The sequence below is a fragment of the Rattus norvegicus genome, chromosome 1, assembly GCF_021556685.1.
Source record: "Rattus norvegicus strain SHRSP/BbbUtx chromosome 1, alternate assembly SHRSP_T2T, whole genome shotgun sequence".
In the NCBI taxonomy this organism is placed as follows: Eukaryota; Metazoa; Chordata; class Mammalia; order Rodentia; family Muridae; genus Rattus; species Rattus norvegicus.
This window is the reverse complement of record NC_141534.1, coordinates 87,436,608-87,580,786: the sequence shown is the minus strand read 5'-3', so window position 1 is coordinate 87,580,786 and position 144,179 is coordinate 87,436,608. Positions and strand designations below refer to the sequence as shown.

At 40.8% G+C, this 144,179-nt stretch overlaps 1 pseudogene across 1 annotated transcript; it reads right to left on the bottom strand.

Annotated features, from left to right (window-relative positions):
- Positions 1-86,439: 86,439 nt before the first annotated feature.
- On the bottom strand, positions 86,440-87,626 carry LOC148007255 (histone-lysine N-methyltransferase NSD2 pseudogene; annotated as a pseudogene). Its single transcript, XR_015646284.1, has one exon. The product of XR_015646284.1 is annotated as a histone-lysine N-methyltransferase NSD2 pseudogene (transcript).
- Between the last annotated feature and the right edge of the window lie 56,553 nt (positions 87,627-144,179).

Genomic DNA, 144,179 nt, shown 5'->3' with positions numbered 1-144,179 from the left:
TTACAAATATAGACCCAAATATTGATGCAAAAATTCTAAATAAAATTCTTGCAGACCAAATGCATAAACACATCAAAACCGTTGTCCATCATGACAAAGTAGGTTTTATTCCAGGGATGCAGGAATGGTTCAATATATGGAAATCCATCAACATACTCCACTATATAAACAAAATCAATGAAAAAAACCCACATTAGATGCTGTGAAATCATGACAAAATTCAACACCTCTTCATGTTAAAAGTCAAGAAAGATCAGGAACTCAAGGCCCATACTTAAATGTAGTAAAAACAATATATAGCAAACCAGTTGCCAACATCAAAGTAAATGGAGTGAAATTTGAAATAATCCCACTAAAATCAGGGACTAGACAAGGCTGCTAACACTCTCCATACTCATTCAATATAGTATTCCAAACCCTAGCCAGACCTCAAAAGGAAGTTAAAGTGATACAAATTGAAAAGGAAGAAATCAAATTATCACTATTTGCTGATGATATGATAGTATACTTAAGTGACCCAAAAATTCAACCAGAGAACTAGTAAGCCTGATTAACAACTTTAGCAAAGTGGCTGGGCATAAAATTACTCAAACAAATCAGTAGCCTTCCTCTACTCAAAGAATAAACAGTCTGAGAAAGAAATTACAGAAATGACACCCTTCACATAGTCACAAGTAACATAAAATACCTTGCTGTTACCTAAACCAAGCAAGTAAAAGACGTGTATGAAAAGAACTTCAAGTCTCTGAAGAAAGAATATGAATATCTCAGAAGATGGAAAGATCTCCTATGCTTATGGATTTGCCAGAATAATATAGTAAAAATGGCCATTTTGCCAAAGGCTATCTACGGATTCAATGCAATCCCCATCAAAATTTAAACTCAATTCTTCATAAAGTTAGAAAGAGCAATTTGCAAATTCATTTGGAATAACAAAAAGCACAGGATAATAAAAATTATCCTAAATAATAAAAGACCTTCTGGGGGAATCACCATCCCTGACCTCAAGCAGTATTACAGAGCAATAGTGATAAAAGTGTATGGTACAGAGACAAGCAGGTAGTTCAAGAGAATAGAAATGAAGACCCAGAAGTGAACCCACACACCAGCATCTGTTGTTATCTCTGTTTTTGTTCTTAGCCAGTCTGAGGCATGTGAGGTAGAATCTCAGGTTTATTTTGATTTGCATTTCCCTGATGACTAAGGAAGTTCACCATTTCTTTAGGTGCTTCTCAGCTATTCGAGCTAAGAATTCTTTCTTTAGCACTATGGCCCATTTTTAATAGAGTTATTAGATTCTCTGGAGTCTAACTTCTTGAGTTCTTTGTATATATTGGATATTAACCCTCTATCAGATGTAAGATTGGTAAAGATATTTTCCTAATCTGTGGGTTGCAGTTTTGTTCTGATGACAGTGTGCTTGCCTTACAGAAGCTTTGCAATTTTATGAAGTTCTATTTACCAATTCTTGAACTTAGAGCATAAACTATTGTTCTGTTGAGGAAATTTTCCGTTTTGCTCATGTGATAAGGCTCTTCTGCACTTTTTCTTCTATTAGTTTGAGTGTATCTGGTTTTATATGGAGGTCTTTGACCAACTTGGATTTATGCTTTGTACAGGGTGATAAGAAAGAAGGATCAATTTGCATTTTTCTACATGCTGACCTCCAGTTGGATCAGCACCATTTGTTGAAAACACTAGCTTTTTTTCCACTAGATGATTTTAGGTCCTTTGTCAAAGATCAAGTGACCATAGGTGTGTGGGTTCATTTCTGGGTCTTTAATTCTATTCCACTGATCTACCTGCCTGTTGCTGTTCTAATACCATACACTATTATCACTATTTCTCTGGAATACAGCTTGAGGTCAGGGATGGTGATTCTCCCAGAAGTTCTTTTGTTTCAGGATAGTTTTCACTATCCTTGTTTTTTTTTTTATTTCAAATGAATTTGCAAATTGCTCTTTTGAACTCCATGAAGAACTGAGTTGAAATTTTGATGGGCATTGCATTGAATCTGTATGTAGCTTTTGGCAGAATGGCCACTTTTACTGTATTAATCTTCCCAATCCAAGAGCACAAGAGGTCTTTCCGTAGTCTGAGATCTTCTTCAATTTCTTTCTTTAGAGACTTGAAGTACTTGTCATACAGATTTTCACTTGCTTAGTTAGAGTCATATGAAGGTGTTTTATGTTATTTGTGACTATGTGAAGGGTGTCATTTTCATAATTTCTTTCTCAGCCTGTTTGTTCTTTGAGTAGAGGAAGGCTACTGATTTGCTTGAATTGAGTTTATTTCCAGCCACTTTGCTGAAGTTATCAGGCTTAGTAGTTCTCTGGTGGAACTTTTGGGGTCACATAAGTATACTATCATACCCTATGCAAATAGTGATGTTTTGACTTCTTCCTTTCCACCATCCAGGTTGCTTGCAGAAGAAGAGTTAGTCTTACTTCTGATCTCAGGTTTGTAGGTGCTCCTGGTGACTGGCTTTTGCCTTTCAGCACAGGCAAAAACTGGAGGGTTGTTGCCTCTGACTGCTCCTTGGTACCTGTGCCTAGAGAGCACAGAGGACATTATGCTGGTTCCTCTTTGGTCAAGTATGTAGTTGTTTCATCTGAGCTCTCAATAGTGTCTGCACTTCTGTAAGACCAGCTCTCTCCCCAACAGGATTTGGGTATAGAGGGCTGTGGGACTGGTTCAGTTCAGTTCCAGGTGCAGGGAGAATGCAAAGTTCCTTGCCACTGATTGCTTCTATATTTCTGTATCCACAGTGCACTAGGAAGGTTCCCCTTGCACTAGGAATGTGAGAAGAAGTGGCAGTCTTCCCTGAGTTCTCAAGTTTGTCCACACTTCTGAGAGTCCATCTCTCTCCCCAATTGGATTTGGGTACAGAGGAATATGTCAGTTACCTTATTAATGCATATGATTTATATTGCTCAAATTCATATTGAAGTGTTGGGAACAATCACATTTAATCATTGAGCCATGAAGTTGGCACTGAAATCATGGTTTGATCCTGTTGACTTTCAGTTTCTTATGTCTTACACCCTGGGCCACTTAGAACAAGGTTTGAGAATACACAGGTAGATGCCCGTGGGAGAGAGAAAACATCCTTCTGCTGAATCAGATAATCAGAGTGGCATCATTATTTTTAGAGTCCACACAGCCTCTCCCCACCTTGAGGATGCAATAGCCTGAATCCTCAGTGCCCTCATTAAACCTTCTGTATCAGTGTTAGTCTAATGAAGATTCTCAAGGAAGAGCTTTGCTTTCTCAATTATCCTGCTTTAGGTTAGTCCTTTCCAAGATTCACACTCTTTATTCATATCTTTCTACTTGCATTTTAAAATAGTACAAAGAATTTTTTCTATGCAATGCTGACACCCAGTTGCACATCTACGTTTCTGTGCTAGGAATGGAGAAAAAATTCAATTGATAAGAACCTTTGCTGATCCAACATAAGTTTCTGAGTTTCAATTTAATTTAATGGTACTCAAATTCATATTTTTTGCAAATTTTAGAAACTTTATTTTTGCATAAGCTGACTATACTCCCACTGTGCTTATATGTGCCATATTATCAATCTCTGTATTGAGGATATCTAGATTGTTTCTGTTTTACTACAATTTTGAATAATGTAGTAGTGAAAATGGTTGAGAAACATTATTATCTGTTTCTGGATACAGACATCTTTGCAAATATACATAGAAAGAATAAATCTGGGTCATATCATGCACCTGTCATTTTTTAAAAAACTTCCACACAGAAGTGAACAAAGGCACTTTTTTATACTGCCACGTTTTCAGTTAAATGCATTGAAGAATGTAGGGTTGACCTTTTCCCATATTTTCACCAGCACTTGATGCACATTTTTCCTTCATAAAGACAATTTAGATTATATTAAAATAAAATAAAGTATTTTAAAATTTCATATCTATTATGATAAGTATATAGAACATATTAGGTGCCAGTTATGTTTCTTCTGTGAAAATCCCCCTGTTTTGTTTGTTTCTTTGTTTATCTATTGTTTTTCAGGTCTCACTATATAGCCCTGGCTGAGCTGAAATTCACTCTGTAGACTAGGTTAGCCCAGAGACCACAGAGATGGGACATTTCCTGATTCCCAAATGGTGAATTCAAGGCATACATCTGTAAGCCTGGCTCATCAGCTTATAAACTGGCTGATATTTTAAATTCTTTTTAGTGTATGTATCAGCATTGATCATTATCCCCATGAGAGAACCACACATGTCCTTAACCAGGAATATATTCATGGTATTATTGTAGGTTCCAGACACTTGGAGAATTGAGTTCATCTAGGGAGGGGAATTCATTAGGATGGAGTCATGTTGGTGTTACCCTTCAGGAGTTAAGTCTAGAAAATCTCCCTGAACAAGTGAACATAAAACAACAATAGGTAAATTGAATGGAATACAAGAAAGGAGAAACTTTGATATGAGACATTATCAGTGAAACTCTGGTGAATGATGCCAGCTATATATAAGCTGAATATGTTGAACAAACCCTGTATTCTAGCACTTTTATGAGGAAGGTATAAGGATAAGCAACCAAGATTATTCTTGGCTATAAAGCAATTTGCAGAATAGTCTAGGCGATAAAAGAAACTATCCAATCAAACAAATAAAATAAAAAATATATTCCAATGAATAAAGATGAGATGACTCAACAGATTAAGAGTTCTTGCCACCAAGCTGGATAACCAAAATTGACTCCCTCAAATTTCAGAGTAAAAGGAGAGAAGTGGCTGTGCAACTTGACTTCTGACCTGCAAAGGAACACCTTGGGACCTGAGCATATGTACACACACACACACACACACACACACACACACACACACACACTCACTCACTCACTCAAAAATAATACATTTTGGTAAGATTACAGTGACTTTAAGCAGACAAAACCTCTCTTGCCTTCCCCAAAATATTTGTATAATATTTTTATTTTATATAGAGAGGTGATTGACTTGTATGATTTACTGCAATGTTTGCTTGCAGTACAGTGTTTTGAGATGCTTCTTAAGCATCCATTTTAAATATTATTCCCTTTCCCAATTTCCTGTCCATAAACACCCTATCTCCTCCCTCTCCCCTTCTTCTATAAGGGAGTTACCATCCCCATCCACCCCCTTAAAAGCCCCTGACATTCCCTTACACTGGAGGTCCAATGTTGGCAGGACCAAGAGCTTCTCATTCCATTGTTGCCTAACAAGGTCATCCTCTGCTACATATGCAGTTAGAGCCATGGGTCAGTCCATGTATAGTCTTAGGGTAGTGCTTTAGTCCCTGGAAGCTCTGGTTGGTTGTCATTGTTGTTCTTATGGGGTTCTAAGCCCCTTCAGCTCTTTCAATCCTTTCTCTAATTCTCTAATGAGTGTCCTGTTTTCAGTTCAGTGGTTTGTTGCTACCATTCACCTCTGTATTTAACTTGTTCTGGCCTTGTCTCTCAGGAGATATCTACATCAAATTCCTGTCAACATGCACTTCTTAGCTTCATCACTCTTGCACTTCATGCATTCTCTTAGTTTTGGTGGCTCTCTCTCTCTCTCTCTCTCTCTCTCTCTCTCTCTCTCTCTCTCTCTCTCTCTCTCTGTGCCACATATGGGGCAGGCTTTGAAGGGCCATTCCTTCAGTTTCTGCTCTAAACTTTGCCTCCATATCTCCTCCTATGGATATTTTTGTTCCTCCTTTTAAGAAGGAGTGAAGCATCCACACTTTGGCCATCCTTCTTGAGCTTCATGTAGTCTGTCGATTGCATCTTGGGTAATTCAAGCTTTTGGGGTAATATCCACTTATCAGTGAGTGCATACCATGTGTGTTTTCTGTGACTGGGTTATCACACTATGGGTGATATTTTCTAGTTCAATCCATTTGCCTATGAATTTCATGAAATCATTGTTTTTGATAGCTGAGTAGTATTCCAGTGAGCATATGTACGACATTTTTGTATCTATTCATCTGGGTTCTTTTCAGCTTTTGGCTATTGAACAAGGCTACTATGAACATAGTGGAGCATGTGTCTTTGTTGTAAGTTGGAGCATCTTTTGGGTATATGACTAGGAGAGGTATAGCTGGCTTCTCAGGTAGTGGAATGTCCAATTTTCTGGGGGAATCTCAGACTGATTTCCATAGTGGTTGTAGCAGTGTGCAGTCCTACCAAAAATGGAGTACTCCTCTTTCTCCACATCCTTTTCAGCATCTGCGTTCACCTAAGGTTTTTATTTTAGCCATTCTGACTGTTGTGAGGTAGAATCTCAGGGTCGTTTTGATTTGTATTTCCCTGATGTCTAAGGATGTTGAACATTTCTTTAGGTGCTTCCCAGCCATTTGACATTCCTCAGCTTAAAATTATTTGTTTAGTTCTGCACCCTATTTTTGATAGGGTTATTTTGCTCTCAGGAGCCTAATTTCTTGAGTTCTTTGTATATTTTGGATGGTAGCCTGCTATTGGATATAGGGCTGGTAAAGACCTTTCCCAATCTGTTGGTTGCCAATTTGTCCTAATGACAGTGTCCTTTGCCTTAATAGAAGCTTTTTTTTTAATTAACTTGAGTATTTCTTATATACATTTCAAGTGTTATTCCCTTTCCCCGTTTCCGGGCAAACATCCTCCTCCCCCCTCCCCTTCCTTATGGGTGTTCCCCTCCCAACCCTCCCCCCATTGCCGCCCTCCCCCCATAGTCTAGTTCACTGGGGGTTCAGTCTTAGCAGGACCCAGGGCTTCCCCTTCCACTGGTGCTCTTACTAGGATATTCATTGCTACCTATGGGGTCAGAGTCCAGGGTCAGTCCATGTATAGTATTTAGGTAGTGGCTTAGTCCCTGGAAGCTCTGGTTGCTTGACATTGTTGTACTTTTGGGGTCTCGAGCCCCTTCAAGCTCTTCCAGTTCTTTCTCTGATTCCTTCAACGGGGGACCTATTCTCAGTTCAGTGGTTTGCTGCTGGCATTCGCCTCTGTATTTGCTGTATTCTGGCTGTGTCTCTCAGGAGCGATCTACATCCGGCTCCTGTCGGCCTGCACTTCTTTGCTTCATCCATCTTGTCTAATTGGGTGGCTGTATATGTATGGGCCACATGTGGGGCAGGCTCCGAATGGGTGTTCCTTCAGTCTCTGTTTTAATCTTTGCCTCTCCCTTCCCTGCCAAGGGTATTCTTTTTCCTCATTTAAAGAAGGAGTGAAGCATTCACATTTTGATCATCCGTCTTGAGTTTCGTTTGTTCTAGGGATCTAGGGTAATTCAAGCATTTGGGCTAATCGCCACTTATCAATGAGTGCATAGCATGTATGTCTTTCTGTGATTGGGTTAGCTCACTCAGGATGATATTTTCCAGTTCCAACCATTTGCCTACGAATTTCATAAACTCGTTGTTTTTGATAGCTGAGTAATATTCCATTGTGTAGATGTACCACATTTTCTGTATCCATTCCCCTGTTGAAGGGCATCTGGGTTCTTTCCATTTTCTGGCTATTATAAATAAGGCTGCGATGAACATAGTGGAGCACGTGTCTCTTTTATATGTTGAGGCACCTTTTGGGTATATGCCCAAGAGAGGTATAGCTGGATCCTCAGGCAGTTCAATGTCCAATTTTCTGAGGAACCTCCAGACTGATTTCCAGAATGGTTTTACCAGTCTGCAATCCCACCAACAATGGAGGAGTGTTCCTCTTTCTCCACATCCTCGCCAGCATCTGCTGTCACCTGAGTTTTTGATCTTAGCCATTCTCACTGGTGTGAGGTGAAATCTCAGGGTTGTTTTGATTTGCATTTCCCTTATGACTAAAGATGTTGAACATTTCTTTAGGTGTTTCTCAGCCATTCGGCATTCCTCAGCTGTGAATTCTTTGTTTAGCTCTGAACCCCATTTTTTAATAGGGTTATTTGTTTCCCTGCGGTCTAACTTCTTGAGTTCTTTGTATATTTTGGATATAAGGCCTCTATCTGTTGTAGGATTGGTAAAGATCTTTTCCCAATCTGTTGGTTGCCGATTTGTCCTAACCACAGTGTCCTTTGCCTTACAGAAGCTTTGCAGTTTTATGAGATCCCATTTGTCGATTCTTGATCTTAGAGCATAAGCCATTGGTGTTTTGTTCAGGAAATTTTTTCCAGTGCCCATGTGTTCCAGATGCTTCCCTAGTTTTTCTTCTATTAGTTTGAGTGTGTCTGGTTTGATGTGGAGGTCCTTGATCCACTTGGACTTAAGCTTTGTACAGGGTGATAAGGATGGATCGATCTGCATTCTTCTACATGTTGCCCTCCAGTTGAACCAGCACCATTTGCTGAAAATGCTATCCTTTTTCCATTGGATGGTTTTGGCTCCTTTGTCAAAAATCAAGTGACCATAGGTGTGTGGGTTCATTTCTGGGTCTTCAATTCTATTCCATTGGTCTATCTGTCTGTCTCTGTACCAATACCATGCAGTTTTTATCACTATTGCTCTGTAATACTGCTTGAGTTCAGGGATAGTGATTCCCCCTGAAGTCCTTTTATTGTTGAGGGTAGCTTTAGCTATCCTGGGTTTTTTGTTATTCCAGATGAATTTGCAAATTGTTCTGTCTAACTCTTTGAAGAATTGGATTGGTATTTTGATGGGGATTGCATTGAATCTGTAGATAGCTTTTGGTAAAATGGCCATTTTTACTATATTAATCCTGCCAATCCATGAGCATGGGAGATCTTTCCATCTTCTGAGGTCTTCTTCAATTTCTTTCCTCAGTGTCTTGAAGTTCTTATTGTACAGATCTTTTACTTGCTTGGTTAAAGTCACACCGAGGTACTTTATATTATTTGGGACTATTATGAAGGGTGTCGTTTCTCTAATTTCTTTCTCGGCTTGTTTCTCTTTTTTATAGAGGAAGGCAACTGATTTATTTGAGTTAATTTTATACCCAGCCACTTTGCTGAAGTTGTTTATCAGCTTTAGTAGTTCTCTGGTGGAACTTTTGGGATCACTTAAATATACTATCATGTCATCTGCAAATAGTGATATTTTGACTTCTTCTTTTCCGATCTGTATCCCCTTGATCTCCTTTTGTTGTCTGATTGCTTTGGCTAGAACTTCAAGAACTATATTGAATAAGTAGGGAGAGAGTGGGCAGCCTTGTCTAGTCCCTGATTTTAGTGGGATTGCTTCAAGTTTCTCTCCATTTAGTTTAATGTTAGCAACTGGTTTGCTGTATATGGCTTTTACTATGTTTAGGTATGGGCCTTGAATTCCTATTCTTTCCAGGACTTTTATCATGAAGGGGTGTTGAATTTTGTCAAATGCTTTCTCAGCATCTAATGAAATGATCATGTGGTTCTGTTCTTTCAGTTTGTTTATATAATGGATCACGTTGATGGTTTTCCTTATATTAAACCATCCCTGCATGCCTGGGATGAAGCCTACTTGATCATGGTAGATGATTGTTTTGATGTGCTCTTGGATTCGGTTTGCCAGAATTTTATTGAGTATTTTTGTGTCGATATTCATAAGGGAAATTGGTCTGAAGTTCTCTTTCTTTGTTGTGTCTTCGTATGGTTTAGGTATAAGAGTAATTGTGGCTTCGTAGAAGGAATTCGGTAGTGCTCCATCTGTTTCAATTTTGTGGAATAGTTTGGATAATATTGGTATGAGGTCTTCTATGAAGGTTTGATAGAATTCTGCACTAAACCCGTCTGGACCTGGGCTCTTTTTGGTTGGGAGACCTTTCATGACTGCTTCTATTTCCTTAGGAGTTATGGGGTTGTTTAACTGGTTTATCTGTTCCTGATTTAACTTCGATACCTGGTATCTGTCTAGGAAATTGTCCATTTCCTGAAGATTTTCAAGTTTTGTTGAATATAGGTTTTTATAGTAAGATCTGATGATTTTTTGAATTTCCTCTGAATCTGTAGTTATGTCTCCCTTTTCATTTCTGATTTTCTTAATTTGGACGCACTTTCTGTGTCCTCTCGTTAGTCTGGCTAAGGGTTTATCTATCTTGTTGATTTTCTCAAAGAACCAACTTTTGGTTCTGTTGATTCTTTCTATGGTCCTTTTTGTTTCTACTTGGTTGATTTCAGCTCTGAGTTTGATTATTTCCTGCCTTCTACTCCTCCTGGGTGTATTTGCTTCTTTTTGTTCTAGAGCTTTTAGGTGTGCTGTCAAGCTGCTGACATATGCTCTTTCCTGTTTCTTTCTGCAGGCACTCAGCGCTATGAGTTTTCCTCTTAGCACAGCTTTCATTGTGTCCCATAAGTTTGGGTATGTTGTATGTTCATTTTCATTAAATTCTAACAAGTTTTTAATTTCTTTCTTTATTTCTTCCTTGACCAGGTTATCATTGAGTAGAGCATTGATAAATTTCCACGTATATGTGGGCATTCTTCCCTTATCGTTATTGAAGACCAGTTTTAGGCCGTGGTGGTCTGATAGCACGCATGGGATTATTTCTATCTTTCTGTACCTGTTGAGGCCCGTTTTTTGACCAATTATATGGTGAATTTTGGAGAAAGTACCATGAGGAGCTGAGAAGAAGGTATATCCCTTTGCTTTAGGATAGAATGTTCTATAAATATCCGTTAAGTCCATTTGGCTCATGACTTCTCTTTGTCTGTCTATGTCTCTGTTTAATTTCTGTTTCCATGATCTGTCCATTGATGAGAGTGGGGTGTTGAAATCTCCTACTATTATTGTGTGAGGTGCCATGTGTGTTTTGAGCTTTAGTAAGGTTTCTTTTACATATGTAGGTGCCCTTGTATTTGGGGCATAGATATTTAGGATTGAGAGTTCATCTTGGTGGATTTTTCCTTTGATGAATATGAAGTGTCCTTCCTTAACTTTTTTGATGACTTTTAGTTGGAAATTGATTTTATTTGATATTAGAATGGCTACTCCAGCTTGCTTCTTCTGATTATTTGCTTGGAAAGTTGTTTTCCAGCCTTTCACTCTGAGGTAGTGTCTGTCTTTGTCTCTGAGGTGTGTTTCCTGTAGGCAGCAGAATGCAGGGTCCTCGTTGCGTATCCAGTTTGTTAATCTATGTCTTTTTATTGGGGAGTTGAGGCCATTGATATTGAGAGATATTAAGGAATAGTGATTATTGCTTCCAGTTATATTCATAGTTGGATGTGAGGTTATGTTTGTGTGCTTTCAGTCTCTTTGTTTTGTTGCCAAGACGATTAGTTTCTTGCTTCTTCTAGGGTATAGCTTGCCTCCTTATGTTGGGCTTTACCATTTATTATCCTTTGTAGTGCTGGATTTGTAGAAAGATATTGTGTAAATTTGGTTTTGTCATGGAATATCTTGGTTTCTCCATTAATGTTAATTGAGAGTTTTGCTGGATACAGTAACCTGGGCTGGCATTTGTGTTCTCTTAGGGTCTGTATGACATCAGTCCAGGATCTTCTGGCCTTCATAGTTTCTGGCGAGAAGTCTGGTGTGATTCTGATAGGTCTCCCTTTATATGTTACTTGACCTTTTCCCCTTACTGCTTTTAATATTTTTTCTTTATTTTGTGCATTTGGTGTTTTGACTATTATGTGACGGGAGGTGTTTCTTTTCTGGTCCAATCTATTTGGAGTTCTGTAGGCTTCTTGTATGTCTATGGGTATCTCTTTTTTTAGGTTAGGGAAGTTTTCTTCTATGATTTTGTTGAAGATATTTACTGGTCCTTTGAGCTGGGAGTGTTCACTCTCTTCTATACCTATTTTCCTTAGGTTTGTTCTTCTCATTGAGTCCTGGATTTCCTGTATGTTTTGGACCAGTAGCTTTTTCTGCTTTACATTATCTTTGACAGTTGATTCGATGATTTCTATGGAATCTTCTGCTCCTGAGATTCTCTCTTCCATCTCTTGTATTCTGTTGGTGAAGCTTGTATCTACAGCTCCTTGTCTCTCCTTTTGGTTTTCTATATCCAGGGTTGTTTCCATGTGTTCTTTCTTGATTGCTTCTATTTCCATTTTTAATTCCTTCAACTGTTTGATTGTGTTTTCCTGGAATTCTTTCAGGGATTTTTGTGTCTCCTCTCTATGGGCTTCTACTTGTTTATTTATGTTTTCCTGGAATTCTTTCAGGGATTTTTGTGTCTCCTCTCTATGGGCTTCTACTTGTTTATTTATGTTTTCCTGGAATTCTTTCAGGGATTTTTGCGATTCTTTCAGGCATTTTTGCGATTCCTCTCTGTAGGCTTCTACTTGTTCTCTAAGGGAGTTCTTCACGTCTTTCTTGAAGTCCTCCAGCATCATGATCAAAAATGATTTTGAAACTAGATCATGCTTTTCTGGTGTGTTTGGATATTCCATGTTTGTTTTGATGGGAGAATTGGGCTCCGATGGTGCCATGTAGTCTTGGTTTCTGTTGCTTGGGTTCCTGCGCTTGCCTCTCGCCATCAGATTATCTCTAGTGTTACTTTGTTCTGCTATTTCTGACAGTGGCTAGATTGTCCTATAAGCCTGTGTGTCAGGAGTGCTGTAGACCTGTTTTCCTCTCTTTCAGTCAGTTATGGGGACAGAGTGTTCTGCTTTCGGGCGTGTAGTTTTTCCTCTCTACAGGTCTTCAGCTGTTCCTGTGGGCCTGTGTCTTGAGTTCACCAGGCAGCTTTCTTGCAGCAGAAAAGTTGGTCTTACCTGTGGTCCCGAGGCTCAAGTTCGCTCGTGGGGTGCTGCCCACGGGCTCTCTGCAGTGGCAGCAACCAGGAAGACCTGTGCCGCCCCTTCCGGGAGCTTCAGTGCACCAGGGTTCCAGATGGTCTTTGGCTTTTTCCTCTGGCGTCCGAGATGTGTGTGCAGAGAGCAGTCTCTTCTGGTTTCCCAGGCTTGTCTGCCTCTCTGAAGGTTCAGCTCTCCCTCCCACGGGATTTGGGTGCAGAGAACTGTTTATCCGGTCTGTGTCTCAGGCAGGGGTCCTGCCGCTCCTAGGCCCTCCCCCACGGGAGCCCAGAGGCCTTATACAGTTTCCTCTTGGGCCAGGGATGTGGGCAGGGGTGAGCAGTGTTGGTGGTCTCTTCCGCTCTGCAGCCTCAGGAGTGCCCACCTGACCAGGCGGTTGGGTCTCTCTCGCACAGGGTGTGTGGGCAGAGAGCTGCTGCGGGCCGGGATCCGCGGTTGTTGGACTTCCGGTAAACACAGAACGTGCCCGGTCCTAGAGGAATTCTGCTTCCCTGTGTCCCAAGCTCACCAGGCAGCTTTCTTGCAGCAGAAAAGTTGGTCTTACCTGTGGTCCCGGGGCTCAAGTTCGCTAGTGGGGTGCTGCCCACGGGGTCTCTGCAGCGGCAGCAACCAGGAAGACCTGTGCCGCCCCTCGAAGCTTTACAGTTTTATGCGGTCGCATTTGTCAATTCTTGATCTTAGAGCATAAGCCACTGGTGTTTTTTTTTTTTTTGAACAATTAATTTTTTCTTTTTTTTTTATTAACTTGAGGAATTCTTATTTACATTTTGAATGTTATTCCCTTTCCCTGTTTCCAGGCCAACATCCCTCTAACCCTCCCGCTCCACTTCTTTATGGGTGTTCCCTTCCCCATCCTCCCCCCATTACCACCCCCCATCAGTCACATTCACTGGGGGTTCAGTCTTAGCAGGACCAAGGGCTTCCCCTTCCACTGGTGCTCTTACTAGGCTATTCATTGCTACTTATGAGGTCAGAGTCCAGGGTCAGTCCATGCATAGCCTTTGGGTAGTGGCTTAGTCACTGGAAGCTCTGGTTGCTTGGCATTCTTGTTCATATGGGGTCTCGAGCCCCTTCAAGCTCTTCCAGTCCTTTCTCTGATTCCTTCAATGGGGGTTCTGTTCTCAGTTCAGTGGTTTGCTATTGTCTTTCGCCTCTGTATTTGCTGTATTCTGGCTGTGTCTCTCAGGAGAGATCTACATCCAGGTTCCTGTCGGCCTGGTTCTTTGCTTCATCCATCTTCTCTAATTGGGTGGCTGTATATTTATCAGTCACATGTGGGGCAGGCTCTGAATGGATGTTCCTTCTGCCTCTGTTTTAATCTTTGCCTCTCTATTCCCTGCCAAGGGTATTCTTGTTCCCCTTTTAAAGAAGGAGTGAAGCATTCACATTTTGGTCATCCGTCTTGAGTTTCATGTGTTCTGTACATCTAGTGTAATTCAAGCATTTGGGCTAATAGCCACTTATCAATGAGTGCATACCATGTGTGTTTTTCTGTGATTGGGCTACCTAACTCAGGATGATATTTTCCAGTTCCAACCATTTGCCTACGAATTTCATAAAGTCATTGTTTTTGATAGCTGAGTAATATTCCATTATGTGGATGTACCACATTTTCTGTATCCATTCCTCTGTTGAAGGGCATCTGGGTTCTTTCCAGCTTCTGGCTATTATAAATAAGGCTGCGATGAACATAGTGGAGCATGTGTCTTTTTTATATGTTGGGGAATCTTTTGAGTATATGCCCAAGAGAGGTATAGCTGGATATTCAGGTAGTTCAATGTCAAATTTTATGAGGAACCTCCAGACTGATTTCCAGAATGGTTGTACCAGTCTGCAATCCCAACAACAATGGAGGAGTGTTCCTCTTTCTCCACATCCTCTCCAGCATTTGCTATCACCTGAGTTTTTGATCTTAGCCATTCTCACTGGTGTGAGGTGAAATCTCAGGGTTGTTTTGATTTGCATTTCCCTTATGACTAAAGATGTTGAACATTTCTTTAGGTGTTTCTCAGCCATTTGGCATTCCTCAGCTGTGAATTCTTTGTTTAGCTCTGAACCCCATTATTTAATAGGGTTATTTGTCTCCCTGTGGTCTAACTTCTTGAGTTATTTGTATATTTTGGATATAAGCCCTCTATCTGTTGTAGGATTTGTAAAGATCTTTTCTAAATCTGTTGCTTGCCCTTTTGTCCTAACCACAGTGTCCTTTGCCTTACAGAAGCTTTGCAGTTTTATGAGATCCCAGTTATCGATTCTTGATCTTAGAGCATAAGCCATTGGTGTTTTGTTCAGGAAATTTTTCCAGTGCCCATGTGTTCAAGATGTTGCCCCAGTTTTCCTTCTACTAGTTTGAGTGTATTTGGTTTGATGTGGAGGTCCTTGATCCACTTGGACTTAAGCTTTGTACAGGGGCCACTGGTGTTTTGTTCAGGAAATTTTCCCCAGTGCCCATGTGTTTGAGACTCTTACCCACTTTTTCTTCTATTAGTTTGAGTATATCTGGTTTGATGTGGAGGTCCTTGATCCACTTGGTCTTAAGCTTTGTGCATGGTGATAAGAATGGATCAATCTGCATTCTTCTACATGCTGACCTCCAGTCGAACCATAGCCATTTGTTGAAAATGCTATATTTTTTTCCATTGGATGGTTTTAGCTCCTTTATCAAAGATCAAGTGACCATAGGTGTGTGTGTTCATTTCTGGGTCGCCAATTCTTTTCCACTGATCTACCTGCCTGTCTCTGTACTAATACCATACACTTTTTATCACTATTGCTGTGTAATACTTCTTTAGGTCAGGGATGGTAATTTCCCCAGAAGTTCTTTTATTGTTGAGTATAGTTTTTGCTGTCCTTGCTTTTTCCTTATTGCAAATGAATTTGCAAATTCGTCTTTCTAACTCTGTGACAAATTGAGTCAGAATTTTTATGGGGATTGCATTGAATCTGTATATTGTTTTTGGCAAAATTGCCATTTTTACTATATTAATCCTGCCAATCCATGAGCATGGGATGTCTTTCCGTCATCTGAGATCTTCAATTTTTTCTTAGAGACTTGAAATTCTTGTCAAAAAGATCTTTCTCCTGCTTTGTTAAAGTCACACCAAGGTATTTTATATTATTTGGGGCTATTGTGCAGGTTGTCATTTCTGTAATTTCTTTCTCAGCCCGTTCATCTTTTGAGTAGAGGAAGGCTACTGATTTGTTTGAGTTAATTTTATACTTAGTCACTTTACTGGAGTTGTTTATCAGGCTTAGTAGTTTTCTGGTGAAACTTATTGGATCTCATATATATATATATATATATATATATATATATATATATATAATATCATCTGCAAATAGTGATATTTTGACTTCTTCCTTTCCAATTTGTATCTCTTTGACCTCCTTTCATTGTCTGATTGCTCTGTCTGAGAACTATATTGATGCAGTACTCTTATAGAATAGAAGAGGATGTATAATTTCATAATATTGGAGTTTCACAATGCTATGGTCCTCTATGTAGAACCTGAAAGTTGATATTCAGTCTGCAGAAAGATACAAAATTGGTTGTAACCACAGGACAATCTCTACAGGCCCTATATTACAAACTAAACACAGTATCAAGAGAAAAATGGAAAGAGCCTAAGAAATACTTACAAATAAAGTATCTTGTTGTGACTCTAACCAAGCAAATAAAAGATCTGTATGACAAGAACTTCAAGTCTTTGAAGAAGCTCTAGAAGTCCCCAGAAGATCGAAAGACCTGCCATGCTCACTGACTGGAAGGATTAATATAGTAAAAAAGGCCATCTTACCAAAAGCAATGTACAGATTCAATGCAATCCCCATCAAAATTCCAACTCAATTCTTCTCAGAGATCGAAAGAGCAATCCTCAAGTTTATTTGCAACAACCAAAAAACCCAGAATAATTGAAAGCTATTCTCAACTATAGGAGAACTCCTGGGGTAATCACCATCCCTAACCTCAAGCAACACTATAGTGTAAAAGTGATAAAAACCGCATGGCATTGGTACAGAGACAGATATATAGGTCAGCGGAAAAAAACTGAAGACCCACAATGAACCCACACACCTATGGTCATTTGACTTTGACAAAGAAGCTAAAACCATCCAATGGAAAAAAAGACAGCATATTCAACAAATGCTGCTGGCTCAAGTGGTGGTCAGCATGGAGAAGAATGCAAATTGACCCATTCTTATATCCTTGTACAAAGCTCAAGTTCAAGTGTACCCAGTACCTCCACATAAAAGCAGATACACCAAATCTAATAAAAGAGAAAATGAGAAAGGGCCGTGAACACATGGACACAGGGTAAAATTTCCTAAACAAAACCCTATTGGCTAATGCCCTAAAATCAACAATCGATAAATGGAACCTCATAAACTTGAACAGCATCTATAAAGCAAAGGACACTGTCAATAGAACAACATGGAAACCCACAGATTGGGAAAATATCTTTACCAACACTCCATTCAATAGTAGGCTAATTCCAGAATATAAAGAGAACTCAAGGACCCTCAGTTCAGGGAAATGTTGGGTGGGGAGGTTAGGGTGGTAGACAGAGGGAGAACACCCTTATGGGGGAGGGGGAGAGGATAGGGGGATTATGGACAGGAAACTGGGAAAGGGAATAATATGTGTGTGTGTGTGTGTGTGTGTGTGTGTGTGTGTGTGTGTGTGTGCCAAATATGAACATTAAAAAAAAAAGAGAGACACTCGGAAAAAAAGAGAACTCAAGAAATTAGTCTCCAGAAAACCAGATAATCCTATTTAAAATGGGGTACAGAGCAAACAGAATTTTTAACTGAGGAATCACGAATGGCAGAGAAGCACTTAAATGTTCAACATTCTTAGTCATCAGGAAAATGAAAATCAAAATGAACCTGAGATTACACCTCATGACAGTCAGAATGGCTAAGATAATAAGTTGGGTAGTAGCAGAGAGTTGGGAGAAAGAGGACCTCTCTTCATTGTTGGTGGGGTTGCTAGCTGGTACAACCAGTCTGGAAATCAGTCTGGTGGTTTTTCAGAAAATTTGGACATAATACTACCTGAGGAGCCAGCTATACCACTCCTGGGCATATACTCAAAAGATGGTGCAATATTAAACAGGGACACATGCTCCACTATGTTTATAGCAGCCTTGTTTATAATAACCAGTAATTGGATACAACCAAATGTCCCTCAAAAGAGTAATGGTACAGAAAATATGGTACATTTTCACAATGGATTACTAATTAGCCATAAAATCAATGATTACATTAAATTCCCAGGTAATGATTGGACCTAGAAAATATCATCCTGAGTAAGTTAACCTAATCACAAAAGGACACACATTGTATATACTCACTAATAAATGGATATTAGAAGAAAAGCTCAGAATACCCATGATACAGTTTAAAGATTATATGAAGCTCAAAAAGAAAGGAAGACCAAAGTGTGGATGCCTCAGTCCTACTTAGAAAAGGGGAGAAAATAATCTTGGGAGGTAGTGGGTAGGAGAGACCTGGGAGAAAGGGATAAGGGGGGAGAGTGAAGAAAAGTGTCAGGGTCAGGTTTTGGAGGAGATGGAGAGATGTACAAAGAGTCGGGAAATTGAACAGTGGAGTGTAGCAATGGATGATGGGGAACTGGATGTTCCCAACAGAAAGTCCCAGAAGCCAGAAAAGCAAGAGGCTCCCAGGACCCAATGAGGATGACACTAGTTGCAATACCCAATAAAGAGGAGGGTGAACCTGTAGAGACAATATCCAGAGGGTAGGCACAGCCCCTGGTTGAGGGATGGGGTTACCCACCCTTCTCAAATTTTTTAACACAGAATTGCTCCTATCAAAAGGAAAAACAGGGACAAAGAGTGAAGCAGAGACAGAAGGAAAGACCGTCTGTAGACTGCCCGAATTGGAGAATCCTTACCATATACAGACACCAAACCCAGGGACTATTTCTGATGACAAGAAGTGCTTGCTGATAGAAACCTGATATGGATGTCCCCTGATAGGCTCAACCAGAGCCTTACTGATACAGATATGGATTCATGCAACCAACCAACCAACCAACCACCGACAGAGCATGGGGACCCCAGTACAGGAGTTGCATAAAAGAATGAGGGAGTTGAAGGAGTTTGTAACCCCATAGGAAGAACAACAATATGAACCAACCAGACACCCCCAAGAGCTCCCAGGGACTAAACTATCAACCAAGGAATACACATGGAGGGACAAATGGCTCCAGATGCATATGTAGCAGAGGGTGGCATTGTCTGACATCAATGGCAGGGGGAGCCCTTGGTCCTCTGAAGGGGAATGTTAAGGTGGTGAGGCAGGAAGGGGTAGGTGGTTGGGTAGCACCCTCATAGAAGCAGGTGCAAGGTGGTGCGATAGGGGGTTTTCCGAGGGAAACCAGGAAGGGGGATAATATTTAAAATGTACACAACCAAAATAACGAATAAAAAATTACAAAAAGAAAATAAAAGTAATACAATAAAAATACAGTGACTTTAAGCAGATGAAAGCTCACTTGCCTTCCCCCAAATTATATTTTGTAATATTTTTACTGTATTTTATACACAAACTTATACAACCTGCTTGATTGACTGCAATGTGTGCTTACAGTGCTGTTAGTGGACAAAACAGGATTGTAATCTCATAACACTGAAGTTTCATATTCTTGTGAGCCTCTATTTAGGAGCTGAAACTTGATCCCTGATCAACAGATAGAGTCAAAAATTTGTTCTTAACCACAGAACCATCTCCATAAGCCCTCCTTTTCAAAAAAGAGTCAAGATATAAAGAAAAAAAGGAGAGAAAGAGAGAGAGAGAGAGAGAGAGAGAGAGAGAGAGAGAGAGAGAGAGATTGAGAGAGAGAGAGAGAGAGGAAAAGAAATTCTATATGCCATTCAACTATCTGGAACGATGAGCTGTTAAACCATGGCATAAAAACACTAGGTGATTAACAATGCCTTCTGAGATTTGGTAGGACCACAAATAAGAAACATAGAGTATTGAAACTAAGCATTATCCTTCAACATTCAATCTGAATAAATGCATTCAAACTGACTGTTCAGCTCCCTTTCAAGTCCTTTATACAGTTCAGGTTCCAATCCCAGAGATTAAAGCCTTCAGAGTTCATCTTCCCACATCAACAAATGAATTCAGAAAATTCTTCAAAAATATCCATATTGGTCTATCTGATCAAGACAATTCCTCATTGCCACTCTCTTCCCGTGTCATTCCAGATTGTGTGAAGTTGACAAGTAGAAGTACACATCACTGCATAAAATCTTTGCAACACACGGGTACCCTATACATTACTTTATATCACCTTAATGTAATAATAGATTTCATTTTTTGTTTTCAAATTTTTGTTAATATTCAGACTCCTGATTCTATAGACACCATTTCCCCTTAGTATTTTACATAATTGCTAGAGCTTTTCTTCAGTACATGTTTAAATTATGTCATATATTCATGTACACAATGCTAAATAGCACTTTTGATGAGCAATATAGACCTGTCTTTGACATGTTCCAGGGAACAGAATGTTCTTGTAACCCACTGTGATTCTTTGCTTCCTTGAGAACAATCTTGCTGTGTTTTCTTTTCTGTTTTTCAAGTTTACAGTGGAAATGAAACACACTTAGCCTCTGATGAAGTACTTATCATACATGTGAACCTAGAGGACAAACTCAAGTATTCTCTACAATCTGTATATGAACCATCTCTTCTTTTGAATGCTTTTCTATAATCTAGGAAGAAAATAAAGTCAATAAGTTACAAAAGTCTCAATTGTGGTATTCATAAAAAAATGATTGGACCAGAGACATGTTTGTATTTTTCCATGTGGCTAGTGGCTGTTGCAATGCGTATGAAGAAATGGGTATTTTTCCAGAGATGGTAGTTTTCACTGCTTCTGCCTGCATACTGCTCAGGGTAAAACCTCATCTGCGTACTTGTTATGGTGTTTCTTCTCTAAGAATCAAACTATCTCAATGTTTAAAAATTCATAAACCAAAATAAATCCTTTATCTGTATCTATTGAAATTTATTTGAAGAACTAAATATTCTGATGGATTGGTGTGTGGCTAAGAGTGAAATAAGCAGTATTTTCTTTGTGGTAATGTTTTCACACCCATTATTCAAGTAAGAAGTAGAGAATTTGACTTCGAGTGTCCTCTTCCCTTGATCCAAGTGTTCCCCTCTATCAATTGCCACTTAATATATACTGTCCCAAATATTTACTTTTCTGGGAAATATTACTTCCTCCAATTTTCCATCATTGCAATTGCTTCTCCATGAACACAACACTATATTTAAAAAGTAAACTGCCTTCCTGGGTGTCATTATGTGTTGGGAGCGGCTAAAGATGGCACTGACATCTAGTGGTCGTTTGTGGTTTACAACCATTTTAGCAGTGTCTCTGGCCTTCCTCTGGCATTTACAAGGCCAGGGTGATATGCATGTTAATAAGGTATCTCATTCTCCACCAATCCCCAGAGGACAAGTTTACAGCCACTGTCTGTCTTGTATTTAAGGTGTGTGCCTTTGTTCCCCGGTGCCCCGTATCAAGAATGAGGTGTTCCTGCAATAAAGGCTGTTAAGAAGAAGCCAATGGTGTCACGTCTTCCTTGCTGGTCGAGGTGGGCGCTTCAACTGGTGGCCAAAGTACGGGGACCCGAGAAAATTCTCTTTTCTCATGTGGGTTCAGAACTTTCCAGCCTCAGGACTGCGACGACGTCGGTAAGTTCCTGAATAAGGGGCAATAAGGCTCCCAGATAATAGGGACAATAAGGTTCCCGGATAATAGGGACAATAAGGCTCCCGGATAATAGGGATTATAAAATTTCCCTAATGGGACAATAAGGTTCTCTGGAGTAAGCAGAGAGGTTGAAAGCCTTGGTTTAGAGGCAAAGGGGTTTGTGGAACACGGCAATGTTGTCTTTCTCATTTGATCCTTTGTGGGTTGGACTAGCACTTTTGCCTTATACTCTTTTTGTGTTGTGGTGTTGCTACTGTTTGAATTGCCATCGTCCAGGGCATGAATGCATTTGCTGGGAAGAGCCCACTAATGATGGGCCACAAGATCGTGTGTAAATAAACATGCCAGCTTGCCCTGCTCGTAAATCGATTGTAAATAAGCTCGTAAAGCATGGGAAACTAACACTCCACCCCGCTCCTGTCAGCTCTTCAGGAGCTTCTTGGTCAGTGTAAGCTTAAAATCGAAAGGAAAAGTGACAAAGAACCTTGAGGAAGAAACCGCTCTTTTTTTTTTTTTGGTTCTTTTTTTTCGGAGCTGGGGACCGAACCCAGGGCCTTGCGCTTCCTAGGCAAGCGCTCTACCACTGAGCTAAATCCCCAACCCCAAGAAACCGCTCTTAAATAAAAGTTCCCCAGATAAAGACCTCTGGCTATAGAGCAAATGTAGTGAGTAGGAAACTTAATTTTATGGAACCCGCTCTAGTGGTGGTGTGTTGGTTGATAGCCAACGTTAATTTTTGAAGCATAGTGTTTTATCTGTGCTTGTGCTCGCAGCCCACACAGTAGTGGGGGAGTGAAACTAGCTGCGGAGCTGCTGCAGCGAGCATGGAGACTCCTCAGTCTCACCCAATTTTTCTGGCTCTTCAGGAGCTGTTTGAAAGAAAAAGGCTTAGGATGAAAAAAAGCACTATAGAGAGATTTCTTAATGAATGTGATGCCATTTGCACCTTGGTTTGCTGTCTCTGGGAATCTCATGGTGGCCAGGAGATAAGCTGGAGAAAGATTTAAATTTTGCTTGGGAGCAAGGAATCTTAAAGGTGGAATTTCAGCGGGTATGGCACTTAGTGTGTAGCTGCCTAGAAGATCAGAAATGCTGTCAGCAGGCTATAAAAAAGGGACAGGCTGTGTTAGAAATGCTACAGGAGGAATGATCTGAAAAGGCTGAGAGTGAGGCAGGGGAAGACTTTAAGGAAAACAAGAACAAGAAAGGAATTTATCCATCCCTCAAAGAACAAGAAAAAAAATTCCAGTTGCTGCCTTTAGTGGCCTGACCTTCAACACTTGCTCACAGAAAGAGAGTTCTCATTAAGAGAAGTTCTTTCAGGGAGTCTACCTTATCTGTTGGCCTCATTCCAAGAGAGGAGTCAGTCTCCAGCATTAAGTTACTTTTCCCGTTGGTCATCACTAACATAGAGAGTGTCTTTGATCCTATGCCCTCAGCAGCCAGTTTCTGCCCCTATGGTCAAAATGCCCCAGGTTTGGGGACAGGGGAGCCCCTAAAGTAATTTCAAAAAAAGTCTACAGCAGACTGTGAGTAACTTTGTTTTGCCAGACAGAACAGGCTTTACTCTAAGAAGATAAGAGGAGAAAGACTTGGCACCGGCTCTTCAGCTTACTCCAATTAGAGGCTGTGGCCAAGGTCAAGATTAATGTTTTCTTTTCCATGGTCCTTTAGCCCACTGAGACAGTTTTGATAAAGGGCTGCTACTGAGGTCCTGAAAGTCCCAGGTGAACTGGTTACAATTCTTTTGTCAATTACCTGACAAAAAGATCATTTAAAAACATTAAATGACTTTCAAAAGTTACTAGGAAGCATAAATTGGATTCAACCCTATATTAAAATGCCTAATGTAGGGGTTGGGGATTTAGCTCAGTGGTAGAGTGCTTGCCTAGCAAGCGCAAGGCCCTGGGTTCGGTCCCCAGCTCCGAAAAAAAAAAAGAAAAAAAAATAAAATGCCTAATGTAGATTTACAACCACTCTATGAGATCCGGAAAGGGGATTCTCAGCTTTCTTCACCCCGTGCTTTAACCAAGGAAGCACAATTATCTTTGAGAAAAGTAGAAGAAAGACTGGAAAAAGCAATACTAAGAAGGTACAAGGAAAAGGAAGATCTTTTTTTGTATATACTGAGAACTTTTCGTCAGCCTACAGGAGTGCTATGGCAACAAGGACCACTTCTGTGGATTTATCCTCATATTTCTCCTAATAGGACCCTTGAATATTATCCTTCTGCTATCGCACAGCTTGCTATGTTAGGTGTTAAATCTTGTATTCAGCATTTTGGTATTTTACCCAAGAAAATTATTATACCATATACTGCAACTCAGGTGGAAACACTGTGTGCCTTGATAGATGATTGGGCCATATTACGCTGTAGTTTTGATGGAGAGTTTGACAATCATTATCCTAAGGATCCTTTGTTACAATTTTTTACTGAACATCCAGTGATCTTTCCTAAGGTCACTGCCTCAGAGCCTTTGTCTGGAGCATTAGATATTTATACAGATGGCTCCAAAACAGGTGTAGGTGCCTATATGGTTGATTCTCAAGAACCAGTATTAACTCAATACAGTCCAGGCACCCCCCCAAATCACAGAATGTAAAATTGTATTGGAAGTTTTTTTTTTTTTATTTTATTTTTTTTTATTATCTTGAGTATTTCTTATATACATTTCAAGTGTTATTCCCTTTCCCGGTTTCCGGACAGACATCACCCTCCCCCCTCCCCTTCCTTGTGGGTGTTCCCCTCCCAAACCTCCCCCCATTGCCACCCTCCCCGCATAGTCTAGTTCACTGGGGGTTCAGTCTTAGCAGGACCCAGGGCTTCCCCTTCCACTGGTGCTCTTACTAGGATATTCATTGCTACCTATGGGGACAGAGTCCAGGGTCAGTCCAAGTATAGTCTTTAGGTAGTGGCTTAGTCCCTGGAAGCTCTGGTTGCTTGACATTGTTGTACTTTTGGGGTCTCGAGCCCCTTCAAGCTCTTCCAGTTCTTTCTCTGATTCCTTCAACGGGGGACCTATTCTCAGTTCAGTGGTTTGCTGCTGGCATTCGCCTCTGTATTTGCTGTATTCTGGCTGTGTCTCTCAGGAGCGATCTACATCCGGCTCCTGTCGGTCTGCACTTCTTTGCTTCATCCATCTTGTCTAATTGGGTGGCTGTATATGTATGGGCCACCTGTGGGGCAGGCTCTGAATGGGTGTTCCTTCAGTCTCTGTTTTAATCTTTGCCTCTCCCTTCCCTGCCAAGGGTATTCTTTTTCCTCATTTAAAGAAGGAGTGAAGCATTCACATTTTGATCATCCGTCTTGAGTTTCCTTTGTTCTAGGGATCTAGGGTAATTCAAGCATTTGGGCTAATAGCCACTTATCAATGAGTGAATACCATGTATGTCTTTCTGTGAGTGGGATGGCTCACTCAGGATGATATTTTCCAGTTCCAACCATTTGCCTACGAATTTCATAAACTCATTGTTTTTGATAGCTGAGTAATATTCCATTGTGTAGATGTACCACATTTTCTGTATCCATTCCTCTGTTGAAGGGCATCTGGGTTCTTTCCAGCTTCTGGCTATTATAAATAAGGCTGCGATGAACATAGTGGAGCACGTGTCTCTTTTATATGTTGAGGCATCTTTTGGGTATATGCCCAAGAGAGGTATGGCTGGATCCTCAGGCAGTTCAATGTCCAATTTTCTGAGGAACCTCCAGACTGATTTCCAGAATGGTTTTACCAGTCTGCAATCCCACCAACAATGGAGGAGTGTTCCTCTTTCTCCACATCCTCGCCAGCATCTGCTGTCACCTGAGTTTTTGATCTTAGCCATTCTCACTGGTGTGAGGTGAAATCTCAGGGTTGTTTTGATTTGCATTTCCCTTATGACTAAAGATGTTGAACATTTCTTTAGGTGTTTCTCAGCCATTCGGCATTCCTCAGCTGTGAATTCTTTGTTCAGCTCTGAACGCCATTTTTTAATAGGGTTATTTGTTTCCCTGCGGTCTAACTTCTTGAGTTCTTTGTATATTTTGGATATAAGGCCTCTATCTGTTATAGGATTGGTAAAGATCTTTTCCCAATCTGTTGGTTGTCGTTTTGTCCTAACCACAGTGTCCTTTGCCTTACAGAAGCTTTGCAGTTTTATGAGATCCCATTTGTCGATTCTTGATCTTAGAGCATAAGCCATTGGTGTTTTGTTCAGGAAATTTTTTCCAGTGCCCATGTGTTCCAGATGCTTCCCTAGTTTTTCTTCTATTAGTTTGAGTGTGTCTGGTTTGATGTGGAGGTTCTTGATCCACTTGGACTTAAGCTTTGTACAGGGTGATAAGCATGGATCGATCTGCATTCTTCTACATGTTGCCCTCCAGTTGAACCAGCACCATTTGCTGAAAATGCTATCTTTTTTCCATTGGATGGTTTTGGCTCCTTTGTCAAAAATCAAGTGACCATAGGTGTGTGGGTTCATTTCTGGGTCTTCAATTCTATTCCATTGGTCTATCTGTCTGTCTCTGTACCAATACCATGCAGTTTTTATCACTATTGCTCTGTAATACTGCTTGAGTTCAGGGATAGTGATTCCCCCTGACGTCCTTTTATTGTTGAGGATAGCTTTAGCTATCCTGGGTTTTTTGTTATTCCAGATGAATTTGCAAATTGTTCTGTCTAACTCTTTGAAGAATTGGATTGGTATTTTGATGGGGATTGCATTGAATCTGTAGATCGCTTTTGGTAAAATGGCCATTTTTACTATATTAATCCTGCCAATCCATGAGCATGGGAGATCTTTCCATCTTCTGAGGTCTTCTTCAATTTCTTTCCTCAGTGTCTTGAAGTTCTTATTGTACAGATCTTTTACTTGCTTCGTTAAAGTCACACCGAGGTACTTTATATTATTTGGGTCTATTATGAAGGGTGTCGTTTCCCTAATTTCTTTCTCGGCTTGTTTCTCTTTTGTATAGAGGAAGGCAACTGATTTATTTGAGTTAATTTTATACCCAGCCACTTTGCTGAAGTTGTTTATCAGCTTTAGTAGTTCTCTGGTGGAACTTTTGGGATCACTTAAATATACTATCATGTCGTCTGCAAATAGTGATATTTTGACCTCTTCTTTTCCGATCTGTATCCCCTTGATCTCCTTTTGTTGTCTGATTGCTCTGGCTAGAACTTCAAGAACTATATTGAATAAGTAGGGAGAGAGTGGGCAGCCTTGTCTAGTCCCTGATTTTAGTGGGATTGCTTCAAGTTTCTCTCCATTTAGTTTAATGTTAGCAACTGGTTTGCTGTATATGGCTTTTACTATGTTTAGGTATGGGCCTTGAATACCTATTCTTTCCAGGACTTTTATCATGAAGGGGTGTTGAATTTTGTCAAATGCTTTCTCAGCATCTAATGAAATGATCATGTGGTTCTGTTCTTTCAGTTTGTTTATATGATGGATCACGTTGATGGTTTTCCTTATATTAAACCATCCCTGCATGCCTGGGATGAAGCCTACTTGATCATGGTGGATGATTGTTTTGATGTGCTCTTGAATTCGGTTTGCCAGAATTTTATTGAGTATTTTTGCGTCGATATTCATAAGGGAAAGTGGTCTGAAGTTCTCTTTCTTTGTTGGGTCTTTGTGTGGTTTAGGTATAAGAGTAATTGTGGCTTCATAGAAGGAATTCTGTAGGGCTCCATCTGTTTCAATTTTGTGGAATAGTTTGGATAATATTGGTATAAGGTCTTCTATGAAGGTTTGATAGAATTCTGCACTAAACCCGTCTGGACCTGGGCTCTTTTTGGTTGGGAGACCTTTAATGACTGCTTCTATTTCCTTAGGAGTTATGGGGTTGTTTAACTGGTTTATCTGTTCCTGATTTAACTTCGATACCTGGTATCTGTCTAGGAAATTGTCCATTTCCTGAAGATTTTCAAGTTTTGTTGAATATAGGTTTTTATAGTAAGATCTGACGATTTTTTGAATTTCCTCTGAATCTGTAGTTATGTCTCCCTTTTCATTTCTGATTTTGTTAATTTGGACGCACTCTCTGTGTCCTCTCGTTAGTCTGGCTAAGGGTTTATCTATCTTGTTGATTTTCTCAAAGAACCAACTTTTGGTTCTGTTGATTCTTTCTATGGTCCTTTTTGTTTCTACTTGGTTGATTTCAGCTCTGAGTTTGATTATTTCCTGCCTTCTACTCCTCCTGGGTGTATTTGCTTCTTTTTGTTCTAGAGCTTTTAGGTGTGCTGTCAAGCTGCTGACATATGCTCTTTCCTGTTTCTTTCTGCAGGCACTCAGCGCTATGAGTTTTCCTCTTAGCACAGCTTTCATTGTGTCCCATAAATTTGGGTATGTTGTACCTTCATTTTCATTAAATTCTAAAAAGTTTTTAATTTCTTTCTTTATTTCTTCCTTGACCAGGTTATCATTGAGTAGAGCATTGTTCAATTTCCACGTATATGTGGGCATTCTTCCCTTATTGTATTGAAGACCAGTTTTAGGCCGTGGTGGTCCGATAGCACGCATGGGATTATTTCTATCTTTCTGTACCTGTTGAGGCCCGTTTTTTGACCAATTATATGGTCAATTTAGGAGAAAGTACCATGAGGAGCTGAGAAGAAGGTATATCCTTTTGCTTTAGGATAGAATGTTCTATAAATATCCGTTAAGTCCATTTGGCTCATGACTTCTCTTAGTCTGTCTACATCTTTGTTTAATTTCTGTTTCCATGATCTGTCCATTGATGAGAGTGGGGTGTTGAAATCTCCCACTATTATTGTGTGAGGTGCAATGTGTGTTTTGAGCTTTAGTAAGGTTTCTTTTACATAAGTAGGTGCCCTTGTATTTGGGGCATAGATATTTAGGATTGAGAGTTCATCTTGGTGGATTTTTCCTTTGATGAATATGAAGTGTCCTTCCTTATCTTTTTTGATGACTTTTAGTTGAAAATTATTTTATTTGATATTAGAATGGCTACTCCAGCTTGCTTCTTCTGACCATTTGCTTGGAAAATTGTTTTCCAGCCTTTCACTCTGAGGTAATGTCTGTCTTTGTCTCTGAGGTGTGTTTCCTGTAGGCAGCAGAATGCAGGGTCCTCGTTGCGTATCCAGTTTGTTAATCTATGTCTTTTTATTGGGGAGTTGAGGCCATTGATATTGAGAGATATTAAGGAATAGTGATTATTGCTTCCCGTTATATTCATATTTGGAAGTGAGGTTATGTTTGTGTGCTTTCATTCTCTTTGTTTTGTTGCCAAGATGATTAGTTTCTTGCTTCTAGGGTATAGCTTGCCTCCTTATGTTGGGCTTTACCCTTTATTATCCTTTGTAGTGTTGGATTTGTAGAAAGATATTGTGTAAATTTGGTTTTGTCATGGAATATCTTGGTTTCTCCATCTATGTTAATTGAGAGTTTTGCAGGATACAGTAACCTGGGCTGGCATTTGTGTTCTCTTAGGGTCTGTATGACATCTGTCCAGGATCTTCTGGCCTTCATAGTTTCTGGCGAAAAGTCTGGTGTGATTCTGATAGGTCTGCCTTTATATGTTACTTGACCTTTTTCCCTTACTGCTTTTAATATTCTTTCTTTATTTTGTGCGTTTGGTGTTTTGACAATTATGTGACGGGAGGTGTTTCTTTTCTGGTCCAATCTATTTGGAGTTCTGTAGGCTTCTTGTATGCCTATGGGTATCTCTTTTTTTAGGTTAGGGAAGTTTTCTTCTATGATTTTGTTGAAGATATTTACTGGTCCTTTGAGCTGGGAGTGTTCACTCTCTTCTATACCTATTATCCTTAGGTTTGATCTTCTCATTGAGTCCTGGATTTCCTGTATGTTTTGGACCAGTAGCTTTTTCCGCTTTACATTATCTTTGACAGTTGAGTCAATGATTTCTATGGAATCTTCTGCTCCCGAGATTCTCTCTTCCATCTCTTGAATTCTGTTGGTGAAGCTTGTATCTACAGCTCCTTGTCTTTTCTTTTGATTTTCTATGTCCAGGGTTGTTTCCATGTGTTCTTTCTTGATTGCTTCTATTTCCATTTTTAATTCCTTCAACTGTTTGATTGTGTTTTCCTGGAATTCTTTCAGGGATTTTTGCGATTCCTCTCTGTAGGCTTCTACTTGTTCTCTAAGGGAGTTCTTTATGTCTTTCTTGAAGTCCTCCAGCATCATGATCAAATATGATTTTGAAACTAGGTCTTGCTTTTCTGGTGTGTTTGGATATTCCGTGTTTGCTTTGGTGGGAGAATTGGGCTCCGATGATGCCATGTAGTCTTGGTTTCTGTTGCTTGGGTTCCTGCGCTTGCCTCTCGCCATCAGATTATCTCTAGTGTTACTTTGTTCTGCTATTTCTGACAGTGGCTAGACTGTCCTATAACCTGTGTGTCAGGAGTGCTGTAGACCTGTTTTCCTGTTTTCTTTCAGCCAGTTATGGGGACAGAGTGTTCTGCTTTCGGGCGTGTAGTTTTTCCTCTCTACAGGTCTTCAGCTGTTCCTGTGGGCCTGTGTCTTGAGTTCACCAGGCAGGTTTCTTGCAGGGGAAAAGTTGGTCCTACCTGTGGTTCCAAGGCTCAAGTTTGCTCGTGGGGTACTGCCTAAGTCCTCTCCGCTGTGGCAGCAACCGGGAAAATCTGTGCCGCTCCTTCCGGGAGCCTCCATGCACCAGGGTTTCAGATGACGTTTGGTGTTTTCCTCTGGCGCCTGGATGTGCACAGAGTGCAGTCTCTTCTGGTTTCCCAGGCGTATTGGAAGTTTTTAAAAGATTTCATGATTCTTTTAATTTAATTTCTGATTCTGCTTACATAGTTAATGCTGTGCACTCACTTGAAATTGCAGGGCCAATTTGGTCGACTAGTACCATATGTCAAATTCTTTTAGAATTACAAAAATTAATTTGGGCCAGAATAAATAAAATTTTCATAGAACATATTCAAGCTCATACTAATTTGCCTGGTCCCATGGCCAGTAATAACGCCCTGGTGGATGCTAGTACTCGTAGAGAATTTATTTTTCATGCAGCTTCAGTTGATCTCGCTAGAGAATTTCATCAAAAGTTTCATGTTCCTGCTTTCACTCTTTAACAAAAATTTAAAATCTCTAGAGCTGCAGCTCGTGATGTGGTATTTAGTTGCCAGAATTGTGTTCAGTTTCACCACCCTCCTTAGGTGGGGATTAACCCTCGTGGTCTGCTCCCATTAAGACTTTGGCAGATGGATGTCACACACATATCTCAATTTGGAAATTTAAAATATGTTCATGTTTCTGTTGATACCTGTTCCGGTATAATACATGCCACTCTGATGACTGGTGAAAAGGCTCATAATGCCATTAGTCATTGCTTAGAGGCATGGGCAGCCTGGGGAAAGCCTGATAGTCTCAAGACAGACAACAGATCTGTCTACACTGCAAAGTCCTTTCAGGCATTTTGCCAAACAATGCAGGTCAAACATACTACAGGATTGCCATACAATCCCCAAGGTCAAGGAATTGTGGAAAGAGCACATCGTGCTTTAAAAGAGCTCTTACAAAAACAAAAAGGGGGAATTGCCTATGGCAAAACACCAAGAGAACAGTTGTCTTTAGCTCTTTTTACTCTAAATTTCTTAATTTTGGATGCGCATGGCCGCTCTGCTGCAGATCACCATGCAGTTACTAAACCTATGACTAATGCAGACGTAAAGTGGAAGGATGTCTTAACTGGTGAATGGTGTGGCCCAGATCCCGTAATTTTGAGATCTAGGGGAGCTGTTTGTGTTTTTCCATAGAATCAAGACAATTCAATCTGGGTGCCTGAGTGTTTGACTCTCAAACTGCCTCCCACTATTCGTGAAGATGAGACTACAAACCCTACTATTACTACTGGGAATGGTAATCCAGGTTGATTCACTCATGCTGTGGACTATTGCCAGATCCTGGCCAGTACTTATGCCAGTTCATAGCAATTCTACTGTCTTGCCAACCTTTTTCTCCACATCCTGTTTGCATGATGTTCCTTGTATAGTGCCAAATGGAGAATCGCCCCAACGGTATACTGCCACTAATCTTTCTTTATTACATACATTATGTTTCACTCTTAAAAATTCCTCCCAGCCTCGTATATGGCTGCGAAGGACCACATTGGCTAATTGGTTAGATCCTGTTAGCAATAGTGCTATGGGCACTGGAACCATCCTGGCTGCTTTGAGTCAAATTACCCAAGGAGCCTCTTCAGGCAGTGGAGACACATCAATCAAGAAGTCTGCTAGGTTAAACATTACAACTTTGATTATGATGCATAATTGTAGTTTTCCATCACTCCCGGGGCAAGGCTTTCACACACTGTCATAGAGTCCTACCTACTTGCCCCCCATATCAAGTCTTTCCACCTAAATCTACCCCATGTCAGAGTCCATTCCATAGAGCAAAACAATTCCTATCGGGATTTGAATTTTCCCCTCCTCTTGGCAATGTACAGTATGATCGGAAAAAAAAAAAAAAAAAGACTGGCGAGCATAATTTTTGGCCTGGTATCAATGGGCATTATCAAATGAGCAGGGAGCATACACATCTTTAATTCCTTTTGCTCCATTATTAGGTGAAGAATTTACATTGTATAATATTTCAGCCACTAGAACTAATAACAAAACAAGTTTAGTAAATGTAAAGATTAATAGCCTTTTAACAAATGATACTGCCGTTGGCGCTTCAGTTTGTGTTAGACCACCTTTCTTCTTTCTGATAAGCACTAATGTAAGCGATGATTCTTTAAATTGTAACAACTCTGATGTAGTCTGTTATTTAGCTGAATGCTGGGACGGCACCTATGATACCACAGTGATGGTCAAGATTCCTTCTTTTGTGCCTATCCCTGTGGAAGCAAATCCAGATAATTTTCCCATACTTCATTTACTAAGAACCAAAGGGATTTTGGTATTATGGCAGCTATAATTTCAGCCATTGTACTATCAGCTGCTGCAGCAACAACAGCCTCGATTGCTATGACTAATCAAGTACAGACGGCTGAGACTATCAATCAGATTGTGGAAAGAACTGCAGTGGCATTAGAGATACAAGAAGAATTTAATGCCCACTTGGATCTGGCTGTCTATTAGCTAACCAACAAATGGATTTAATTCAAGAACAAATTGAGGCGTTATATCATATGACACAGCTGTCCTGTGTTTCCTCCCTTAGAGGCTCATGTATTACTCCTTTGCAAGCTAACCTTTCTCAGTATTCTCAACAGAGCAAAGAAATCTCGAATTATCTGAAAGGAAACTGGTCCATGAAAGTGGAACAATTATCGAGACAATTGCTGATACAGATTGCTGTCCTTAACAACACTAGAATGGAACCCATCACGTTTGGAGATTTCACCTTGTGGATTACCAATGCTTTCTCCTTTTTCAAAGAATGGGCTGGCATGTTTGCCTGGAGGGCCATTGTCCTCTTGTGATGTGGAGTATGTCTATGGCTTTTTTGCCATTTACAACGAGAGCATGCCAGACACAAAGTGATTGTTTACCAGGCTATGGCTGCCATTAAAAGTGGTGCTTCTCCCAATGTATGGCTGTCCTCTTTGAAAAATTAAGAGTTCGCCCTAGATCGTATTTTGTCACTGTCATGTGAAGCCATTGTATCTAGAGACAGGCAACTTTCCTCAGGCTCGGATCAACCTAAGACACGGGGCCTGGTGGCGATAGGGTACCCAAGGGTGGGTAAGGCCGAGTCTTGGAGAGGAACGACCTAAGGCAGGAGCAATGACATGTATTGACATGACACCCAGATCTAGACCAGTCATAGACAGAGGTGGCTATACCCCGTTTGAACATTTGGGCTGGTCAAATGCCCCTCTGCCAAATTTCTCCCCCAAATTAAACACACACGTATAGCCCAGAACGGTGTGTTACAACATAAGTCATCTCTAGCCATTGGGGTGCAGTCCTAACTGCAAGAGTGGCTCGCCATGGGCGAGCTGGGCACTCTGTGAGTCATGTCTGATCTCTCTCAGACCACTACCTTCATCTAATGGTTTCATTTTTTTTTATAATACAATAAAGGGGGAGTTGTTGGGAGCGGCTAAAGATGGCACTGACATCTAGTGGTTGTTTGTGGTTTACAACCATTATAGCAGAGTCTCTGGCCTTCCTCTGGCATTTACAAGGCCAGGGTGATATGCATGTTAATAAGGTATCTCATACTCCACCAATCCCCAGAGGACAAGTTTACAGCTACTGTCTGTCTTGTACTTAAGGCGCGTGCCTTTGTTCCCCGGTGCCCCGTATCAAGAATGAGGTGTTCCTGCAATAAAGGCTGTTAAGAAGAACCCAATGGTGTTGTGTCTTCCTTGCTGGTCGAGGTGGGCGCTTCAATTATGTAGTGTTATTGTTCTGAAAGTGAACGTGCTGGTAAAGTATCTTCAGAGAGAGAAAGCAAGAGGGTAAACCAAGTACACAGTCTGCAACTAAAATATTCAAGGCTTCATTGTGGTCATGATTTTTCTCATGTTAGTTTTCTACTTTTTGTGCATGTTTTCTGCATTTCAATTTGTATGTGTGTAGGTACAAATATCTATTTCATTACCTATATTACATTTGATGTCTACTTAAGGCTGTCTCATTAACTGCCCTGAATGAGATAAACTAAAATCCAAAATCAAAGATAAAACACACAAATCTGGGGAAGGCTTATGTAGCCAATATTTGCCATTTTTTGGATTCTTTTTTTCATTCACCCTTTCCTCCTTTTCTCTTCTCATTTCAATCCTGATAGAAAAGAAAGAAAAATAGAAAGGAATGTTGGCAACTACTTCCTGCTGATTAGGGGCATTGAGTTTCTCAAGGCAAGTTTGATATTCACTCTTAGCATATCTAATTCCTTTTTGTGTTTTCTCTTTGCACATGACTATTTAAAAACATGGGACAGTGACCAAGAGCAATACACCAACAACCCACCATACTTCTTGTGGCATTGATATACCCTCTAAAATGTCCCCAGAAATCCAATCACCTCATAATCATAGAAATAATCTCCAGCTGCCAATATCATGTTCTTGCAAGAGCATGAAGCACATCATAGTCAACTGCTATAGGCAATCTGAAGCAGCTCTTATCCCATGCCTGGGATTAAAATGAAAATTATATTCTTATAATATTTTTCTGCTTTGCAAAGAAACAAAAATTCCAAAATTATGATGACATGCTTGTAACATTCTGTAGCTGATTATCCATTAGAATAGTTCCTCCTTTAGGAAATTATCCTTGAGCAATGACATATATCATTTACCAAATCTCAAACTTTAGTGTTTTTTCTTTTTCTTTTTTTTATTTTTTATTTTATTTATTTTTTTTATTAACTTGAGTATTTCTTATATACATTTCAAGTGTTATTCCCTTTCCAGGTTTCCGGGCAAAATCCCCCTCCCCCCTCCCCTTCCTTATGGGTGTTCCCCTCCCAACCCTCCCCCCATTGCCGCCCTCCCCCCATAGTCTAGTTCACTGGGGGTTCAGTCTTAGCAGGACCCGGGCTTCCCCTTCCACTGGTGCTCTTACTAGGATATTCATTGCTACCTATGGGGTCAGAGTCCAGGGTCAGTCCATATATAGTCTTTAGGTAGTGGCTTAGTCCCTGGAAGCTCTGGTTGCTTGACATTGTTGTACTTTTGGGGTCTCGAGCCCCTTCAAGCTCTTCCAGTTCTTTCTCTGATTCCTTCAACGGGGGACCTATTCTCAGCTCAGTGGTTTGCTGCTGGCATTCGCCTCTGTATTTGCTGTATTCTGGCTGTGTCTCTCAGGAGCGATCTACATCCGGCTCCTGTCGGTCTGCACTTCTTTGCTTCATCCATCTTGTCCAATTGGGTGGCTGTATATGTATGGGCCACCTGTGGGGCAGGCTCTGAATGGGTGTTCCTTCAGTCTCTGTTTTAATCTTTGCCTCTCCCTTCCCAGCCAAGGGTATTCTTTTTCCTCATTTAAAGAAGGAGTGAAGCATTCACATTTTGATCATCCGTCTTGAGTTTCGTTTGTTCTAGGGATCTAGGGTAATTCAAGCATTTGGGCTAATAGCCACTTATCAATGAGTGCATACCATGTATGTCTTTCTGTGATTGGGTTAGCTCACACAGGATGATATTTTCCAGTTCCAACCATTTGCCTACGAATTTCATAGACTCGTTGTTTTTGATAGCTGAGTAATATTCCATTGTGTAGATGTACCACATTTTCTGTATCCATTCCTCTGTTGAAGGGCATCTGGGTTCTTTCCAGCTTCTGGCTATTATAAATAAGGCTGCGATGAACATAGTGGAGCACGTGTCTCTTTTATATGTTGAGGCATCTTTTGGGTATATGCCCAAGAGAGGTATAGCTGGATCCTCAGGCAGTTCAATGTCCAATTTTCTGAGGAACCTCCAGACTGATTTCCAGAATGGTTTTACCAGTCTGCAATCCCACCAACAATGGAGGAGTGTTCCTCTTTCTCCACATCCTCGCCAGCATCTGCTGTCACCTGAGTTTTTGATCTTAGCCATTCTCACTGGTGTGAGGTGAAATCTTAGGGTTGTTTTGATTTGCATTTCCCTTATGACTAAAGATGTTGAACATTTCTTTAGGTGTTTCTCAGCCATTCGGCATTCCTCAGCTGTGAATTCTTTGTTTAGCTCTGAACCCCATTTTTTAATAGGGTTATTTGTTTCCCTGCGGTCTAACTTCTTGAGTTCTTTGTATATTTTGGATATAAGGCCTCTATCTGTTGTAGGATTGGTAAAGATCTTTTCCCAATCTGTTGGTTGCCGTTTTGTCCTAACCACCGTGTCCTTTGCCTTACAGAAGCTTTGCAGTTTTATGAGATCCCATTTGTCGATTCTTGATCTTAGAGCATAAGCCATTGGTGTTTTGTTCAGGAAATTTTTTCCAGTGCCCATGTGTTCCAGATGCTTCCCTAGTTTTTCTTCTATTAGTTTGAGTGTGTCTGCTTTGATGTGGAGGTCCTTGATCCACTTGGACTTAAGCTTTGTACAGGGTGATAAGCATGGATCGATCTGCATTCTTCTACATGTTGCCCTCCAGTTGAACCAGCACCATTTGCTGAAAATGCTATCTTTTTTCCATTGGATGGTTTTGGCTCCTTTGTCAAAAATCAAGTGACCATAGGTGTGTGGGTTCATTTCTGGGTCTTCAATTCTATTCCATTGGTCTATCTGTCTGTCTCTGTACCAATACCATGCAGTTTTTATCACTATTGCTCTGTAATACTGCTTGAGTTCAGGGATAGTGATTCCCCGTGAAGTCCTTTTATTGTTGAGGATAGCTTTAGCTATCCTGGGCTTTTTGTTATTCCAGATGAATTTGCAAATTGTTCTGTCTAACTCTTTGAAGAATTGGATTGGTATTTTGATGGGGATTGCATTGAATCTGTAGATTGCTTTTGGTAAAATGGCCATTTTTACTATATTAATCCTGCCAATCCATGAGCATGGGAGATCTTTCCATCTTCTGAGGTCTTCTTCAATTTCTTTCCTCAGTGTCTTGAAGTTCTTATTGTACAGATCTTTTACTTGCTTCGTTAAAGTCACACCGAGGTACTTTATATTATTTGGGTCTATTATGAAGGGTGTCGTTTCCCTAATTTCTTTCTCGGCTTGTTTCTCTTTTGTATAGAGGAAGGCAACTGATTTATTTGAGTTAATTTTATACCCAGCCACTTTGCTGAAGTTGTTTATCAGCTTTAGTAGTTCTCTGGTGGAACTTTTGGGATCACTTAAATATACTATCATGTCATCTGCAAATAGTGATATTTTGACTTCTTCTTTTCCGATCTGTATCCCCTTGATCTCCTTTTGTTGTCTGATTGCTCTGGCTAGAACTTCAAGAACTATATTGAATAAGTAGGGAGAGAGTGGGCAGCCTTGTCTAGTCCCTGATTTTAGTGGGATTGCTTCGAGTTTCTCTCCATTTAGTTTAATGTTAGCAACTGGTTTGCTGTATATGGCTTTTACTATGTTTAGGTATGGGCCTTGAATTCCTATTCTTTCCAGGACTTTTATCATGAAGGGGTGTTGAATTTTGTCAAATGCTTTCTCAGCATCTAATGAAATGATCATGTGGTTTTGTTCTTTCAGTTTGTGTATATAATGGATCACGTTGATGGTTTTCCGTATATTAAACCATCCCTGCATGCCTGGAATGAAGCCTACTTGATCATGGTGGATGATTGTTTTGATGTGCTCTTGAATTCGGTTTGCCAGAATTTTATTGAGTATTTTTGCGTCGATATTCATAAGGGAAATTGGTCTGAAGTTCTCTTTCTTTGTTGGGTCTTTGTGTGGTTTAGGTATAAGAGTAATTGTGGCTTCGTAGAAGGAATTCGGTAGTGCTCCATCTGTTTCAATTTTGTGGAATAGTTTGGATAATATTGGTATGAGGTCTTCTATGAAGGTTTGATAGAATTCTGCACTAAACCCGTCTGGACCTGGGCTCTTTTTGGTTGGAAGACCTTTCATGACTGCTTCTATTTCCTTAGGAGTTATGGGGTTGTTTAACTGGTTTATCTGTTCCTGATTTAACTTCGATACCTGGTATCTGTCTAGGAAATTGTCCATTTCCTGAAGATTTTCAAATTTTGTTGAATATAGGTTTTTATAGTAAGATCTGATGATTTTTTGAATTTCCTCTGAATCTGTAGTTATGTCTCCCTTTTCATTTCTAATTTTGTTAATTTGGACGCACTCTCTGTGTCCTCTCGTTAGTCTGGCTAAGGGTTTATCTATCTTGTTGATTTTCTCAAAGAACCAACTTTTGGTTCTGTTGATTCTTTCTATGGTCCTTTTTGTTTCTACTTGGTTGATTTCAGCTCTGAGTTTGATTATTTCCTGCCTTCTACTCCTCCTGGGTGTATTTGCTTCTTTTTGTTCTAGAGCTTTTAGGTGTGCTGTCAAGCTGCTGACATATGCTCTTTCCTGTTTCTTTCTGCAGGCACTCAGCGCTATGAGTTTTCCTCTTAGCACAGCTTTCATTGTGTCCCATAAGTTTGGGTATGTTGTATCTTCATTTTCATTAAATTCTAACAAGTTTTAAATTTCTTTCTTTATTTCTTCCTTGACCAGGTTATCATTGAGTAGAGCATTGTTCAATTTCCACGTATATGTGGGCATTCTTCCCTTATTGTTATTGAAGACCAGTTTTAGGCCGTGGTGGTCCGATAGCATGCATGGGATTATCTCTATCTTTCTGTACCTGTTGAGGCCCGTTTTTTGACCAATTATATGGTCAATTTTGGAGAAAGTACCATGAGGAGCTGAGAAGAAGGTATATCCTTTTGCTTTAGGATAGAATGTTCTATAAATATCCGTTAAGTCCATTTGGCTCATGACTTCTCTTAGTCTGTCGACATCACTGTTTAATTTCTGTTTCCATGATCTGTCCATTGATGAGAGTGGGGTGTTGAAGTCTCCCACTATTATTGTGTGAGGTGCAATGTGTGTTTTGAGCTTTAGTAAGGTTTCTTTTACGTATGTAGGTGCCCTTGTATTTGGGGCATAGATATTTAGGATTGAGAGTTCATCTTGGTGGATTTTTCCTTTGATGAATATGAAGTGTCCTTCCTTAACTTTTTTGATGACTTTTAGTTGGAAATTGATTTTATTTGATATTAGAATGGCTACTCCAGCTTGCTTCTTCTGACCATTTGCTTGGAAAGTTGTTTTCCAGCCTTTCACTCTGAGGTAGTGTCTGTCTTTGTCTCTGAGGTGTGTTTCCTGTAGGCAGCAGAATGCAGGGTCCTCATTGCGTATCCAGTTTGTTAATCTATGTCTTTTTATTGGGGAGTTGAGGCCATTGATATTGAGAGATATTAAGGAATAGTGATTATTGCTCCCCGTTATATTCATATTTGGATGTGAGGTTATGTTTGTGTGCTTTCATTCTCTTTGTTTTGTTGCCAAGACGATTAGTTTCTTGCTTCTTCTAGGGTATAGCTTGCCTCCTTATGTTGGGCTTTACCATTTATTATCCTTTGTAGTGCTGGATTTGTAGAAAGATATTGTGTAAATTTGGTTTTGTCATGGAATATCTTGGTTTCTCCATCAATGTTAATTGAGAGTTTTGCTGGATACAGTAACCTTGGCTGGCATTTGTGTTCTCTTAGGGTCTGTATGACATCAGTCCAGGATCTTCTGGCCTTCATAGTTTCTGGCGAGAAGTCTGGTGTGATTCTGATAGGTCTCCCTTTATATGTTACTTGACCTTTTTCCCTTACTGCTTTTAATATTCTTTCTTTATTTTGTGCGTTTGGTGTTTTGACAATTATGTGACGGGAGGTGTTTCTTTTCTGGTCCAATCTATTTGGAGTTCTGTTGGCTTCTTGTATGTCTATGGGTATCTCTTTTTTTAGGTTAGGGAAGTTTTCTTCTATGATTTTGTTGAAGATATTTACTGGTCCTTTGAGCTGGGAGTCTTCACTCTCTTCTACACCTATTATCCTTAGGTTTGATCTTCTCATTGAGTCCTGGATTTCCTGTATGTTTTGGACCAGTAGCTTTTTCCGCTTTACATTATCTTTGACAGTTGAGTCAATGATTTCTATGGAATCTTCTGCTCCTGAGATTCTCTCTTCCATCTCTTGAATTCTGTTGGTGAGGCTTGTATCTACAGCTCCTTGTCTCTTCTTTTGGTTTTCTATATCCAGGGTTGTTTCCATGTGTTCTTTCTTGATTGCTTCTATTTCCATTTTTAATTCCTTCAACTGTTTGATTGTGTTTTCCTGGAATTCTTTCAGGGATTTTTGCGATTCCTCTCTGTAGGCTTTTACTTGTTTATTAATGTTTTCCTGTGCTTCCCTAAGTGTGTTCATGTCTTTCTTGAAGTCCTCCAGCATCATGATCAAATATGATTTTGTAACTAGATCTTGCTTTTCTGGTGTGTTTGGATATTCCATGTTTGTTTTGGTGGGAGAATTGGGCTCCGATGATGCCATGTAGTCTTGGTTTCTGTTGCTTGGGTTCCTGCGCTTGCCTCTCGCCATCAGATTATCTCTAGTGTTACTTTGTTCTGCTATTTCTGACAGTGGCTAGACTGTCCTATAAGCCTGTGTGACAGGAGTGCTGTAGACCTGTTTTCCTCTCTTTCAGTCAGTTATGGGGACAGAGTGTTCTGCTTTCTGGCGTGTAGTTTTTCCTCTCTACAGGTCTTCAGCTGTTCCTGTGGGCCTGTGTCTTGAGTTCACCAGGCAGCTTTCTTGCAGCAGAAAATTTGGTCTTACCTGTGGTCCCGAGGCTCAGGTTCGCTCGTGGGGTGCTGCCCACGGGCTCTCTGCAGCGGCAGCAACCAGGAAGACCTGTGCCGCCCCTTCCGGGAACTTCAGTGCACCAGGGTTCCAGATGGTCTTTGGCTTTTTCCTCTGGCGTCCGAGATGTGTGTGCAGGGAGCAGTCACTTCTGGTTTCCCAGGCTTGTCTGCCTCTCTGAAGGTTTAGCTCTCCCTCCCACGGGATTTGGGTGCAGAGAACTGTTTATCCGGTCTGTTTCTTTCAGGTTCCGGCGGTGTCTCAGGCACAGGGGTCCTGCCGCTCCTGGGCCCTTCCCCACGGGAGCCCAGAGGCCTTATACAGTTTGCTCTTGGGCCAGGGATGTGGGCAGGGGTGAGCAGAGTCGGTGGTCTCTTCCACTCTGCAGCCTCAGGAGTGCCCACCTGACCAGGCGGTTGGGTCTCTCTCTCACCGGGTCTGGGAGCAGAGAGCTGCTGCGGGCCGGGATCCGCGGGTGTGGGACTTCCGGTAAACACAGAACGTGCCCGGTCCTAGAGAAATTCTGCTTTCCTGTGTCCCAAGCTCACCAGGCAGCTTTCTTGCAGCAGAAAATTTGGTCTTACCTGTGGTCCCGAGGCTCAGGTTCGCTCGTGGGGTGCTCCCCACGGGCTCTCTGCAGCGGCAGCAACCAGGAAGACCTGTGCCGCCCCTTCCGGGAGCTTCAGTGCACCAGGGTTCCAGATGGTCTTCGGCTTTTTCCTCTGGCGTCTGAGATGTGTGTGCAGGGAGCAGTCACTTCTGGTTTCCCAGGCTTGTCTGCCTTTCTGAAGGTTTAGCTCTCCCTCCCACGGGATTTGGGTGCAGAGACTAGTGTTTTTTCTATAGCCTAATGTAAAGTCTCCATCTTAACATTATTTAAAATATTGTTTTAATTACTTGTTTTTTATGCTTTCTGAGAATGCTGCAAGTGATTATTGCATTTTATTCTTTTTAACCCCTCTCTATTTGCATTAATTCCAATCCTCCTGTGTTTCCCAAATCCCTCTCAAATCCAGGGCCCTGTCCTCATTAATCATTGTTATAGACATACAACATTTTACATAAAAATAAAATACTGATATATATGTATATATCATACTGATATACATTCTAACATGTATATTTTCTGAGCTGCTAATTAGATGTAGACGTGTTTAAGAGTAATGACATAGTTGAAGAACCTTAATAAAACAAACAAATAAATGAATAGGAAACAGCTCTGTTTCTTTTTCTAGGAAAAACACAGAGATATAAGAGAAGAAAAGGACTGTATGCAGCATTCCTGACTGAATAGAGTTACTTTTTTTTGTACAGAAATAGCAAGCTGGACATAGCAATTGATTATTCACTGAAAAAAAAACAACCAATAGACAACATCCAAAAACTACACAGAAGATGATTAGTTTCTTGTGAAACTAGAGTTATATTCCAGCATCATCTGAGAAGAGGGAAAATTGTGAAAATATCCCCAACAAACAGGACTTTAGTCAAATCTGAAGGCTATCTTCTTAATTAATGATTGATGTGACGTGGCTCAGGTCAATAGTGTTGGATGTATGAGCCCTGGGCTGCTGATCCTGCATTCTATAATTAAAAAGACTGAGGAAACCCTGAGGAGGAAGCCAGGAACAATTGATTTTCTATGGTCTCTGCAGTTTTCTCTTGCAACATGGTCTTCACTGCTTGTTTTAGGGTTTGTATTCCTGCTCAGCACATCATGACCATGAAGCAAGTTGGGGAGGAAAGGCTTTATTCAGTTTATACTTCCACATTGCTGTTCACCACCAAAAGAAGTCAGGACAGAAACACACAGGGCAGGAACTTGGAGGTAGGGGCTGATGCAGATGGTATGGAGGGGTGCTACTTACAGAATTGCTTTCCCTGGCTTTCTTGGCTTGCTTTTTTATAGAACCCAGGACTATCAGCCTAAGGGTTGCACCACCCAAAATTGCCTTCCCACACCCTTTATCACTAATTGAGAAAACATCTTGTGGATGCATCTCACAAAGGCATTTCCTCAAGGGAGGCTTTTTTTTCTCTGTGATAACTCCAGCTTGTGTCAAGTTTACGACAAAACCAGCCAGTACACTGATATATGCTCAAACAGTTAGTTCTGTTTAATGTAGATGAAATGGTTCCTTTTAGAAACCTGTAATCTCATTTTCTGTAAAATTTTCTTAGCTCTAGAAAAGAAAATTTTCTGGAGAAGAAAAGAAAATTCTCCCCTAGGATGGTAAAAGGGAGAAGTTTTCTTGTCCTGTTTTAAGTCACTGCTAGACATCTCAATTTAGGCACTAGAAGTTTTGGTATTTTTTTTATTTATCCATAGCTACTTTTGATCTTTTTTTTGTTCTTCTTCAGTTCTTGTCTCGAGATTTTTGTACTGATTTCCATCCAGGATGGATTTATAAAGTATAAAAAATGCTTCCTCCATGTGCTGTTTTTGGTCAGAGTTTTTCCACATGCTGTTTATCAGAGCAGTGGAAAGCAAACTTTGACATGTAATATAGAATGGAGTCCAATATTTACACATGGTGGATTGTAAGGTTTGCTCAATAGCTTAAAGGTCATATTGTATTTGATCAATTCTGGTTTAGGCACAGAATGACATGAAAGCAATAGGCAAAGTTAGGAATGCAGTTCAGTGGTAAGAAGCTTATCTAGAATCCAGGTATCTCTCAGTTCAATCCTCAGTGCCATATAAATCAGATGTGCTATACACATATGTAATCTAAGCTCTTTGTAAGTTGAAGCAGATGGATGAATCATTCTGGGTTATGCCATGAGTTTGTATTCAGCCAGAGTAACATTAAAACCTGCAAAAACCAAACACATATAGGCAATTGTATGTACATATACATATAGTTATGGATGTGCACATATGTGTAACCATATGTTATAGGTAACACATGTAGTATTTATACATGATTATGTTTGTGGTATTCATATGTGTATGTGCTTGAGGAATGTGTTAGCAAGTTTGACTATGTATGCTCACGTGTGTATGACAGAGTAGCATGTGGACTTGTGAGTGTATGTCTTCAGACATGATATCCTTATGTAGAGGACGTAGGTAGATGTAGAACAACTTTTGCATTTACTCTTTTACTTTTTTTTCAAGGCATCCAAACTCACTGTTTTTAGTCTGAATTTCCAGTGAGTCCCTGAATGCTTCCATTTCTCTACCACAGTGGAGAGGTTACATGCTTCTTGAACATTTTCTGTATTTAATGTGAGTGCTGGGATATTAAATAAATTTGAATTGGCCCAGTCTACATCTACACTGTCTTTGAACTGCTGGCATGTATTAAAGAGCTGGTTGTACATATCCAAAGCTACATGATCTTGACACAGGGCAACAACAATCTATCTGAGAGAAGTCCCCATGAGGATCTGGTATTGATAGAGTAGCCGAAGCCAGAATACTTGTACCAGACTAATGAGTCATCGCAATGAACATTTGCAAGCAAAATGGTGTGGACAAATGATTATATTGTGGGACAGACTGTGAGACACTACAACTTCTACAATGAGATTTCTTTTCTCTGTTGGGGGGAAGTTGCAAAGTTGGATGGTAGGTATGAGGGGAGGGGAAAATTAGTGGGATTGGGGTGCTCGATGTGAAATTGACAGAATGGAAACAAAGCATCTTCAAGAAATGGTGCTGGTCAAATTGGATGTTTCATGAGGTCTCATTTGTCAATTGTAGATCTTAGAGCCTGAGACATTGGTGTTTCATTCAGGAAAATTTCCTCTGTGCCAATGTGATCAAGGCTATTTCCTACTATCTCTTCCATTAGATTCAGTGAACCCGGTTTTATGTTGAGTTCCTTGATCCACTTGGACTTGACCGTTTTGCAAGGTGATAAATATGGGACAATTTACATTCTTCTTTTTTTTTCCTTTTTTTAAAAAAAATTATTTAATACTTAATAATAATTCTTTGGTTTCTGGGCAAACATCCCCTCCACCCTCCCCTTCTTATAGGTGTTCCCCTCCCAACCCTCCCCCCATTGCCGCCCTCCCCCCAACAGTCTAGTTCACTGGGGGTTCAGCCTTAGCAGGACCCATGGCTTCCCCTTCCACTGGTGCTCTTACTAGGATATTCATTGCTACCTATGAGGTCAGAGTCCAGGGTCAGTCCATGTATAGTCTTTAGGTAGTGGCTTAGTCCCTGGAAGCTCTGGTTGCTTGGCATTGTTGTACATATGGGGTCTCGAGCCCCTTCAAGCTCTTCCAGTTCTTTCTCTGATTCCTTCAACGTGGGTCCTATTCTCAGTTCAGTGGTTTGCTGCTGGCATTCGCCTCTGTGTTTGCTGTATTCTGGCTGTGTCTCTCAGGAGCGATCTACATCCGGCTCCTGTCGGTCTGCACTTCTTTGCTTCATCCATCTTGTCTAATTGGGTGGCTGTATATGTATGGGCCACATGTGGGGCAAGCTCTGAATGGGAGTTCCTTCAGTCTCTGTTTTAATCTTTGCCTCTCTCTTCCCTGCGAAGGGTATTCTTGTTCCCCTTTTAGAGAAGGAGTGAAGCATTCACATTTTGATCATCCGTCTTGAGTTTCATTTGTTCTAGGCATCGAGGGTAATTCAAGCATTTGGGCTAATAGCCACTTATCAGTGAGTGCATACCATGTATGTCTTTCTGTGATTGGGTTAGCTCACTCAGGATGATATTTTCCAGTTCCAACCATTTGCCTACGAATTTCATAAAGTCATTGTTTTTGATAGCTGAGTAATATTCCATTGTGTAGATGTACCACATTTTCTGTATCCATTCCTCTGTTGAAGGGCATCTGGGTTCTTTCCAGCTTCTGGCTATTATAAATAAGGCTGCGATGAACATAGTGGAGCATGTGTCCTTTTTATATGTTGGGGCATCTTTTGGGTATATGCCCAAGAGAGGTATAGCTGGATCCTCAGACAGTTCAATGTCCAATTTTCTGAGGAACCTTCAGACTGATTTACAGAATGGTTGTACCAGTCTGCAATCCCACCAACAATGGAGGAGTGTTCCTCTTTCTCCGCATCCTCGCCAGCATCTGCTGTCACGTGAGTTTTTGATCTTAGCCATTCTCACTGGTGTGAGGTGAAATCTCAGGGTTGTTTTGATTTGCATTTCCCTTATGACTAAAGATGTTGAACATTTCTTTAGGTGTTTCTCAGCCATTCGGCATTCCTCAGCTGTGAATTCTTTGTTTAGCTCTGAACCCCATTTTTTAATAGGGTTATTTGTCTCCCTGCGGTCTAACTTCTTCAGTTCTTTGTATATTTTGGATATAAGGCCTCTATCTGTTGTAGGATTGGTAAAGATCTTTTCCCAATCTGTTGGTTGCCGATTTGTCCTAACCACAGTGTCCTTTGCCTTACAGAAGCTTTGCAGTTTTATGAGATCCCATTTGTCGATTCTTGATCTTGGAGCATAAGCAATTGGTGTTTTGTTCAGGAAATTTTTTCCAGTGCCCATGTGTTCCAGATGCTTCCCTAGTTTTTCTTCTATTAGTTTGAGTGTATCAGGTTTGATGTGGAGGTCCTTGATCCACTTGGACTTAAGCTTTGTACAGGGTGATAAGCATGGATCAATCTGCATTCTTCTACATGTTGACCTCCAGTTGAACCAGCACCATTTGCTGAAAATGCTATCATTTTTCCATTGGATGGTTTTGGCTCCTTTGTCAAAAATCAAGTGACCATAGGTATGTGGGTTCATTTCTGGGTCTTCAATTCTATTCCATTGGTCTATCTGTCTGTCTCTGTACCAATACCATGCAGTTTTTATCACTATTGCTCAGTAATACTGCTTGAGTTCAGGGATAGTGATTCCCCCTGAAGTCCTTTTATTGTTGAGGATAGTTTTAGCTATCCTGGGTTTTTTGTTATTCCAGATGAATTTGCAAATTGTTCTGTCTAACTCTTTGAGGAACTGGATTGGTATTTTGATGGGGATTGCATTGAATCTGTAGATCGCTTTTGGTAAAATGGCCATTTTTACTATATTAATCCTGCCAATCCATGAGCATGGGAGATCTTTCCATCTTCTGAGGTCTTCTTCAATTTCTTTCTTCAGTGTCTTGAAGTTCTTGTTGTACAGATCTTTTACTTGCTTGGTTAAAGTCACACCGAGGTACTTTATATTATTTGGGTCTATTATGAAGGATGTCGTTTCCCTAATTTCTTTCTCGGCTTGTTTCTGTTTTGTGTAGAGGAAGGCTACTGATTTATTTGAGTTAATTTTATACCCAGCCACTTTGCTGAAGTTGTTTATCAGCTTTAGTAGTTCTCTAGTGGAACTTTTGGGATCACTTAAATAAACTATCATATCATCTGCAAATAGTGATATTTTGACTTCTTCTTTTCCGATCTGTATCCTCTTGACCTCCTTTTGTTGTCTGATTGCTCTGGCTAGAACTTCAAGAGCTATATTGAATAAGTAGGGAGAGAGTGGGCAGCCTTGTCTAGTCCCTGATTTTAGTGGGATTGCTTCAAGTTTCTCTCCATTTAGTTTAATGTTAGCAACTGGTTTGCTGTATATGGCTTTTACTATGTTTAGATATGGGCCTTGAATTCCTATTCTGTCCAGGACTTTTATCATGAAGGGGTGTTGAATTTTGTCAAATGCTTTCTCAGCATCTAATGAAATGATCATGTGGTTTTTTTCTTTCAGTTTGTGTATATAATGGATCACGTTGATGGTTTTCCGTATATTAAACCATCCCTGCATGCCTGGGATGAAGCCTACTTGATCATGGTAGATGATTGTTTTGATGTGCTCTTGGATTCGGTTTGCCAGAATTTTATTGAGTATTTTTACGTCGATATTCATAAGGGAAATTGGTCTGAAGTTCTCTTTCTTTGTTGGGTCTTTGTGTGGTTTAGGTATAAGAGTAATTGTGGCTTCATAGACGGAATTCAGGAGTGATCCATCTGTTTCAATTTTGTGGAATAGTTTGGATCATATTGGTATGAGGTCTTCTATGAAGGTTTGATAGAATTCTGCACTAAACCTGTCTGGACCTGGGCTCTTTTTGGTTGGGAGACCTTTAATGACTGCTTCTATTTCCTTAGGAGTTATGGGGTTGTTTAACTGGTTTATCTGTTCCTGATTTAACTTCAGTACTTGGTATTTGTCTAGGAAATTGTCCATTTCCTGTAGATTTTCAAGTTTTGTTGAATATAGGCTTTTATAGTAAGATCTGATGATTTTTTGAATTTCCTCTGAATCTGTAGTTATGTCTCCCTTTTCATGTCTGATTTTGTTAATTTGGACACACTCTCTGGGTCCTCTCGTTAGTCTGGCTAAGGGTTTATCTATCTTGTTGATTTTCTCAAAGAACCAACTTTTGGTTCTGTTGATTCTTTCTATGGTCCTTTTTGTTTCTACTTGGTTGATTTCAGCTCTGAGTTTGATTATTTCCTGCCTTCTACTCCTCCTGGGTGTATTTGCTTCTTTTTGCTCTAGAGCTTTTAGGTGTGCTGTCAAGCTGCTGACATATGCTCTTTCCTGTTTCTTTCTGCAGGCACTCAGCGCTATGAGTTTTCCTCTTAGCACAGCTTTCATTGTGTCCCATAAGTTTGGGTATGTTGTATCTTCATTTTCATTAAATTCTAAAAAGTTTTAAATTTCTTTCTTTATTTCTTCCTTGAGTAGGTTATCTTTGAGTAGAGCATTGTTCAATTTCCACGTATATGTGGGCATTCTTCCCTTATCGTTATTGAAGACCAGTTTTAGGCCGTGGTGGTCTGATAGCACGCGTGGGATTATTTCTATCTTTCTGTACCTGTTGACGCCCGTTTTTTGACCAACTATATGGTCAATTTAGGAGAAAGTACCATGAGGAGCTGAGAAGAAGGTATATCCTTTTGCTTTAGGATAGAATGTTCTATAAATATCTGTTAAGTCCATTTGGCTCATGACTTCTCTTAGTCTGTCTACGTCTCTGTTTAATTTCTGTTTCCATGATCTGTCCATTGATGAGAGTGGGGTGTTGAAATCTCCCACTATTATTGTGTGAGGTGTAATGTGTTTTTGAGCTTTAGTAAGGTTTCTTTTACGTATGTAGGTGCCCTTGTATTTGGGGCATAGATATTTAGGATTGAGAGTTCATCTTGGTGGATTTTTCCTTTGATGAATATGAAGTGTCCTTCCTTATCTTTTTTGATGACTTTTAATTGAAAATTGATTTTATTTGATATTAGAATGGCTACTCCAGCTTGCTTCTTCTGACCATTTGCTTGGAAAGTTGTTTTCCAGCCTTTTACTCTGAGGTAGTGTCTGTCTTTGTCTCTGAGGTGTGTTTCCTGTAGGCAGCAGAATGCAGGGTCCTTGTTGCGTATCCAGTTTGTTAATCTATGTCTTTTTATTCGGGAGTTGAGGCCATTGATGTTGAGAGATATTAAAGAATAGTGATTATTGCTTCCCGTTATATTCATATTTGGATGTGAGGTTGTGTTTGTGTGCTTTTCTTCTCTTTGTTTTGTTGCCAAGACGATTAGTTTCTTGCTTCTTCTAGGGTATAGCTTGCCTCCTTATGTTGGGCTTTACCCTTTATTATCCTTTGTAGTGTTGGATTTGTAGAAAGATATTGTCTAAATTTGGTTTTGTCATCGAATATCCTTGGTTTCTCCATCTATGTTAATTGAGAGTTTTGCAGGATATAGTAACCTGGGCTGGCATTTGTGTTCTCTTAGGGTCTGTATGACATCTGTCCAGGATCTTCTAGCCTTCATAGTTTCTGGCAAAAAGTCTGGTGTGATTCTGATAGGTCTGCCTTTATTTGTTACTTGACCTTTTTCCCTTACTGCTTTTAATATTCTTTCTTTATTTTGTGCGTTTGGTGTTTTGACTATTATGTGACGGGAGGTGTTTCTTTTCTGGTCCAATCTATTTGGAGTTCTGTAGGCTTCTTGTATGCCTATGGGTATCTCTTTTTTTAGGTTAGGGAAGTTTTCTTCTATGATTTTGTTGAAGATTTTTACTGGTCCTTTGAGCTGGGTGTCTTCACTCTCTTCTATACCTATTATCCTTAGGTTTGATCTTCTCATTGAGTCCTGGATTTCCTGTATGTTTTGGACCAGTAGCCTTTTCTGCTTTACATTATCTTTGACAGTTGAGTCAATGATTTCTATGGAATTTTCTGCTCCCGAGATTCTCTCTTCCATCTCTTGTATTCTGTTGGTGAAGCTTGTATCTACAGCTCCTTGTCTCTTCTTTTGATTTTCTATATCCAGGGTTGTTTCCATGTCTTCTTTCTTGATTGCTTCTATTTCCATTTTTAATTCCTTCAACTGTTTGATTGTGTTTTCCTGGAATTCTTTCAGGGATTTTTGTGTCTCCTCTCTATGGGTTTCTACTTGTTTATTTATGTTTTCCTGGAATTCTTTCAGGCATTTTTGTGATTCCTCTCTGTAGGCTTCTACTTGTTCTCTAAGGGAGTTCTTCACATCTTTCTTGAAGTCCTCCAGTATCATGATCAAATATGATTTTGAAACTAGATCTTGCTTCTGGTGTGTTTGGATATTCCATGTTTATTTTGGTGGGAGAATTGGGCTCCAATGATGCCATGTAGTCTTGGTTTCCCTTGCTTGGGTTCCTGGGCTTGCCTCTCGCCATCAGATTATCTCTAGTGTTACTTTGTTCTGCTATTTCTGACAGTGGCTAGACTGTCTTATAAGCCTGTGTGTCAGAAGTGCTGTAGACCTGTTTTCCTGTTTTCTTTCAGCCAGTTATGGGGACAGAGTGTTCTGCTTTCGGGCATGTAGTTTTTCCTATCTACAGGTCTTCAGCTGTTCCTGTGGGCCTGTGTTTGGAGTTCACCAGGCAGGTCTCTTGCAGGGGAAAAGTTGGTCCTACCTGTGGTTCCAAGGCTCAAGTTTGCTCGTGGGGTACTGCCTAAGTCCTCTCCGTGGCGGCAGCAACCGGGAAGATCTGCGCTGCTCCTTCCGGGAGCCTCCGTGCACCAGGGTTCCAGATGGCGTTCGGTGTTTTCCTCTGGCGTCTGGATGTGCGCAGAGTGCAGTCTCTTCTGGTTTCCCAGGCGTGTCTGCCTCTCTGAAGGTTTAGCTCTCCCTCCCACGGGATTTGGGTGCAGAGAACTGTTTATCCAGTCTGTTTCCTTCAGGTTCCGGAGGTGGCTCAGGCGCAGGGGTCCTGCCGCTCCTGGGCCCTCCCCTACGGGAACCCAGAGGCCTTATACAGTTTCCTCTTGGGCCATGGGTGTGGGCAGGGGTGGGCAGTGTTGGTCGTCTCCTCTGCTCTGCAGCCTCAGGAGTGCCCACCTGACCAGGCGTTGAGGTCTCTCTCCCACGGGGTTTGGGAGCAGAGAGCTGCTGCCGGCCGGGATCCGCGGGTGTGGGATTTTACATTCTGCTACATGCAGGCCATCAGGTAGAGCAGCACCATTTGTTGAAGATGCTTTGGTTTTTCCACTGTATGGTTTTGACTTCTTTGTCAAAGATCAAGTAGCCGTAGGTATATGGGTTTATTTCTGGTTCTTCAGTTCTATTCCATTGATTGACTGGTCTGTCTCTGATACCATGCAGTATTTATTACTATTGCCTGATATGGTGATTCCCCCAGAAGTTCTTTATTGTTGAGAATTGTTTACACTACTCTTCCCATGTCTGTGAAGAATTGAGTTGGAATTTTGATTGGGATTGCATTCAATATGTAGATTGATTTTGGTAGAATGACCATTTTTACTACATCAATTCTACCAATCCGTGATCCTGAGAAATCTTTCCATCTTCTGAGTTCTTCTTTGATTTCTTTCTCTATGGAATGAGGCCCTTGTCATACATATCTTTACTTGCTTGATTAGTTACGCCACAATGTTTCATAATAATTGTGGCTCTTATAAAGGATGTTTTTCCCTGATTTCTTTCTCATCCCATTTATCAATTGTATGAAGGGAGGCTACTGATTTGTTTGAGTTAATTTTATATTCAGCTACTTTGCTGAAGTTGTTTATCAGCTGTACATGTTCTCTGATAACATTTATGGGGTTGTTTATATAAACTACCCTATCACCTGCAAATAGTGGTATCTTGACTTCTTCCTTTCCAATTTATATCCCTTTCATCTCCTTTTACTTTCTAATTTCCGTACCTAGAATTTCAAGTACTATATTGAATAGATAATGAATGAGTGGGCAGCCTGTGTCTCATCCCAAATTTCAGTGGTATTGCTTTAAGTTCTCTCCATTTAATTTGATGTTGCCTGTTGGTTTGCTGTATATTGCTTCAGTAATGTTTATGTATGTGCCATGAATTCCTGGTCTCTCCAACACTTTTAAAGGAAGGAGTGTTGTATTTTGTCAAAGGCTCTTTCAGTATCTCATGTGATAATCCTCTGATTTTTTTCTTTTAGTTAGTTTGATGGTCCAATATTCATATTGGACCATCAGTACATGCCTGAGATGAAGCCTACTTGATAGTGTTGAATGATGTTTTTTCTGTGTTCTTCGATTCAGCTTGTGAGAATTTTATTGAGAATTTTTTGCATCAGTATCTATAAGTGAAATTGGCCTGGACTGCTACCAAAGATGATGATCATGTCTGAAGCTTGTACAGTGCCAGAGGGCTAAATTAATGTCTCCAGGATGTAATGCCACCGTTAAAGTCAGCAATATGTGCTGATGCCAGGGACTATGTGGATATCCAAGGTCTCCATTGTCACAAGAAACAATGTGTAAGTACATGCATGATCTATATTCATACTGAATGTGACATCCATGAGATATATTTTTGCCATGGTATTCATGACTACTGACTCAGAGGTGAGAAAGAGGGACACAGAGTTCTTAATTGACAACTACTACTCCACCAAATTATATGTTAGATAGAAAACCATCACTGTGAATTCTTAAAAGTTCTTCTATATATGAAAGCCAGTTTTGGAACTGTTACTTTTTTTCCTTCTTTTTTTGGGAGGGGGTGTGGTCTCAATAGACTGGAAGGCAGAACTGGGAGGATTAAGAACAGGGTGCTTGGGGTGCATGAAGTGAAATTTTCATATCATCAATAATATTATTTTGAAATAAAATCAGACATAAAAATCTTAGAGAAGAGTTTATTTCAACACATACTTCCAGGTTCAAGGGGCCAGGAAATTAAAACGGTTAGTCACACCCATACTCAAGAGTTGAGAGTAAATGTATGATTAAATAATTACTGCTCAGCTCTCTGTTTGAATCATTTATTCAGTTCAGTATTCAAACCCATATATTGTTGGCAGAGACTTTCAGGCTTGTTCTTTCCATGTAAATAATTGCAATGCAAATAATTCTACATGGACATAACTATGGGCCCAATGGATCAATATATTCCCCCATGGACACTCTTCTGCCATGCCATTCTTTATTGTGTCAACTTGACAAATAGCAGTAATCATCACTAAATAAATCCTTTGTCTTTTATTTTCCATCATTTTATTATACTAGCAGGTATTTTTTGTTTGTTTATGTGTATTTGAATTAAGTTATTATCAATGATCATCTGACTCTGATCATGACTCTGCACGACTCTGGAAACCATTTTACTTTAGTGTAAGAAACTTTATTCAATGAATGGTAAAATTAAAGCATGAGAATTTATTCACAGTGCCATTACACTGTTGATAAAAAAGTAGAGACATGAAATGAAAGAAGTTCCTTTGAACCCCTGGTACTGCATTATTTTCTGTATCATTTCATTAACATATCATATCTCCACAGGTGGCCTAAGATGAAAGTCTTGTTTGTTTTCTTCTTTTCAATTTCTGCAACTTTACAGTGGAAATAGAAAACCACAGTTATACATCATTCTCAGCAACATTAAACATCCATGTCAGATACAACTTATAGCCTAGAGGCAAAATACAAGGATTTTCTCCACCTGAGTGAACAATCTCTCCTTTGAATGCTTTTCTATGAACTAAAACGAAAACAAACAAAAAAAACCTTACTAAATTACAAGAATCTCACATTTCAGGAACCATAACAAAATTAGAATTGCAATACAGTCATTGTCTTAGTTAGGGTTTTACTGCTGCAAACATACACTCTGACCAAGGCAAGTCCTATAAAGGATAACATTTAATTGGGGCTGACTTACAGGTTCAGATGTTAAGTCAGAGGAGGAACTGAGAATTCTACATCTTTATCTGAAAGCTGCTAGCAGAAAACTGAATCCCAGGCAGCTAGGACTTAAAGCCCAAACCTACAGTGACATGCCTACTCCAATAAGGTCACACCTATTTCACCAAGGTCCTACTCTTTGTTCCAAGCATATACAATCTATCATAGTCATCTTATTTCTTTCTGCATGGCTGTTGTCTACAATTGTACAGCAGTGGGAGAATTGGATATTTTATCAGAGATGTTGTATTTATTCCTGAGACAAGTTTAAGAATTTGTCTAAACAGAGGTCACTTGGAACTTCTCTCAAAGTTTGTAACAGTCTTTCTTGACCTAGAGTAACTTATATTTATCTATACAGTTAAAAAGAAACTACCTATTCCTGTATCTACTTCAATAGAAGAACTACATATTATGTTTGACTGCATGGCATTCTGAGATGGAAACATGTATTAGGTCCTTAATTGGAAATGTTAGCCCACCCTTAAAAAAGTTACAAGCACTAATTTGAACCTCATGTGCCCCTCTTTATTCATCCAACTATTCTTCTCTAATGTTTGGCACTTTTCCATGTTTTCCCTAACTTCTCACACTCCAGGGGATTATTTTCCCCATGTTCCATCTTACTGTAATTGTTGACCCATGAAAACAGCTAAGATTCAAGTTATATCCTTGTTAGGTTCACATTTGGGTTTGAATTTCTCTGAAGGACACTTTGAAAGTGCCTTAATAGAGGCTCAAGAAAAGAAAGTAAAAACAGTGTGCAGGTTAAATATCAATGAACCATAGAAGATCATGCTTATTGTTCTTTTTTCTAAAGATAGTACTTTACTTTTTATTTGCATATTCTCCCATTACTATTTCACATGTCTGTAGGTGTCTAGAAAGGACAGAAGACACAATTGTATCCAGTAAATTATTATCAGTAAACTAGCCAAAGCAAATTATTAATGTGGAATTGTTCACAGATAAAGTCGATTTTCAAACACCCATCTTACTGCCTGTGTCACAGTTGGTGTCTTACCAGTCCCAAATAAAGGCATAGCTTGTTTCACTGCTCTGATTATGGTGAAGAAAATTAAGCACATGTGTATGGAAGTCTTCTGTCAAACTAGAGCTGGCCAAACTAGAATTACTACTATTCTAGGAATTTAGCCACAACACCCCAAATACAATTTCCACTCCCTATTCCATAAAACTTATTCCATCTTCCCTCTGCCATATTTCCACTCTACACCTGTTGACTTTCAGAAAGGATCAGGCTTCCAAGGGACAAGAAACAAACAAAACAAAATAAGATATATTACTACTAACACAAACCCATATCAACACATGAAAAGATAAGCCAAAAGAAGGAAAAGAGTCCCATAAACAGGCAAATGAATCAAAGACAGAATTGCTCCCACTTTTAGGAGTCACTTGAACATGTTCAGTTAACAGGTATAACATATATACAGAGGACATGTTTGATATTCATGCAGGCCTGTGCTTGCTGCTTCATTCTCTGTTAGCCCATGTGAGATCTTCTGAGTTGATACAGTGGGACATGTTGTCCTCACATCTTTCATCATTTCTTACTCATATAATTAATTCTTTATTCTTTAGTATTCCCTGAGATACAAGGGTAGAGACCCAATGGACCTGCCCCTCTAATTTAAACTCTCTCTCCAAATAAGGTCTGGCTGTAGATCTCTCATCTGACTCCCATCTTCTGTTAGAGGAAGCCTCTATAATGATGACTGGACAGGTCCTTGGTCAATGAAGATAGAAGAATATCATTAAAACTAATTTTATCTCAAGGACCTCCATATAATATACTCAACCTAATAGAAGAAAAAGTAGGGAGGAGCCTAGAACACTTGGGCACTGGGGAAAATTTCCTGAACAAAACACCTATGGTTTATGCTCTAAGATCAACAAAAGACAATGGGACATCATAAAACTTCAAAGCTTCTCTAAGGCAAAGGACACTCTCATTAAGACAGAACAGCAACGGACAGATTGTGCAAAGATCTTTACCAATCCTATATCTGATAGAGGACTAACATCCAAAATATACAAAGAACTCAAGAAGCTAGTTTCCAGAGAATCAAATAAATCTGTTAAAATGAGCTACAAAGCTAAACAAAGAATTCTCACCTGAGAAATATTGAATGGTTGTGAAGTACCTAGAGAAATGTTCAACATTCTTAGTCATCAGGGAAATGCAAGTCAAAACAACCCTTCTATTCCAACTCACACAAATCAGAATGGCTAAGAAAAAAAAAACTCAGGTGACAATAGATGCTGGCTAGGACATGGAGAAATAGAAACACCTCTCCATTTTTGGTGAGTTTACAAAGTGGTACAACCACTCCAGAACCAGTTTGGAGCTTCCTCAGAGAAGTGGACATTGCAGTACCTGAGGACCCAGCTATACCTCTCCTGGGCATATACTCAAACGATGCTCCAACATACAATAAAGACACATGCCCCACCATGTTCATAGCAGCCTTATGTATAATAGCCAGAAGCTGGAAAGAACCCAGATGCCCTTCAACAGAGGAATGGATACAGAAAATGTGGTACATATACAGCTATCAAAAACAATGACTTCATGAAATTTATAGGCAAATGTATGGAATTAGAAAATATCATCCTGAGTGAGGTAACCCAATCTCAAAAATACACACATGGTATGCAGTCACTGATAAGTAGATATTAGCCCCAAAGCTGGAATAGTTCAAGTTACAATCCACAGACCACATGAAGGTCAAGAAGGATGATCAAAGTGTGGATGCTTCAGTCGTTCTTTAAAGGGGGAACAAAAATTTTGGTAGGAGGGGATATGGAGACAAAATTTGGAACAGTGACCGAAGGAATGGCCATTCAGAGCTTGCCCCACCTGGGGATATAGCCAGTACATATACAGACACCAAAACTAGACAATATTGATGAAGCCAAGAAATACCTGCTGACCGGAGCTTGACAGGTTCAGCTAGAGCATGTCAAATACAGAGGCGAATGTTAGCAGCAAATCATTGAACTGAGAACTGGGTCCCCGCTGGAGGAATTAGAGAAAGGATTGAAGGAGATGGCGGGGCTTGCAATGCCATAAGAATAATAATACAAACCAACCAAAACTCCCAGAGACTAAAGCACTATCCAAAGACTTCACAAGGACAGACCCATGGCTCCAGCTGCATATGTATCAGAGCATGGCCTTGTTGGACACAAATAGGAGTAGAAGCCCTTGGTCCTGTCAAAGCTGGACCCCCAGTGTAGGGAAAATTCAGAGAGGGAGAAAAGAAGGGGGTGGTTGGGGAGGTGTACCACCATTATAGAAGAAGGGGAGGTGAATGGGATAGGGGGCTTATGGCCGGGAAACTGGGAAAGGGATTAACAAATGAAATGTAAATAAAAATATCCAATAATAAAAAATAATTCTCTCTCTCCCTATCATCTATCTATCTATCTATCTATCTATCTATCTATCTATCTATCTATCTATTATTGAACAGTTGTGTTTTGTTCTACCTATGTCTCTGGGCTATTCTGTTTACAGGTACTGGTCATTCATGCAAAGTAGGACATAGACTCCTCATGAAATGGACTTCAATTTAAACCAGTCTTTGGCCACTCCCACAATTTCTGTATGATATTTTAACATCTCCCCCACCTTGCCACATCTACTCTTTCTTTGTTCACCAATATGCTGTCAAATTCAGGATCTTTTCTAAATTATTGCTATATGTATGTGATATATGAGAAATATAAACTATTGTGTACACACGCACACACACACACACGTACATTCAAAATTTTGAAGTTGATTTAATGGGGCTCATTTGTATTTGGATTGACCACTTTGAATTTGACAATTTAGATGAGGAGTTTCAGCAAAACAAAAAAACTAAGAAAAATTAATAGATAAGGCTACAGTTTATGAAAAGGAACACAGAGATGAAAAAAGAAATGCAGTTGTCTATCAGAGATTATTGAATAGATTAGTTTTAATTAAGTAATGACTGGTTATACATAAATAAACTGATTCAAATATTATTGACTCAATAAAAACTGATATGTACTGTTTACTTTTAGTTTTTCTTTTGTTTTGTTTTATTTAACAACTGCATATGATTTGGGGTCATATGCAATGTTGGAATTACTATTCTGAAAATACCTCAAATTGGCTGGCATGTAGTCAGATCTGGAGGTCCTTTACTTGATTAATAATTGGTATGAGAATGCCCAGACCAATAGTGTTAGAAGTTTCAATTCTGGGATCTTCAAGCCCACCCACACTGTGACATACTTCCTCCAACAAGACCATACTTCCAAATACTGCCACTCTCTATGGATCTATCATATTGAAACCACCACATTCCTCAAGTTGCTTTTTTCAAGAATGCTTGTTACAACATTTGAAAATGAACTAGGACATGTAATGTAAGGATCTGGAATCTAATGTTGATATAAATTTGGTATTTAGGTTTGATCTCATATTCAGAGCAAAAATACATTTGTTCCATCATGTTTTTTGACACAGAATGAATTTAAATATACATCCTCAGAGGTTGGGAGGAAGGATCTTCTGGAAAGTAACAGAGACCTGGGAGGTGAGAGACTCTCAGGACTGAAAGGGAGGGACCTTCAATAAAATGTATAGTATTGGGGACAGGGAAATGATAGAGTCCACCTCTAGTAGAAAGAGAGGGTGTCAAGTGAGGAATGGGGTTGTTTTCACACAGCCAAAACTCTAATGCATAGTTGTTCCTGTCTGAAAGAACTGCAAGGATGGAAATGGAGAAGAGACTGAAGAAACGAAGGTCCAGCAACAGGCTAAAAGTGAGATCCAGCTCAAGGGGAGGCACCAAGGCCTGACACCATTACTCATGCTAATGTGTACTTACAGGATCCTAGCATGGCTGCCCTCTGAGACTCACAACAAATAGCTGACTGAAACAGAAGCTGATATTTATACTCAACTAATGAACTAAAGTCAAGAACTCCTGTGGTTGAATTAAGGAAAGGCTGAAGAAGCTGAGGAGGAGGGTAACCCCATAGAAAGACCATCAATCTCAACTAAACTGAACCCCTGAGATCTTTCAGACACTGAACCACCAATGAGGCAGCATATACTAGCTGGTCTGAGGTCTCAAACACATATACAGCAGAGGACTGCCTGGTCTAGCCTCAGTGAGAGAAGATGAACTATCCTCATGAAAAAAGGAAAGAAAAATCAAGAAAAGAAAAACGTGGAGATCTGTGTCAGGAAATACTATGATTGTTGGTAAATTTTGACTGAATATTTTAATTAGGTTTGTCAAAATAATCAATTTTGAATGATGGGCTTCAAAATTTTGATATTCGAACCTTGGTGATCAACCTCAAAAATAACTGGCCAAATGAGGAAATAAAAATCTAGTAGTTTGGGGTTAGGGATTTAGCTCAGTGGTAGAGTGCTTGCCTAGCAAGCACAAGGACCTGGGTTCGGTCCCTAGCTCTGAAAAAAAAAAGAAAAAAAAATATAGCAGTTTACCAAGTGGGAGAAGGGTAGAAAGTAAGAGCTGCAGTCCCCATGTTTGGCATTCACAGGTCTGTGTTTGCCACCATGCTTGGGTCTTTTTGAGAGCCCTTCATTTCCACCATTTGACTTAATTATTGGGCCCTTAGGTGTGGGATAAATGACTGTTGTTCTTCTGACTATTTCCTGATGAATAGGAGCCAATAATAAGAAAAGATGAGTCATTAGTAGAATCAAATGCAAGGGAAAAGGTAGAAAAAGATGGAAAGTACAAAGTTCCATAAGCCCTGGTATAAGGAGTTGGAAGCTTCCTTGAATTTAGAGGTCAGTGATTGAATCATAGAAGTCATATGGTTCATGGAAGGGCATTCACAGAAGCCAAGACTACTCCTGAAGGCCATCATGGAATTAACCCCATGCTCATATATGATGTTCATGGGCAAGAGGAGGAAATGCTGTCATATTTGGTTGTGAAAGCTTATTAGTATATGAAAAGTGGGAGATTCAAACATTAGTAATTTCTTTGCCATTCTTTTCTTCTTAGAAAAGAGGAGAGGTTGTTTAGGAATGGAGGGGGGCAAAAAGTAATAGTGCAACATTACTAACAAGGAGTTCATTCCCCAGGACTGGAATCATCTGATTAACCTGGAATGAAAGAGGAAATTTCATTTTAGCAGATTCTCACCAAGGCCATTTTCCTTGTAAATATTTTCCTCTCCCAACCAGATTCATTGATGTAATAGCAACAGTCTTCTTGTCTTCATTGAGGGACAGACAAGTTTCTCTATTAACTGCTCCTAATAGATCTAAGGCCTGGTCATTCTGGAGAGAGACTCAGGCCAGTGAGGTTAGTTATAATTAGAGGGAATCTAGAGATTGAGGCATGGAGTTTAAAGAGACCTATAATTTGGCTTAACAGTCTTGACTTGTGAGTATAACATTGTCAACTAGCCATAGCTCTCTCACATAAGGTGGGCTTATGACCTCAGTTGCCTAGAGAAAGGCATCCCTGATAGTTCTTAAGAGAAGTCAATAGAATTCAGGTTATCTCTATTGTCAACTGGTACACTACTGCCATCAAAAAAGAAGAGAGTCCAGTATCATTGGAGAAAATATAATTTGAAAGGCTCCCATCATTACACTAAAATAGCCTTCACTGGAGTGTCCAGGTTGGCTATGAATGAGACTTTTTGAGTCCATGGATGATTTGGGAGGCTTTTGTTAAATGGTGAAAGGGAGAATTGGTAAAAAATTTTTGAAATCATGTGAAAATGTTGAGAAAAAAATTTTCCTTGTTCTCCAAGGGGAACTCAGGAGGCTGGGACAAGTGGTTGATACTGGTGTATGGGAAATTGTTAACACAAGTGCACAAGTGGGAGGAACCACAGGTAAGGGAAGACATTGAAGGGAGGCAAAGAGATAACATTGGAATACATAGAATAATGAATTGGTGAAATTGAGAAGAAAGAGAGGTTTCTAGATGATTTCCACCCAAATGATGTTTTGTTCATGGAGAGTTGCATCAAATAGAAAACTATTGGGAAGGTTTGGGTTTAGTTATGTCTTATTAATGGGATTATAGGTCCTTTTCAGAAAATTTGATGTCTGAAGACACCAGGACTGCCAAGGCTATCTGGCAGTGAATAGTAGTTGTGTCTCTGCCCAAGGATTAAATGGACAGGTGTATTTTCCTAGGTATATCTTGGACTACAGTTGCCAATTTGTTCTTCAAATGTTTCTTAGTTATGTAGTAGGAAAGTGTGAACTTTAGTGATATATAGGTGTACAGATCCTGTGAGTGGCTTTCAAAAGATCTTCCATTATATGGTACCAGTGGCCCAATGCACTTTAGAGAACCAGTGAGGACATTACCCAAATTCAGAGTAAATAAATCAGTGTGATGGTTTGGGTATGTAAAGCCCTGGCAGTGGCACTATTTGGAGATGTGGTTTTGCTGGAGTACGTGTGACCTTGTTGGAGTAGGTGTACAACTTTGGGCTTGGGCTTTAAGATCCTCATGCTAGTTCTCTCTAGAAGCCAGTCTTCTCCTATTTGCCTTTGAAACAAGATATAGAACATAGAACTCTCAACTCCTCCAACCCCATAACTGCCTGGCTGCCCACAAAAACAATTTGATTGGAAGTAGCTGCCATATATATTAAAAGTGTAGGCAAAAGTATCTAGAAGACCCTCTTGTTTGTGAAAGCAGTAAAGGATTTGGTCTTTGAGTATTTGGACAGTTGTGATTAGGGTCTAGGGAATGTTGTTGCAGTAAACAGATAAATGTAAAGGGATTGAAGGAAGAAAAGATAAATTTGAATAAGAGAAATTTGGAAGGAGAGAATCCAAAACTCTGGAGGGGGTTGAATTCCTCTGTAAACTATGGGAGAGAGAGAGAGAGAGAGAGAGAGAGAGAGAGAGAGAGAGAGAGAGAGAGAGAGAGAGAGAGAGAGAGGGAGGGAGAGGGAGAGGGAGAGGGAGAGGGAGAGGGAGAGGGAGAGGGAGAGAGAGAGGACAGAGAGGGACAGAGAGGGACAGAGAGAGGTGGGAATAGATTGTGAGGGAGTAATATCATGATTCATTTGTTAGATTTAGATATAAACAGAGAGACTGTATCAAAAGTGCATAGACAGGGTGATCAGTTACCAACTTTGTTGTCTAGGGTTTTAGAGAGAGAGGTAAATGGTGGTCTAAGAAAGTATACAAAGCCTCCAGAGGCCTATCCTTTTTGTTAATTTTTTTCTTTTGGAATTTTAAACATGGTAATGTCTGCATAGACCTGGAACCAGAGGATTGGGCTGAAGTGAGAGCATATTTGAGTTTAAACAGTTGTTTCTTAGTGTAAGAAAAAGACACATCCTGAGACCCAGAAGCGACTTGGTAGAGGATGAACTAAATATGAATATCCAAAGAAGCATGAGCAGCACAAAATTGCCATCTTCCTAAAGCTCCTCATACAATGAGTGGAAGAAATCAAGATGGCCTAAAGTCAAGTATATGTGGGTTCAGGTTAGACAGAATGCAAGATAGTTGACTTTTTTGAGAGGAGAGTTGAGTGCGGAAAGTGAGAAAGCTGAAGCATGGTAAATTAAGCAGTGTGGTTAGTGTCAGATTGGTTATTGGAGAGTGAAGTATTGCAAAGAAAGAGCTTATCAGAAATCATATTGATAAGGCTATTAATTCATGAGAACAACTGAAAACCAGGAGTCTCATCTCAAAGCCTATACTTATAACTTTAGAGCTTACTTTAATCACTGGACCATGAAAGATAAGATGGAGTAAGTTTCAAAGGTAAAATAATCTTCAAGAGTACACCTATAGTAGCCTACCATTTTTCTAGAAAGTTCCACCCCCCGGATATTGTTGAACCTTCTATTGTTTCTAAGGATGACAACATATTCTTTAACCTATAAGTTTTAGGATACAGTTCCCATTTAAAAATATATCTCTGGGCAGGGAAGATGGTGTGATGGTTAAAATGCTTGCTACCAGAATCCACACAGTGATAGAGAACAAGGTCTTACAAGGTTTTTTTCTGACTTCCACAATTGTAGTACAGGCAGAATAAATGTAAAAGTGAGTGTTTAGTGAGGAAAAGGAATTCTATGTCTTTTCAAAAAAGAACTGTTTAGATTGTGTTAAGTCAATAATTAGGGTTAAAATGTAGAAATGAACATTTGTAGTGATTGCCCAGCTAGAAATGTGGCTTTTTCTAAACAGAATGTTTCTAAGTATGATCATCGACTAAGTCTGGTAACAATGTGAGGAAGTATCATGAAAGCTACTTTAGTTCTAATGGATTTTATTCAAATTAATTTGCATAACTCATTACAAGGCCAAAGGAATGCTCCCCATAGGAAGAGATTTCAGCACTCAGCTACTTCTGCTGTTATTTTAATTTTTGTAGAGTATTCTTTTTAATTATGTAATAATGTAGTTCATATTGTAACTTATGCAAGTGAGTGATTTGCCTGCATACATGTCTGTGTATCATATCGAATACATGATGCTTGCAGAGGCCAGAAGAATGTCTCTGAGCCCCTCAAACTGGATTTGAAAATGATATGTTAACTGCCATATGGATGCTAAGAATTGAAGCCTGGACCTCTGGAATAGCAGTTCTTGCTCTTCATCACTCAATCATCTCTCCACTTCCTATTTTTAAATCTTATTATGTGTGTCTGTTTGTACACATGTTACAACTTGTGTGCAGTGATAAAGGATCCCAGGAGAAGGCCTAGGAAGCATGGAAAATTACAGGTACATGATGAGGGTGTTTAGATTCTTTGAAAAAAGAAGTGAGTGCACTTAACTACTGAGACATCTCTCAGACTATATGTTGTTGTGATGATTTGTATATGCTTGCCTCATGGACTGGCACTATTAAAAGATGTAGTCGTGTTGGAATAGGTGGGTCACTGTAGGTGTGGGCTTTAAGACATATATCCTAGCTGCCTGGAAGCCTTTCTTCCAATAGGAGCCTTCAGATGAAGAGGTAGAACTCTCAGCTCTGCCTGCATCATCCTTGCTTAGATGCTGCCATGATCCCACCTTGATGATGATAGACTGAATCTATAAGCTACCCCAATTAAATATTGTCCTTTATAAGAATTGTCATGGTCATGATGTCTATTCACAACAATAAAACTTTAACTAAGACAGGCATTAGTATCAGCAACTGGGGTATTGCTGTGATAGACCTTGCCATGCTTTTGTTTGGAAAAATGCATATTTTGGGACTTTGGATTTGGAAAGCAGTGGAATGCTTTAAATGGGGCTTAATGGGCTCTCCTAGTAGGAATATACAAATACTTTGTGACTGAGAGTGATTTGAACTCTTTGGACCTGTTCAGTGGAGAAGAATTTCAGTATGTAGCTTTAGAAACTGTTTTGGGGCAATATGTGGTTGCTTTTTACCATTGTCCAAAGAGTCTACCTGAGGGTAAAGTTAAGAGATTTAAATTTTTGCTTGAGAAAGGAAGTCTCAAAACAAACTGATGTAAATTCTGTTGTGTGGTTACTAAAATTCACTCTCCTGAAGAGCATTTTAGCAAAGAGGAGCAAGTTGAGAAAGGAAAAATACAAATATATGATCTGAGTATTAAGGGACACCAGGAAGTGAAATTGAGCTGAATCCTGTATTCAAGGATATTAAAATAAATTAAGGGATTTATGACTTTGGGGCAAGATCCTACCCAGCTAAATTTAGATCCAGACATGGTGGTACACAACTTTAATCTCAGGAGATACAGCCAAGCAGATCTCTGAGATCAAGGCCAGCCAGAGACAGCAAATTCTAGGTAACAAAACTTAAATCTGGGCTTGGTGGATCACACGTTTAATCCCAGTGCTTAGGAGACAGGGATGCAGATCTGAGTTTAAATTTAGTCTATAGAGCAAGTTACAGACAGCCAGGCTTAGGGAGTGAAGGAGTTGGAAAACAGAAAGTTAGTGATAATGTAATAGAAAAAGGAGGCCATGTTCCAGCCCCAGCAAGCAGCAGAATTTTGCACATTTGCCCTTGTGGCTCTGACTTTAGAGTCTAGAATAGAAAGCATTACTGGGTCAATTGATGCTGGATACCTGTAGTAAGAAACTGGTGGTGATTAAGAAAAGACCATCATGAAAGAGATAAAATCTTATGGGAAGCATTTTCTGAGAGCACAAACAAGCTGTGTTCCAGAGATAGTCAACATTGGTGGTATTAGTTTTGAAGCCTTGAAGGGGTCATGAATAACACCTGAGGCTTGGTAACCAGAAGGGCCTGCCCCACCTTTTCCCCAGACCCCCATGCACCAGGGTCCCAGATGGTGTTAGGTGATTTCCTCTGGAGTCAGAAATGTGGGCACAGTGTAGTCTCTTCTGGGTTCCCAGGCATGTCTGTCCTAAATTAGTGTTATCATACTAGCAATGCAGAAGTACACCTAAATGATCTAGTATAAGAAAAGAACAACAAGTTTCTGACCAGGAGCTGTCCCTGTGCCACAGTTCATGCTACTCAGATCCCTTCAGGAGAGAGCTAGTCTCCCAGGAGTGCTGACACACAGACTTACTGGAGGGTCAAGCCACTGTCACAGAGAGCAAGTCAGTTAATAGTACAGATAGCTAGATGGCTAGAGGAAAATACAAGAATCTAAGAAGCAGAAACCCAGTTTTCCCAATACACTACAGGAAGGCCTAGATTCCTCAACACACTGGAAAAGGCAAGATTCTGATTTAAAATCACATCTCATGATGGTGTTAGAAGACTTTAAGAAGGACATAATTAACTTCCTTAAAGAAATACAGGACGACAGAGGTAAACAAGTAAAAGCCCTTAAAGAAACACAAAAATTCCTTAAAGAATTGCAGGAAAACACAAATAAATAGGTGAAGGATTTGAACAAAACCATTAGGGACTTAAAAATGGAAGTAGAATCAATAAAGAAATCACAAAGGATGACAACCCTGGAGATAGAAACCCCAGGAAAGAGATCAGGAGTCACAGATGTAAGCATGTCTGACAGAATACAAGAAATAGAAAAGAGACTCTCAGGGACAGAAGATACCATAGAAAATATTGACACAACAGTTAAAGTAAATGCAAAATGCAAAAAGATCCAAACCCAAAACATCCAGGAAATCCAGAAAACAATGAAAAGATCAAACCTCAGGATAAAAGGTATAGAAGATAGAGAAGATACCCAACTTAAAAGGAAAACTGCACCCTAGAAAAAGCAAGAAAGTAATCTCTTACAACTAATCCAAAATACCAAAACCAGGAACTGGTTCTTTGAGAAAATCAACAAGATAGATAAACCCTTAGCCAGATTAACTGAAGGCAAAGAGACAGTATCTAAATTAACAAAATCAGAAATGAAAATGGAGACATAACATCAGAATCTGAGGAAATCCAAAGAATCATCAGATCCTACTCTAAAAGCTTATCTACTCAACAAAACTGGAAAATCTGGATGAAATGGGCAATTTTCTCAACAGATATCAGGAACCAAATTTAAATTAGGATTATATAAACCATCTAAACAGTCCCACAACTCCTAAAGAAATAGAAGCAGTCATTAGAACAAGAATACCCTTGGCAGGGAATAGAGAAACAAAGATTAAAACAGAGACAGAAAGAACACCCATTCAGAGCCTGCTCCCATATAGCCCATACATATACAGTCACCCAATTAGACAAGATGGATGAAGCAAAGAAGTGCAGGCCGACAGGAGCCGGATATAGATCGCTCCTGAGAGACACAGCCAGAATACAGCAAATACAGAGGCGAATGCCAGCAGCAAACCACTGAACTGAGAATAGGACCCCCGTTGAAGGAATCAGAGAAAGAACTGGAAGAGCTTGGAGGGGCTCGAGACCCCTTATGAACAACAATGCCAAGCAACTAGAGCTTCCAGGGACTAAGGCACTACCTAAAGACTATATACATGGACTGACCCTGGACTCTGACCTCATAGGTAGCAATAAATATCCTAGTAAGATCACCAGTGGAAGGGGAAGCCCTTGGTCCTGCTAAGACTGAACCCCCAGTGAACGTGATTGTTGGGGGGAGGTCGGCAATGGGTGGAGGGTGGGGAGGGGAGGGGCTAGGGGGATGTTTGCCCGGAAACCGGGAAAGGGAATAACAGTTGAAATGTAAATAAGAAATACTCAAGTTAATAAAAAAAAGTTTGCCAACCAAAAAAGTATTTAGTGTTGAACTCTATCAGACTTTCATAGAAGACAGTATATTTCATAGAATAATAGTATTGTACAAATTATTACAAGAAATAGAAACAGAATGAACCCAACCTAAATCATTCTGTGAATCCACAATTACACTTATACATAAACCGAACATTTTCCCAACAAGAGTACTTCAGACCAATTTCCCTTATATATTGATGCAAAAATAATAAAATTTCTGTAAACCAAATCCAACAGCACATCAAGACAATCATCTATCATGATCAAGTAGGCTTCATCCCAGTGATGTTGGGATGATTCAATATATAAAAATTTATCGGGCACTCCTGAGGCTGCAGAGCGGAAGAGACCACCAACACTGCTCACCCCTGCCCACATCCCTGGCCCAAGAGGAAACTGTATAAGGCCTCTGGGCTCCCGTGGGGGAGGGCCCAGGAGCGGCAGGACCCCTGTGCCTGAGACACCGCCGGAACCTGAGGGAAACAGACCGGATAAACAGTTCTCTGCACCCAAATCCCGTGGGAGGGAGAGCTAAACCTTCAGAGAGGCAGACAAGCCTGGGAAACCAGAAGAGACTGCTCCCTGCACACACATCTCGGACACCAGAGGAAAAAGCCAAAGACCATCTGGAACCCTGGTGCACTGAAGCTCCCGGAAGGGGCGGCACAGGTCTTCCTGGTTGCTGCCGGTGCAGAGAGCCCGTGGGCAGCACCCCACGAGCGAACTTGAGCCTCAGGACCACAGGTAAGACCAACTTTTCTGCTGCAAGAAAGCTGCCTGGTGAACTCAAGACACAGGCCCACAGGAACAGCTGAAGACCTGTAGAGAGGAAAAACTACACGCCCGAAAGCAGAACACTCTGTCCCCATAACTGACTGAAAGAGAGGAAAACAGGTCTACAGCACTCCTGACACACAGGCTTATAGGACAGTCTAGCCACTGTCAGAAATAGCAGAACAAAGTAACACTAGAGATAATCTGATGGCGAGAGGCAAGAGCAGGAACACAAGCAACAGAAACCAAGACTACATGGCATCATCGGAGCCCAATTCTCCCACCAAAGCAAACACGGAATATCCAAACACACCAGAAAACAAGATCTAGTTTCAAAATCATATTTGATCATGATGCTGGAGGACTTCAAGAAAGACATGAAGAACTCCCTTAGAGAACAAGTGGAAGCCTACAGAGAGGAATCGCAAAAATGCCTGAAAGAATCTCAAAAATCCATGAAAGAATTCCAGGAAAACATAAATAAAAAAGTAGAAGCCCATAGAGAGGAGACACAAAAATCCCTGAAAGAAATCCAGGAAAACACAATCAAACAGTTGAAGGAATTAAAAATGGAAATAGAAGCAATCAAGAAAGAACACATGGAAACAACCCTGGATATAGAAAACCAAAAGAAGAGACAAGGAGCTGTAGATACAAGCTTCACCAACAGAATACAAGAGATGGAAGAGAGAATCTCAGGAGCAGAAGATTCCATAGAAATCATTGACTCAACTGTCAAAGATAATGTAAAGCGGAAAAAGCTACTGGTCCAAAACATACAGGAAATCCAGGACTCAATGAGAAGATCAAACCTAAGGATAATAGGTATAGGAGAGAGTGAAGACTCCCAGCTCAAAGGACCAGTAAATATCTTCAACAAAATCATAGAAGAAAACTTCCCTAACCTAAAAAAAGAGATACCCATAGGCATACAAGAAGCCTACAGAACTCCAAATAGATTGGACCAGAAAAGAAACACCTCCCGTCACATAATTGTCAAAACACCAAACGCACAAAATAAAGAAAGAATATTAAAAGCAGTAAGGGAAAAAGGTCAAGTAACATATAAAGGCAGACCTATCAGAATCACACCAGACTTCTCGCCAGAAACTATGAAGGCCAGAAGATCCTGGACTGATGTCATACAGACCCTAAGAGAACACAAATGCCAGCCCAGGTTACTGTATCCAGCAAAACTCTCAATTAACATTGATGGAGAAACCAAGATATTCCATGACAAAACCAAATTTACACAATATCTTTCCACAAATCCAGCACTACAAAGGATAATAAATGGTAAAGCCCAACATAAGGAGGCAAGCTATACCCTAGAAGAAGCAAGAAACTAATCGTCTTGGCAACAAAACAAAGAGAATGAAAGCACACAACCATAACCTCACATCCAAATATGAATATAAAGGGAAACAATAATCACTATTCCTTAATATCTCTCAACATCAATGGCCTCAACTCCCCAATAAAAAGACATAGATTAACAAACTGGATACGCAATGAGGACCCTGCATTCTGCTGCCTACAGGAAACACACCTCAGAGACAAAGAGAGACACTACCTCAGAGTGAAAGGCTGGAAAACAACTTTCCAAGCAAATGGTCAGAAGAAGCAAGCTGGAGTAGCCATTCTAATATCAAATAAAATCAACTTTCAACTAAAAGTCATCAAAAAAGATAAGGAAGGACACTTCATATTCATCAAAGGAAAAATCCACCAAGATGAACTCTCAATCCTAAATATCTATGCCCCAAATACAAGGGCACCTACATACGTAAAAGAAACCTTACTAAAGCTCAAAACACACATTGCACCTCACACAATAATAGTGGGAGATTTCAACACCCCACTCTCATCAATGGACAGATCATGGAAACAGAAATTAAACAGTGATGTCGACAGACTAAGAGAAGTCATGAGCCAAATGGACTTAACGGATATTTATAGAACATTCTATCCTAAAGCAAAAGGATATATACCTTCTTCTCAGCTCCTCATGGTACTTTCTCCAAAATTGACCATATAATTGGTCAAAAAACGGGCCTCAACAGGTACAGAAAGATAGAAATAATCCCATGCATGCTATCGGACCACCACGGCCTAAAACTGGTCTTCAATAACGATAAGGGAAGAATGCCCACATATACGTGGAAATTGAACAATGCTCTACTCAATGATAACCTGGTCAAGGAAGAAATAAAGAAAGAAATTAAAAACTTTTTAGAATTTAATGAAAATGAAGATACAACATACTCAAACTTATGGGACACAATGAAAGCTGTGCTAAGAGGAAAACTCATAGCGCTGACTGCCTGCAGAAAGAAACAGGAAAGAGCATATGTCAGCAGCTTGACAGCACACCTAAAAGCTCTAGAACAAAAAGAAGCAAATACACCCAGGAGGAGTAGAAGGCAGGAAATAATCAAACTCAGAGCTGAAATCAACCAAGTAGAAACAAAAAGGACCATAGAAAGAATCAACAGAACCAAAAGTTGGTTCTTTGAGAAAATCAAAAAGATAGATAAACCCTTAGCCAGACTAACGAGAGGACACAGAGAGTGCGTCCAAATTAGCAAAATCAGAAATGAAAAGGGAGACATAACTACAGATTCAGAGGAAATTCAAAAAATCATCAGATCTTACTATAAAAACCTATATTCAACAAAATTTGAAAATCTTCAGGAAATGGACAATTTCCTAGACAGATACCAGGTATCGAAGTTAAATCAGGAACAGATAAACCAGTTAAACAACCCCATAACTCCTAAGGAAATAGAAGCAGTCATTAAAGGTCTCCCAACCAAAAAGAGCCCAGGTCCAGACGGGTTTAGTGCAGAATTCTATCAAACCTTCATAGAAGACCTCATACCAATATTATCCAAACTATTCCACAAAATTGAAACAGATGGAGCCCTACCGAATTCCTTCTACGAAGCCACAATTACTCTTATACCTAAACCACACAAAGACACAACAAAGAAAGAGAACTTCAGACCAATTTCCCTTATGAATATCGACGCAAAAATACTCAATAAAATTCTGGCAAACCGAATTCAAGAGCACATCAAAACAATCATCCACCATGATCAAGTAGGCTTCATCCCAGGCATGCAGGGATGGTTTAATATATGGAAAACCATCAACGTGATCCATTATATAAACAAACTGAAAGAACAGAACCACATGATCATTTCATTAGATGCTGAGAAAGCATTTGACAAAATTCAACACCCCTTCATGATAAAAGTCCTGGAAAGAATAGGAATTCAAGGCCCATATCTAAACATAGTAAAAGCCATATACAGCAAACCAGTTGCTAACATTAAACTAAATGAGAGAAACTTGAAGCAATCCCACTAAAATCAGGGACTAGACAAGGCTGCCCACTCTCTCCCTACTTATTCAATATAGTTCTTGAAGTTCTAGCCAGAGCAATCAGACAACAAAAGGAGATCAAGGGGATACAGATCGGAAAAGAAGAGGTCAAAATATCACTATTTGCAGATGACATGATAGTATATTTAAGTGATCCCAAAAGTTCCACCAGAGAACTACTAAAGCTGATAAACAACTTCAGCAAAGTGGCTGGGTATAAAATTAACTCAAATAAATCAGTTGCCTTCCTCTATACAAAAGAGAAACAAGCCGAGAAAGAAATTAGGGAAACGACACCCTTTATAATGGACCCAAATAATATAAAGTACCTCGGTGTGACTTTAACCAAGCAAGTAAAAGATCTGTACAATAAGAACTTCAAGACACTGAGGAAAGAAATTGAAGAAGACCTCAGAAGATGGAAAGATCTCCCATGCTCATGGATTGGCAGGATTAATATAGTAAAAATGGCCATTTTACCAAAAGCAATCTACAGATTCAATGTAATCCCCATCAAAATACCAATCCAATTCTTCAAAGAGTTAGACAGAACAATTTGCAAATTCATCTGGAATAACAAAAAACCCAGGATAGCTAAAGCTATCCTCAACAATAAAAGGACTTCAGGGGGAATCACTATCCCTGAACTCAAGCAGTATTACAGAGCAATAGTGATAAAAACTGCATGGTATTGGTACAGAGACAGACAGATAGACCAATGGAATAGAATTGAAGACCCAGAAATGAACCCACACACCTATGGTCACTTGATTTTTGACAAAGGAGCCAAAACCATCCAATGGAAAAAAGATAGCATTTTCAGCAAATGGTGCTGGTTCAACTGGAGGGCAACATGTAGAAGAATGCAGATCGATCCATGCTTATCACCCTGTACAAAGCTTAAGTCCAAGTGGATCAAGGACCTCCACATCAAAGCAGACACACTCAAACTAATAGAAGAAAAACTAGGGAAGCATCTGGAACACATGGGCACTGGAAAAAATTTCCTGAACAAAACACCAATGGCTTATGCTCTAAGATCAAGAATCGACAAATGGGATCTCATAAAACTGCAAAGCTTCTGTAAGGCAAAGGACACTGTGGTTAGGACAAAACGGCAACCAACAGATTGGGAAAAGATCTTTACCAATCCTACAACAGATAGAGGCCTTATATCCAAAATATACAAAGAACTCAAGAAGTTAGACCGCAGGGAAACAAATAACCCTATTAAAAATGGGGTTCAGAGCTAAACAAAGAATTCACAGCTGAGGAATGCCGAATGGCTGAGAAACACCTAAAGAAATGTTCAACATCTTTAGTCATAAGGGAAATGCAAATCAAAACAACCCTGAGATTTCACCTCACACCAGTGAGAATGGCTAAGATCAAAAACTCAGGTGACAGCAGATGCTGGCGAGGATGTGGAGAAAGAGGAACACTCCTCCATTGTTGGTGGGATTGCAGACTGGTAAAACCATTCTGGAAATCAGTCTGGAGGTTCCTCAGAAAATTGGACATTGAACTGCCTGAGGATCCAGCTATACCTCTCTTGGGCATATACCCAAAAGATGCCTCAACATATAAAAGAGACACGTGCTCCACTATGTTCATCGCAGCCTTATTTATAATAGCCAGAAAATGGAAAGAACCCAGATGCCCTTCAACAGAGGAATGGATACAGAAAATGTGGTACATCTACACAATGGAATATTACTCAGCTATCAAAAAGAACGAGTCTATGAAATTCGTAGGCAAATGGTTGGAACTGGAAAATATCATCCTGAGTGAGCTAACCCAATCACAGAAAGACATACATGGTATGCACTCATTGATAAGTGGCTATTAGCCCAAATGCTTGAATTACCCTAGATCCCTAGAACAAACGAAACTCAAGACGGATGATCAAAATGTGAATGCTTCACTCCTTCTTTAAATGAGGAAAAAATACCCTTGGCAGGGAAGGGAGAGGCAAAGATTAAAACAGAGACTGAAGGAACACCCATTCAGAGCCTGCCCCACATGTGGCCCATACATATACAGCCACCCAATTAGACAAGATGGATGAAGCAAAGAAGTGCAGACCGACAGGAGCCGGATGTAGATCGCTGCTGAGAGACACAGCCAGAATACAGCAAATACAGAGGCGAATGCCAGCAGCAAACCACTGAACTGAGAATAGGTCCCCTATTGAAGGAATCAGAGAAAGAACTGGAAGAGCTTGAAGGGGCTCGAGACCCCAAAAGTACAACAATGCCAAGCAACCAGAGCTTCCAGGGACTAAGCCACTACCTAAAGACTATACATGGACTGACCCTGGACTCTGACCCCATAGGTAGCAATGAATATCCTAGTAAGAGCACCAGTGGAAGGGGAAGCCCTGGGTCCTGCTAAGACTGAACCCCCAGTGAACTAGTCTATGGGGGGAGGGCGGCAATGGGGGGAGGGTTGGGAGGGGTACACCCATAAGGAAGGGGAGGGGGGAGGGGGATGTTTGCCCGGAAACCGGGAAAGGGAATAACACTCGAAATGTATATAAGAAATACTCAAGTTAATAAAAAAAATAAATAAAAAAAACATAAAAAAAACAAATCTCTCTAACCATTAACTCTGAGTTGATAATGATAAAAAAAAATTTATCAATGTAATCGACTATAAACATTGACAGAAAAATTCCACATGATCCCCTCATTAGATTCTTAGAAAACATTTGACAAAATTCAACAACCATTCATGATGAAAGTCTTGGAAATATCAGGAATTCAAGAATCATACTTAAACATACAATATACAGCAAACCTGTAGCCAACATCAAACTAAGTGAAGAGAATATTGAAGCAATCCTATTAAAATCATGGACTAGACACTGCTTCCCGCTTTTTCCTTATGACTCAGTATAGCACTTGACCTCTTAGCCAGAGAAATTAGACAACAAATAGAACTCAAAGGGATCCAAATTGGAAAGGAAGAACTCAAAATACCACTATTTGCAGATGATATGATAGTACACTTAAGTGACTTCAAAAATTCCACCAGAGAACTCCAAAACCTGGTACACAATTTCAGCACAGTGTCTGGGTATAAAATTAACTCAAAGAAACCAGTAGCCTTCTTCTACTCGAAGGATAAACAGGCTGAAAAGGAAAGCAGGACTATGATGCCACTCACAATAGTCACAGATAATATAAAATAGCTTCCTGTTATTCTAGCTAGCAAGTGATAGATCTGTGTGAGAGAACTTCACGTCTCTGAAGAAAGAAATTGAAGAAGATCTAAGAAGATGGAAAGATCTCCCATGCTCCTGGATTGACAGGATTAATATAGTAAAAATGGCCATTTTGCCAAAAGCAATCTACAGATTCAGTGCAATCCACATCAAAATTCCAAGTCAATTCTTCACAAAGATACAGAGAGCAATTTGCAAATTTATTTGTAATAACAAAAAAAAAACCCAGGATAGCGATAACTATTCTCAACAATAAAAGAATTTCTGGGAGAATCACCATCCCTAACCTCCAGCTGTATTGCAAAGCAATAGTGATCAAAATTGTATAGTATTAGTACAGAGACAGGCACATAGATCAATGGAATAGCATTGAAGACCCAGAAATAAACCAACACTCCTATGGTCACTTGATCTTTGACAAAGGAGCTAAAACCATCCACTGGAAAAAAGTTAGCATTTTCAACAAATGGTTCTAGTTCAACTGGAGGTCAGCATGTTGAAGAATGTAAATCAGTCCATTGTTATCACTCTGTAGAAAGATCAAGTCCAAGTGGATCTTGGGCCTCCACATAAAACCAGGCATACTAAAGCTAATAGAAGAGAAAGAGTAGTCAAAACTTAACAGTTCAGATAAACATTATAGAAATACATAATCTTTAAAACATCATAAATCCTCAGAAAATGTCATTCATAGTCATTTCATCAGATTTTTGACTAAGAGACATGTAAGCTCCTGACAGTATCCCCTCCTCAGTTCAATGAGGATATTGAGCATAATAACCTGTATATGGAGTTGCTCCAGCTCTGGAAAGGCAGCCACTGAGCAAGAATTTCCCTAAATAATCTACAGAAAAAAATAGTGTCCAGAAAAGGACACACAATGTGAGATAGTCAACAGTTTAGCCCTGCCAATACAGGAAATTGTTTCTGAGTAGGTTGCTTTTGTTCATGTTGTATATTTTTTCAGATAAAGAAAACAAACTACAGCAATACAAAATGAAGTGAAATGGAATATTGGAAGCATAAACATTAATTATATTTGGTTAATAGCTTGGTTAATACCTTTGGTTAATGCCTAATTTTGTTCTCAGCTTGTTTATTCGTTGAGTAGAGGTAAGCTACTGATTTGTTCGAGTTAATTTTATATCTAGTCACTTTGCTGAAGTTTTTCAGGCTTAGCAGTTCTCCACCGAACTTTTGGGCTCATTTAGTTCACTTAAGTATACTATCATATCATCTGCAGATAGTAATATTTTGACTCTTTCCTTCTAGTTTGTGTCTCTTTGACCTACTTTTTTGTCTGATTGCTCTTGCTAGTATTTTGAGTACTATGTTCAATAAGTAGGGAGAAAGGGGGCCTTGTTTACTCCCTGATCTTCGTGGGATTGCTTCAAGTTTCTCTCCACTTAGTTTGACTTTGGCTACTGGTTTGCTGTATATTGCTTTTACTGTTTATGTATGGGTCTTGAATTCCTGATCTTTTCAAGCCTTTTATTATGAAGGGCTGTTGATTTTTGTCAAATGCTTTCTTAGCATCTAATGAGATGATCATGTTTTTTTATCTTTAAATTTTCTTATACAGTGGTTTATGTTTATGGATGTCCATATATTGATCATCCCTGGATCCCTGGGATGAAGCTCACTTGATCATGATGGAGATGGTGATTGATGGAAAGGCTTTTATATATGAGACAGGGGCTTTGGGACTTCCCTGATTTATTTCTCTTTAAAGATATGCACACAGGACAAGTAGATGATAGTCTGGCTGAATGGTGCTATAGCTAGGAATGTGTAAGAATAAGCAGGCACTCCTCCTGAAGGAGATAATCAATCTTAGGGCTGAAATCAAGCTATTAGAAACAAAGAGAAAAATATAAAGAATCAACGAAACATGGTATTTTGAGTAAGTCGACCAGGCAGGCAAACCCTTAGCCAAACTAATTAAAAGACACTGAGACACAGTCATGTTTTTCAGTCTACTTTGTATTTTTTTTCCAGAAAATATTGAAGTTGTTCCCAGGATCTCACCAGATCATAGACAATTCTGGGGCAATAGGCTCACAAGATCCTATTTAGTTAAATGTGTGCTCAATTTTGTGGTTAAGTTTAATCCTCAGTCAATGTGAAGAAAGATTTTCAGGATGCTTAGGGCCCTCAGTGACTGAACCTCCATCCATGTCCGTAAGCTGGACATAGGCCTCTCCACAAATACGTTGCAGATTTGCAGCTTTTTCTTCATGTGGGTCTGGAATAACTGGAGCAAAAACTATCCCCAAAACTGCTCCCTGTATGTGGGACATCTTCTTTTAGTTCAGCTGCCTTGTCTTGTTTCAGTGGGAGAGGACTTAATATTGGAGAAAATTGAAGTGCCATGGTTGGGGGATACCTATGTAGACCTCCCACCTCCTCAGAGGACATGGGGATGGAAGGTGCAGGGTGGGGATGGGGATTGTGGGAGGGATGATGGGAAGGAAGGAAGTGAGCAAGATGTAAAGTGAATAAGTGGAAGATAAAATTAAAGCCTGGAGAGATGGCTCAGAGGTTAAGAGCACTGACTTCTCTTCTAGAATTCCTGAGGCCAAGTCCCAGCAGCAACATGGTGACTCACAAGTATCTGTTTTGGGATCTGATGCCCCCTACTGGTGTGTCTGAAGACAGCAACAGTGTACTCATATACATAAAATAACAAATCTTTAAAAAGTTAAATTAAATAAAAAAGACAACAAAAATTAAAGCTCTAAAAGTTCAAGTTTTAACCAGTATGGCACCAAAGGGTGGGTAAGGATAATTGATTTAAATATCTGCATGGTGGGAGGAGCCAAAGTGTGGGAGGGGCACTGTATTTCAAGTTTGGAGAGATATTTAACTGCAGGTACTTTGAGTAGAAGTGAAAGGGACAGAGGGATGGGCAAATTACAGCAACCCTCTGGATTTCAGGTGAGTTGCTGTGGTGTATGAAATGTTTAAAGTTGTGTAAAATGGAAATCACAGTGGGGAAAATTAGGACACAGTGAAGGAGGAGCCTTGCTAACATTCTGTAACTTGCATGGTTGTTTGATTGGTGAAATCTAAAATATGCCCTGTAAAGAGGCAGAAGGTATTGTGTAAATTTATGAGCTATTTAACATTATCCCATACATGTAAACACTGAGGACCTGTCAAGCAACAAGGACTGGATCAGTCTGTGAATGAGCATTCAGGAGACCCCTGGGTGCTCTATTCTCCATTCTAGGCACAGGCCTGAGCCATGTGTTGTGCAAAAAGCCTGGATCAATTGTTGAGAGGCATTACTGTAGGAGTTGGGGATTTTGGGGTTTCTCTGATTTATTTATCTTTAAACCTGTGCATATACGACTAGGAAAAGTGTATGTTTTTTTGGGTCTGGGTTACTTCACTCAGGATGGTATTTTCTAGTTCCATTCATTTGCCTGAAAAATTCATGGTCTTTGTTTTTAATAGCTAAAAAGTATTCCATTGTGTAAATGAACCACATTTTTTTTTTAACTTGAGTATTTCTTATATACATTTCCCGGTTTCCGGGCAAACATCCCCCTCCCCCCTCCCCTTCCTTATGGGTGTTCCCCTCCCAACCCTCCCCCCATTGCCGCCCTCCCCCCCCCATAGTCTAGTTCACTGGGGGTTCAGTCTTAGCAGGACCCAGGGCTTCCCCTTCCACTGGTGCTCTTACTAGGATATTCATTGCTACCTATGGGGTCAGAGTCCAGGGTCAGTCCATGTATAGTCTTTAGGTAGTGGCTTAGTCCCTGGAAGCTCTGGTTGCTTGACATTGTTGTACATATGGGGTCTCGAGCCCCTTCAAGCTCTTCCAGTTCTTTCTCTGATTCCTTCAATGGGGGACCTATTCTCAGTTCAGTGGTTTGCTGCTGGCATTCGCCTCTGTATTTGCTGTATTCTGGCTGTGTCTCTCAGGAGTGATCTACATCTGGCTCCTGTCGGTCTGCACTTCTTTGCTTCATCCATCTTGTCTAATTGGGTGGCTGTATATGTATGGGCCACATGTGGGGCAGGCTCTGAATGGGTGTTCCTTCAGTCTCATTTAATCTTTGCCTCTCCCTTCCCTGCCAAGGGTATTCTTTTTCCTCATTTAAAGAAGGAGTGAAGCATTCACATTTTGATCATCCGTCTTGAGTTTCGTTTGTTCTAGGGATCTAGGGTAATTCAAGCATTTGGGCTAATAGCCACTTATCAATGAGTGCATACCATGTATGTCTTTCTGTGATTGGGTTAGCTCACTCAGGATGATATTTTCCAATTGAACCACATTTTTTTGTTTCCATTCTTCAGTTGGTAGACATCAATTATATATAATAAAATTCTTTAAAATAATAAATACAAGTCTAAATAATATGTATTATCTGAGTGAAGATAACTCCTCAAGGCAGATTTTCTGTGGTTTCTCAATATCAAACATTAATGTGAGCACAGCACCAGCTTTTGAATATATATTCAAATATATATTCAAAATTATATATATTCAAAATTATATATATTCAAAATTATATATATATATATATATATATATATATATATATATTAAACAAACAGGCAGACAGACAAGGAAAAAGATAAGGGCTAGTAAGAGAGCTGGTGACAGAGCACTTGCTTGGTATATCAGAGCTCCAGAGTATGTAGAATGACTGAAGGATTCAAGAAACTTGATATGTTTAATCATAAGGTTTGTACAAGCTGGACTAAAGTCATTTGGCAACTTTACTTTTCTGTGGTGATAGAGCTCAAAGGCTTCAGGAACACATAGTGCTAAAAGACCTCAGAAAGGATCAAAGAGACCATAGAGACTGAGATTTTCCTCCAAATACTGCAGAGCATTCATCTTTCCCTTGAATGAAAGCCTCAAAATATCCTTCCAATGATTCTGGTCTCCTAGTTTAATTGATGGCACTCCACAAGTGATAGCTTGATACCATACTTCCCTGAGATTTCTGAAGAAATAACCTTCCACACGAAACAGAAGAATGGAAAACCTATGCACTCAGTTGTGAACATCTTCATTTTATTTCCCAGGTAACTTAATAAAACACCTTCCAACTATCAATATATTATATATTTACATTGATGCATGGAATCACCCATTGGTCAGTGCTGATCTCAGTACTCAGTTACTGGGGTGAAAACAGGTGCCCATCTGTGATTCATCTCATGAAACCTATTCCAATTGTTCCTCAGTTGATCTGAAGAATATTTTTGACATAACAAAAAATCTCTACTCAATGAAGGGCACTTCCTATCTTCCCCTCCATCTGCCCCTGACAGACACATTTCTCTCTTGTTCCTGTGATTCTGTTTACTACACTTATTTTATGCTGGTGACATTACTCAGCATCTCTTCTTTGGGGATCAGATTATGTTACGGAGATAATCAGAATGTAAATTGTATTCTCTTCTATCATGTGTCAGGTATTCTTCCTATTGAAGGTCTCTCTCTCTCTCTCTCTCTCTCTCTCTCTCTCTCTCTCTCTGTGTGATGCCTGTGTCTGTTTCTCTATATATCTGTGTTTATGTCTCTGTGTGGCTATGTGTGTCTCTGTCTCTGTCTCTGTGGCTCTGTTTGTGTGTTTGTTTTTGTGTATATATACATATGTGTGTTTATGTTCTCATTTGGAGTAGACCTTTTTATAGGTATTCTCTGAAACCAAATTTTTCTGTTTCTGTTTTTGAGAAAAGTTTTCATGGAACTCAGATTGAATGCCTTTGCACTCATCATTTAGATTTTATATCTGAGGTGCTGTGGTTTAAGTCATACAACAGACATCTGACTCTGAAAACTTTTTTTTTAATTTTAAAGATCCACTTTGTTAATTTGGATACTCTCTGTACCCTATGGTTAGTCTGGCTAGGGTTTATCTGGATACAGAAAATGTGGTACATCTACTCAATGAGTATTACTCAGCTATCAAAAATAATGACTTCATGAAATTCATAGGCAAATAAATGGAGCTAGAAAATATCATTCTTCGTGAGGTAACCCAATCACAAAAAACCACACATACTATACACTTGCTGATAAGTGGATATTATCCCAAACGCTCAAAATACCCAAACATACAATCCACAGACCACATGTGTCAAAGTATAGATGCTCCAGTCCTCCTTAAAAGGGGAAACAAAAATGTTCATAGGAGGAGATATGGAGACTGAATGAATTGCCAGTTCGAGCCTGCCCCACCTGGGGATCTACCCTGTATTCCCAGACAATATTTCTGATGCCAAGAAGTGCATGCTGACAGGAGCCTGTTGTAGCTGTCTCCTGAGAGGATCTGCCAGAGCATGGAAATTACAGAGGCAGATGCTCACAGCCAACCATTGAAGTGAGATTGGTGTCCTCATTAGAAGAGTTAGAGAAAGGATTGAAGGAGCTGAAGGGGTTTGCATCTCCTTAAGAACAGCAATACTAACCAACCAGAGCTCCAAGGGAATAAACCACTGTCCCGCGCTTCGTCTCGCCAGCAGGAACGACGCGGCACACACAGGATCCCACTGCAGAAAAGCTTTAATGCGTCTTGAGAGGGAGAGCATAAGCTTACAATGCGGAGACGGAGAGTGAGGAATAACCGTCCCTTATATAGGAAACTATCCTCGCCTAGGACGTGTCACTCTCTGACTGGTCGCTGCCAATTATGCCAGATGACGTACCAAAACGTACGTGTCCCTTTGAGTAGGGACGTTACCAGGCGCCTGCGTATTGCCCTTTTTACTAGGTGCGTTCTGCGGGATGCCGGTGCCATCTTGTAATGGAGTTTGTGAGGACAGCTCCTCACATATGTGAGGACAGCTCCTCGGACAGCTCCTCACATCTCTGTGAGGACAGCTCCTTGGACAGCTCCTCACATCTCCCCCCTTTCTGTTTTTTTTTTTTTTAAGCAAACAGGACACCCAGATATAGGAGGGTGAAGACAGAGGTCATATCCTCGTACGAAGTTGGCGAACCTGTACAAGAGAGATACCCTTAGGCTGTTGTTGGGACCCAGGGCACTCCCGACCCGTCGCACTGCCATTTTTCGAGGGAGGGAAAACTGGGGCAGAAACTCTCATGTAATATGACATGCCTTCCAGGGAGCATATTTGGTAGAACTTCCCTGTGCGATGCTAAGCTCGTCACCCCTCATGGGCTGCTCAAGCCGGACACTCTAATCCTGTGCAATGAACCGAGGTTCTAGGAGTGCAAGAGCTGTCCAGCCGGCGACCTGTTGCTTGAGCATGGTCAACCAGATATCGGCTGACGCTCCTTGTTCAAGGGCTACAAGCGCCTGGGCGATCACTACTTTGTCCTTTCTTGTTTGAGATCTCAATTTGCAAAGCAACCAGAGGAGTAACACTAATCCACAGCAGAGGATCACTCCAAAAAGTCCCACTCCCACCCATTCCTTGAAATAAGAGACTGCTGAGGTGATCCAGGACGACAATCCCTCCGTCAAAGACAGGTCCAGTCGGGTAGAATTTATTTGAATGATGGTCGCTCTCAGCTCCCGAAGTGTCTGTTCAAACTCCGAGGTCCAATTCTGTAACAGATGCTGTGAAAGACTCTTAGACAGATTAGCAGCTCGGGTAAATTTGTCATATTATATGGAGGTGACACAAAGGCCTGGGAGTTTTTGCTCACAGCCAAGCTGGGCCAGTTGCCATAGAATGTCTAATTGCTCTCGGACCAGATCTATACGTTGGTTGACAAGCATAAGGCCTCCCTATATCTGAGTATTGGCTGAGGCCTGTCTGTCCCGAGCCACAGAGATGGTGGCCGATAAATCGTTGATAGTTTGGGTTGTCTGTACTGAATTTGACAAGGCCAATGCCGAGGCAGTAACCGAGGCAGCGACTGCTGTCGTAGCAATAATGCCAGCAATAATTGCAGAAGTACCAAAATCTCTTTTTCCTCTAAATAAGGTCATGGTCCCCGGGGCATCAACAGGGATCGGGATAAAGCGAGGCATGCGGGTAACTACTGCGATATTTTATATGAGTAGCTGTCCAGACAGAGGCAGCAGGTTTGATGTTCCCCGTCCAGGAAAATGACAACCGTCCCTTTTCGCCCTTTCCTCCAAGTAGCATCGCTATGGGCGTAAGATCAGTGCAGCTACCATTAACCCAATGTAAGGCCACCACCATAGAGAACTGTGGCGTTAGCCACAATGTCCTCCTCACCAGTTCCCCATGTGGCCTCCCTTAACCAAGCAGAAGATTGATTATATAACATAATGCAAGGGAGATCAAAAGATGTTTTGTTGAATATGCCAAAACAAAGGCTGCCCTTAAGGGGAATAGTCCTATTTTCTTTTAGTCGTTCAACCTGTGGATCCTTAGGTAAATAGGCCAACCCTAAATCCCTGTTAGTGGTACATCACCGGCATCGGGAGTGGAAAGGTTGACATTATTCCCCATCGTAGCTCGCCCTGCACCGTTGCTGGCATCCATGGAAGAAGAGTGAGGAGGTGCAGGAGTCCCAGTCCCTTCTTGATCACTTGCTGTGATGCTCCTAGTAAGTCGTCCTGGGATCCATATGGGATTTTCATTGTCCTGTGGAAAAACACAGACAGCTCCCCTGGATCTTATTAAAACAGGATCCGGGCCTTTCCATTCATTTGTTAATACATCCTTCCATTTGACTAATTCTTTTGTCCTCTTGGGCTCTGAGCAATGTCGCTCAGCCGCTGTTTGTCCAGCTTCATCAAGATTTAAAAAATTTAAGGTAAAAAGGGCCAGAGCAGTGGCCACTCGGGGTGTTGGGGGGAGTTCTATCATAATTCCCCTCCTTTGTTTTATTAAATATGATTTGAGCGTCCGATGAGCATGCTCTATGATTCCCTGTCCTTGAGGGTTGTAGGGCAGGCCCGTCAGGTGGGTAACCTGCATCTGAGCACAAAACTGACGGAATTTTTGAGATGTGTAGGCGGGGCCATTGTCAGTTTTTACACATTTTGGCTTTCCCCAAGCACTCCATGCTTCAAGGCAGTGCTGAATGACATGTGTTGTTTTTTCTCCTGTAAGTGGGGTGGCATGTAGAATGCCAGAACATGTGTCTATAGATACATGCACATACTGAAATTTTCCAAAAGTAGAATTATGAGTAACATCCATTTGCCAGATTTGCAATGGCTGTATTCCTCTTGGGTTGACCCCGATGTGAGGAACTGGGAGGAACTGGCAGCACTGTTGGCATTGGGTGACTATATCACGTGCCTCTTTTCTAGTTATAGAGAAGAGGCGGCGTAAAGTTTCTGAGGTGACATGGAAATTGCCATGAAAGGCTTTAGCGGCCTCTAAAGGAGAGGCCAGGGCCACAGCTATCATTTTTGTGGCTTTGTCAGCCAAATCATTCTGTGAACTCATTGGGCCAGGGAGTCCAGAATGGGCCCGTATATGAGTAATGTATATAGGGAATCTTCTATTTAATAGGATAATTTGGATTTTTCGGAAAACATCTGCCACCTTACTAGTGGTTTTAATTATACCGGCGGTTTCAAGAATACTAACAGCACTAGCTCGGCCTCCTCCTCTGAGTCTAAGGTTTTATTTTCAGAGCTTTCAGAACTGTCGAGGTTCAGCACTTCTAGCTCTTTCACAGGGTATAGGCTGGCTCCCCCTCCTGGTTTATGTGTAGAGGAGGAAGTGCTGGAATCTGAAAATTTCAACGCTCCCTTGTCTTTGGACTTACTGGGAGGGCACCTTTTCTTTCTTTGGACGTCTTTTTTCTTGCGCGCGCCCAACCTCTCACTACGTTCGGTTTCTGACAGACTTTCCCGGACTACCTCGAGAGTGGCCTGTCCTTCTACTACTGCTGCCTTACACGTTTCATCCTTTAAACAATTCTTAACCAGCTTCCATATAGCTTTGGTCCCTAGGCGCAGATCATCTTCCGCCAATTTTCTGTCAAGGTCTTTTCCAAGTTTGTTCCATGAGGCAATCGTAAACGAGCCTGAACAGGCAAACCAAGGCGCCACCCTCTCCACCTCCTTCACAAAGTTTTTAAGTGTTCCTCCTCCAATTTTGATGTTCCTCTGCTTTAACACTGTTTCCAAGGCCGTGACCACAGACTGTGAGGATCCCATGATGGGCCAGGAACGCCGGCGGCTTATCTACGTCCGTCTGACAAGGCGTGAGGTGAAAGGGTAGAGACGGACACGCTGCTCTCTTATGTACGGGAGTCTTACACGCGCCTCCCCGGACGGTGCCGCTTATCTACGTCGGCCTTATCGCGTCCTTGTTCCTCAACAGTCAAAATCGAAGGTAAAAGGGAGCTGCGCGAAGCTCACTTATATACGAGAGACTGAGACGCGCCTTCAGCTGCTGTGATCGTCCTTTTAACAGCGAAAACGGTGAAAACAGAACATAAAGAATAGTGTGGCTCCCAGGACAAATACTATAGCCTCAACAAATCCTTCCCAAGGCGGTGACAACCCCAGACCAAAGTCCAAGAGAGGGCTGCCTCTCCGAACGTATCTACTTGCAGTTCTGAATCCTCCTTGTCGCCAAGGGATCTCCGAAGGTGCTGACGATGGCGAGGTCTTTCCCGGGTTTTTGGCACCAGATGTCCCGTGCTTCGTCTCGCCAGCAGGAACGACGTGGCACACACAGGATCCTACTGCAGAAAAGCTTTAATGCGTCTTGAGAGGGAGAGCATAAGCTTACAATGCGGAGACGGAGAGCGAGGAATAACCGTCCCTTATATAGGAAACTATCCTCGCCTAGGACGTGTCACTCTCTGACTGGTCGCTGCCAATTATGCCAGATGACGTACCAAAACGTACGTGTCCCTTTGAGTAGGGACGTTACCAGGCGCCTGCGTATTGCCCTTTTTACTAGGTGCGTTCTGCGGGATACCGGTGCCATCTTGTAATGGAGTTTGTGAGGACAGCTCCTCACATATGTGAGGACAGCTCCTCGGACAGCTCCTCACATCTCTGTGAGGACAGCTCCTCGGACAGCTCCTCAAAAACCACCATCCTAAGAGTACACACAGACAGATCCATGATTCTAGCTGCATATGTGGCAGAGGATGGCCTTGTTCGGCATCACTGGGAGGAGAATTCCTTGGTCCTGCCAAGGATGGACCCCCAAAGTGTAGGGGAATGTCAGGGGGAGCCAGAGGGGGGTGTTTGGGGAGGGGGAACACTGTCATAGAAGAAGAGAAGAGGAATGGGTTAGGGGACTTAGGGCCAGGAAACCAGGCAAGGGGATAACATTTGAAATGTAAATAAAAATTATCCAATTAAGAAAAACTTCTAAATACATTAAAAAAATCTAATTACAGGAACCTGTTAGCGAAAAAGAGTCCTGTGAATTAGTCATCCACTGGTTTTCTTACTAAATGGAAAATTCTCAGATGAAGATTTTTGTTATGTATTAACCAAGATTTGTAGGGCACCCACCTGTGGTGAACAACGGTACTGTGTATGTGCGGGTTTTGCACCTGGTGCCAGTTGGCCGGACATTAATATGCTAATGAGGGATTCATGTTCCGACAATCCCTGAAGGACAATTAGCATAGCCTCAGCCTGCTGTGTATATAAGGCGAGCGCTTTTGCTGCTCGAGGTCCCCATATCAGCAATGAGGGTGGTCCTGCAATAAAGGTTGTTGAGAAGAATCCGACCGTGTTGTGTCTTCCTTGCTGGCCAAGGTGGGCGCGACAACTGGTGACCCGTACGGATACCTGAGGACATCCTCATGGATTCAGAACTCCTCAATCTCAGGACGGCGACGTCGGTAAGTTCTCGGATTGAGACAATAAAGTTCCCGGTTTTGGGACGAGTCGCACAGTTTCTGCCGCCGCTGCCATTGCTGCGGCCATATCCCTTACCTCTGTAGTATAGACTGCGGCAGCTGTAAGTAATTTATCCACAGCTGTAAGTAATCTATTCGCAGGTGTCGCAGAAGCTTTAGATATTCAGGGTAATATTAATAATCAGTTGAAAGTGGGAATTTTGCTGCTGTATCAAAGGGCGATTTGCTCCAGGAACAAGCAGATATTATGATGGGTATGACTTTGAGTTTTATGGTTATATTATTACTCTGGGAGAGAGTGCAAGATACAAGGTTTTCTGGTTTCAGACTAAGGAACACAGTATTTTGGGAGAAAGATTTTTTTTCTTCATTGTATGTGTTTATTAATACCAGTAAAAACAGATTATCACACATCTTCCATAAAATGATTGTGATAGAAATGTCACTTAGTGTATACGATGAGGCACCACCTGCAGCAGACATCTTGGGGTATTACATCATTCTAAGTGCAGTACAGGGCGGCTGAGTTCAAGTCCAACTTGACTGATGTGGGCTCCCATAAAAGCTCATTCTCAGTTAAGGATGCAGAAGGAGATGAACTTTTGTTAAACCCAAGTGCTGAAGACGCTGTTGCAGAAGCCCGATTTCGCTTCTTCAGTGGTTTGCAAGCATCAGACAAATTTTTCGTTGCTGCCTGGCTCTTGAGTGAGGAGGCTGCCTCTATAGCCTTGTACGAGCTCGTTCTGGCCGTTTTGTCGGTGATTGTCTCTCTCTTCCGAAGACTGTGCTTATCTGTCCTAAGTCTTTTCCTGGGTGCGTCTTCTACATCCACATCCTCAGGAGGGTCATCTGTCCTTTTTGTGTGGGTCCTTTTTTTCCCACTGGTATTTCCAGAGTCTTCTTCAGACTGGGCAGAGATCATTAGGGAAAACTTTGTATTATATCGTGCTTTCTGCTTTTCATTGAGCATGCTCCATTGGGACCCAAGCAATTCTTCAATCTCCTCCTCTGAGGCATCTGGGTGTTCAGCTACAACCTCATCCCTGTGTTTTTGACAAAAGACTAAGAACTGAGCTGCTGAGTCTCCCTTTCTGCTCCGTGAGGCAGATCCTGTGGACCTTTTCCTCCCGGCAGGAGAACCTACGCCTCTCTTAGGTTCAGCATCCGCCATCTTTGGAGGTGTACTCTTTTCTGTGCCGGGGTCTCCTTCCTGGTTCTCAGCAGAACTAGACCTTTTGGCTCTTCGCCTTCTCTTTACGGGAATGTCCTCTTCTCTCATAGTCCCAGGGTCTACAGCAGCTTCTTCATTGGCCACTGAAGAGTCCACCATTTCTCCCAAAGGTTCTGTAGCAATGCCAGCCTCCTTAGCCACTTGAGGGTTGAGGCGCAGTTGGTCCCCCACATAAAGGAAAGTAAACTTGGCTTTCCGCTCCTCTACTGACATGCTAGCAGCTTCCTCAGCCTGGACAATGCCCATTTCCCACTGGGCTCTCAATCTCCCTGAAATAGGTTTCAACAACTTGATTTTGGGAGAAAGATTTTTGTCTTTGTGTTTTTAAAAGGTGTGATTAGGCTCTGGAAACCTCACAGAGTCATACTGGTCAGATTTGATAGAGGTAGATCGCCTGAAAAATTTATTCAGGAGAATTAAACAAAAAGATATCTCGATTCTAAACTTTTGTCTTGAGAATTGTACAGAGTGTGCCTACTTGGATTCCTGGTCTCAAGGACTTTCAGCTGGGACCAGTCAGGACACATTAGCTACAGCATTTGTTTCATTTTTCCTACCCCCTACCCCCTACCCCCAAGGACATCTCAACGCCCATGTACAGCTTGATGGAGTTAATGTAATTGGGTTGTGAGTGGAAATATTCAGGACTGTGTTTCACTTCCATACCATTTGTGAATGTCAGTCATGCTGCTCAGTTATCCCGTAATATATCTCAGTATCTTACAGAATTTTGTCTCAACATGTTGATGGACTAGTCCAGGAACTGAGACAATCCATCGTCCATATCAACTCCACTCAAGTGGACGGTCACCATGGAAGTGGTGGGAAAGGGGAAATCCTACCTCTCTGCTGACTCCTATTGGAATCTGGGTCCCTTCGGTGGGACACCATCTAGTTTTTCCCTTCTATGTCTATTGTCTGTCCTTGGTGCACCAAGATGTCCATGTCTGTCAGTTTATGTCTGTGGTTTTTGTTTCTCGTTGCTTAAATGTTTTATGTTTCATGTTCAAAAGAGAAAATGGTAAAAACTTTATCTGCTGGTCATTCACACCTTGATTTGATTTTAACTCGTTTCAAAAAAGGAACAAATGAATAAAAAACAGTTTCAATCGGCCCTTGGAGCCTTGCACCTGTAGTAGGAGCCTAGGTCAGCTGGAGAAGCTGCCTGGGGATGAGCATCTGCATGAGCTGATTATTAGATTTAGCAGGTGACATTAAAATCACAGCTAGAAAAGTCATAATGGTGTTTGGTCTAAATATTGAAGATATGTGTAGCCACTTCAATTTTGTTTCTGATTGGTTTTAAAAGTTATTGGATATGGTTCAAAACAAATGTAATATTGGTAACAGAAAGTTGACATAAAACTGGTAAATTTGGACTTCCTGTGTTTACCGGAAGTCCCACACCGGCGGATCCCGGACCGCAGCAGCTCTCTGCTCCCAAACCCCGTGGGAGAGAGACCTCACCGCCTGATCAAGTGGGCACTCCTGAGGCTGCAGAGCGGAGGAGACCACCAACACTGCCCACCCCTGCCCACATCCCTGGCCCAAGAGGCAACTGTATAAGGCCTCTGGGTTCCCGTAGGGGAGGGCCCGGGAGCGGCAGGACCCCTGCGCCTGAGACACTGCCGGAACCTGAAGGAAACAGACCGGATAAACAGTTCTCTGCACCCAAATCCCGTGGGAGGGAGAGCTGAAACTTCAGAGAGGCGGACACGCCTGGGAAACCAGAAGAGACTGCACTCTGTGCACATCCAGGCGCCAGAGGAAAACACCAAACGCCATCTGGAACCCTGGTGCACGGAGGCTCCTGGAAAGAGCGGCGCAGATCTTCCCGGTTGCTGCCACAGCGGAGAGGACTTAGGCAGTACCCCACGAGCAAACTTGAGCCTTGGAACTGCAGGTAGGACCAACTTTTCCCCTGCAAGAAACCTGCATGGTGAACTCAGGACACACAGAGGCAAAATTCCTCTAAGGCCGGGCACTTCCTGTGTTTACCGGAAGTCCCACACCGGCGGATCCCGGACCGCAGCAGCTCCCAACTCCCAAACCCCGTGGGAGAGAGACCTCACCGCCTGATCAGGTGGGCACTCCTGAGGCTGCAGAGCGGAGAAGACCACCAACACTGCCCACCCCTGCCCACATCCCTGGCCCAAGAGGCAACTGTATAAGGCCTCTGGGTTCCCATAGGGGAGGGCCCGGGAGCGGCAGGACCCCTGCGCCTGAGACACTGCCGGAACCTGAAGGAAACAGACCGGATAAACAGTTCTCTGCACCCAAATCCCGTGGGAGGGAGAGCTGAACCTTCAGACAGGCGGACACGCCTGGGAAACCAGACGAGACTGCACTCTGTGCACATCCAGGCGCCAGAGGAAAACACCAAACGTCATCTGAAACCCTGGTGCATGGAGGCTCCCGGAAGGAGCGGCACAGATTTTCCCGGTTGCTGCCACAGCGGAGAGGACTTAGGCAGTACCCCACGAGCAAACTTGAGCCTTGGAACCACAGGTAGGACCAACTTTTCCCCTGCAAGAAACCTGCCTGGTGAACTCAAGACACAGGCCCACAGGAACAGCTGAAGACCTGTAGAGAGGAAAAACTACACGCCCGAAAGCAGAACACTCTGTCCCCATAACTGGCTGAAAGAAAACAGGAAAACAGGTCTACAGCACTCCTGACACACAGGTTATAGGACAGTCTAGCCACTGTCAGAAATAGCAGAACAAAGTAACACTAGAGATAATCTGATGGCGAGAGGCAAGCGCAGGAACCCAAGCAACAGAAACCAAGACTACATGGCATCATCGGAGCCCAATTCTCCCACCAAAGCAAACACGGAATATCCAAACACACCAGAAAAGCAAGACCTAGTTTCAAAATCATATTTGATCATGATGCTGGAGGACTTCAAGAAAGACATAAAGAACTCCCTTAGAGAACAAGTAGAAGCCTACAGAGAGGAATCGCAAAAATCCCTGAAAGAATTCCAGGAAAACACAATCAAACAGTTGAAGGAATTAAAAATAGAAATAGAAGCAATCAAGAAAGAACACATGGAAACAACCCTGAACATAGAAAATCAAAAGAAAAGACAAGGAGCTGTAGATACAAGCTTCACCAACAGAATTCAAGAGATGGAAGAGAGAATCTCGGGAGCAGAAGATTCCATAGAAATCATTGACTCAACTGTCAAAGATAATGTAAAGCAGAAAAAGCTACTGGTCCAAAACATACAGGAAATCCAGGACTCAATGAGAAGATCAAACCTAAGGATAATAGGTATAGAAGAGAGTGAAGACTCCCAGCTCAAAGGACCAGTAAATATCTTCAACAAAATCATAGAAGAAAACTTCCCTAACCTAAAAAAAGAGATACCCATAGGCATACAAGAAGCCTACAGAACTCCAAATAGATTGGACCAGAAAAGAAACACCTCCCGTCACATAATTGTCAAAACACCAAACGCACAAAATAAAGAAAGAATATTAAAAGCAGTAAGGGAAAAAGGTCAAGTAACATATAAAGGCAGACCTATCAGAATCACACCAGACTTTTCGCCAGAAACTATGAAGGCCAGAAGATCCTGGACAGATGTCATACAGACCCTAAGAGAACACAAATGCCAGCACAGGTTACTGTATCCTGCAAAACTCTCAATTAACATAGATGGAGAAACCAAGATATTCCATGACAAAACCAAATTTACACAATATCTTTCTACAAGTCCAGCACTACAAAGGATAATAAAGGGTAAAGCCCAACATAAGGAGGCAAGCTATACCCTAGAAGCAAGAAACTAATCATCTTGGCAACAAAACAAAGAGAATGAAAGCACACAAACATAACCTCACTTCCAAATATGAATATAACGGGAAGCAATAATCACTATTCCTTAATATCTCTCAATATCAATGGCCTCAACTCCCCAATAAAAAGACATAGATTAACAAACTGGATACGCAACGAGGACCCTGCATTCTGCTGCCTACAGGAAACACACCTCAGAGACAAAGACAGACATTACCTCAGAGTGAAAGGCTGGAAAACAATTTTCCAAGCAAATGGTCAGAAGAAGCAAGCTGGAGTAGCCATTCTAATATCAAATAAAATCAATTTCCAACTAAAAGTCATCAAAAAAGATAAGGAAGGACACTTCATATTCATCAAAGGAAAAATCCACCAAGATGAACTCTCAATCCTAAATATCTATGCCCCAAATACAAGGGCACCTACATATGTAAAAGAAACCTTACTAAAGCTCAAAACACACATTGCACCTCACACAATAATAGTGGGAGATTTCAACACCCCACTCTCATCAATGGACAGATCACGGAAACAGAAATTAAACAGAGATGTAGACAGACTAAGAGAAGTCATGAGCCAAATGGACTTAACGGATATTTATAGAACATTCTATCCTAAAGCAAAAGGATATACCTTCTTCTCAGCTCCTCATGGTACTTTCTCCAAAATTGACCATATAATTGGTCAAAAAACGGGCCTCAACAGGTACAGAAAGATAGAAATAATCCCATGCGTGCTATCGGACCACCACGGCCTAAAACTGGTCTTCAATAACAATAAGGGAAGAATGCCCACATATACGTGGAAATTGAACAATGCTCTACTCAATGATAACCTGGTCAAGGAAGAAATAAAGAAAGAAATTAAAAACTTTTTAGAATTTAATGAAAATGAAGGTACAACATACCCAAACTTATGGGACACAATGAAAGCTGTGCTAAGAGGAAAACTCATAGCGCTGAGTGCCTGCAGAAAGAAACAGGAAAGAGCATATGTCAGCAGCTTGACAGCACACCTAAAAGCTCTAGAAAAAAAAGAAGCAAATACACCCAGGAGGAGTAGAAGGCAGGAAATAATCAAACTCAGAGCTGAAATCAACCAAGTAGAAACAAAAAGGACCATAGAAAGAATCAACAGAACCAAAAGTTGGTTCTTTGAGAAAATCAACAAGATAGATAAACCCAAATCACAAGATAGATAAACCCTTAGCCAGACTAACGAGAGGACACAGAGAGTGCGTCCAAATTAACAAAATCAGAAATGAAAAGGGAGACATAACTACAGATTCAGAGGAAATTCAAAAAATCATCAGATCTTACTATAAAAACCTATATTCAACAAAACTTGAAAATCTTCAGGAAATGGACAATTTCCTAGACAGATACCAGGTATCGAAGTTAAATCAGGAACAGATAAACCAGTTAAACAACCCCATAACTCCTAAGGAAATAGAAGCAGTCATTAAAGGTCTCCCAACCAAAAAGAGCCCAGGTCCAGACGGGTTTAGTGCAGAATTCTATCAAACCTTCATAGAAGACCTTATACCAATATTATCCAAACTATTCCACAAAATTGAAACAGATGGAGCCCTACCGAATTCCTTCTATGAAGCCACAATTACTCTTATACCTAAACCACACAAAGACCCAACAAAGAAAGAGAACTTCAGACCAATTTCCCTTATGAATATCGACGCAAAAATACTCAATAAAATTCTGGCAAACCGAATTCAAGAGCACATCAAAACAATCATCCACCATGATCAAGTAGGCTTCATCCCAGGCATGCAGGGATGGTTTAATATACGGAAAACCATCAACGTGATCCATCATATAAACAAACTGAAAGAACAGAACCACATGATCATTTCATTAGATGCTGAGAAAGCATTTGACAAAATTCAACACCCCTTCATGATAAAAGTCCTGGAAAGAATAGGTATTCAAGGCCCATACCTAAACATAGTAAAAGCCATATACAGCAAACCAGTTGCTAACATTAAACTAAATGGAGAGAAACTTGAAGCAATCCCACTAAAATCAGGGACTAGACAAGGCTGCCCACTCTCTCCCTACTTATTCAATATAGTTCTTGAAGTTCTAGCCAGAGCAATCAGACAACAAAAGGAGATCAAGGGGATACAGATCGGAAAAGAAGAGGTCAAAATATCACTATTTGCAGATGACATGATAGTATATTTAAGTGATCCCAAAAGTTCCACCAGAGAACTACTAAAGCTGATAAACAACTTCAGCAAAGTGGCTGGGTATAAAATTAACTCAAATAAATCAGTTGCCTTCCTCTATACAAAAGAGAAACAAGCCGAGAAAGAAATTAGGGAAACGACACCCTTCATAATAGACCCAAATAATATAAAGTACCTCGGTGTGACTTTAACCAAGCAAGTAAAAGATCTGTACAATAAGAACTTCAAGACACTGAGGAAAGAAATTGAAGAAGACCTCAGAAGATGGAAAGATCTCCCATGCTCATGGATTGGCAGGATTAATATAGTAAAAATGGCCATTTTACCAAAAGCAATCTACAGATTCAATGCAATCCCCATCAAAATACCAATCCAATTCTTCAAAGAGTTAGACAGAACAATTTGCAAATTCATCTGGAATAACAAAAAGCCCAGGATAGCTAAAGCTATCCTCAACAATAAGAGGACTTCAGGGGGAATCACTATCCCTGAACTCAAGCAGTATTACAGAGCAATAGTGATAAAAACTGCATGGTATTGGTACAGAGACAGACAGATAGACCAATGGAATAGAATTGAAGACCCAGAAATGAACCCACACACCTATGGTCACTTGATTTTTGACAAAGGAGCCAAAACCATCCAATGGAAAAAAGATAGCATTTTCAGCAAATGGTGCTGGTTCAACTGGAGGGCAACATGTAGAAGAATGCAGATCGATCCATGCTTATCACCCTGTACAAAGCTTAAGTCCAAGTGGATCAAGGACCTCCACATCAAACCAGACACACTCACACTAATAGAAGAAAAACTAGGGAAGCATCTGGAACACATGGGCACTGGAAAAAATTTCCTGAACAAAACACCAATGGCTTATGCTCTAAGATCAAGAATCGACAAATGGGATCTCATAAAACTGCAAAGCTTCTGTAAGGCAAAGGACACTGTGGTTAGGACAAAACGACAACCAACAGATTGGGAAAAGATCTTTACCAATCCTATAACAGATAGAGGCCTTATATCCAAAATATACAAAGAACTCAAGAAGTTAGACCGCAGGGAAACAAATAACTCTATTAAAAAATGGGGTTCAGAGCTGAACAAAGAATTCACAGCTGAGGAATGCCGAATGGCTGAGAAACACCTAAAGAAATGTTCAACATCTTTAGTCATAAGGGAAATGCAAATCAAAACAACCCTGAGATTTCACCTCACACCAGTGAGAATGGCTAAGATCAAAAACTCAGGTGACAGCAGATGCTGGCGAGGATGTGGAGAAAGAGGAACACTCCTCCATTGTTGGTGGGATTGCAGACTGGTAAAACCATTCTGGAAATCAGTCTGGAGGTTCCTCAGAAAATTGGACATTGAACTGCCTGAGGATCCAGCCATACCTCTCTTGGGCATATACCCAAAAGATGCCTCAAAATATAAAAGAGACACGTGCTCCACTATGTTCATCGCAGCCTTATTTATAATAGCCAGAAACTGGAAAGAACCCAGATGCCCTTCAACAGAGGAATGGATACAGAAAATGTGGTACATCTACACAATGGAATATTACTCAGCTATCAAAAACAACGAGTTTATGAAATTCGTAGGCAAATGGTTGGAACTGGAAAATATCATCCTGAGTGAGCTAACCCACTCACAGAAAGACATACATGGTATGCACTCATTGATAAGTGGCTATTAGCCCAAATGCTTGAATTACCCTAGATCCCTAGAACAAAGGAAACTCAAGACGGATGATCAAAATGTGAATGCTTCACTCCTTCTTTAAATGAGGAAAAAGAATACCCTTGGCAGGGAAGGGAGAGGCAAAGATTAAAACAGAGACTGAAGGAACACCCATTCAGAGCCTGCCCCACAGGTGGCCCATACATACACAGCCACCCAATTAGACAAGATGGATGAAGCAAAGAAGTGCAGACCGACAGGAGCCGGATGTAGATCGCTCCTGAGAGACACAGCCAGAAAACAGCAAATACAGAGGCGAATGCCAGCAGCAAACCACTGAACTGAGAATAGGTCCCCCGTTGAAGGAATCAGAGAAAGAACTGGAAGAGCTTGAAGGTGCTCGAGACCCCAAAAGTACAACAATGTCCAGCAACCAGAGGTTCCAGGGACTAAGCCACTACCTAAAGACTATACATGGACTGACCCTGGACTCTGTCCCCATAGGTAGCAATGAATATCCTAGTAAGAGCACCAGTGGAAGGGGAAGCCCTGGGTCCTGCTAAGACTGAACCCCCAGTGAACTAGACTATGCGGGGAGGGTGGCAATGGGGGGAGGTTTGGGAGGGGAACACCCCCAAGGAAGGGGAGGGGGGAGGGTGATGTCTGTCCGGAAACAGGGAAAGGGAATAACACTTGAAATGTATATAAGAAATACTCAAGATAATAAAAAAAATAAAAAAAAATAAATAAATACAAAAAAAAAACTGGTAAATTTGGATGGAGTCATTTTAGACAACATGTTGCATGAGCCAATCTGGGGAAACAGGTCTAAATTGGGATTATGAGGCTGATCTCGAGGAAGAGGCTGCTCAGTGTAAGAGGGAGAGATATGATCCAGACTGGCCACACGCTAGTGCCATGTGGTAACGAGACAGACAATTAGGGAAGAAAGCGGTTTTACCAACAGCACCTCTGTATTACCTTCAATATAAGAGCATGGCGAGGCCTACAAAAGCTACTTCCTTTTGCTCAGAAGTGTGGAAAGAGATGGGATTAAGTTTTCCAGTATTTCTGGATGCTAACGGGCATCGATATCATGAACCCATTGACTTTAAGACTATAAAACAATTGGCAGAATCAGTCAGAACCTACGGGGTCAGTGCAGCTTTGTTGTGGCTCAAGTTGAGGCTATTGCTAGGTATTGTCTCACCCCTGGAGATTGGGGGAGTCTGGCTAAAGCCTGCCTCTCCTCAGGTCAATATTTAGATTAGACATCTTATCTTTTTGAATATGCTAATACTCAGGCCGCCATTAATTTGGCCTCAGGAATAGACCCTCAGAGACATTGGGAGGCTGACATGCTATTGGGTCTAGGGAGATTCACTTTGGACCAGACTGGTTATCCAGAAGAAGTCTATAGCCAAATTAATGAAATAGCCATTAAGGCATGGAAAGCAATGCCTAATAAGGGCACAGTCTCCGGGAACCTTACCAAGGTTCTGCAAGGGCCCACAGAGCCGTTTTCAGACTTTGTGGCCCACATGGCAGAGGCTGCTACCAAGATCTTCAGAGACCCTGATACGGCCATGCCTCTCATTAAGCAGCTAGTGTATGAGCAATGTACAAAAGAATGTAGGACTGCTATAACACCATACAAACATAAAGGTTTAAAATTTGGATGAAAGTCTGCAGGGAACTGGGAGGACCATTGACTAATGCTGGCCTAGCAGCAGCTGTGGTGCAATTAAGGAAAACCGCTACCACGGATACCTGTTTAAGAGCTATTAATTCTCAGATGCAAACAATGGGTCACATACAGAGAGGTTTGCCATTACTCTCCAGCATCCCTGCTGATTGGCCTATTATTATTATTGATATTAAAGATTGTTTTTTTTCATCCCTCTTGCCCTACAAGATAGCGTGCGATTTGCATTTACTTTGCCCTCTATGAATAATGAAGAGCCTGATAAGCGCTATCAGTGGGTGGTTTTGCCTCAAGGTATGGCTAATAGCCCTACTATGTGTCAGCTTTATGTAGGACAAGCCCTACAGCCTGTACGTGACCAATTCCCAAAATTAAGAATAATTCATTTTATGGATGATATTTTGCTTCCCGCTAAAGACTGTGGCACCTTAAAAGCGGCCTATGCGAAAGGGGTTAAGGTGCTTGAAAACAATCAATTGTTCCTGAAAACAATCAATAGCACCTGAAAAGGTTCAAATGGGCCAAATAGGGGAATATTTAGGAACTAAAATCACTCCTTATAGTATTTCCCCTCAGAAAATAGAATTACGAAAAGATCATCTAAAAACATTAAATGACTTTCAGAAATTACTAGGAAGCATAAATTGGATTCGACCCTATATTAAAATGCCCAATATAGATTTGCAACCACTCTATGAGATCCTGAAAGGGGATTCTCAGCTTACTTCACCCTGTGCTTTAACTGAGGAAGCATGATTATCCTTGAGGAAAGTAGAAGAAAGACTGGAAAAGGCAATGCTAAGAAGGTACAAGGAAAAGGAAGATCTCCTTTTGTGTATACTGAGAACCTTTCATCAGCCTACAGGAGTGCTATGGCAACAAGGCCCACTTCTTTGGATTTATCCCCATATTTCTCCTAATAAGACCCTTGAATATTACCCTTCTGCTGTTGCACAGCTTGCTATGTTAGGTGTTAAATCTTGTATTCAGCATTTTGGTATTTTACCCAAGAAAATTATTATACCATATACTACTGCTCAGATGGAAACATTGTGTGCCTTGATAGATGATTGGGCCATATTACGCTGTAGTTTTGATGGAGAGTTTGACAATCATTATCCTAAGGATCCTTTGCTACAATTTTTTACTGAACATCCAGTGATCTTTCCTAAGATCACTGCCTCAGAGCCTTTGTCTGGAGCGTTAGATATTTATACAGATGGCTCCAAAACAGGTGTAGGTGCCTATATGGTTGATTCTCAAGAACCAGTCTTAATACAGTCCAGGCACCCCCCAAATTACAGAATGTAAAATTGTATTGGAAGTTTTTAAAAGATTTCATGTTTCTTTTAATTTAATTTCTGACTCTGCTTACGTAATTAATGCTGTGCGCTCACTTAAAATTGCAGGGCCAATTCGGTCAACTAGTACCATATGTCAAATTCTTTTAGAATTACAAAATTTGATTTGGGCCAGAAAAAATAAATTTTTCATACAACATATTCGAGCTCATACTAATTTGCCTGGTCCCATGACTAGTAATAATGCCCTGGTGGATGCTAGTACTCGTAGAGAGTTTATTTTTCATGCAGCTCCAGTTGATCTCCCTAGAGAATTTCACCAAAAGTTTCCTGTTCCTGCTTTCACTCTTCAACAAAAATTTAAAATCTCTAGAGCTGCAACTCGTGATGTGGTGTTACATTGCCAGAATTGTGTTCAATTTCACCACCCTCCTCAGGTGGGAATTAACCCTCGTGGTCTGATTCCGCTAAAACTTTGGCAGATGGATGTCACACACATATCTCAATTTGGAAATTTAAAATATGCTCATGTTTCTGTTGATACCTGTTCCGGTATTATACATGCCACTCTGATGACTGGTGAAAAGGCTCATAATGCCATTAGTCATTGCTTAGAGGCGTGGACAGCCTGGGGAAAGCCTGTTAGTCTCAAGACAGACAACGGGCCTGCCTACACAGCAAAGTCCTTTCAGGCATTTTGCCAGACAATGCAGGTCGAGCATACTACTGGATTACCGTACAATCCCCAGGGTCAAGGTATTGTGGAAAGAGCACACCACACCTTAAAGGAACTGCTACAAAAACAAGAAGGGGAATTGCCTATGGCAGAACACCAAGAGAACAGTTGTCATTAGTGCTTTTTACTTTGAATTTCTTAATTTTGGATGCGCATGGCCGCTCTGCTGTGGATCGCCATGCTGCTAGTACACCTATGACTAACGCAGAAATAAAGTGGAAGGATGTCTTAACTGGTGAATGGTGTGGCCCAGATCCCGTGATTTCAAGATCTAGGGGAGCTGTTTGTGTTTTTCCGCAGAATCAAGAAAATCCAATTTGGGTACCTGAGCACTTGACTCGAAAAGTGCCTTCTGCTCTTCCTGAAGATGAGACTACCCTACCATTACTACTGGGAATGGTAAAACATGTTGATTCGCTCACCCTGTGGGCTATTGCCAGATCCTGGCCAGTACCCATGCCAGTTCATAGCAATTCTATTGTTTTGCCAACCTTTTCCTCCACCTCCTGCTTGTGTGATGTTCCCTGTATAGTGCCAAATGGAGAAATGCCCCAACGGTATGCTGCCACTAACTTTTCTCTGTCACATACCTTATGCTTTACTGTTAAGGACTCTTCCCTGCCCTGTGTTTGGTTGCATAGAGCCACATTTCAATATTCAATATAATATAAGCTCTAATGTGAGCAATGTACCCATTTGGCATCTGGCTTTCTATTAGCTAATCAAAGGATAGATTTAGTTCAAGAACAAATTGAAGGACTGTATCATATGACACAGCTGTCCTGCGTTTCCTCCTTTAGAGGTTTATGCATTATTCCTTTGCAAGCTGATTTTTCTCATCATTCTCAACAGAGCAAAGAAATTTCGAGTTATCTGAAAGGAAACTGGTCCATGAAAGCAGAGCAACTATCAAGACAATTGCTGATGCAGATTGCTGTCCTCAACAGCACTAGGTTGGACCCCATCACAGTTGAAGATTTTACCTCATGGATTACCAATGCTTTCTCCCTTTTAAGGAGTGGGCGGGCATGTTTGTCTGGGGAGCTATTGTCCTCCTGGGATGCAGAGTAGGTCTCTGGCTTATTGGCCGTTCAAAAAGAGAACATGCCAGACACAAGTGGTTGTTTACTAGGTTATGACCGCCATTAAAAAGGGTGCTTCTCCCAACATATGGCTGGCCTCTTTGAAAGATTAAGAGTTCGCCCTAGATCATTTTTGTCACTGTCATGTGGAGTCATTGTATCCAGAGACGGGCAACTTTCCTCTAGCTCAGACCAACCTAAGACATGGGGCCCGGTGGTGATAGGGTAACCCTATGACGAGTAAGACCGAGTTTGGATGAGAACAACCTAAGACAGGAGTAATGACAAGATTAACGTGACACCCAGATCTAGACCAGTCATTTTATTAAACAAAAAATGGGGAAATGTAGGGCGCCCACCTGTGGTGAACAATGGTACTGCGCATGCACGGGTTTTGCACCTGGCGCCAGTTGGCCAGACGTTAATATGCTAATGAGGGATTTATGCTCCGCCAATCCCTGAAGGACAATTAGCATAGCCTCAGCCTGCTGTGTATATAAGGCAAGCGCTTTTGCCGCTTGAGGTCCCCCTATCAGCAATGAAGGTGGTCCTGCAATAAAAGGCTGTTGAGAAGAATCCGACCATGTTGTGTCTTCCTTGCTGGCCAAAGTGGGCGAGACAAAGATTGGTCATTTTGTCAGAAGGGCTGGCATTTGTTTGTTTGTTTTGGTAAATTTCAGCAATATTGTCAGCATTTTTAAAAGTATTTAACTAGAATACAATAGTTGTTACAATTATTTCAATATCTTGTATCCCTTACGTTTTGACAACTTCAGATGCCAATGTTAAAAATATCTAATAAGCCAAGAGCAGCAGGACCGCTGCGTCTGAAACACCACCAGAACCTGAAGGGATCTACCAGATAAACAGTTCTCTGCACCCAAACCCCGTGGGAGGGAGAGCTAAACCTTCAGAGAGGCAGACACGCCTGGGAAACCAGAAGAGACTGCACTCTGCACACATCTCTGACGCCAGAGGAAAACACCAAACTCCATCTGGAACCCTGGTGCTCCCGGAAAGGGCGGTGCAGATCTTCCTGGTTGCTGCCGCCGCAGAGAGCTCATAGGCAGCACCCCACAAGCAAACTTGAGCCTTGGGACCACAGGTAAGACCAACTTTTCTGCTGCAAAAGACCTGCCTGGTGAACTCAGGACACCCAGAGGCAAAATTCCTCTAGGACCAGGCACTTCCGGTGTTTACCGGGAGTCCCAAACCCACGGATCCTGGCCCGCAGCAGCTCTCCGCTCCCAAACCCCGTGGGAGAGAGACCTCACCGCCTGGTCAGGTGGGCACTCCTGAGGCTGCAGAGCGGAAGAGACCACCAACACTGCCCACCCCTGCCCACATCCCTGGCCCAAGAGGAAACTGTATAAGGCCTCTGGGTTCCCGTAGAGGAGGGCCCAAGAGCAGCAGGACCGCTGTGTCTGAGACACCGCCAGAAACTGAAGGGATCTACCGGATAAACAGTTCTCTGCACCCAAATCCCGTGGGAGGGAGAGCTAAACCTTCAGAGAGGCAGACACACCAGGGAAACCAGAAGAGACTGCACTCTGCACACATCTCTGACGCAAGAGGAAAACACCAAATGCCATCTGGAACCGTGGTGCACGGAAGCTCCTGGAAAGGGCGGCGCAGATCTTCCTGGGTGCTGCCGCTGCTGAGAGCTCATAAGCAACACTCCACAAGCAAATTTGAGCCTCGGGACCACAGGTAAGACAAAACTTCCTGCAACAATCGACCTGTCTGGTGAACTCAAGACACAAGCACACAGGAACAGCTCAAGACCTGAAAATAGGAAAAACTACACGCCCGAAAGCAGAACACTCTGTTCCAATAACTAGCTGAAAGAAAACAGGAAAACAGGTATATAGCACTCCTGACACACAGGCTTATAGGACAGTCTAGGCACTGTCAGAAATAGCAGAACAAAGTAACACTAGAGATAATCTGATGGCGAGAGGCAAGCACAGGAACCCAAGCAACAGAAACCAACACTACATGGCATCAGCAGACCCCAATTCTCCCACCAAAGCAAACACGGAATATCCAAACACACCAGAAAAGCAAGATCTAGTTTCAAAATCATATTTGATCATGATGATGGAGGACTTCAAGTAAGACGTGAAGAACTCCCTTAGAGAAACACAGGAGAACATTAATGAACAAGTAGAAGTCTACAGAGAGGAATTGCAAAAATCCCTGAAAGAATTCCAGGAAAACATAAATAAACAAGTAGAAGCCCATAGAGAGGAGTCACAAAAGTCCCTGAAAGAATTCCAGGAAAACAAAATCAAACAGTTGAAGGAATTAAAAATGGAAATAGATACAATCAAGAAAGAACACATGGAAACAACCCTGGATATAGAAAACCAAAAGAAGAGACAAGGAGCAGTAGATATGAGCTTCACCAACAGGATACAAGAGATGGAAGAGAGAATCTCAGGAGCGGAAGATTCCATAGAAATCATTGACTCAACTGTCAAAGATAATGTAAAGCAGAAAAAGCTACTGGTCCAAAACATACAGGAAATCCAGGACTCAATGAGAAGATCAAACCTAAGGATAATAGGTATAGAAGAGAGTGAAGACTCCCACCTCAAAGACCAGTAAATATCTTCAACAAAATCATAGAAGAAAACTTCCCTAACCTAAAAAAAGAGATACCCATAGGCATACAAGAAGCCTACAGAACACCAAATAGATTGGACCAGAAAAGAAACACCTCCCGTCACATAATAGTCAAAACACCAAACGCACAAAATAAAGAAAGAATATTAAAAGCAGTAAGGGAAAAAGGTCAAGTAACATATAAAGGCAGACCTATCAGAATCACACCAGACTTTTCGCCAGAAACTATGAAAGCCAGAAGATCCTAGACAGATGTCATACAGACCCTAAGAGAACACAAATGCCAGCCCAGGTTACTGTATCCTGCAAAACTCTCAATTAACATAGATGGAGAAACCAAGATATTCCATGACAAAACCAAATTTACAAAATATCTTTCTACAAATCCAGCACTACAAAGGATAATAAATGGTAAAGCCCAACATAAGGAGGCAAGCTATACCCTAGAAGAAGCAAGAAACTAATCGTCTTGGCAACAAAACAAAGAGAAGAAAAGCACACAACCATAACCTCATATCCAAATATGAATATAAGAGGAAGCAATAATCACTATTCCTTAATATCTCTCAATATCAATGGCCTCAACTCCCCAATAAAAAGACATAGATTAACAAACTGGATACGCAACGAGGACCCTGCATTCTCCTGCCTACAGGAAACACACCTCACAGACAAAGACAGCCACTACCTCAGAGTGAAAGGCTGGAAAACAACTTTCCAAGCAAATGGTCAGAAGAAGCAAGCTGGAGTAGCCATTCTAATATCAAATAAAATAAAATTTCAATTAAAATTCATCAAAAAAGATAAGGAAGGACACTTCGTATTCATCAGAGGAAAAATCCACCAAGATGAACTCTCAATCCTAAATATCTATGCCCCAAATACAAGGGCACCTACATACGTAAAAGAAACCTTACTAAAGCTCAAAACACACATTGCACCTCACACAATAATAGTAGGAGATTTCAACACCCCACTCTCATCAATGGACAGATCATGGAAACAGAAATTAAACAGAGACGTAGACAGACTAAGAGAAGTCATGAGCCAAATGGACTTAACAGATATTTATAGAACATTCTATCCTAAAGCAAAAGGATATACCGTCTTCTCAGCTCCTCATGGTACTTTCTCCAAAACTGACCATATAATTGGTCAAAAAAACAGGCGTCAACATGTACAGAAAGATAGAAAAAATCCCATGCGTGCTATCAGACCACCACGGGCTAAAGCTGGTTTTCAATAACAATAAGGGAAGAACGCCCACATATACATGGAAATTGAACAATGCTCTACTCAATGATAACCTGGTCAAGGAAGAAATAAGGAAAGAAATTAAAAACTTTTTAGAATTTAATGAAAATGAAGGTACAGCATACCCAAACTTATGGGACACAATGAAAGCTGTGCTAAGAGGAAAACTCATAGTGCTGAGTGCCTGCAGAAAGAAACAGGAAAGAGCATATGTCAGCAGCTTGACAGCACACCTAAAAGCTCTAGAAAAAAAAGAAGCAAATACACCCAGGAGGAGTAGAAGGCAGGAAATAATCAAACTCAGAGCTGAAATCAACCAAGTAGAAACAAAAAGGACCATAGAAAGAATCAACAGAACCAAAAGTTGGTTCTTTGAGAAAATCAACAAGATAGATAAACCCTTCGCCTGACTAACGAGAGGACCCAGAGAGTGTGACCAAATTAACAAAATCAGATCGCTAAAACTATCCTCAATAATAAAAGGACTTCAGGGGGAATCACTATTCCTGAACTCAAGCAGTATTAAAGAGCAATAGTCATAAAAACTGCATGGTATTGGTACAGAGAAAGATAGATAGACCAATGGAATAGAACTGAAGACCCACAAATGAACCCACACACCTATGGTCATTTGATTTTTGATAAAGGAGCCAAAACCATCCAATGGAAAAAAGATAGCATTTTCAGCAAATGGTGCTGGTTCAACTGGAGGGCAACATGTAGAAGAATGCAGATCGATCCATGCTTATCACCCTGTACAAAGTTTAAGTCCAAGTGGATCAAGGACCTCCACATCAAACCAGACACACTCAAACTAATAGAAGAAAAACTAGGGAAGAATCTGGAACACATGGGCCCTGGAAAAAATTTCCTGAACAAAACACCAATGGCTTATGCTCTAAGATCAAGAATCGACAAATGGGATCTCATAAAACTGCAAAGCTTCTGTAGATGCTGGCGAGGATGTGGAGAAAGAGGGACATTCCCCATTTTTGGTGGGGTTGCAGAGTTGTACAACCATTCTGGAAATCTGTCTGGAGTTTCCTCAGAAAATTGGACATTGAACGGCCTGAGGATCCAGCTATACCTCTCTTGGGCATATACCCAAAAGATACCCAACATATAAAAAAGACACGTGCTCCATTATGTTCATCGCAGCCTTATTTATAATAGCCAGAAACTGGAAAGAACCCAGATGCCCTTCAACAGAGGAATGGATACAGAAAATGTGGTACATCTACACAATGGAATATTACTCAGCTATAAAAATGACTTTATGAAATTCGTAGGCAAATGGTTGGAACTGGAAAATATCATCCTGAGTGAGCTAACCCAATCACAAAAAGCCATTCATGGTATGCACTCATTGATAAGTGGCTATTAGCCCAAATGCTTGAATTACCCTAAATGCCTAGAACAAATGAATCTCAAGATGGATGATCAAAATGTGAATGCTTCACTCCTTCTTTAAAAGGGGAAAAAGAATACCCTTGGCAGGGAATAGAGAGGCAAAGATTAAAACAGGGACTGAAGGAATACCCATTCAGAGCCTGCCCCACATGTGGCCCATACATATACAGTCACCCAATTATAGAAGATGGATGAAGCAAACAAGTGCAGACCGAAAGGAGCCGGATGTAGATCGCTCCTGAAAGACAAAGCCAGAATACAGCAAATACAGAGGCGAATGCCAGCAGCAAACCACTGAACTGAGAATAGGACCCCCGTTGAAGGAATGAGAGAAAGAACTGGAAGCGCTTGAAGGGGCTTGAGACCCCTTATGTACAACAATTCCAAGCAACCAGAGCTTCCAGGGACTAAGCCACTACCTAAAGACTATACATGGACTGACCCTGGACTCTGACCTCATAGGTAGCAATGAATATCCTAGTAAGAGCACCATTGGAAGGGGAAGCCCTGGGTCCTGCTAAGACTGAACCCCCAGTGAACTAGACTGTTGTGGGGAGGGCGGCAATGGGGGAAGGGTGGGGAGGGGAACACCCATAATGAAGGGGAGGGGGGAGCAGGATGTTTGCCCGGAAACCGGGAAAATTAATAACACTCGAAACGTATATAAGAAATACTCAAGTTAATAAAAAAAATCAGAAATGAAAAGGGAGACATAACTACAGATTCAGAGGAAATTCAAAAAATCATCAGATCTTACTATAAAAGCCTATATTCAACAAAACTTGAAAATCTGCAGGAAATGGACAATTTCCTAGACAGAGTTTCCAAAGTTAAATCAGGAACAGATAAACCAGTTAAACAACCCCATAACTCCTAAGGAAATAGAAGCAGTCATTAAAGGTCTTTCAACCAAAAAGAGCCCAGGTCCAGATGGGTTTAGTGCAGAATTCTATCATACCTTCATAGAAGACCTCATACCAATATTATCCAAACTATTCCACAAAATTGAAACAGATGGAGCACTACCAAATTCCTTCTATGAAGCCACAATTACTCTTATACCTAAACCACACAAAGACCCAACAAAGAAAGAACTTCAGACCAATTTCCCTCATGAATATCGACCCAAAAATACTCAATAAAATTCTGGCAAACCGAATCCACGAGCACATCAGAACAATCATCCACCATGATCAAGTAGGCTTCATCCCAGGCATGCAGGGATGGTTTAATATACGGAAAACCATCAACGTGATCCATTATATAAAGAAACTGAAAGAACAGAACCACATGATCATTTCATTAGATGGTGAGAAAGCATTTGACAAAATTCAACACCCCTTCATGGTTAAAGTCCTGGAAAGAATAGGAATTCAAGGCCCATACCTAAACATAGTAAAAGCCATATACAGCAAACCAGTGGCTAACATTAAACTAAATGGAGAGAAACTTGAAGCCATCCCACTAAAATCAGGGACTAGACAAGGCTGCCCACTCTCTCCCTACTTCTTCAATATAGTTCTTGAAGTTCTAGCCAGAGCAATCAGGGAACAAAAGGAGATCAAGGGGATACAGATCGGAAAAGAAGAAGTCAAAATATCACTATTTGCAGATGATATCATAGTATATTTAAGTGATCCCAAAAGTTCCACCAGGGAACTACTAAAGCTGATAAACAACTTCAGCAAATTGGCTGGGTATAAAATTAACTCAAATAAATCAGTAGCCTTCCTCTACACAAAACAGAAACAAGCCGAGAAAGAATTTAGGGAAACGACACCCTTCATAATAGACCCTAATAATATAAAGTACCTCGGTGTGACTTTAACGGAGCAAGTAAAAGATCTGTACAATAAGAACTTCAAGACTCTGAAGAAAGAAATTGAAGAAGACCTCAGAAGATGGAAAGATCTCCCATGCTCATGGATTGGCAGGATTAATATAGTAAAAAATGGTCATTTTACCAAAAGTGATCTACAGATTCAATGCAATCCCCATCAAAAAACCAATCCAATTCTTCAAAGAGTTACACAGAACAATTTGCAAATTCATCTGGAATAACCAAAAACCCAGGATAGCTAAAACTATCTGCAACAATAAAAGGACTTCAGGGGGAATCACTATCCCTGAACTCAAGCAGTATTACAGAGCAATAGTGATAAAAACTGCATGGTATTGGTACAGAGACAGACAGATAGACCAATGGAACAGAATTGAAGACCCAGAAATGAACCCACACACCTATGGGCACCTGATTTTTGACAAAGGAGCCAAAACGATCAAATGGAAAAAAGATAGCATTTTCAGCAAATGGTGCTTGTTCAACTGGAGGTCAACATGTAGAAGAATGCAGATCGATCCATGCTTATAACCCTGTACAAAGCTTAAGTCCAAGTGGATCAAGGACCTCCACATCAAACCAGATACACTCAAACTAATAGAGGGAAAACTAGGGCAGCATCTGGAACACATGGGCACTGGAAAAAATTTCCTGAACAAAACACCATTGGCTTATGCTCTAAGATCAAGAATCAACAAATGGGATCTCATAAAACTGCAAAGCTTCTGTAAGGCAAAGGACACTGTGGTTTGGACAAAACGGCAACCAACAGATTGGGAAAAGATCTTTACCAATCCTACAACAGATAGCGGCCTTATATCCAAAATATACAAATAACTCAAGAAGTTAGACCTCAGGGAGACAAATAACCCTATTAATAATGGGGTTCAGAGCTAAACTAAAGAATTCACAGCTGAGGAATGCCGAATGGCTGAGAAACACCTAAAGAAATGTTCAACATCTTTAGTCATAAGGGAAATGCAAATCAAAACAACCCTGAGATTTCACCTCACGCCAGTGAGAATGGCTAAGATCAAAAACTCAGGTGACAGCAGATGCTGGCGAGGATGTGGAGAAAGAGGAACACTCCTCCATTGTTGTTGGGATTGCAGACTGGTACAACCATTCTGGAAATCAGTCTGGAGGTTCCTCAGAAAATTGGACATTGAACTGTCTGAGAATCCAGCTATACCGCTCTTGGGTATATACCCATAAGATGCCCCAACATATAAAAGAGACACGTGCTCCACTATGTTCATCGCAGCCTTATTTATAATAGCCAGAAGCTGGAAAGAACCCAGATGCCCTTCAACAGAGGAATGGATACAGAAAATGTGGTACATCTACACAATGGAATATTACTCAGCTATCAAAAACAACGACTTTATGAAATTCGTAGGCAAATGGTTGGAACTGGAAAATATCATCGTGAGTGAGGTAACCCAATCACTGAAAAACACACATGATATGCACTCATTGATAAGTGGCTATTAGCCCAAATGCTTGAATTACCCTAGATGCCTAGAACAAATGAAACTCAAGACGGATGTTCAAAATGTGAAGGCTTCACTCCGTCTTTAAAAGGGGAACAAGAATACCCTTGGCAGGGATTGGAGAGGCAAAGATTAAAACAGAGACTGAAGGAACACCCATTCAGAGTCTGCCCCACATGTGGCCCATACATATACAGCCATCCAACTAGACAAGATGGATGAAGCAAAGAAGTGAAGGCCGACAGGAGCCGGATGTAGATCTCTCCTGAGAGACACAGCCAGAATACAGCAAACACAGAGGCGCATGCCAGCAGCAAACCACTGAATTGAGAATAGGACCCCCGTTGAAGGAATGAGAGAAAGAACTGGAAGAGCTTGGAGGGGCTCGAGACCCCTTATGAACAACAATCCAAGCAACCAGAGCTTCCAGGGACTAAGCCACTACCTAAAGACTATACATGGACTGACCCTGGACTCTGACCTCATAGGTAGCAATGAATATCCTAGTAAGAGCACCAGTGGAAGGGGAAGCCCTGGGTCCTGCTAAGACTGAACCCCCAGTGAACTAGATTTTTGGGGGGAGGGCGGCAATGGGGGGAGGATGGGGAGGGGACACTGATAAGAAAGGGGAGAGCGGAGGGGGATGTTTGCCTGGAAACCGGGAAAGGGTATAACACTCGAAATGTATATAAGAAATACTCAAGTTAATAAAAAAATCTAATAAATTACTCCTTTAAAAGAATGTTCCATTGCTTTTCCTACAGTTTGGATTTTAAAACAAGGGTAAAGGCACAGAGAAGCAGCCCATATGCTAAGTAGTTGTGACAACCCCTTGGCCGCTGGTGTAGGAAGATCATGAGCTGGAAGTCCACATGAGAACCCTGGAACCTTCAAGATGCTGGGAGTATTTTTTGAAGTGAGTCTGAAAGCAAAACTCAATGGACATAAACAGATTTCCCTACCAAAACTTCTTTCTCAGAAGAGGAGATTACTTCTGTAAATTGTTTCTACTACTTGCAAGTATGAAACTTTAGAACTTATTCCTTTTACTTTTAATGGTTTGCATTTTTATGTGATACGTAGCCAAAATAAAAAAAAAAGAAAAAATATATAAAAAGCACATTGGAATGCAATAATACATGGTAACACGATTTATTAAACTTTTGGTACTTAAAATTTCTGGGTATATCTTAGTACATTATATATTTTTGAACTAAAATATTGATTGTTCATTTTTCACTTGAATATAGGAAATTTTTTGATAAAATGGTATCTATTAAAAATCGATAAATTCTTGGTTCATTAATTAGTCCTTATTTACCTAAAAACTATCATTTTATTATATAAATAAATAAAGAAATGTTGCATTATTTTAAAAGAATTCACTTTAAAAATTTATTTATCTCATTTTATGTATACATTTGTGTGTGCCTGACTCTATTTCTGTTTACCTTGCGCATGCAGCAACCTACAGAGGTGAAAAGAAGTATCTTATCCATGGAAACCAGGGTTACAGAGGTTATAAACCCATGTGAATTCTGGGAACAAAAATCTGTCTTTCTTGAGGAACAGTTCTGACCTGCAGAACTACCTCTGGGCCCATTTAATTTATTTTACTCTTATTAGCTGCGTGAATGTGCCTATGCAACAGATGTCTGCCGTGACTCATAGGCTATGGAAAGATTTTATATATTTAGAGCAATTCATGAGTTATTGAAAGAGAGTGTTAATTAACCAACTTCATCCTCTGAAATAGCATCCAGTTCTCTTAACCATTGAGCTGTCTATCTAGATGTGAAATGCTTTTCAGATATTTTTTTGTTGCTCTCAACACTGGTATATTTTTCAATGCTAATACCTTCCAGTTCTGTGAATTTGCTGGGTTATGTGTCACTCTCTACTCACCATCTGTGATGACATTTCTGCCAGAACAGTCTTCCTTACCTAACAACCCACATTCTTTCTTTTCATTTGGAGGTGGTTTCTTTCATTAGGTGCATATCCTCTTTACTAAGATCCTGGATCAGTGCTTGATAGTCTCCTTCTGCCCCTACATCTCTTCCCATGGACTCATTTAATTCCTTATATTGTCTCCTGAACTGTCAATTCACCATATCTTTTTGATACTGGAACCTTCTCTATACATAGTAAATGGTGTTCTTCTATGTTCCCTGTTCCCCAGAAATGGAATCTGGTTATAGAGAAGGTGGCCAGAATGTACCGAGTAAGTGAAGATACAGTCAAAACTCTTCAAAGGACAGTTCATTTACAATTTCCACCAGGATTTTCTGGGCTACATAGTGAAAGAGATGGGGATTGGAAATGAATAAGGCAAGAGATAGAGTGAAGAAGGAAGTCAAGTAGCTGAAGAGGATGGGGTAGGAGGCAAAAATGAAACACATGATAGGTAAAATAAAACAAAATGAGGGGCAAGACCTGGCAGGATTGAAACCAGTTCTCTCTTAGTGGAGATGTGACTTCAATTATTCTGGGAACTGAGACAGCCAGGGAATAAATGAAGATCCTTGTTTAGGCAGATGGATATGCAGAAAGGACTCCTGGGCAGGCATTACTCTGTACTTAATGTCCTGCAGCCAGCATATCTAGCTAACCTGAAGGTTCTTTCTCTTGCCTGCATACAGTCACCCCTATGAATCAGTGCCAGGAGTGTTCCACATTTACCAGGAGCCAAGTGGGAGAAATTGGAGGCCCTGTTCACCAAGATCCAATCCCCAGATATCTATGAAACAGAAGGTAGTTCTCACCATGAACTTACCTGAGTCCAGGGCACAGGTAGGATGATCTTTTCTCTGGATCCCTATACAGTTAATATAATCTTCTGTGGGCCCTTGTCAGATCCAGAGTGAATGAAGGAGAGAGGACAAGGGTAGCATCCACATTTATGAAGTGGCCTAAAATCCTCCCATGCCCCTTCTTATATCATCAATCTTCTTATATAATGCCTTCTCACAACACTGTCCTCTAAGAGTTCTCTTTCCCTTTGTACTTTTTGTTTCCATTTAGGGTTTCATATATGCACAAGTGACCTACCACTGAGATATATCATCAGCCCTCTATTTTTTTTTTTTTTGCAATCAGCAAGAGGGTTTATTATCTGGATATACAGGTACCTGCGGGCGTCTCAGTCAGCTCGGAAGGACTGGCGCGCCCAGCAAGACCAGGGATGGGTTTTTATAGGGTTCTGGGGGGCAGAAGCAGGCATACAGAAGCAGATGCATGGTTACAGGAACTTGATTGGTGGATTCAAATGAGGCGCAGATGCATGGTTACACAGCAAAAGAGTACGTGCAGGCTGGGGCGTCCGGAATGTCAGGGGCTAGGGGCTTATCCCTTCTTGCCAGATGCCCTATGAGTCAGCACTGATACCTCGGGCTGGTTCTGCATTCCTTCTTCCTTATCTTTGTGGTCTGTTAGTCTTAACTGCGGGGCAGGCCCCAGAGGGCCTGGGCGTGCCTGGACTTGCCCGCAGCCCTCTATTTTTTAAATTTGACAATAATTTATTTTTGAGACAAGGTCTTAATATGTAAACTATGCTGGCTTCGAACTCATCAAAGATCCTCCTGTCTCTGATTACCAGGTGCTGATATTAAAGCCACTGCAGAAGACTAGAGATTCAGTTTAATTGTGTGTTTGTGTGGGGGTGTGTAATCCGACACACAAAATTGCAGTTTCAGGAGAGGCCAGATGATGACATTAGATGCCCTGGAGATGGAGTTGTAGAAAGTTGAGAGCCATGAAATGTGGATACTGGAAACTGAACTCAGATCCTCTACAAGAGTACTATGTACTCTTAATCATTAAGCCATCTCTCTCTAGCATATTTTGTTATCTTAATTTAAAAAATATTGTTTTGCTCGGCCCGCAGCAGCTCTCTGCTCCCAAACCCCGTGGGAGAGAGACCTCACCGCCTGGTCAGGTGGGCACTCCTGAGGCTGCAGAACAGAGGAGACCACCAACACTGCCCACCCCTGCCCACATCCCTGGCCCAAGAGGCAACTGTATAAGGCCTCTGGGTTCCCGTAGGGGAGGGCCCAGGAGCGGCAGGACCCCTGTGCCTGAGACACCGCCGGAACCTGAAGGAAACAGACCGGATAAACAGTTCTCTGTACCCAAATCCCGTGGGAGGGAGATCTGAACCTTCAGAGAGGCGGGCGCGCCTGGGAGGTGAGAAGAGACTGCACTCTGCGCACGTCCAGATGCCAGAGGAAAACACCAAATGTCATCTGGAACCCTGGTGCACGGAGGCTCCCGGAAAGAGCGGCGCAGATCTTCCCAGTTGCGGCCGCCGCGGAGAGGACTTAGGCAGTACCCCACGAGCAAACTTGAGCCTTGGAACCACAGGTAGGACCAACTTGTCCCCTGCAAGAAACCTGCCTGGTGAACTCAAGACACAGGCCCACAGGAACAGCTGAAGACCTGTAGAGAGGAAAAACTACACGCCCGAAAGCAGAACACTCTGTCCCCATAACTGGCTGAAAGAAAACAGGAAAACAGGTCTACAGCACTCCTGACACACAGGCTTATAGGACAGTCTAGCCACTGTCAGAAATAGCAGAACAAAGTAACACTAGAGATAATCTGATGGCGAGAGGCAAGCGCAGGAACCCAAGCAACAGAAACCAAGACTACATGGCATCATCGGAGCCCAATTCTCCCACCAAAATAAACATGGAATATCCAAACACACCAGAAAAGAAAGATCTAGTTTCAAAATCGTATTTGATCATGATGCTGGAGGACTTCAAGAAAGACGTGGAGAACTCCCTTAGAGAACAAGTAGAAGCCTACAGAGAGGAATCGCAAAAATGCCTGAAAGAATTCCAGGAAAACAAGTAGAAACCCATAGAGAGGAGACACAAAAATCCCTGAAAGAATTCCAGGAAAACACAATCAAACAGTTGAAGGAATTAAAAATGGAAATAGAAGCAATCAAGAAAGAACACATGGAAACAACCCTGGACAGAGAAAATCAAAAGAAAAGACAAGGAGCTGTAGATACAAGCTTCACCAACAGAATACAAGAGATGGAAGAGAGAATCTCAGGAGCAGAAGATTCCATAGAAATCATTGACTCAACTGTCAAAGATAATGTAAAGCGGAAAAAGCTACTGGTCCAAAACATACAGGAAATCCAGGACTCAATTAGAAGATCAAACCTAAGGATAATAGGTATAGAAGAGAGTGAAGACTCCCAGCTCAAAGGACCAGTAAATATCTTCAACAAAATCATAGAAGAAAACTTCCCTAACCTAAAAAAAGAGATACCCATAGGCATACAAGAAGCCTACAGAACTCCAAATAGATTGGACCAGAAAAGAAACACCTCCCGTCACATAATAGTCAAAACACCAAACGCACAAAATAAAGAAAGAATATTAAAAGCAGTAAGGGAAAAAGGTCAAGTAACATATAAAGGGAGACCTATCAGAATCACACCAGACTTCTCGCCAGAAACTATGAAGGCCAGAAGATCCTGGACAGATGTCATACAGACCCTAAGAGAACACAAATGCCAGCCCAGGTTATTGTATCCTGCAAAACTCTCAAATAACATAGATGGAGAAACCAAGATATTCCATGACAAAACCAAATTTACACAATATCTTTTTACAAATCCAGCACTACAAAGGATAATAAAGGGTAAAGCCCAACATAAGGAGGCAAGCTATACCCTAGAAGAAGCAAGAAACTAATCATCTTGGCAACAAAACAAAGGGAAGAAAAGCACACAAACATAACCTCACATCCAAATATGAATATAACAGGAAGCAATAATCACTATTCCTCAATATCTCTCAACATCAATGGCTTCAACTCCCCAGTAAAAAGACATAGATTAACAAACTGGATACGCAATGAGGACCCTGCATTCTGCTGCCTACAGGAAACACACCTCAGAGACAAAGACAGACACTACCTCAGAGTGAAAGGCTGGAAAACAACTTTCCAAGCAAATGGTCAGAAGAAGCAAGCTGGAGTAGCCATTCTAATATCAAATAAAATCAATTTTCAATTAAAAGTCATCAAAAAAGATAAGGAAGGACACTTCATATTCATCAAAGGAAAAATCCACCAAGATGAACTCTCAATCCTCATCTTCGGTTGGTTTATATACAAGTGTGCAATTTCTAGGCTTGAAAGTAAAATGATGCTATCTGGTGCTGGATAGAGGAGACTTATTTTTTATTATGGCAGCTTGCTAGTTTTGTAACATGGTGATTTGGTTGAACACAATAAAGTACAGTAGTAACTAAAAAAACAAAGAAATTCATAGACAAATGGTTGGAACTGGAAAATATCATCCTGAGTGAGGTAACCCAATCACAGAAAAACACACATGGTATGCACTCATTGATTAGTGGCTATTAGCCCAAATGCTTGAATTACCCTAGATGCATAGAACACATGAAACTCAAGATGGATGATCAAAATGTGAATGCTTCACTTCTTCTTTAAAAGGGGGAACAAGAATACCCTTGGCAGGGAATAGAGAGGCAAAGATTAAAACAGAGACAGAAGGAACACCCATTCAGAGCCTGCCCCACATGCGGCCCATACATATACAGCCACCCAATTAGACAAGATGGATGAAGCAATGAAGTGCAGGCTGACAGGAGCCGGATGTAGATCTCTCCTGAGAGACACAGCCAGAATACAGCAAATACAGAGGCGAATGCCAGCAGCAAACCACTGAACTGAGAATAGGACCCCCGTTGAAGGAATCAGAGAAAGGACTGGAAGAGCTTGAAGGGGCTTGATACCCCTTATGACCAACAATGCCAAACAACTAGAGCTTCCAGGGACTAAGCCACTACCTAAGGACTATACATGGACTGACCCTGGACTCTGACCTCATAGGTAGCAATGAATATCCTAGTAAGATCACCAGTGGAAGGGGAAGCCCTTGGTCCTGCTAAGCCTGAACCCCCAGTGAATGTGATTGTTGGGGGGAGGGTGGCAATGGGAGAAGTGTGGGGAGGGGAACATAAAGAAGGGGAGGGGGAGGGATTAGGGGGATGTTTGCCCGGAAACCGATAAAGGGAATAACATTCGAAATGTAAATAAGAAATACTCAAGTTAATAAAAAAAATGGTACAAAAAATATTGCTTTGGAAGAAGAAAAGAAAGGTAAAAATAATGTAATTATACTGTAATTTCAAAAAACTAAGCAATGAAATTATTGTTAGTTCTATACAATGAGACAATGCACTGATGTCATATCTACCCCATTCTCTACCTTTGCTTCTTCTTGGACACCCTTCATTTCCCTCTCAATTTCATTCATGCCTCTTTTTGTTTTTATCTTCCTCCCTCTCTCTTCCTCCTCCTCTTTAAAACAAACTAGGTCATATTATACTGCCCATATGCACATGAGTGTAGAATCATATTTTTAAGAATTAGTATTGGGAGACGGTTTCCCAGACAGTGCTTGAACTCACATTGCATCCCAGGCAGACCTTGATCTTCAGATCTTCTTGCCTCCTCCCTCTCCTCCTGAAGAGCAGCATTATCACTCGTCTGTGCTATTGGACCTAGGTTCAGAGAACTTGCCCCATCATCATGGTTATTGAGCAATCAGCCAATCAATCAAGTCATATTATAAACTAAGTAGACTCACATGATTCACAGAGCTTTGCCAGTGAAACTTCTATGCCAGTGAATTTTACCTGACAGTGTTTTCCAGGAACTACTAGTTTTAGAATAACATGCTAAATATGATAACTCACACCTTTAACCCCAGAATTTGGGAAGCTGAGGCAGAGGGTTAGCTTTGAGCTTGAAGTCAGTCTAGACTATATATTGGGCCTCCACCCTAAGTGTATGGCTTATACACTTATGCCAACACTAGTATTCCTCACCAAAACAGAATACTAATCCCTCTGATGTCCCCTTTAAATAGTGAAGGCATGGTAATGCATGATTATTAGGTGACTGTGAGGATTAGTGGGTAAGAGAAATGTGTGTGTGTGTGTATGTGTGTGTGTGTGAGTGTGTGTGTGTGTGTGTGTGTGTAGGTGTGTTCTGCTATGTGTGGAATATAATTCAGACCCTTGTACATGAGTGAAGGCGTGGTAATGCATGATTATTAGGTGACTGAGAGGATTGGTGGGTAAGAGAAATGTGTGTGTGTGTGTGTGTGTGTGTGTGTGTGTGTGTGTATGTGTGTAGGTGTGTTCTGTTATGTGTGGAATATAATTCAGACCCTTGTACATGCCAGGAAAATGATCTATGCATAGATGTATGTGTGCATGTATTATATGTGAGTATAATGTATGCATGTTTGCATGTTCATAGTCATGAGGAGGAACATGTTAACACAGTATATGCATATTACATGACTATGTATGGAATGTGAGTAGACTGTATTAAGTAAGTATAGTGTAGCTTAGAGTCTAGGAGAGTAGCCCTCAGCAAGCACCAGGGAGTAACAATACTGCAAAAAGTGATGAACAATTCAGCCTTAGGTGCAGTCCACCCTCATCTCCATGAGAGAGTTTAGCTCTTTTACAGCCTACCCCAAGCTAAAGATAAAGAGTATGTTATATGATGCCACAGACCACCCCAGCCTGGTGTGGTGTTTCCTGGGATGTAGGTCCTTCGTAGACTAAGTGAGTAAGGATTTGGCAGCGACAAACAGAAACAAAGACAGAGGTTTGAATCTGAGTGTATTTTGCAGCCTTCAAACTGGGGCTTTTGTGCAAGAAAAACAGGTATTACAATTCTAAAAGATGTGTTCATTGAAGCAGCTACAAAGAACAATTATTATTATCATCTGGCACAAGAAAATAGAAAATATTTTGGTATTACAATTTCTAAATAGTGGGTTCAAAGAATCAAGTACAAATAAAATAAATAACATCATTATCACTTAACCGAACAAAGTACAAAAAAAAAATCACTTAGAGTTAATAGCAAACTTCCAGGAATGGGTTCAAAATATTTTCAGGGGCACTTGGTTATGACCTGTAGGTCCTGAACAAGTTAATAAATTTCCATGGGTAAACTTTTTCTGACACGTAGCTTCTGTCTTAGTAAAAGTCCTCGAAATTCAATTTAAAACTGTACTTAAAAACAATACTTTTTATATCAAAATGTCAGAGTCCACCTCAATTACACACTCATAGCCATGTAAGTTCATTTGTTGTTGGGAGGATTTCCATCAAAGTACTATTTTGTAATTATGTAAATGATTATGAAGCAAAGCACTGGATCTCTTGGAGAAAAGGTCATGGCTAGTGACCCCAACTCAATGGGTGCCTTCGCATCCAATTTTCTCACTTAAAATCTTAGCCCAGGCTATCAAGAACATCTCATAAATATAGAAAAGGAATAGAAGAAAGTAAAGCAACAAACTGCCATAAGAACTACAGCTCAATATTTTTATCCTAGAGAGTTCCGCAACCGGTTCCAGGAGACCTCCTTTCTTTGGACTCTAACACCTCAGTCTGTGGAACTTGTTACACAGTATCTATTGAGGTTGGTGTGGCCACATGAGCCCTAGTCCCCCTAATCTCAAGTTCTCAGTGTCAGGAGAAGGCACTAGTGCTGGAGTTTTTCAGGTATCTATAGGAATTGAATCTCATTAAGAGTTTTGAAGACCTACCTATTCACGGGCCTTCCTGGTAGAGAGGTCTTTCAGAGGTCCACAGAGTATGTCCAATAGTCTATTTCATAGGTCAGGAGTGGTGTTCCATCTTTGTGATTTCAAAATGAGGAAGATTGAAGCAGGGGGATTGAGGTAGGGTGCATTGCAAATGTATGGCCGTGGGTCCATAGACCTATCTCAATACCCTCCCTTTTCCCATAAAATGTTACTTTCAAATCACAAGTCTGACAAAGCAAATGGCCATAAAATAAGATCCCCTAATTTGATGTTAGTTTCTCTGTTCTCTCCTTTACTACTCACTGATATCTCGGGTCCTCCCTCCCAAGCTATTAAAAATAAAACTGATTAAAAATGATGGATATTACTTAAGTCTGAGTGATATTTTTTTCTTTTTGATTCTATGTGATTTCTTTGAAGGGTAAACTTTGTTAGGTGGAAAGAGTTAAGTTTTGTTCTGCCCTTTCTACCTATAGTGTGCATCTGGGATTTTTTTTCTGTTTGGAAAATGCCTTTCTCCAAATGTGCTGGGAGTGAACAAGAAGGAACACAGGACCAGGTCAGGTAGAGCATACCCAGGAATTCCAGCACTGGGGAACTGAGAGGAAGGATCTCAAGTTTAAGAACTGCCTACAAAACTTAATGAGATTCTGTCATAGATAATTTTTAGAGGGGTCCAGCAGTGTAGGTCAGTTGTAGATCACCTGCCTAGAATTCTAGTGAAAGGCAGAGTACATAGCTCAGTGACACAGTCTAAACACTTGTCTAAAATGTAGGCGGCACTAAATTCAATCCCTAGTACAACAAAAAGAAAATAAGGCAGTCATAACTGTAGACATCATCATAGCAATGCATCTGATAGACATTCATTATTATAGGTGAGGAAAGTCACAATACTCACCACATCTCAAATCTGTGAGAGGACAGAACTGTGCATTGTTGGTCCTTCCTTGGAATGTGGAGTTCCTCACATTACACAGACAGACAGACAGACAGACAGACAGACAGACACACACACACACACACACACACACACACACATCTGTGAACCATGTGTGTACAATGTTCATAGAGACCAGAAGAGAGCACCCAATCACCTGAAACTGGAATTACAAAGGATTGTACGGGGTCACGTGGGTACTGGGTATGAAACCTGAGACCTCTGGAAGAGCAGTCAGTTCTTTTAACCACTGAGTCATCTCTCCTCCTCATCCTCCTCCAACTCCAACTCCAACTCCAACTCCAACTCCAACTCCTCCAACTCCTCCTCCTCCTCCTCCTCCTCCTCCTCCTCCTCCTCCTCCTCCTCCTCCTCCTCCTCCTCCTCCTCCTCCTTCTCCTCCTCCTCCTCCTTCTCCACCACCATCATGACCACCACCCTTTTAAGGCAGGATTTTGCTGTATAGGTATGGTTGACCTCAAACTCATAGTAATCTGACTCCCATCTGCTGTGATTACAGACATGTGCTCAGTCTTCTGTACTTTTTGGTCATCTCCCTTCCACTTTTTTTCATTTCTGTCCTTACCCCTGCAGCTGTCTGTCCCTTTTATTCTTTCCCCTTTCTACCTCGTGCGTTCGTTCTGTTTGCTATGTCCCTGAACAGGATTAATTTAGTAATACAATGGTCCAGACTCAGCAATTTAGGCTCAGCCTCGGGACCTGTTGGGGAAGAGACTTTGTGATACAACCATCTTTTAAAAACTATATAACATCTATTCCTCACATTAATCCTTCCACCTGAACACAGGTATATATGTGTGCACCATAATAATATTAACATGAGTTTGCTGCTATTAACATGTGTGTGTGTGTGTGTGTGTGTGTGTGTGTGTGTTTGTGTTCTTGTGTGCATGACCACGTACTTGGACATAGAGAAATCAGAGGAAGATATCGAATGTCTCCCTCTATCTCTGCCTTTTTATTTATTGGTATTTTTGATTTATTGATTTTATTTAATGTGTGAATGTTTTGCCTGAATATAAATGTGTCTACCATGTGTGTCTAATGCTCTGAGACTATAACAGCCTCAGAACAAAAAATTTTTTTTTCAGAAAGAAAAGAATTTTATTTTATTTTTTTAATATGTTTTTTTTACATTTTATTTTTTTTATTAACTTGAGTATTTCTTATATACATTTCGAGTGTTATTCCCTTTCCCTGTTTCCAGGCAAACATCCCCCTCCTCCCTCCCCTTCCTTATGTTGGGCTTTACCATTTATTATCCTTTGTAGTGCTGGATTTGTAGAAAGATATTGTGTAAATTTGGTTTTGTCATGGAATATCTTGGTTTCTCCATCTATGTTAATTGAGAGTTTTGCAGGATACAGTAACCTGGGCTGGCATTTGTGTTCTCTTAGGGTCTGTATGACATCAGTCCAGGATCTTCTGGCCTTCATAGTTTCTGGCGAGAAGTCTGGTGTGATTCTGATAGGTCTGCCTTTATATGTTACTTGACCTTTTTCCCTTACTGCTTTTAATATTCTTTCTTTATTTTGTGCGTTTGGTGTTTTGACTATTATGTGACAGGAGGTGTTTCTTTTCTGGTCCAATCTATTAGGAGTTCGGTAGGCTTCTTGTATGCCTATGGGTATCTCTTTTTTTAGGTTAGGGAAGTTTTCTTCTATGATTTTGTTGAAGATATTTACTGGTCTTTGAGGTGGGAGTCTTCACTCTCTTCTATACCTATTATCCTTAGGTTTGATCTTCTCATTGAGTCCTGGATTTCCTGTATGTTTTGGACCAGTAGCTTTTTCTGCTTTACATCATCTTTGACAGTTGAGTCAATGATTTCTATGGAATCTTCTGCTCCTGAGATTCTCTCTTCCATCTCTTGTATTCTGTTGATGAAGCTTGTATCTACAGCTCCTTGTCTCTTCTTTTGGTTTTCTATATCCAGGGTTGTTTCCATGTGTTCTTTCTTGATTGCTTCTATTTCCATTTTTAATTCCTTCAACTGTTTGATTGTGTTTTCCTGGCATTCTTTCAGGGATTTTTGCGATTCTTTCAGGGATTTTTGTGGTTCCTCTCTGTAGGCTTCTACTTGTTTATTAATGTTTTCCTGTGTTTCCCTAAGGGAGTTCTTCACGTCTTTCTTGAAGTCCTCCAGCATCATGATCAAATATGATTTTGAAACTAGATCTTGCTTTTCTGGTGTGTTTGGATATTCCATGTTTGTTTTGGTGGGAGAATTGGGCTCCGATGATGCCATGTAGTCTTGGTTTCTGTTGCTTGGGTTCCTGCGCTTGCCTCTCGCCATCAGATTATCTCTAATGTTACTTTGTTCTGCTATTTCTGACAGTGGCTAGACTGTCCTATAAGCCTGTGTGTCAGGAGTGCTGTAGACCTGTTTTCCTGTTTTCTTTCAGCCAGTTATGGGGACAGAGTGTTCTGCTTTCGGGCGTGTAGTTTTTCCTCTCTACAGGTCTTCAGCTGTTCCTGTGGGCCTGTGTCTTGAGTTCACCAGGCAGCTTTCTTGCAGCAGAAAAGTTGGTCTTACCTGTGGTCCCGAGGCTCAAGTTCGCTCGTGGGGTGCTGCCCACGGGCTCTCTGCAGCGGTAGCAACCAGGAAGATATGCGCCGCCCCTTCTGGGAGCTTCAGTGCACCAGGGTTCCAGATGGCCTTTGGTGTTTTCCTCTGGCGTCCGAAATGTGTGTGCTGAGAGCAGTCTCTTCTGGTTTCCCAGGCTTGTCTGCCTCTCTGAAGGTTTAGCTCTCCCTCCCACGAGATTTGGGTGCAGAGAACTGTTTATTCGGTCTGTTTCCTTCAGGTTCCGGCGGTGTCTCAGGCAGGTGTCCTGCCGCTCCTGGGCCCTCCCCCACGGGAGCCCAGAGGCCTTATACAGTTTCCTCTTGGGCCAGGGATGTGGGCAGGGGTTGGCAGTGTTGGTGGTCTCTTCCGCTCTGCAGCCTCAGGAGTGCCCACCTGTCCAGGCGGTGAGGTCTCTTTCCCACGGGGTCTGGGAGCAGAGAGCTGCTGCGGGCCGGGATCTGCGGGTGTCCAGAACAAAATTTTAATTGCATTCCATTTATTTTGTATGTGGGTGAATATGAATGCACACACAGTGAGTATAAGAACCCAATTTGGGGTTAGAGAGTTGATTGTTTCCTTCAACCATGAGAAAATGGTTGGTGGTTAGGCTTGATGGAAAGCATTTTTACCCACCTCATAAGCCTATAAAAATCATGTCTCATAAGTCCCAATATCATCTCAAGAAGAGAGGCCCCCAGCGACCCAGAAAATATGACTTGAGAGAACGTTATGGTATTCATAGGTCATAACTATGTCCATTTTGCTATTGGGTAAATTGCGAATATATCCAATCTTGTCTGATTCTTGGAAACTAAGAAGTTTGTAATTCATATTTAGGAAGGAGAACTCACAGGTCTGACCAGATTGAAGTTTAAAGAGGGCATGAAGGAGACTCCCATTCTCTGAGAGGACCTTGATCAGAGGAAGGCCACTTTAATGTTTTGTTCTTCATTAATTTATTTATTCACTTTACATCCCAATAACATACCCCATAAAATCCTAGCACCTCTCTCCCAGCTCCTTCACCTTTCCTCTTAGCCTTTTTCTAAAAGACTTATTTGAGATTAGAGCGATGGCTCAGTATTTAAGAGTATGTGCTCCTCTTCTAGAGGGCATGCACATGATATACTAACATACATGTTATGTAGTGTTAGGCAGAACAGTGATACGCTTAAAATAAAATAAAAACTAACAAAACATATATTTTGCTGGAAGTTCCAGCACAGACAAAACTTTATAGTGAGACCCTGTTAAAAATTATGATGTGTACTGTGTGTTGACAGTAGATGACTTTCATGCTATCACTAGGGAGATAGAGGCAAGCAGATCTCTGTAAGTTTGAGGCCAACCTAGTCAACAGAGGTAGTTTTAGGACATGGCTACACAGTGAAAATCTGTCTCAAAAATTTTAGATATGCAAAAAGTATTTCATTTTCTTGCATTTGTTTCTTTGATGTCACTATTGGGAACTGACCCCAGGTTATTCCCACAAATTTCAGCAAATGCTTTGCTACCATGCCACATGCTAGTGGAGCTTTCTTCACCTTGAGTTGGATTTTGTATTGTATTTTCATTTCAATGAACATTCCCCAAACTTGGTATTTAGAATATAATTTTTCCCTTGTCACAGGTTTTCTATCACACTCAAGAAGTTTAGGCTTCTGTTCCTCTGCATTTCTATCTAGTTGGGAGTGCATGGACTGCTGAGAAGCAAACTGAGAGGTTCCAACTATGGACTGAAGGAAGTTCAGTCCCTCACAAGAAGATGTCAATAGCTATCACCAAAATATTCATTCAGCTTAAGGACAATCTAAGGACAAACATTTGAGCCTCTATCTAAAGAATACATTAACCCATTTGTGTAGAAGCTTGCAGAAACTCTGGGTAGAGACCAGGAGATCTGTAGTGAACTTGGAGAGCAGAGTTAGGCTCTGAATAGCTGAGATAAAGCAGGTGTGTATGGAGAAGTTAACAGGAAGATGGAAAACTGAGCAGGCACTTAGCTTTCAATAAGGAGTCCCCAACAATGGAAAGGAATGAAGAAGACCTGTGGGCAGCAGGCTGAGTATAGTTCCATTTTTGAGATGGTCACCAAACATGGAGATCAAATTTCTTCTGGGCTGGAGCCCTAAGATATCAGGAAATCCTACAGAGGAATGTCAAGTCTCTGTTAACATTTTCCAGCTCTCAAACAAATCATTCCTGTATATGCCTGTTCAATAAAGAAAGGTGTACTTAACTGTAGGGCACCCTCCAGTGGCGAACACCGGTACTGCGCATGCGCAGGTTTTGCACCTGGTGTCAGTTGGCCAGTAATATGCTAATGAGGGGCGGTACCATGCTAGTGAGGTGATTCATTCTCCGCCAATCCCTGGAGGACAAGTAGTAGGGTGATAGTGGGATGACAGTGGGGTGATAGTGGGGTGACCCGTGCCCCGCCAATCCCTGAAGGATTATTAGCATACTGTTGTGTATATAAGGCTAGCGCTCTTGCTGTTTGATGTCCCCTGTCCCCTGTCCCCTGTTCAAGAGAGCTGTACAATAAAGGCTTGTTCGCAGAAGAATCCTGTTGCCGCGTGTCGTTCTTGCTGGCGAGACGTTGGGCGCGCGACACTTAACAGGGCCAGGCTTCCATAGATGGTGCTGCAGATTGAATGGTGCCACAGAGTGAGAGGTTTCTGCTGGATATGAAGGTATCTTAGTTAGGATTAATATTGCTTTGATGAAACACCATGGTTAACAAAATTTTGGAAAAAAATTGACTTAGGTTTCCATATCACTTTCTATCACGAATGGAAGCCAGGACAGGAACTTAAACAGGGCCATTGAGGGGTTTGGCTGGCTGGTTTGCTTCTCATGGCTTGCTGAGCCTGCTTTCTTATAGAACAAAGAAGTATCAGCTGAAGAATGGCACCAATCACAAAGCTTGAGTCCTCCCCGATCAAACACTAATTAGGAAAGTTCTCTAAAGTCTTGACTATATCCAGATGTTACAGAGATGCTTTTTTAATTGAGATCCTCCCTCCCCCCAGATATCTTCTGCTGGTGTCAAGTTGACCTAAAACTATCTAATACAAATGACTCCTTGTCAACTTCACACACAAATACAACTCCATTAATCCACAACATTTTTATCTCATTCATTTCTATGATCTTACACTGAAAACATAAAGTACTTTAGAGGCTCCACAATCTTTACAAATTCAGATTGAAAGTCCAGTACCTTTAAAATATCCATCCACTATAAAACTCCAAATCTTTTAAAAGCTGAATTCCCTCAATTGCAGCCTCCAGTAAATGTAAATGAATATGTATAGAAGAGAGTTAAGACTCCCAACTTAAAGGGCCCGTAAATATATTCATCAAAATTGTAGTAGAAAACTTCCCTAACTTGAAGAAAGAGATGCCCATAAACATACAAGAAGACTACTGAACTCCAAATAAATTGAACCAGAAGAAAAACTCCCCCCGTCGCAAAATAGTTAAAACATCGAACATACAAAAGAAAGAAAAAGTATTAAAAGCAGTAAGAGAAAATGGTAAAATGACAAATAAAGGCAGACCTATCAGAATTACACTAGACTTCTCACCAGAGACTATGAAAGCCAGAAGATCCTGGACAGATGTCATACAGACCCTAAGAGAACACAAATGATAGCCCAGGCTACTATATCCAGCAAACTTTCAATTAACATAGATGAAGAAACCAAGATCTTCCATGACAAAACTGAATACACAATATCTTTCTACAAATCCAGCCCTACAAAGGATAATAGATGGAAAACTCCAAGACAAGGAGAGAAACAATGTCATACAGAAAGCAAGACTATAATCTCCTTGCATTGAAGTCAAAAGAAAGACACACAAACATATTTCCACCTCAAACAAGGGAAACAATAGGAAGTGACAATCATTGTTCCTTAATATCTCTCAACATCAACGGACTCAATTCCCCAATAAAAGGACATAGACTCGACAGGAACCGGATGTAGATCTCTCCTGAGAGACACAGCCAGAATACAGCAAATACATAGGGGAATGCCATCATTAAACCACTGAACTGAGAACGGGAACCCCGTTGAAGGAATCAGAGAAAGGACTGAAAGAGCTTGAAGGGGCTTGATACCCCATATGAACAACAATGCCAAGCAACCAGAGCTTCCAGGGACTAAGCCCCTACCCGAAGAGTATACATGGACTGACCCTGGGCTCCAACCTCATAGGTAGCAATGAATATCCTAGTAAGAGCACCAGTGGAAGGGGAAGCCCTTGGTCCTGCCAAGACTGAACCCCCAGTGAATGTGATTGTTGGGGGCAGGGAGGTAATGGGGGGAGGATCGGGAGGGGAACACCCACCGAGAAGGGTAGGGGTAGGGGTAGGGGGATTTGGCCTGGAAACCGGGAAAGGGAATAATAATTCGAAATGTAAAAAAGAAATACCCATTAATAAAGATGAAAAAAAAATTAACAACAACAACAACAACAAAGGCATTGGCTAACAGACTGGATACATAAAGAGGACCCAGCTTTTTGCTGGATAAAGGAAACATGCCTCAGAGACAAAGACAGACACAATCTCAGTGTAAATGTCTGAATGGTGGAGGGTTCCTTGGTTATCCCTCCTTCAACCCTGGCACAACAAGTCTCTGCAGTTTTATGCACTTCCTCTCCTAGTGAGGCCATACAACACAGCCCAGATAGAATAACATTCTACAGACAGCTTTTGGTATAGCCCTGGAACCAGTTGTTTGGAACTCATAAACACCAAACTGGACTTCTGCTATATATATGCCATGGGGCGTGGTCTAGCTCCAGCTTGTGTTCTTGGTTGATGGTTCAGTCACTGAGAGCCTCAAGTGTTTAGGATAGTTGACTCTGTTGGTCTTCAGCATTGTTCCTCTCTCTTTTTTGATTCCTCAATTCTTCCCCCAACTTCCATAAGAGCTCCAACTTTCATCCTCTGTTTGGGTGTGGGTCTTTGCATTTATCTGAATCAGCTGCCACATGGAAACTCTCAGACAACAGTCATGATTGACTCCTGTCTGCAAGCATAGCAGAGTATCATTAATAGTGTCAGAAATTGATACTTACCCATGAGATGGGTCTCTAGTTGTGTCGGTTATTGGTTGGCCATTTCCTCAGACTCTGCTCCATCTTCCCTGCCTACATTTCTTGTAGACAGGATAAATTTTGGGTCAAAAGTTTTGTAGGCAGATTGGTGTACCTACACTCCATTGGGGTTCCCACATGGCTATAGGAGGTGACCTCTACAGTTTCCATATCTCTGAAGCTACAAGTCATATTTTGAATTCCTCCCCTAACCCAGATCTCTGGCATGTCCTCCAGATACTACCATCTTCCTACCCTTGTTAGTTGCAGATTTCCATTCATTCTCATTGCTATCTGACCATCTCCCCTGTCCTTCCTCACACCTGATCCTGAACCCCACTTTACTCTTCCCACCCCCTCTCTACCAAGTTCCTTACCACCATGTTGCTCCATGACTCTTTTGTTCCCCCTCTAAGTAAGATTCAAACTTCTTAACTTGGGCTTTCCTTCTTGTTTAGCTTCTTTGGAAAATACCATTGTTTAAAAACACCTAAAAGATGATACAAGATGGGAAGACATCACCACATACCACTCATGGATTGGCAAAATCAATATTATGAAAATGACTAAATTACCAAAGGAAATCTACAGACTCAGTGTAATTACAATACTAATTGCATTCCTTAAAAAGAAACAATGCACCTTAAATTTGCTTTTATGTGTGTGAGTGCATTAATGTCTGTGCACCTCATGCATGCTTGGTGCCTATAGAAGCCAGAATAGATCATTGAATTCCTTGGAACTGTAGTTACAAATTGTGGTAATTGGCATATGGCAGATGAGAATGGAACCTGGATCTTCTGGAAGAGCAGCAATTGCTTTTAACCATTGAGTAATATCCCATTTCCCCAATTTCAGGGTCTGTTTGTAAAATGAAAAATCTTGTCCAACAAGATTTGCTTTTGCTGTGAATTCTATGAAATACTGGTTCTCAGTGGTCTTGTCTCTTGTTCCTTCCCCCATAATAATCAAATCTGGTATCTGAGAAGAGAAAATTTGTTAGAAATGAATTTAAAATGACGTTCTATTTTGATCTGATTTATTCTGTAGTGTTAATATCCATTATTTTCCACAAAATGAAATCTGGTAGAATATCAAAATAAGAGGTCAATTCAAATTTTCATCCACAAATAATAATTTAGATATTGAGAACTGTGTTTTCCCTCAATTAGTACTGTAGACATTTTGAAAAGGTATATGGAAATTTTATTCATTAGAAGCTTTCTAAAATAAATAAAAAGTCTGACATTTCTAATGACAAGGCTTTTAAAGAAGAATATATCTTATTTGTTTCCTGGTCCTGATTATCCTCTTTTTTTTAAATCTCTGCCTTCTCTCTGTTCCTTTTATCTCCTTTTCTTTTCTTTTTTCTTTCGAGACCTTTTCTCCCTCCGACATACTTTCTTGTTATTCTGCAAGGACCCTCTCACCTGTCCTAACAGCTCTAACGGCTTCCTCACATTGTTTATCCTCTAAGCAGGCACGGACCATTCACCAAAGAGGGTTTGGTCCGGGCTTAAGCTTGCCCTCTGTGGCTTCTCTATCCCACACAAAGAAAAAAAGAAACAAAATTACAAGCCCTACCCACAAAATGATCCATTGGAAACAATATTGCCATAGTTCACAAACCTTTCGGCCTCTATATGAAGGCTTTCATCTTCACAAACCTTTCGGCCTCTATACCAAGGCTTTCATCTTCTCTGCTTACCTCCAGAGAACCTTATCGTCCCTTATCCGGGAATTTACCGACGTCGCTGTCCTGAATTGAGAGTTCTGAATCCACAAGAATGTCCTCAGGTGCCCGTACGGGTCACCAGTTGTCGCTCCCACCTCAGCCGGCAAGGAAGACGCAATATGGTTGGATTCTTCTCAACAGCCTTTATTGCAGGACCACCTCTTTGCTGATACGGGGACCTCGAGCGGCAAAAGCGCTTGCCTTATATACACAGCAGGCTGAGGCTATGCTAATTGTCCTTCAGGGATTGGTGGAGCATGAATCCCTCATTAGCATAATAACGTCTCGGCCAACTGGCGCCAGGTGCAAAACCCACGCATGCACAGTACCGTTGTTCACCACAGGAGGGCGCCGGATACCTTATCCTACGGCCACCCTGGCAAGGGGACAAGCCTGCGCATGCGCGATAAGTCGTTTACTACCAGACGGGACTGGATGTCGGCGCCATCTTTGTTTTACCGCGCTGCTCCCTACAATTTGTGATGCTCAGATGTACATGGTTGTGGGGCCATCCATGTGGGCATGAGAAACTTAACAGTGGTCCTATACCAGACGGGTGTGAGAGTCTTTCTCATCTAGCTGTCATAAACTGCACGTAGATCTTCAATCAGGAGTAGGGTCTTAGGACACCCTCCCCCATCCATCCTGGAATATTATCAGGCTTTATGTTATGCAGTTTTTCAATAGGCAACCATTGATGATACGAAAACATTGGCATAACAGCCAAATAATGTTCAGAGGACAATATACATGGCAGATGATTTCATAGCACTCCACACCATTCTCTAGCTTTTACTTTCTACTCCCTGTTTCATGATATTTCCTGAGCCTTGGTTAGGGGATAATAGAAATCACATCGATGACTGAGCACTCACAATTTTCTGTACTTTTTGATCACTTAATAGTCTCTGCATTAACTAACACCAACTGCAAAAATTAATCTCTAGCAAACATAAAGGACAGCACAAATCTATAGGTATAAATACAAATATTTAGAAGGTAGTTTGACAATATGACTATTTAGTAAAATGACTAGGAACACTACTTTGGAATTCTGATCTCTCCAGTCATTGGGTCATGACCAGGTTTGTAGTACCAGGCATGAGTTTCATACCCCCCCCCCCACCAAGTATCAATTCTCAAATCCAACCAGACATCATTTAAGTTACCCCATAACAATTTTATCATTATTGTACTACTATGCACATCTGATCTGGCATATATATATATATATATATATATATATATATATATATATATATATATATATATATATATTGTAGCATGTGAGATCAATGCAGGATAAGAGCAATATGTGCAAAATCGGGGGCTGAAAGTTGAAAAGTAAGAAATGTAAAGGATATCCCCCATAAGGAGTTATAGAAATAGGTATGCTGAGTAGAGAGGTTCAGTTTAAATTCCTCTGCCTCTTGTCTTCCAAAATGGGCAGTGCCTTATATATTTCTCATAATCAATAGATCTAATACATATACTAAGTCGATTCCTAAACCTGATAAGCATTCTCTCTCTCTCTCTCTCTCTCTCTCTTTCACACACACACACACACACACACACACACACACACACACACACACACACACACACACAGGCCTTATTCCCCTCACTCACTTTGTTAGTGAGATTATTATTGATGTCATATATCCTTGATTCATAGGTCCATAAAATTTCAGCCATTAGGTTGCTGTTTTGATAGGTATCTTTCTTTCCAACACCATATAACATATCATTTTCCAATTTCTGCCATAAAATCTATCTGTCTTCCTGGTGCACCTCACCAGGAAGCAGGTGTTTATATGAATCCTCTCTGGATTCCTGTATTGGTGTGGTAGATTTCTCCCAGCACTTCTGTACTTGTAGCTTGGCAGTAGGATATCTCCTCATACCATCAGTGATAAATCTGTGTAGTGATGATTTTGTTAATGAACTTGATTTTATAAGTTCTCTATGTGTGCATTTGCCTCAAACATCATGTTTAATGCAGTAAATACAAACTAGTTAGGTTTTTCTTTGTGAAGTGTTTTGCTGCTGCTTTCAGAAATGTGAAGAAAGTCAAGCAGACCATGTGTTAAGCTTAATAATTGACGTTTTACTTCTCCCTGAACACAGTTGTAGGTGGATCATGGTTTGAGCACATCTGTGACTGGCTGTCCATGAGAGAACGGGACAACTTCTTGGTACTGCACTATGAAGATATGAAAAGGTGACCATTCATCTTACTATCATCACACAGTTAAGAACTAGACCCTAGTAATTAAAAAGTTTACTAAGAACTGTGATTTTTGTCTTGACTTTTTCTTAATTATCTTTTATTAATTAAAACAACTTTTAAATATGAATATATTTGATCATATTCATCTTCTCCCAGAGGCCTTCCAGATGATCTATGTCTCCTTATCCACCCAACTTTAAAGTTTTTCTACAACAAATCTAGTACAGCAACAAGCCTCCCAAATCAAGAAAATATAAAACAATGCAATATGAATTAGTGTGCTGAACAGTTGTTTGTAAATGTGTCACAAGTTAGAATCATATGAGAGGAGGCAACTTTAGTTATGAAAATATCTCCATAAGATCCATCGGTAGGCAATCTTATAAGGCATTTCTGTAATCATTGATTGAAGGGGATGTGCTTAACCCCTCATGAGAGCTGCCATCCTTGAGTTCTTTAAGAAAACAGGCTGAATATACTGTGGTAAAGGAGCCATCAAGCAGCATGCCTCTATTGCCTCAGCATCATTTCCAGACTCCAAGTTCCTGTACTTTTTTAAGTCTTGCCCTGGCATCCTGCAATGATGTATAATAGCAATATGTAAGTGCAAGTGAAATGATGTGAAAAAACTATCACATAGAAATTAGGCTAGTCAAACCAACAAAACTAAGAGAATTTGATTGAAAACACTAGGATCAGAGATCCATTCATTCACTCACTCGGGGATCTCATGAAAACACTATACTGGACACAATTTTATAGACAGAGCATATGTGGGACAGTGGCACCCAAGATCTGTCCATGCTGCTTAACTCTCTGAGAGTTTATATCACTTGGTGCTGTCAATTTTCTCTTGTTTTAGCAGTCTATCAGCCTCTTCTTCTGAAGGGTTTCCTGACCTCTGGAAGGAAGGATTTGATAGAGATATCTATTTATGGTGTCTCATTCTCTACAATGTATTGCTGTAGGTTTCTGTATTTGTCCCTGTTTGCTACAAGAGGAAGTTTCTCTGATGATGCCTAAGCAAGGCACTGTTCAATGCGTATAGCAGAATATCACGAGGAGTCATTTTACTACTATTTTTTCTTTTTTCTTTTTAATAAAATTATTTTGTTTTATCATAGGGCCCTGGGCTATCTAGTCCAAGGTCCTTGGTCACCCATGTAGTTTATGATACAGGCTCCATCTTACAGAATGGGACTTAAGTCAAATCAGTTATTGGTTGAATATTCCCATAAGCTTTGAGCTACCACTGACCTAACTTATACCACAAGTAGTACACCACTATCGATAGGATTTTTGTCCAGCTTGGTGTTTACATTTCTCTTGTGAGCATGCAAAGTGCCCTTCTGTAGTAAAGACACTAGGATGTAAGGGTGAATGGTCTCTGTAGGGACCAGCTTCACATTCATTAATTTGTATAGGTGTTGTCTTTAGCAATTGGGGACTTGCTGTCAGTTTGTTGAGAGCAACTTCTAATCTTATTAACAGTCTGGGTTTTTTGATGGGGATTCTCACAGGGTCCATTTAGCCAACATCTCAATTAGATATAACCCAATCCTAGTACTGGAATTTTTCTTTCATTCATTTTCTTTATTTGGAACAAGAGATGGGCAATATGTGGTGATTTCACTTTGAACACTTTCATATATGCATAGATTTTAGGAAGTTTCCACTTTATTAGGTTTCAACTCTACCTCTCAAATGCCTCTTAATTTTATGTGTCTCTCCCTGTACTCCCTTTCAAAAACCCCTCTTCCTTCCCCTTTCCCACTTGATTCCTCCATCCTAGCTCTTGAACTTCCCTTCATAATTTGTTCTGTACATTTAATGTTTTGATTATTATGTGCTCAGGGGACTTTTTTTCTTGTCCAATCTATTTGAACGTCTGTATGTTTCATGAATGTTGATAGGCATCTCTTTCTTCATGTTAGTATTTTTTCTTTGATTTTGTTGAAAATGTTTGCTGTTCCTTTGACCTGGGCTTCCTTTTCTTCTTCTATTCCTATTATTTATAGATTTGGTCATTTCATAGTAGTGACCCAGTTGTGAATATTATGTGCCATGAGTTTAATTTTTAATACTTATAATATTAAATTAAATATTTAATATTTTTAATATTTAATATATATCTCTATTCTATAGTGTCTTCAATACCTAAAGTTCTCTAGTCTATCAATTTTACTTGGTGGTGAAGCTTAACTCTGAGATACTTGTTTGAGTCCTGAAAATTTCCTTTTTGAGATTTCCTTCAATTTGGATTTTCTTCATTGATTCTATTTCAACTCAAGGGGAAATCAGTTCAATTCATTTTTCCTACCATTTGTTTGTGGTTTCATAGATTTCCTTAAGGGATATATTAATTTCCTTTAAAAAGACCAGTATCAGCACTCCAGCAGCAGGAGCCTTGCAGTTCAGACTGCGCCTGGATCTAAAAGGACATGGCCAAACAGATCCCTGCACCCAAATTCTGTGGGAGGGAGAGCTAGACTTTCAGAGGGGCAGACACGCCTGAGAAACCAGAGAAGACTACACTCTGCCCACATTTCTGACTCTAGAGGAAAACGCCTAGTACCATCTGGGCCCCCTGTGCACAGGGACCCCAGAGAAGGAGGGGCAGGCCCTTTTGGTTACCGCCCTTAAAACAAGCAGAAACCTAGCCCTGAGGAGCAACTTCAGGCCCAAGACCAGAGGTAAGACCAGCTATTCTGCTTCAAGTAACCTGGCAGGTGGACTCAGGACACATACCCCCCTACAGGAACAGCTAAAAGTCAGTAGACATGAATGATTACATGCCTGAAAGCAGAACACTCTGTTCCCATAACTGGCTGAAAGAAAACAGAAAAACAGGTCTACAGAACTCCTGACACACAGGCCTATAGGACTTCCTAGACATTATCAGAAATAGCAGAATAAGGTAACACCAGAAACAACCTGATGCTGAGAGGCAAGTGCAGGGAACCCAAGCAATAGAAACCAAGACTACATGGCATCATCGGAGCCCAATTCTCCCACCAAAGCAAACACTGAATATCCAAACACACAAGAAAAACAAGATCTAGATTTAAAATCACATTTGATCATGATGATGGAGGACTTCAAGAAAGACATAAAGAACTCCCTTAGCAAAATGGAGGAAAACACAAGTAAACAAGTAGAAGCCCTTAGAAAGGAAACACAAAAATGCCTGAAAGAATTACAGGAAAACACAATCAAACAGGTGAAGGAATTGAAAGTGGAAATAAAACAATAAAGAAAGCACAAAGAGAGAAAACCCTGCATATAGAAAACCAAAGGAAGAGACAAGGAGCCATAGATACAAACATTAGCAACAGAATACAAGAGATAGAAGAGAGAAACTCAGGAGTAGAAGATTCTGTAGAAAACATCGACAGAACTGGCAAAGATAATGGAAAATGGAAAAAGCAACTAGCCCAAAAGATACAGGAAATCCGACCACCAACACTGCTCACCCCTGCCCACATCCCTGGCCCAAGAGGAAACTGTATAAGGCCTCTGGGCTCCCGTGGGGGAGGGCCCAGGAGCGGCTGGACCCCTGTGCCTGAGACACCACCAGAACCAGAAGGAAACAGACCGGATAAACAGTTCTCTGCATCCAAATCCCGTGGGAGGGAGAGCTGAACCTTCAGAGAGGCAGACAAGCCTGGGAAACCAGAAGAGACTGCTCTCTGTACACACATCTCAGACGCCAGAGGAAAAAGCCAAAGATCATCTGGAACCCTGGTGCACTGAAGCTCCCGGAAACGGCGGCACAGGTCTTCCTGCAGAGAGCCCGTGGGCAGCACCCCACGAGCGAACTTGAGCCCCGGGACCACAGGTAAGACCAACTTTTCTGCTGCAAGAAAGCTGCCTGGTGAACTCAAGACACAGGCCCACAGGAAGAGCTGAAGACCTGTAGAGAGGAAAAACCACACGCTGGAAAGCAGAACACTCTGTCCCCATAACTGACTGAAAGAGAGGAAAACAGGTCTACAGCACTCCTGACACACAGGCTTATAGGGCAGTCTAGCCACTGTCAGAAATAGCAGAACAAAGTAACATTAGAGATAATCTGATGGCGAGAGGCAAGCGCAGGAACCCAAGCAACAGAAACGAAGACTACATGGCATCATCGGAGCCCAATTCTCCCACCAAAACAAACATGGAATATCCAAACACACCAGAAAAGCAAGATCTAGTTTCAAAATCATATTTGATCATGATGCTGGAGGACTTCAAGAAAGACGTGAAGAACTCCCTTAGGGAAACACAGGAAAACATTAATAAACAAGTAGAAGCCTACAGAGAGGAATTGCAAAAATCCCTGAAAGAATCGCAGAAATCCCTGAAAGAATTCCAGGAAAACACAATGAAACAGTTGAAGGAATTAAAAATGGAAATAGAAGCAATCAAGAAAGAACACATGGAAACAACCCTGGATATAGAAAACCAAAAGAAGAGACAAGGAGCTGTAGATACAAGCTTCACCAACAGAATACAAGAGATGGAAGAGAGAATCTCAGGAGCAGAAGATTCCATAGAAATCATTGACTCAGCTGTCAAAGATAATGTAAAGCGGAAAAAGCTACTGGTCCAAAACATACAGGAAATCCAGGACTCTATGAGAAGATCAAACCTAAGGATAATAGGTATAGAAGAGAGTGAAGACTCCCAGCTCAAAGGACCAGTAAATATCTTCAACAAAATCATAGAAGAAAACTTCCCTAACCTAAAAAAAGAGATACCCATAGACATACAAGAAGCCTACAGAACTCCAAATAGATTGGACCAGAAAAGAAACACCTCCCGTCACATAATTGTCAAAACACCAAACGGACAAAATAAAGAAAGAATATTAAAAGCAGTAAGGGAAAAAGGTCAAGTAACATATAAAGGGAGACCTATCAGAATCACACCAGACTTTTCGCCAGAAACTATGAAGGCCCGAAGATCCTGGACTGATGTTATACAGACCCTAAGAGAACACAAATGCCAGCCAAGGTTACTGTATCCAGCAAAACTCTCAATTAACATAGATGGAGAAACCAAGATATTCCATGACAAAACCAAATTTACACAATATCTTTCACAAATCCAGCACTACAAAGGATAATAAATGGTAAAGCCCAACATAAGGAGGCAAGCTATACCCTAGAAGAAGCAAGAAACTAATCGTCTTGGCAACAAAACAAAGAGAATGAAAGCACACAAACATAACCTCACATCCAAATATGAATATAACGGGAAGCAATAATCACTATTCCTTAATATCTCTCAATATCAATGGCCTCAACTCCCCAATAAAAAGACATAGATTAACAAACTGGATACACAACGAGGACCCTGCATTCTGCTGCCTACAGGAAACACACCTCAGAGACAAAGACAGACACTACCTCAGAGTGAACGGCTGGAAAACAACTTTCCAAGCAAATGGTGAGAAGAAGCAAGCTGGAGTAGCCATTCTAATATCAAATAAAATCAATTTCCAACTAAAAGTCATCAAAAAAGTTAAGGAAGGACACTTCATATTCATCAAAGGAAAAATCCACCAAGATGAACTCTCAATCCTAAATATCTATGCCCCAAATACAAGGGCACCTACATACGTAAAAGAAACCTTACTAAAGCTCAAAGCACACATTGCACCTCACACAATAATAGTGGGAGATTTCAACACACCACTCTCATCAATGGACAGATCATGGAAACAGAAATTAAACAGTGATGTCGACAGCCTAAGAGGGTCATGAGCCAAATGGACTTAATGGATATTTATAGAACATTCTATCCTAAAGCAAAAGGATATACCTTCTTCTCAGCTCCTCATGGTACTTTCTCCAAAATTGACCATATAATTGGTCAAAAAACGGGCCTCAACAGGTACAGAAAGATAGAAATAATCCCATGCGTGCTATCAGACCACCACGGCCTAAAACTGGTCTTCAATAACAATAAGGAAGGAATGCCCACATATACGTGGAAATTGAACAATGCTCTACTCAATGATAACCTGGTCAAGGAAGAAATAAAGAAAGAAATTTAAAACTTGTTAGAATTTAATGAAAATGAAGATACAACATACCCAAACTTATGGGACACAATGAAAGCTGTGCTAAGAGGAAAACTCATAGCGCTGAGTGCCTGCAGAAAGAAACAGGAAAGAGCATATGTCAGCAGCTTGACAGCACACCTAAAAGCTCTAGAACAAAAAGAAGCAAATACACCCAGGAGGAGTAGAAGGCAGGAAATAATCAAACTCAGAGCTGAAATCAACCAAGTAGAAACAAAAAGGACCATAGAAAGAATCAACAGAACCAAAATTTGGTTCTTTGAGAAAATCAACAAGATAGATAAATTCTTAGCCAGACTAACGAGAGGACACAGAGAGTGCGTCCAAATTAACAAAATCAGAAATGAAAAGGGAGACATAACTACAGATTCAGAGGAAATTCAAAAAATCATCAGATCTTACTATAAAAACCTATATTCAACAAAACTTGAAAATCTTCAGGAAATGGACAATTTCCTAGACAGATACCAGGTATTGAAGTTGAATCAGGAACAGATAAACCAGTTAAACAACCCCATAACTCCTAAGGAAATTGAAGCAGTCATTAAAGGTCTCCCAACCAAAAAGAGCCCAGGTCCAGACGGGTTTAGTGCAGAATTCTATCAAACCTTCACAGAAGACCTCATACCAATATTATTCAAACTATTCCACAAAATTGAAACAGATGGAGCACTACCGAATTCCTTCTACGAAGCCACAATTACTCTTATACCTAAACCACACAAAGACACAGCAAAGAAAGAGAACTTCAGACCAATTTCCCTTATGAATATCGATGCAAAAATACTCAATAAAATTCTGGCAAACCGAATTCAAGAGCACATCAAAACAATCATCCACCATGATCAAGTAGGCTTCATCCCAGGCATGCAGGGATGGTTTAATATACGGAAAACCATCAACGTGATCCATTATATAAAGAAACTGAAAGAACAGAACCACATGATCATTTCATTAGATGCTGAGAAAGCATTTGACAAAATTCAACACCCCTTCATGATAAAAGTCCTGGAAAGAATAGGAATTCAAGGCCCATACCTAAACATAGTAAAAGCCATATACAGCAAACCAGTTGCTAACATTAAACTAAATTGAGAGAAACTTGAAGCAATCCCACTAAAATCAGGGACTAGACAAGCCTGCCCACTCTCTCCCTACTTATTCAATATAGTTCTTGAAGTTCTAGCCAGAGCAATCAGACAACAAAAGGAGATCAAGGGGATACAGATCGGAAAAGAAGAGGTCAAAATATCACTATTTGCTGATGACATGATAGTATATTTAAGTGATCCCAAAAGTTCCACCAGAGAACTACTAAAGGTGATAAACAACTTCAGCAAAGTGGCTGGGTATAAAATTAACTCAAATAAATCAGTTGCCTTCCTCTATACAAAAGAGAAACAAGCCGAGAAAGAAATTAGGGAAACGACACCCTTCATAATAGACCCAAATAATATAAAGTACCTCGGTGTGACTTTAACGAAGCAAGTAAAAGATCTGTACAATAAGAACTTCAAGACACTGAGGAAAGAAATTGAAGAAGACCTCAGAAGATGGAAAGATCTCCCATGCTCATGGATTGGCAGGATTAATTTAGTAAAAATGGCCATTTTACCAAAAGCAATCTACAGATTCAATGCAATCCCCATCAAAATACCAATCCAATTCTTCAAAGAGTTAGACAGAACAATTTGCAAATTCATCTGGAATAACAAAAAACCCAGGATAGCTAAAGCTATCCTCAACAATAAAAGGACTTCAGGGGGAATCACTATCCCTGAACTCAAGCAGTATTACAGAGCTATAGTGATAAAAACTGCATGGTATTGGTACAGTGACAGACAGATAGACCAATGGAATAGAATTGAAGACCCAGAAATGAACCCACACACCTATGGTCACTTGATTTTTGACAAAGGAGCCAAAACCATCCAATGGAAAAAAGATAGCATTTTCAGCAAATGGTGCTGGTTCAACTGGAGGGCAACATGTAGAAGAATGCAGATCGATCCATGCTTATCACCCTGTACAAAGCTTAAGTCCAAGTGGATCAAGGACCTCCACATCAAACCAGACACACTCAAACTAATAGAAGAAAAACTAGGGAAGCATCTGGAACACATGGGCACTGGAAAAAATTTCCTGAACAAAACACCAATGGCTTATGCTCTAAGATCAAGAATCGACAAATGGGATCTCATAAAACTGCAAAGCTTCTGTAAGGCAAAGGACACTGTGGTTAGGACAAAACGGCAACCAACAGATTGGGAAAGATCTTTACCAATCCTACAACAGATAGAGGCCTTATATCCAAAATATACAAAGAACTCAAGAAGTTAGACCGCAGGGAAACAAATAACCCTATTAAAAAATGGGGTTCAGAGCTAAACAAAGAATTCACAGCTAAGGAATGCTGAATGGCTGAGAAACACCTAAAGAAATGTTCAACATCTTTAGTCATAAGGGAAATGCAATTCAAAACAACCCTGAGATTTCACCTCACACCAGTGAGAATGGCTAAGATCAAAAACTCAGGTGACAGCAGATGATGGCGAGGATGTGGAGAAAGAGGAACACTCCTCCATTGTTGGTGGGATTGCAGACTAGTACAACCATTCTGTAAATCAGTCTGGAGGTTCCTCAGAAAATTTGACATTGAACTGCCTGAGGATCCAGCTATACCTCTCTTGGGCATATATCCAAAAGATGCCTCAAAATATAAAAGAGACACGTGCTCCACTATGTTCATTGCAGCCTTATTTATAATAGCCAGAAAATGGAAAAAACCCAGATGCCCTTCAACAGAGGAATGGGTACAGAAAATGTGGTACATCTACAGAATGGAATATTACTCAGCTATCAAAAACAACGAGTTTATGAAATTCGTAGGCAAATGGTTGGAAGTGGAAAATATCATCCTGAGTGAGCTAACCCAATCACAGAAAGACATACATGGTATGCACTCATTGATAAGTGGCTATTAGCCCAAATGCTTGAATTACCCTAGATCCCTAGAACAAACGAAACTCAAGACGGATGATCAAAATGTGAATGCTTCACTCCTTCTTTAAATGAGGAAAAAGAATACCCTTGGCTGGGAAGGGAGAGGCAAAGATTAAAACAGAGACTGAAGGAACACCCATTCAGAGCCTGCCCCACATGTGGCCCATACATATACAGCCACCCAATTGGACAAGATGGATGAAGCAAAGAAGTGCAGACCGACAGGAGCCGGATGTAGATCGCTCCTGAGAGACACAGCCAGAATACAGCAAATACAGAGGCGAATGCCAGCCGCAAACCACTGAACTGAGAATAGGTCCCCCGTTGAAGGAATCAGAGAAAGAACTGGAAGAGCTTGAAGGGGCTCGAGACCCCAAAAGTACAACAATGTCAAGCAACCAGAGCTTCCAGGGACTAAGCCACTACCTAAATACTATACATGGACTGACCCTGGACTCTGACCCCATAGGTAGCAATGAATATCCTAGTAAGAGCACCAGTGGAAGGGGAAGCCCTGGGTCCTGCTAAGACTGAACCCCCAGTGAACTAGACTATGGGGGGAGGGCGGCAATGGGGGGAGGGTTGGGAGGGGGACACCCATAAGGAAGGGGATGGGGGAGGGGGATGTTTGCCTGGAAACCGGGAATGGGAATAACACTTGAAATGTATATAAGAAATACTAATAAAAAAAATAAAAAAAAAGATACAGGAAATCCAGGACACAATGAAAGGATCAAACCTAAGGATAATAGGTATAGAAGAGAGTGAAGACTTCCAACTCAAAGGACTAGTAAATATCTTCAAAAAAATCATAGAAGAAAACTTCCCTAACCTAAAGAAAGAGGTGCCCATAAACATACAAGAAGCCTACAGAACTCCAAACATATTGGACCAAAAAAGAAACTCCTCCCGTCACATAATAGTCAAAACGCCAAATGCACAAAACAAAGAAAAAATATTAAAAGTAGTAAGGGAAAAAGTCAGGTAACATATAAAGGCAGACCTATCAGAATTACACCAGACTTCTCACCAGAGAATATGAAAGCCAGAAGATCCTGGACAGATGTCATACAGATCCTAAGAGAACTCAAATGCCTGCCCAGGTTACTGTATCCAGCAAAACTCTCAATTAAGATAGATGGAGAAACCAAGATAGTTCATGACAAAACCAAATTTACACAATTTCCTTCTACAAATCCAGCCCTACAATGGATAATAAATGGTAAAGCCCAATGTAAGAAGGCAAACTTGTAGAAAAAGCAAGAAACTAATTGTTTTGCAACAAACCAAAGACAAGCAAACAAACATAATCTCACCTCCAAATATGAAGGTAACAGAAAGCAATGATCATTATTCCTTAATATCTTTTCAACATCAATGAACTCAAAGACAAAGATTAACAAACTGGATCCACAATGAGGACCCAGCATTTTGCTGCCTACAGGAAACATACCCATATGTAAACATAGTAAACATCATATACAGCAAACCAGCAGTTAATATTAAATTAAATGTTGAGAAACTTAAAGCAATACCTCTAAAATCAGGGACTAGACAAGGCTGCCCACTCTTTCTCTACTTATTCAATATAGTTCTCAAAGTCCTAGCCAGAGCAGTCAGACAGCAAAAGGAAACCAAATGGATACAGATTAGAAAGGAAGAAGTCAAAATATCACTACTTGCAGATGATATGATAGCATATTTTAGTGATCCCAAAAGTTCCAGGCGAGACATACTAAACCTGATAAACACCTTCAGCAAAGTGGCTGGGTATAAAACTAACTAAAATAAATCAGTAGCCTTCCTCTACACAAAGGAGAAACAAGCTGAGAAAGAAATAAGGGGAATGACACCCTTCATAATAGTCCCAAATTACATACCTCGGTGTGACTGTACCCAAGCAAGTGAACGATCTGTATGATAAGAACTTCAAGCGTCTGAAGAAATAAATTGAAGATCTCAGAAGATGGAAAGATCTCCCATGCTCATGCATTGGCAGGATTAATATAGTAAAAATGGCCATTTTACTGAAAATGATTTACAGATTCAATGCAATCCCCATCAAAATTCCAATCCAATTCTTCAGAGAGTTAGACAGAACAATTTGCAAATTCATCTGGAATAACAAAACACCAAGGATAGCTAAAACCATCCTGGACAATGAAAGGACTTCCAGTGTAATCACCATCCCTGAACTCAACAAGTATTACAGAGCAAGAATGATAAAAACTGTATGGTACTGGTACAGAGACAGACAGATAGACCAGTGGAATAGAATTGAAGACCCAGATATTAAACCACACACCTATGGTCACTTGATTTTTGACAAAGGAGCCAAAACCATCCAATGGAAAAAAACAGCATTTACAGCAAATTTGCTGGTTCAAGTGGAGATCAGCACGTAGAAGAATTCAGACCAATCCATTCTTATCACCCTGTACAAATCTTAAGTCCAAGTGGATCAAGGACCTCCACATCAAACCAGATACACTCAAACCAATAGAAGAAAAAGTGGGGAAGCATCTTGAACACATGCTCACTGGAGAAAATTTCCTGAACAAAACACCAATGGCTTATGCTCTAAGATCACGAGTCGACAAATGGGATCTCATAAAACTACAAAGCTTTTGTAAGACAAAGGACACTGTTGTTAGAACAAAACAGCAACCAACAAATTGGGCAAAGATCTTTACCAATCCTACAACTGATAGTGGGTTTATATTCAAAATGTACAAAGAACTCATGAAATTACACTGCAGGGAGTCAAATAACCCTATTAAAAATGGGGTTCAGGTAAACAAAAAATTTAGAGCTGAGGAATGCTGAATGACTGAGAAGCACCTAAAGAAATAGTCATTAGGGAAATGGAAATCAAAACAACCCGGAGATTCCACCTCACACCAGTGAGAATGGCTAAGATAAAAAACTCAGGTGACAGCAGATACTGTCGAGGATGTGGAGAAAGAGGAACACTCCTCCATTGTTGTTGGGATTGCAGACTCTACAAACATTCCGTAAATCAGTTTGGAGGTTTCTCAGAAAATTGGACACTGCACTACCTGAGGACTCAGCTGTACTTCTATTGGGCAAATACCCAAAATGTGCTCCAACATATAACAAAGACACATGCTCCACTATGTTCATAGTAGCATTATTTATAATAGCCAGAAGCTGGAAAGAACGCAGATGCCCTTCAACAGAGGAGTGGATACAGAAATTGTGGTACATGTACACAATGGAATACTACTCATCTATCAAAATCAGTGACTTTATGAAATCCATAGGCAAATGGATGGAACTGGAAAATATCATCTTAAGTGAGGTAACCCAATCATAGTAAAACACACATGGCATGCACTCATTGATAAGTGGATATTAGCCCAAATACGTGAATTACCCTAAATGCACAGAGCACATGAAACTCAAGAAGGATGACCAAAATGCGGATTCTTCACTCCTTCTTTAAAACGGGAACAAGAATACCCTTGGGAGGGAATAGGGAGGCAAAATTTTGAACAGAGAATTTGAACAGAAGGGCCGCCCATTCAGAACCTGTCCCACATGTGGCCCATACATATACAGCCACCAAACTTGATAAGATGGATAAAGCAAAGAAGTGTAGGCTGACAAGACCAGATGTAGATCTCTCCTGAGAAACATAGCCAGAATATGGCAAATACATAGGCTAATGCCAGCAGCAAACCACTGAACTGAGAATGGGACCACTGTTGAAAGAGTCAGAGAAAGGACTGAAAGAGCTAAAGACGCTTAAGACCACATATGAACAACAATGCTATCCAACCAGAGATTCCAGGGACTAAGCCTAAAGACTATACATGGACTGACCATGGGCTCCAATTGCACAGGTAGCAATGAATAGCCTAGTAAGGGCACCAATGGAAGGGGAAGCCCTTCATCTTGCCAAGGCTGGACCCCCAGTGAACGGGATTCTTTTCAAGAGGGCAGCAATGGGTGCAGGATTGGTAGGGGAATTCCCAAGTAGAAGGGGAGTGGGAGGGGCTAGGGGGATGTTGGCATGGAAACCGTGAATGGGAATAACATTTGAAATGTAAATAAGAAATACCCCACTTAATAAAGATGGATAAAAGGTTAAAAAAAAGAAAAAAAAGTCCACTACCATATTTACAAGTTGTTTGAAGAATTTTTGCTTGTGCCTCAGCTATGTTTAAAAATTCAGGACCAGCTGTGTATTAATTGCTGGGCTCTAGTGGATATATATTGTCCTGGTTGTTATTGGTTGATTGTTTTTCACTGGCATTCAGGCATTATACTGGCTGGTGTTGTGTGTTAGCTTGACACAAGCTGAAGTTATCACCAAGAAAGGAGCCTCCCTTGAGGAAGTGCCTCCATATGTAGGGAGCCATTCTGAGCTATACAGTTACAAAGTATGTGGGGAGC